This window comes from Gymnogyps californianus, chromosome Z, assembly GCF_018139145.2.
Source record: "Gymnogyps californianus isolate 813 chromosome Z, ASM1813914v2, whole genome shotgun sequence".
Classification (NCBI taxonomy): Eukaryota; Metazoa; Chordata; class Aves; order Accipitriformes; family Cathartidae; genus Gymnogyps; species Gymnogyps californianus.
In genome coordinates, this window is record NC_059500.1 from 58,394,156 (window position 1) to 58,538,334 (window position 144,179).

The 144,179-nt window shown below is 41.1% G+C and overlaps 2 protein-coding genes across 11 annotated transcripts; one reads left to right on the forward strand and one right to left on the reverse strand.

Moving 5' to 3' along the window:
- The first annotated feature begins 6,052 nt into the window (after positions 1 to 6,052).
- Positions 6,053 to 89,977, forward strand: PDE8B (phosphodiesterase 8B). Of its 10 annotated transcripts, XM_050912525.1 has the most exons (23): positions 6,053 to 6,380; positions 13,289 to 13,354; positions 43,721 to 43,764; positions 50,416 to 50,606; positions 51,875 to 51,934; positions 53,904 to 53,961; positions 59,992 to 60,080; positions 64,028 to 64,106; positions 64,529 to 64,669; positions 66,386 to 66,474; positions 67,070 to 67,130; positions 71,873 to 71,924; positions 74,870 to 74,947; positions 75,867 to 75,943; positions 77,196 to 77,360; positions 78,158 to 78,203; positions 78,646 to 78,781; positions 80,599 to 80,797; positions 81,757 to 81,974; positions 82,958 to 83,093; positions 86,140 to 86,307; positions 87,893 to 88,022; positions 88,546 to 89,977. In XM_050912525.1, exons 1-23 carry the CDS (start codon positions 6,053 to 6,055, stop codon positions 88,656 to 88,658), a joined length of 2,724 nt encoding a protein of 907 aa, XP_050768482.1. In that variant the 3' UTR covers positions 88,659 to 89,977. The 10 variants fall into 10 exon arrangements, with proteins under 10 accessions (XP_050768482.1, XP_050768483.1, XP_050768485.1 ...); XM_050912526.1 differs by lacking the exon at positions 13,289 to 13,354 and having other exon boundaries at positions 6,053 to 6,367; positions 43,705 to 43,764; XM_050912528.1 differs by lacking the exon at positions 13,289 to 13,354 and having other exon boundaries at positions 6,053 to 6,367; positions 43,705 to 43,764; positions 67,079 to 67,130.
- Positions 89,978 to 90,392: 415 nt separating this feature from the next.
- Positions 90,393 to 116,606, reverse strand: WDR41 (WD repeat domain 41). The gene is made up of 13 exons (XM_050913395.1): positions 116,547 to 116,606; positions 112,495 to 112,610; positions 108,271 to 108,319; positions 106,314 to 106,445; positions 105,902 to 105,964; positions 105,287 to 105,398; positions 103,832 to 103,894; positions 102,484 to 102,594; positions 100,977 to 101,161; positions 98,717 to 98,838; positions 97,631 to 97,719; positions 95,665 to 95,798; positions 90,393 to 93,795 (listed from the first exon to the last, which is right to left on the reverse strand). Exons 1-13 carry the CDS (start codon positions 116,595 to 116,597, stop codon positions 93,643 to 93,645), a joined length of 1,380 nt encoding a protein of 459 aa, XP_050769352.1. The 5' UTR covers positions 116,598 to 116,606; the 3' UTR covers positions 90,393 to 93,642.
- Positions 116,607 to 144,179: the final 27,573 nt, after the last annotated feature.

Below are 144,179 nucleotides of genomic sequence, written 5' to 3' on the forward strand. Positions count from 1 at the left end.
CTTAACTTTGAGTGCTGTGAAGTACTTGGTTCCATCCTACTCAAAGGCAAACCAAAGGGTTTGGTGGAGAGCAGAAGTCTGAGCCTTTTAAATGTGATGTGATCACTGTTGTCCTAGAAAATTTGCTGCTAACTGGAAGTATCTGGCCACTGTCCTGCCAAAAGTTGAGCTCCTCAAGGCGAATCATGCTAACACGTAACGCTACTGCTGGTGGCTGAAGCCTGTAGTTGCTATGTATTTCTTTACATTACTCTTCTGCTTCAAAGCAGTGTAGTAAAGGGTTGCTGAGTCTCTCAAGAATATGCTGATACAAAGGACAGTGCCAAGTTGGCCCATGCTAGGGAAGACGGCTGCAGGTGTCTGTCCTCAGGAGGAAATCTGCATCCCTGGGGCAGCTCATCACCTGTCAGCAGTGAGGAGCAAAAGCCCAGGACTGCATCTTCTCCTGCCCCTGGGGAGAGAGAAATAGCTGCAGACAGAGGAGGGCAGGAACCTCAGCTCTTCCTTGCTCGCATATAAATGGGTGGACAAGGTAGAGAGTGGAGGAAGGCACCTGCACCTCCATGCACTCTCAGCACAATTTGCGCCTCGTGGCATTTACAGCGGCACGGACTGCTAGCGGAAAGGGAAACAGACTGAGTTCTCTCTTCAGCTCTGCTCCCTTGAGTGAGCTTGGAAACAGGCTTCTTCATGACTCATTTTCCCCACTTGCAAAATATCCATAGTGCAAAGTATTTTTTGAACTTCAGGGCAAAACTGAGATAGCTGGCATTGTCCAACCAGTCAAAATCTGACTGTAAAAGAAGGCCAAAGTCAGGTTTTACGGAGTGATTAGCAAGCAATCCCAGCAAACCCATTCTGTCTGAGCAATACCTACCTGAGGGTATCTTATTGTAGGGTGTTGCTATTGGGAGATTGTTATTCACAGCACTCGCAGACTTTAGTATGCAAACACAGTGTAACAAACTCATGGTAAATTAAAACACAGTTTTGCTGCAACAAATGATTTTTCAAAGTTCTGAAATGAAAGGGGTTTGGGGCAGGGAGAAAAAATAGGACTTGATTTTGGTTTTTGGTTGAATTGGAGAAAGGTCATTGCTTTCAGTGCAGTTACTGTTGATTACATTGGTGAGAGAGTCATCAGATTTGTGGACTGAAAAATACATGCTGCTCTTCCTCAGGCAAAAGAAATAACCTTCACCTCTTGTATTTAATATCTTTCTGTTTTCCACGCCATCATTTCTTGTATTGTTGATGAGTAAAAGCACGAGGTTAGCATTTGATAATCTATTATAGATTATCAAATTACTATAGAAGTGGGGGGGGTTAACAAAATAGAAGTGTACAGAGAAAAGTTGTATTTTAGCTGCCATGATTATTATTTTCCTCGTATCTATTTTAAGTTAAAAACACAGCATGCAGTCTGGATAATTTAAATAATTTTTAGGTATTTACTTTGCTCTAATCTGGGTGTGCAGCATGTTAGTTTTTACTGTAGTTTAGAAATCTGTTGGACCAATATGAAAGGACTGAGAAACTGCAGAGCCTCCTAAGAGCCTAGTAAATTTTCTTTTTGTACAGGCTTATTTATACATTCTTAAACTGGTTTTACAGTAAATGAACCATGAATAGAGGTAGCTGTCTTCAGTAGCTGGTTGTCAAGTACCTGATTTTTACATCTCTGTAAAATGCGACCTCTGAAGTAGTATATTCTTACTGCAATGAACTGGGATTTACAGATGTTACTTCCAATAATGCCAACTTAAACTTACCAATCTACTCGTAGCATAGAGTCCTAGTATTGAGGTCAGAGTGAAGCCTATGCCTGGCTTTGGAAGGGATATAAAGTTTGGAGAAGTATATTTTCCCTCATTGTGGAGGGATTTGCAGGTGTAAACACCATAGAGAATGTATATCCACTGTTTTTTACTGGAAAAAAAGACAAGATGCTTCAGGGTCCCACTGACGGCTTCCAGAATCACTCATACGCTTAAATTCATCATGCTGAAATTAGTCATGTGTAAGAAATTGGTTTCCTGTGAGCATAAAATTTGTTAGGATTTATACAGTTGCAACTAAAGCCAGTGAAGGCTCTACAGTAGTGGAAAAACTGGTGCATGTAAATATCTTCCAGTGGTCAGATGCACTGGCTTAATTCTGGGGCCATACTAAATATGTGTTTCTGAGGGCAGAGTCTGCCTCAGTACATGAACTGTCCCTTCTGTAAGTCCCTGGTTGAATTAGTACATGCTGCTCACAGTAAAGCCTCCCACTTTAGTGGGCGTCAGTCAGGGCAGACTGCAGCAAGATGACGACAGGAGGATGACTTGACTGTGCCATAAGAGGTGGTGCAAGTGTGCATGCATGTGTTTTAAATATTCCCTCTTCCCCTCTGTCCAGTAAATCCATGGTTGTCTTCTCACAGGCAAGATGCAGGAAAAGTACTGATGTTAGGAAAAGGAATCTTTAACGTTGCATTTCTTCACTTCCTATTTCAGCTGCAGGCAGTCATCCTTCTCTTCTGCACCCACTCACTCTGCCCCACTCCAGCCTCTGCTCATGCTAATCCTCACTTGCTTGTTCCGTCTCTGCAAGTTCCTTCTGAGCATTGCACATATGAGGAGAGGCTGAGAGAGCTGGAACTGTTCAGCCTGGAGAAGGCTCAGGGGGGGATCTCATCAATGTATATAAATACCTAAAGAGAGAGTGCAAAGAGGACGGAGCCAGGCTCTTTTCAGGGGCCCCCAGTGACAGGTCCAGAGGCAATGGGCACGAACTGAAACATGGGAGGTTCCCTCTGAACATCAGGAGGGAACTGTGAGGGTTACTGAGCACTGGAATAGGTTGCCCGGAGGGGTGGTGGAGTCTCCATCCTTGGAGATATTCGAAAACCATCCAGACATGCCCATCCTGAGCAACCGGCTCTAGTTGGCCCTTCTTGAGCAGGGGGATTGGACCAGATGACCCTTCCAACCTCAACCATCCTATGATTCTGTGATTCTGCTGTCAGACAAAGCATTAAGTTATTCTCCCCACTTCTCTGTTGCTTTTCAGCAGTCCACGTAGTTCCTCATCCTGCAGCCTTCACTCCTCTCAAGTACTCTGGCACTTTGCACAGGCAGGCTCAGCCTCTTCAGTGGTGATCCTTCCCCGTGACCGCAAAACCCACAGCACAGGGAGAGCTACTTGAGAGCTGCATTTAGCAAAGGTTCTCCAGAGCTATGGCTTCTTATTACTACAACTTATTCTCTGACATCAACTCAAATGTTATACCTAAGCAAGGAAATTCTGTATGAGAACGGGCAGGTGCCTGCAATGCTGCCTGAAGTCAACAGCAAAGTTGTCACACAATTCAGTAGGAATAGGACAGAAACTTAACTGGGATGTTAAGGAAACCTAGGTATTGACTGACTGATGAAATAACTTATCACTGATAGCGATTCAGAAAAATGGACTGTGACTAGCTAGCAACACAGTTTTAGGGTGTGACATGACATTTTTGCCAATCTCAGTCTGCAAAGTCAAAATACGGTTTATGTTCACATCAGTTATTAAAATTCTAGATGCTGTTGATACCTGGGGTGGGTAAATTCTTATGAACAAAGTCTCAAACTAGATAGCCAACAACTCTTAGAGGGCTTTTGGGGCAATGTCATTTACACCAATGTATGGGTTCTGAGTGGCCTTCATGAACTCCTGGCTCTGCTGCAAATCTCAGGTGTGGTCTAGGGCAGGTAACTCAAATCTCCACCTTTAGTTTCCCAACTGTTAACAGAAATGAAGAGGGACTTGAAAATATTGCAAGGAATACATACAAATGGTTGCTTTTTTGTTATTAAATGTAGTTTTAGGACACGTTCATCTGCAACTAAGTGCAGTATGCTCTGGGAGACGGGAAGGTCTCATCCAGAACTGCAGCCTAAGCAGCAAGAAAGGCTGCATAGTTGGGTGATGACGTGTAGTCTGCTTCATTTCGCTCACACTGAGCCTGTCTTCATGGTGCTCCTCAAAGACAGCCACCAGCAGAGCAGTGTGGCAGCATGCGAACATGCAGCATATGCAGTATATGAGCCACAACTTAGTTTGTGAACATTAACAGCCAGTGGGGAAAAAAATTACCTACAGAAATTTGATTACTAGGGCCAACACTGGAAAACCATGGTTTGTCAAATAGGTTTGTGATCTCAGTCCAGTTCTTGATGGACAAGTGAATGTCCATATTGCCAGAATTACAATGACCCATGGACTGGATCAGCAGAGACAGAGGCTAAAGGCTCAAACAGTCTCTCTGAACTGAGACGTTTTAGCTGTGAAGCCATCACTTCTGAATAAACTGTGCCGTGGTTTAACTCCAGCCAGCAGCTAAGCACCACACAGCTGCTCCCTCACTCCCTCGCTGCTGCCAGTGGGATGGGGAGGAGAATCGGGAAAGAAAGTAAAACTCGTGGGTTGAGATAAGAACGGTTTAATAACTGAAGTAAAATATAATACTAACAATAATAATAATAGTAATGAAAAGGAATGGGGGGGGGAAACCCAGTGGTGCACAATGCAATTGCTCACCACCCGCTGACCGATGCCCGAGCAGCAACCCACCCCTCCCAGGCAACTTCCCCCTGTTTATATACTGAGGATGATGTTCTATGGTATGGAATACCCCTTTGGCTAGTTTGGGTCAGCTGCCCCAGCTATGCTCCCTCCCAGCTTCTTGCACACCTGCTTGCTGGCAGAGCATGGGAAACTGAAAAATCCTTAACTTAAGATAAGCGCCACTTAGCAACAACTAAAACATCAGTGTGTTATCAACATTATTCTCTCAACTAAATCCGAAACACAGCACTGTACCAGCTACTAAGAAGAAAAATAACTCTATCCCAGCCGAAACCAGGACAACTGGTCTCTGATCCATGACAGAGCTTCAGGGGTATTAGGAGCCAAAATAACATGTTCAGAGCACTTTGTCATTCAGCATCACAATCCTTGCACCAACTGCGCTTCACGTTTCTAGTATTTTTACATCACTCACTAAAAACTAGGTGGAGAAACAGTGATCAAACATCAGGTAACACTCCAAGGAGAAGAAAAGGTGTATACACAAGTGTTCATTGGTAACTGGGTGTCAGATAAATGCTTTATTAGGCAGGCAGTATACTGCTTGGATGACATTACCAATTCTTGAAGGATTTATAATGTGCCACTGAAAACAGAGAGATTTAAACTAAAATCTTGCAAAGACTTAAAAACCACATGTTTAGCTTCACACCTCGTAGGTAGTTTCACTGAAGTCAATGAAACTATTCACTGTGGAAAGCTAAGGTGAGTAAATCAAACATTTTGCTTGATTATCTCCCCAGGGACTGGAAACAGGGATTGGCAGCTATCAGACATGTAGGCTAAAATAGCAGTTTGTGTCTTTGAATATTGGCCTAATTGAAAAACAGCATTAAAAATTGTGGAACAATCCTGGCCTTTTTTCCTAACTTGCAGTGGAGCTGTGTGGCTCTGAACTCCTCCCTGAGGTCCCCCCAAACAATTGAGATTTGCTCACCCATGGCTAAGAAAAGTAGGCACGTTTTGACTGTCAAAATAAGTATTTTTAACTGCTTTGAAAAATTTTTAGAAAGTATTTGGCACGATTGGGGGGGGGGGGGGGGGGGGGGGGGAGGGGTGTCATGTTGTACGTACGGAAGGCTTGAAAGCAGACCCTCTGCCAGGGTCGGGAGGGGGCTGCACCACCCATGATGCTTCTCCTCCTCCTCCCCCCGGCTGAAGGACCCGGTGGCCGCAGGCGCTTCGTAAGACGCTGCCGAGGAGGGGAAGGGGCTTAACGGGTCTGGGGTCCCTGGAGGCGGCGCGGGAGGCGGGCGGGGGTGCCGGGGAGGCGCCGCATGGGCGGGAGCGGCCGGGGCAGCGCCACCGGCGGGGGGTGGTGCCGGTGCCGGTGCCGCCACGGGGTGCGCGGCGCAGGGGCGGCGGCCTCGCAGCCCGGGCGGGCGGCAGGTGGGAGCGGAGCCGGCCGGCCCGCCGGCGGTGCGGGGTGGGGAAGGGAGGGATGGGCTGCGCCCCCAGCATCCACGTCTCGCAGAGCGGCGTGATTTACTGCCGGGACTCGGACGAGTCCAATTCCCCCCACCAGACCACCACCATCTCGCAGGGCACCGCCACCCTGCACGGCCTCTTCATCAAGACAGACGCGGCCGACTCCATCCCCTCCGTCCTCGCCTACCAGAGCCGGCAGCCGCCGCCGCCGCCCTCCGCCGGCCCCCGCCGCAAGGAGCGCAGGGAGCCCGGCGCCTCCGCCCGGGCCAGGGCGCCCCGCTGCTGCGGCGTCGAGGCGGAGACCCAGACCAGCAACGCCAGCGTCAAGGTAAACCGCGGCCGCTCCGGAGCGGGTCCCCGGCGGGGCTGGTATGGGTCCCCGCCGGCCGCGGCAGAGGGAGGAGGGGGCCAGAGCGTCCCTCGCCTCCGCCGGGGAGGGAGATGATGCTCCGGCACGCGGGATGCAGCTGCGAGGAGCGGTTGCCCTGGTGCCCACTGACTCACCGCAGCTGCGGCGGCCGGGCCGGGCCGGGCTGGCACTGCTGCGGGGGGGGGCGCCTCGCCTGGAGCGCACACACACACACACACACACACACACACATACACCCCGCCCCGGGGCGAGCGCCGGCCGCCGGGCCCCTTGGGCTCCCTCCGTCCTGCGCCGCAGCCCTGGGGTGGCTCCGGGGTGCCCCTGGGCTGAGATCGCTCCTGGAGTTACAGCTAGCGGGGAAGGGGTTTGTTTCGGGCTTTGTGGCTGATGGCAGGGAGTGGGCGTCTGGGAGAGGTGTTAATATGCTGGGATAAAATCTCCCCCTGCTTAATTCTCAACAGCAAAAAGCCCGTACTTGCTGTTGGGTTTTCTTCATCCCTTTTTCTTGCCCCCGTATCTGGTTAAAATGAACTGTTGCTGCTAGGCGCGGATGTTCAGCTGGGAACCGAACCGCTATGATTTGCACACACGGGCAAATACACCTTGCCCTGGCGTAGGGCTAGGGGATACTCCCGGGAGGGGCGGACAGGGGCTGGGTCTGTAGGGTCATCTCACTCCAAATCTGGAAGGCTTGGGTCCCCCTCTCACTGGCTAAGACAGGCACCGCTGAAACCTGCTCGGCAACATCTGCACTTAAGTTTAGCAGTTAAAAGAGATGATTCATTTCCCTGAAAGTTTTCTAAGAATTACATTTTGCTTTGTTGCCCTATTCCAAAGCTTATTATCAAAACAAATGGTGTCATGAGCCCAGCTGCACCTTAGGTTACTTTTCTGTTGTACTAATAAAGCAGGATATCATGTCACAAGGTAATTCCATGGGCTTAAATAGATCCTGGTATTTTGTTAGAATATAGTTAAGAAATTAAAATATTATATAATCTTCTTCTATAATTTAAAAATTCCAGAAATCATCTAAGGAAAACATAAGTGAGAGAGATCACAGAGGGAAAAAAAACCCACCACCACAACCCATAGTCAGTTGTTTGTTCAAATGCTGAGAAACTTGCAGAATTGTCTGCAGTTACGTCGACTGTTTTACTCATTCGGAAGCAGAACCTGCATAATCAGTGATAGGGACAAAGTCTGAGCAGGACTGGAGTAAAAAAATTGTTATATTTCTTGGATTTGGGGATTTTTTTTTACATTTCAGAGTGGAATACTAAGGACAAAATACGATTTTTTTTTTTTTTTTAATGTAGAGGGGAGCAAAATAGAAATTCTTGCACAATTCTTTAAGTTGAGATTTGAAAAAAAGATTTTTTTTTTTAAGTGGTAATGCCCTTTTCTGTTCTTATGAATTGTTTATTATTTGTTATTTGTTTATAAGAGCACATAATGTAATATATTTGTTAACTTTCTGGTTATTAAAAGTGAACGTATTTCAGACATTTTTGAACTTCACAATTGGCACTGTAATATTATTTTGGATAGTTTCAGTTGTTTGTACAATTTGAGAGTCCCAAGCACCTAAGGGAAATGATGGGGGTTTTTTATTTAACAACTGCCTCAATGATATAGTAGAAATGTTTCCATTCTTGTAAGAATTAAGATCTGTAAAATATTTTATATCATTTTTAAACTGAGTAAGAGCCTCCATTCTTGCTGCTACTCCTGGCACGATTTCCTACAGGTTAATATCATACTTGAGTATTTGTCTGACCAAAGCAAGGTTGGAATATTACAGAACCATCACAAAGGCAAAATAGTACTTGATACCTGACAAGCTATAAGAAGTGGAAACATATGGAAATATGGTTCTCCAACAGTACATGATAACAATACTTATTTCCACAGAAGTTCAAAAATGAAGAAAAATATTAGTTATTTTGGTACAGAAAAAGTGTCCCATAATACCACATGGTTTTAACTGCTGTAGTGCTTGGTTGTGCATATTAGCTGTGTTGAAATCTCTCATCGGACTGTATTTAGGGGACAAAACAAATACACGGGTCAAATGGCTGTTAGCACTATTATATATCAATATAATATTCCAGTTGTGTAACTGTTCAACCCACTTAAACCATGCTGCTTCGTTTGTCTGCATTTTCTGTTCTAAACTGTTCTTTAATTGTTTATACAATGAAGTATTGCATTATTTACATTTGACCCTATCTTTATACAATGTTTTAAAACTCATCCATGCCATAATATTAAACTGGCATTAAAAGAAACCAGCCTGTAATGATTTCAACTGGGTGCAATTCAAACAAAAAACCAAAAACAGTCCCATGTCACTTAAAATACATGGCTTACCTAAACCTTACTTTTTAAGGCCATCTAATCTGTCTTCATTGGGGTAAGGTCAGCGTTACAAAGACAATTTTTTTGTTTTCTTTTCTTCTCCTTCCCTTAATAAAAAGTTCTGAATTGTTCAAAGCGTTCAGATATAGCATCCTGCTCACACTGGTTATGAGTAACCATTCAGCAGTTCTAGTGTGCGTGCGTTTCTTTGTGGGTCTCAAAACCTTGGTAACAAATATCTACAGGTTACCTGACAAAGACCTTAAGTGGACTTAAGTATTATAAGATGTGTCTGCGCCCTAATTTGGAATAAGACCTACAGTTTCTGGTGGCCAGCCATACGCTATGTTACTAAAATACATGGGGAGAAACACTCGAGTAAAAACCAGACATTCCTTGCCCACATTCCCTCCTTAATAAAACCAAACAGTATCACGACAGCAAGCAGTATTAATATCTCAAACCCTACATCAGCTTTATATGAAGATACAAGGCATTTAGCTTACAACACTGAAGCATAGCATTCAGCGTGAGATGATACTGAGTGTGTAACTGCTGCTTGACCCATTGCTCAACTGTTGCTGCTTCTGAAGTGCAACAGTACCAGCTGTTTAGCGAGAAGTAAACAGCTTCTTGAACACTTCCTTGGGGATTTGAAAAGATAATAGAAGTTTACCTTATCTATGTTTACAAATATATCTTTTAATTATGGCCAAATACAAATCTTAAGCAAAAGTGCGTGCATAGATGTGCTTTTCTTTAATATCTTGATACTTAAACATTAGCCAAACTTAAAGATTATGAGAACAAACAAGCTTTAAGGCTCTTGTTGCTAACTTATAGCCTAGTGGGAAAAAAAACCCAAACCTCTGCAGTCTTCTATTGATTACTTTATCTTATTTTTCTTCTTGAAATGACAAGAACACTGTAATGGTTTGGGTCTTCTTATGCTGTGTTCTTTGTGGAAGAGAAAAACCTGTTTATGAATGTCTCGACACTAGGAACAAGTTTTGACAGTTTTCAGGCTTTTCGATAGCAAAATAATATATAGAAGCAAAGCTTAGAAATAAGAAGAAATACACTATCTCTTACCAATGTTGGTCTGTGTTAAGTTCCAAGGTGGAAGCATTGAGGAGAAGGATGCACCCCAATATGTCAAGCACCTAGCTTTTACGATTTTTTTTTTAAATCTGAGGGAACAGGGAAAAGGATGCAGCTGCCAAATACAAATAGAGAGTCCTATGGAGAGCATTGGCAAATCCAGGTACAGAGAGAGTTGCATCAGGTCTGTGGGTCCTGGAGAAATGCAACCCTAAGCATTGCCTTCATTTCAAATGCAGTTCTTCTCTTTAAAGCAGTATCACACATAAGAAAAGTCACCGTACTTCTTGCACTTCTTCTTTTGTTTGAAGTGTACTACTGTTTAACTGGCTGCTAGTATGTTCTGTAGAACATGGAACATACCAAATGTAGGGTAAACTTGGAAAATAAACCTCCTAACTCTAACTTAGTGTGATGAAGGTCCATTTCACAACTCAATAGGACACCTAAGACATCAGAGTCCTCTTGAACATACTCTGGGGCTGCAAAGCTAGGAGAAAAAAAATGGGCAGGCCAAAAAGTGTTGAACTATGTTACAGTGCAGAGCCTTTTTAATTTAGGCTAGCTGTTCTCTGAGAGGTGCTAGCCTCAATAACTCTTACCACGAAGAAAACTGCTAGTAGAGAAGTGCTGTTCTTGGACTAAGCCCAGACTTCTTAAATGCATATCCTAAAAGGACTTTTGCAAAGATTTGCTGCTCTGTATCTGACCTTTCCATTCCTCCTTCAAATGGTGCAGGTAAACTTCAACAAGTACGGTAGTTATGCTCTTAAACAATGCTACAGAATTGAGAAAATCATTTCTTCAGAGAATAATAAACCACTGGGCAGAGGAAACAGAACAGCCTGGTAGATTAAACATACTTGGTATTGAGTCACACAACATTCTGGACTTCCAAAACTGTTCAGGGTGATAGGCATTTATAACATTAAATATAAAATGCATCTTCCCTTCCCTCCCCCCTTAGTTTGTATAGGAAAAGAGAAGCGTTGGAAGCTTGTAAGAGAACAATGGGCCTCAACTATTTAAGCATTGAGAGTCAACAGGTGTCTCAAGACCCCTGCACCCCTCTAAGTCCTCCAGCAAAAAGTTATTTGGGAACATTTGCTTTCAGTGCCCAAAATACCAAACAGTTTTAGGTAAACTGAGTGTTAGTAGCATCTGTTTTCTACTTTGTACCATTTGCTATGTGCAAAATGAGACTCTGAGGTTTTACTTTCTGAGGAGCTTGATGTGGATCTTTTGACAATTTCTAATACTCCATGATCGTGCTGAATGTGGAGCAGAGGGATTTCAAATAAAACTGACCACACGGCTGAAAGACATAATGCAAGCTGAGAAGTTGTGCCATATATCCTGGGGAATAGTGCATGCTCTTGGGGTGCAGGAGATAGGTTTGAATTCCTGCAGCTGAGAAAGCTTAATGATCACTAGGGTGTGATACAGAAAATGGGCACATAGTTTCCCATTCCTCTCCTTCAGATGAGGAATAATCTAGTCATCTATCATACTTTAAGTAGTGGTTTAGACAGCAGAGTAATTGAGCAGGTTTAGGTTGTGAAACTAAACATCACACCTGCTCTGCAGGTAGTCTAAGAGAGAGGCAAGCCTACCAAACATCTTTTGTAGACGTTTGCTTTCAGCTGGCTTGAGTGCCCCCTCTGTGCCTTGGACATCTATCACATTGAGATGATGAGCTTGCCCTATCTGCTGTAATGAGCATTTAAGCACCTGACTCACAAAAATGTTTCCTGTCCTGGTGGGAGTTCTTCAACTTCTCCAGGAGCTGGTTATTTCAGACAGGTTGCTGTACCTCTTCTACGTCCATGGGTTCCTAGATCGGGTAGTTGTACCAGGCTGGATCGTACAGCGTAGGCATTCCTGTAGTAAGGACTAATGCAAGTGCATATTTTCAGTAACTTGGTAATGGTCGGTGAAGTAGTCCTGAATTTTGTGTAATGATACCTAAAGCCTGTAGAAGTTAAAAGGAGTATTGTTTCTAGATCCTAGTGATTTCTGAAATGCTTTGTGCTTATGGGTAAGCTTGTCAGATTAATGCAACCAGAGCTGGGGACATTCATAAGCCTTAGTCCTATATGCAAAAAAAGAAGCAGAGTTGGGGGGGTTGTTTGGTTTTTTGGGTTTTTTTTAATTAAAATCTTCATAGTACAAGGCAGACATGCTATTTGCATGACTACTGTATTCTCATTTTAGATTATCTGTGTACTCCCTCAAAAGTGTTGTTGCTTCAAAATTCAAGTCCAGGAGAGTAAGATTTGGTGAAAGTGTAAGTAGTGGTGTGAAGGGGAACCAGAGATGGAAAAGAAACCATGCTTTGGGTTAAATTTTCCTCTTGCGCCACGTGCACTGCTGCCAGATCTCAGGGTACTTTACTTTCCATGTAGATCATTCTCTGCCTGTATTTTCTATCTGCCTGTTGGTCAATCCTCATGTTTTTTTGAAAGATTCAAGTCTGTCTCAGTTACAGGGTTTTTCAGTGTAGCCCAAAGTGAAAGATGCATGGTATATGTGAAATTTGTGGAATTATCTTTAATGTACATGTAACTTTTCTAAAATTGCCTTCAGCAAAGGCTGTATGTACCTGTATGGTTGCTAGGAAATAGCATGTGAAGTGTTTTATGGTGTAGCAGAGTTGAACTCTTTTTGGGGAGTGTTGTCATGGTAACCAAACCCAGTATTTTCTGGACTTCAAAATAAGTCAATAGTAGCAGGATTGTAGCTTCAGAAAGTCAACAGTCACCTTTACCAATGTAAAGATAAATGTATGGAGCATTGTGGAACACAGCATGTGTGTTTGAAGTGCATCATTTTGTGGCTGAGGGCATGAGCTTACAGTAACGACTGCCTCCTGATGATCTCTCATTGTAGTACTGTCTCCCTCTGGCCCAGTTTAGTAGGTGCATTTCTAGCCCAGTAAGTCACCAATCTTGCAGGGCAGCAACAGCTGATTGTCCCCTGGCTTCTCTGAGGGCATCTTCTTTGGGGCAATTCTCACAGGCCATAAAGTACGACGAGCTCATTCTATAGAGGCTCCCATGACTCCCCCAAAACACTGGTGCTTTTGGCTTGTGAAGCTTGAGTCACTTTTCCTTTTGTGTGAGGAAAAAGTGCTGTCCAGAGATACATTATTAATTCTGAGTAAGATGGAATGCTGCACAGCCTTCTGGAGGTACTGTCTAGTGCAGGTTACTTTCTTCACTTCTCTCGGACCATTAGTCCATTTGCTCATGAGCTTTATTTTTCCCTTGCAGGTCAACCATTTGTGTCAACCACTGCCCCAGCCTTCAGCATCCAATTATTTATAAATGTCTTTCTCACCTGTATTGTCAGCTATAAAAAACCAAAATGTATTAGAGACATCCTGTTCCTTTGGATTACCTCTGACTCTGTGAATAGAGAGTTACTCTGGAGAGTTGTTAAAAAAAATCCCTGTCTATCTCTATGCACTGATTTCGCCATCCAGTGCCAAATTTCATATCTTGAGTATAGAAAGGGTAGAGCTTAGATTTATGCTGAGAAGCCCCTCAGCTAAGTGGTGCTACTTTAGAATCAGTCTCAATGTTAAACTCTTAATAATGTGAGTTACTCACTTTGAAAATACAGAACTAATTTTGATGTAGATTCAGAATTCACTGATCTCTTGTCCTGGATTCATACTGCATCTGAAGAGGCAGCTTTCTTTCTAAAAGGACAGGAAAATTGGACAGATGTCAGTTGGTTTCATAGCATCGAAGAGTGGAGCAGGAATTGCAAAGATCTGGGCCGCCTGGACTCCAGCACACAGAATTCACAGAGAATGCAGTCAAGTGTGAGCACGCGTATAGATATTATGAAATTGTGGTTAAATAAGAAATCTAAATAAACAACAGTTAGCTGAGAGACTCTGCATTACTGGAGTCAGTAATGTCTACTGCGAGGTAAGGCAATGAGCTGAAATGGGCAGAATGGAGTTTTGAAGCAATGTAGCTATTGGAAAACAAGCTATTCAACAGCTATTTATAAGCCTAGGACAAACTGTGCTCACAGCCAGTTTGCATGTAGAGCTGTAACCTGTTAGATTTAATTACAATATATTTGTTTATATTTGGAGGGGCGGGGTCTGATTCCTTTCTCGGTTTATGCATGTTTTAATCAAAATAGTGATATACTTACCAGCAGCGTATGTTTTAGTGCTATAAAAAAATCAGCTTAATCAAATGTGGAATTGGGCATAAGGTCTCTGAAGTTAGCTTTGGAGCTGCTTCCAGCACTCCATTTTTCCTTTGGTCTTAGGTCAGCCATTTCACCACAGGGACAGCAAAAGAGGCTTTCTTCTTCCCCCGTCACAGATTTGGAAGGCTGTCTGACAACACTGTGAATTTGAATGTTGTCAATGATCATCGTTCTCCTGCTGTTATGTTTAATAATCATTGTGTCCATTTATGAAATGCAACTTATCAAGCCATTGTGCTAGCCAGAAAACCAAGAAATCTCTTTTAGAAAAGGAAGGCGAAAATGAGGCTTTAACTTTTGTGTGTGTTCATTTCCAAAGTGAATCAAATTTCTTTTGAAACTCAGAGAACCCAGGGTAGGTAGTAACGTTGGTGGCTAGGGTGTTTTCTGGAGATGAGACACCCAAGTTCAATTCCCCGTTTTGAAAGAGTCTGAAGAGGTTCTCCCGCATGAGTCCCCTGCCTCCTAGACTGTTGGCTATTGTGGGTTTCTCTTCCTCTTGGCTCCGAGACCGCTTCCCTGAAATCCATCCATTCCAATGAGTCCTGTCCTGATGAATCACTACCTCCTCCTGTCGCAAAGAAAGCCATTTCCTAAACCACTGTTTAATTATATTGGGAAATAACACAAGCTTTCTGGAAGAGGTGGTATGTTCCATTTCAGAATAAAACCGTTCACATACGTTAAATGGTTAGGGCTGTGTTTATGTGCCAGGAAGTGTTGTGAATCATGTGTCTTGGTTTTGGCTGGGATAGAGTTAATTTTCATCTTAGTAGCTGGTACAGTGCTGTGTTTTGGATGTAGTGTGAGAATAAAGTTGATAACACACTGATGTTTTAGTTGTTGCTAAGTAGCACTTATCTTAAGTTAAGGATTTTCAGTTTCCCATTCTCTGCCAGCAAGCAGGTGTGCAAGAAGCTGGGAGGGAGCATAGCCGGGGCAGCTGACCCGAACTAGTCAAAGGGGTATTCCATACCATAGAACATCATGCCCAGTATATAAAGAGGGGGAAGTTGGCTGGGAGGGATGGATTACTGCTCGGGCATTGGTCAACGGGTGGTGAGCAATTGCATTGTGCATCACTTGTCTTTTCTTGGGTTTTGTTTCTCTTTTTTTTGTTATATTCCTTTTCATTGCATTTTTTAAATTGTATTACTATTATTATTATTATTATTATTATTATTAGTTAGTGTTATATTTTTTTTTACTTTAGTTATTAAACTGTTCTGATCTTGACCCATGAGTTTTACCTTTTTTTTCCGATCCTCCTCCCCATCCCACTGGGATGGGAGAGGGGTGAGCGGCTGCGTGGTGCTTAGTTGCTGGCTGGGGTTAAACCATGACACTCGTGGAAGAGGTAACTGCCATGTCAAACACCTTGCCACGGCCTCATTTCAGACTGCTTCCCTTTGCCTCAGATTGCAGAGTGAGGGAGGCCAGGATAGCAAGACATCTTGAAAGTTTTGATTTCTTATGTTCTCGTGGACATGGTGCTGTGGACGTGGTGCAATGGGCTGCAGCTGCTGCACAGCGCTCTCGTCCCCACAGGGCTCTGGACGGTGGCCGCAATGCATTGGTGGAAACCTGGGAAATCTTTGGCTATCTTTGTTCTGGAGGGTTTTGCAGTCATAAAAAAGGTCAACTAGAGTACTATGAGGGTGCAGTGGATGGTTAGAGAAGAGATGGATGAAGTGAAGATCTGAGATGGGCTAAGCAGAGTGAGACATCATTGTTCAAGTGAAAAGAAAGTAATCGATCTAGCCCAAGTTGGGCTGGTTGTGGAAGGAGCATCTGTTATGGGCTGGAGGAGGCTGCAACAGAGACTTAAGCCAAAGGGAGTGGGGCTGAAGGGGCATGTGGGTAGAGAGGTGTTTTGGGGGAAAAAAAAAGGTTTGTCTTGGTGGCACAGGATGCTGATGACACTTGGAAGTCTTCAGATGTGGTGTCTGAATCTGGTGATTTCTGTCCAGATCCTATAGCTACACAACAAAAATGTAGTTTGCAACGCAGTGCTAAGAAATTTTGTGGATTGTAGCAATCATCTTGAACATGCTATTTCTGGAGTTTGTTTGTGGTAGTCTTAATGAGCTTCTAAAACAATTCAATCATACATCGGTTTCACTGCGACAGGAAATGCATAGGTGGTGTTCTGTGTTACAAAGTTGTATTAATGTATCCACTGCTGCCTAAAGTCACCAAATAGTCTGTGCTTTTCTGGGTTTATTTCCCACGCCATCACAATAGCGAAGGACTCCTTCAAAATCTATGTAATTTAATATTTGAGAGCCAACGAGAAGTATCTAATATTTGTCTAGACAAATTGAAGACTACTAACCAGTCTGTTTGCTAGTGCAAGCTCTATACTCTTGAAAGGAAAAAAATTCTTAGCTTCACATGGTTTTTCTCCTTGTCTGGAGTACTGCTCCAGACAGATCATGCTGGTTTGTTGTAGTGTCATGATAGCTGGGGGAAGAATGTTGGTAGCTAAATCAGTGCTTTTACTATAAGACAGGAAAGGGAGCTTGCTGGGAGGGTCTTGTTGTCCTGAAGGGAGCTTTGACAAAAGGAGGGAAAAGAGAACACCCAAAAAAAACCAAAACAAAAAAAATCCCCAAACCAAAAAAAACCCTCACCAAAACAAAACAACAAAAAAAACCCCAAAACCACCAAGCAGGGCATAACAATCAAAATTGTTGTAATATGGAGATACTTCTGGTACAACTTTGTGAAATGACAGCATGCACTCCTATATGCCAGGCCCAAACAGGATATTGCCAGGAGAGAACTCACGCAGTGTATTAGCTCTGTGGGTCTGGTGCATGGGCATGAATTTAATCTTAATGGCAGTTTTTTCTTTCAAAAGTGACTTTGTATAAAAGTTGTCACTTTATTTGGTGAAACAGTTTCTTTGGTGCATTCTGGCATTTTTGCTCATTTCAGCGTGACAGAGTTACCTTTTACTACTCTGGTCCTTCAGGTGGGCTTGGAGTGAGCAACAGAACTTGTTTGTTTCTCACACTATTAGTAGATTGAAAACTGTGTGTCTGATAGATACTACAAAAGACTCAAGCTCAAGCCAAGAGTAGTGCCAGTCTTAAATATAATATATTTAAAATGTCATCATTTTAGGTTAGATTCTGTGCATCCTGGTGTTAGAGATATCAGAGTTTTTCTTGCAGGTATGAAGCCAGATGTCTAAGAAAGTGAAATATCATAAAATTATCAATAACATAAAAGCTAATGGGACTGATCAGTGTTACACTCAACCAGAAAGGGTGAGGATATTGTATGACCTCTGGTAAGATCCTGTAGTGAATCAGATCTATATGCTGCTCTTGGGGGTTTGGCCCTCACGAATGTATGTGGAACAAAGTCTTGTATTTCAGTGTGTTCCTGGGTTTTGTCCTAATACCTACCGTTTTGTCCCAACACATGCTTATAGAGTTCAGGAAGAAAAACTAAAATGTGGTGAGAAACTCTCTTAAAAAATAGTTCAAACCAGCAGTTTTAGACTTTGGGTTTACATTTGTTTTTTTCTTTCCTACCCTATCAACTCAGAAGGTTCCTTTGTTGTCTGTTCGCAGATACGCATTGACTAGAACAGCCAACACACATACAGATCCTTTTTGGCCCTCTGGCATTTTAGTGGCTTAGGGACCATCCATACAGTTCAAAGAGTTCAGCAATGAATCATCTTCAAAGAGGGGAATCATTTTCATGGGTTCCACCAGATTTATACGAGAGGCTATTTTTAGATCAGGGATTTTTTTTCCCCTTAGAGCTATAAGACATCTGTGGCCTCGCCTTAGATTTGAAAAATCTGCTGTGCTGAAAGTAACTCCTTTAAGGCCATCCTTTCATGTTCATTTTATTGTTATTTTTGATTTGATTGCAAAATGTCTGCAGATAGCTTAAAATAGAAAAGTGCTCTGTACTTCTGTACCTCACATGTAAAGTCTTACGAGTGAACACTTCCTGCATGGTTAATGCAGATGGTTGCCTGTGAAAGGATGACCCTTAATTACCATGCCCACGCTTATTCTTTGATGTCAATACATAATGCAGTTTACCTATCCAAGTCTGAGATACAGGTACGTTTACAAATTGGTATTTTATGATAAACATACAATTTTTGGCATATAGCATATTAAACAGCAATTGAGTAAAGAATGTCTTCAACATACCCTTGTTTTATTCAGGAACTCAGGTAGTATAGCTGCACAGGATCCACTGGAATAAAATGAAGGAAAATGGAGGCAACTTGCTCACAGTTGCAAGGTGTTTCAGTTTGTATTACTGATGTTCTAAAATGGATACTAGACATATATGATCACCTTTGAGTTTGGGCTGGAGAGCTACTCCTACAAGATGCTGTCATCAGGCAGTTTTAGGAATATCTGAGTGGTAAAGAGCAGCAATAAACTTTTGTGCACTTCAGAAACTTTTAGGAGAGAGTTCAGGTTAACTCTGTGGACACACATTGTAAGAACATTTAACAGAGCTAGCTTTCTAACTGAACACCAGAACATGAAGAAGATAAACGTGATTATTTTTTAAGGTGCTTACCAAGAATTACTCTGGATTTTTTTGTGTATAGCTTCTTATCATTGAAGGAAGAACAGCATTTTACTTCAAAATCTAATGAAAGAGCTTAAAATACAAAACAGTGTTCAATGATACAACAGTAAAAACTTTGTACCTCTTTGTGCTTCCAGCCCCAGTGCAGAAATGTGCAATTCATACATGTAGTCTGGTAAAAATGGCCAAATTCAGAAGTCACCACTCCATATGTTAGGATGCAAATCTTGCTCCTGGAAAGACTCCACTGACATCAGTGAGACGAAGATTTGGCCTTTTTCAGATAGGAAGATAGCAATGGTCAAAAGGCTATTCAAATTTTCTGAAAATTTCCCCACTTTTTTTTAAATTCAATAGAAATAATTGATTGGGCCCTGATATCTCCTCTTCTGGTTAATGGGCTGTCAGGGACCAAAACAGATGGCAGCATATCTCCCACACAGCCCTTAGCTGGTTTAGGTGTAGCTAGTAGTTGGGCTGGACAGTGCTGCTTCTCCGAATGCCTTGTTCCTGACTCTCCCTGATAAGCGTTCAACATTTCTTCACGACTGAAGGAGGCAGTGGCATGGCATAGGTGCAACATGCCAGATTTGCATCACTTGGAGATGTTGGCAGTGCTTCTTGCCACCACTCCCTTTTGTTGATCTGCCACTCTCTCTCTTACAGCGTTATTATTTTTCACTCATTCTTTCAGCATAGGATCACTGAAGAGGATAGTTTGCCTTCTTTGGATGATGGGTGATTCTTTTGTATGTTTATATGCATACTTGGTATATGCTTGTCTGCAAGTTGGGTGAGCCATCTTCTGGTATCTCCCCTCCAGTTTTGGTTGGTTGTGGTTCCCCCCCTTCCCCCTCCCCCATTTGACCAGTTGCAGAGGTGTTGCCATTGCTGAGAATGGGATCAAAGCAGGATACATTTAAATATGTGGACTTCTTGGTTCTTTTTGGTCACAGGTCACATCCTGTGTCTACCAGCTGCCAAGTCTCTTCATTCATTCTTTGATCATCAGTTACGTTCTTTCTCTCTGGAGGAGAGCACTTCTATCTGTCTATTCCAAGTACTATCAACACTGATGAGTATCTGATAACAGTAGACATATCTTCTTTTCTGCTACCAGCATGTATGCCATGGACAGGAAAAAATCATGGCACAGATGTGTGACTTAAAACAGTACTTTCATTGCTGCCTATCACAGGATTAAGTGTAAAACAGGAAAGATAGATAGTCTTCTGTGCATCCTCTCTAAACTTCTTCCAAACTTTTACTGCTTGTCTGCTCAGAAGTTTGTTTGGCAACTGACTTGTATGCTGATGGGAAGTTAGTGGGAATTGGATTTCCTGCTTATTTGGAAATGTCACTTCAACAAGAGAAATATTTCAAAGATAAAATTCTGGAAAAAATGTTTCAAGTCGATCAGAACTTACTACAGTCAATCTCAGCTTCTGTTTATATTTTGATAAAAATGACCACCTGATTTACTGCTTCTTCAAAAGGCTTTACTTCTAATAAATGAAAATTTTCTGGTGGCTGGGAGGATCCAGCTGGAAATTTCTAACTGTCTGGCAATGCTAACTTCAATAACTTCACTTCATGCTGCAGTTGGGAGGTCCAAAGACACGTTATCATAGAGATACCCACAGTAGTTTTAAACCAACTTTAAATTAGTAAAGCTTGAGGGCTAATGATTACAGCAACATCAGCTGTGAAACACACATTGGGAGGCTGGATATATGGTTCAGCAGCTGGCTGCACTGACTACACCTAACTACAGCCCAACGATGTATGCTTTTGAGGTTGGACGCATAGGACTGAGATGTCATAGTTCTTGCTGAGACACAACCAGCCTTGTACTAAGGGGCCTGACCATGTGCCTAAACACCTCAGTTGTACCACTGTTGTAAAGGACAAGTAGGTGGCCTTGGACAACGGGATCAGCTCTACAAAGGCCCAGTGGCTCCACAAAAGGGATTGCACTCCTTGCTGCTGCTCTTCCTCCTCATTTGGTAACTGACTTGATTTTTTTTCTTTTTTGCAATGATGTATTTTGCATCTTTGGTAGAGGTTGCACTGTTAGATCAAAATTCAGGGTGAAAAATAAAAGGAGTAATTATTTACTCTTCTTACCATCAGCCATACCATCATTTGTGTTGTTACAGATTTGACTTCACTGTCCGTGTTTAACGTTTGCAGATGTGTTCAGTGGGCACTTACAGAAATGGAAAATTGTTCCCTTTGAAGGAAAAGATGAAGTGGAGCACTAAGGTGAAGAATTTAGCAAGCTATCTTTAAATAAATATGGTTTCTGACTTGGTTTGCATCTGAGTCCAAATCAGTCAAAAGGAGCCAAGCAAGGTTTTAAATTGGACTAGTAGGCTGTTACTTGATCTGTTGTTGTTACATTTCTTTTCATGGAGAACCTAGTCATATGAGGCAGCATATGAATGAAATGCTTACCTGATATTACTGTCAGCAACAGAAAGTTAAAGTGAATGACAGTCAATCGTGTGTGTTCTGCTGTACATAAAAATTCATGGAGACTTCTGTACTGCTTCATGCTGTACACATTTCAGTGATAAGTAATAATCTCAGACGGAAATGTCTGCAGTCTACCTTTCAACAGCAGCATAGACAATCCTTAAACCAAGCCATCTTAAATAAGGTAGATGCTCGTGCAGCTGTTTCAATTTCTCAGAATTAGTCTTTTCACTAGAGCTCACTTATAAATCCTTGCCAAGTAGAGTGTATTTATTCTATTTTTGTACACAGTCGCAGCATCTTCACTAGTCTTCCAAGGATAATAAAATAATTTGTGGTGGGTACCAGTGAAATTACTGGTTCATAGTATAATCTAGTTACTTGAACCCACGTAAAGTTTCATTGCAATTTATAGCAAGTGTATTATGCAACGAAGAAAAACTCAATTAAAGTAACTGGCATGCATGAGAAATGGAGGAATAGTCCTTATTTGCTGTGAACATAGGTAAGGTTTCTATTCTAACATCATATTTTCACTTTCTTAATCTGATAACATGATCAACAACTACAAAATCGTAAGTTTTATTACATGTAGAAATAGAGTAGACTTTTTTCTGATCTGATATAGGCAAAGTCAGTTTGAGACTTGTGTGTCCCAAGTTCTGAGATGGCCTGATGTCTTTAATGCTGTGGCTTTTGCCTCCCCCAAGATGGCTGGCTGCAGAGAGAGTTCCTGCTTTGCAATGAGGTTTCCTGCGCCACCACAGAGGTTGTCTCAGTGTTGCCAAGTGGGAGCAAGCTTCTAGCTGACTCCTCCTTGGCTGGAAGGATAGTTCCCAATCCAGAGAAGAAGATCCCACTCTGGAGAAAAAAGGGAACTGTGCATGGAATTGCTTTTAGTTATCCTCTGAAAACTTCCAAATGTATATTCCTTAGCTGGCTCATGTAAGTGGTTTGAGGCGATCATATTTTAAATGTGGTAAGAGTGACTGAATCATTTAAAAATATTTCTGCATACATCAGGATTGAAATTAAAATACCAGATTAGGGAATTACTTTTTTTAATTTTTATTTTTAATGGCAAAGGATATTTGTTTGGACTGTTTTCATAAAGTGAAATATAAAAATGCCAGTTAATGCAAATGTATTTTATTAGAACTTTTACAGGAAGAACTGTATCTGCAAATATATGTACCTCTCTGGAAGCTGTAAGAGGAATTAAAACACAAGAAACTTCTAAGACATGAAATATTAAGCATAACCCAGCATTCAGACTTTTATGGGGGAATGGCACTTTTTCAGCATTTTGTATGTATTCATTGCACATTTTTTGAAAAATTCATGCTGAAATGGGTCAACAATGCACACTTCTGTAAACTCCCTACAGTTCTCATCACTAGGAAAATGACTTCTCACCTTCTTTCTCATCTTACTGCTAACTTTTTGAGGGGCTCCTTTCCTCAGGTCTCCCTAAATTCAAATTATCCTAATTTGAATCTGAGAAGCAGCATTCTCAGTTTCTGTAGGGAAAAAAAAAATCATTGGACAAGATGCACGTAAGTGGTGTATCAAGGCCACTTTTCTTTTAGAGTACACGAGGCAAACTCCCATTTCAGAACAGATCTCTCTGCAAGATAAGTTCACCATGCTGACTGTTAAATTGCCGTAAAGGCTATATCAGAGCTGTTGCCTCAGACCTACTGTAGATTCAGGGATATGTTGATTCATACTAACTTTGAAAATACGACTGTATCTACCCTGAGGACTTAAAAATGGCTTTGCTTTATTTTTAATGAAAGTTTTCTGAGTAATCTATACCTGATATATGGCAGTTTCTGTGAAAAACGTAATGACTGCAAAGTACAGAATGTGTCAGACTGTGCCTCGCTTTACAGCTATATATATAAAAAGGAGCTAGTGTTCCATGGACCACATAACATGAGTTCACCGGGACACTGAAAAAATAAGTGCAAGAGAGATCTTCTAAGGATTAATAAGTCAACATTGACTTCTGTGTATTTCAGAAATCTCTAAGGCCTGCGGTGGGGAATGGATGCAGGAGGTATCGTATGTGCTTGCCCTGGTGTTGTACGTATTATCCAGTGTTGACCATTCTCAAGAGACATGATGTTAGTTTGGTGGCTTGATCTGACCCAGTGCACCTGTTGTTATGTGCTTGCAATCCTGGCCTCCATTGAAGCCTGACTTAGCAAAATATTTAAGCGCACGAGTAGAACCATCCAGCTTGACTGGAAAAAACAGAGCACCAGTTTGACTTTACATTTCTGTGAGGTCATTGCACTCAGAAGAAATCTAAAACAGCCTTGGGGTGGTTATAACCTGTGTCTGGCAGCTAAATATAGAACAGTTGGCTAGCTCCCTGTCACTACGAAGGTCTAGAAAGGAAAAGTGGTATTTCTCCAAGAAGAGCTGCATATTTGAAAACTTCTTGTTCCGATAATGTTATGTGGATCCGAAGACCTGGGGCCTAAATTCTGTAAGGAGGAGTACTAATATATTTGCAGTGCCAAAAATGAAATAATCAGTGATGCTCTTGTGTTACTCAGTGCGGAGGATCCATCTATCTGTACTGCATTATTACTTCATCATAAGGTTTCTGCAGATGGGACCAGTGAGCTAGTCAGACTGTTTTATGTGTGCCCAGAAATGGGCTTTTTATCTTCAATGACTGTAACAATTACAGACATTTCATTACAGACATATTTTGTTAGGACGCCTCCTAGCCCTATGTCTCTCATTTACTTTTGGGGAAGCATTTAAACTTTAATGGTAACTTGCAATGTGAAGTAAAGTGCAATTTCTGGAAAGGACTCTTGGGTCAGAGAGCTGGCCCCTGCAATTGTAGGAAGCCACCTTCTATGACCCCTTTAATTTCATCAAAGCCTTGAAAAAGTTTACTTCTGGTCCTCTGTCATGGTTTAACTTGAGCCAGCAACTAAGCACCATGCAGCTGCTTCGCCTTCCCCCCTCCCAGTGGGATGGGGAGGAGGAAAAAAAGGTAAAACTTGTGGGTTGAGATAAGAACAGTTTAATAACTAAAGTAAAATAAAATATATATATAATACTAACTAAGAATAATAATATAATAAAAAAATAATTGTAATGAAAAGGAATATAACAACAAAAAAAAGATAAATAAACCCCAAGAAAAGACAAGTGGTGCACAATGCAATTGCTCACCACCCACTGACCGATGCCCAAGCAGCGATCCACCCCTCCCGGCCAACTCCCCCCTGTTTATATAGTGGGCATGATGTTCTATGGTATGAAAGATCCTTTTGGGTAGTTCAGGTCGTCTGTCCCAGCTATGCTCCCTCCCAGCTTCTTGCACACCTGCTTGCTGGCAGAGCATGGGAAACTGAAAAGTCCTTGACTTAAGATAAGCGCTACTTAGCAACAACTAAAACATCAGCGTGTTATCAACATTATTCTCACACTAAATCCAAAACACAGTGCTGTACCAGCTGCTAAGAAGAAAAATAACTCTATCCCAGCTGAAACCAGGATATCCTCTCTGACTCTACTGACGGGAGTCCTAAGCAGTCATCTCTGCTTTTTCCGTTGTATTCAGCTAAGAAGCTTCTAACATATAGCAACATACATAAGTACCCAGTGTGGCACTTCATATTGTTTGAATTTCAGCCCATTTCTACGACTCCTGCCCTCAAGGTTCTCTGCTACCCTACCTACCTTGCAGTTCTTTTATTCACTCCATTTTCTGCACCTTTTTTAACAGCTTTGCCTGTGGCATCCCAACAAATGCCTTTCAGCAGTCTTGAACAGGACAGATTTATTAAGTTTCCTTTCTCTAGAAAATCACTTTTATTATTTCGTATGTTTTTATCAGTGCTCGTATTAGGGTGACCCAGTAAGTTTGGTAAAATCATATTGAATTGCATCTTCTGTTCAATATAACTCAGTGTCTTTATTCTTCCATACAACTCCGGCACAGATTTTTAGCATGAGTGCCAATATGATGGGCCTATGATTGCCCAGATCACTTTCCCTGCTCTCTTGGCAGCTCATTTCCCCCAGCTTATGTCGATCGAATATTCCTCAACTTCTTTGAAAACGGAATGTGACTCAGCAAAAAATTTATAGAAGTAACTGTTTTCTATATTGTGATACGCACTTTTGAATAAGTACAATATTAAGAGGAAATACAACATATTGCTCTGCAGAGCCCGTCCAAAGACAGTTGTAAAATAGAGAGATATGTAAGAGAGATATATAAGAGAGAACTCCAGCAATATATTTTTGTGTTGTAATCTCATGGACTGTCGTGTTAGATTGTGAATAATTTATGCGTAAGCAATTCTTCAGTGGAGCTGTATGTGATACTGAGTCTAATCCACTAAAATGAAGAGATCATGCCTTGTAAAAGCTTTGCTGGTAAAAATTTTGTCAGTGAATTGGAACTAAAATCTTTTATGACTTTCAGAGATCAGATTTCTAGATAAAGGTGGTTGGAAAGTGTCAGGCTTTGAACTGTCCATATGATCACTTGGAGAGGAGATTAATATTCTCCTACAGTTCATGATATGTATATAGTTCCTGTTGCTTAATTGTTGCTTAATTTTGCAAAATGCTGAGCATTTGGGCCATGCTACCTTTAACTGTACAAGACATCCTTTTTATCTCCAGTGATATTGCTCATAAAATAAGATTAAACAGATTGCTGGGCTGAGGCTGTGGTGCACAGAATTTAGCTTCTGCAATATAAGGTGCATTGAAAATAGGCAGCTGTCGTGGTTGAGGCCCAGCGGGCAACAAAGCACCAGGCAGCCGCTTGCTCACTCCTCCCCCTGGGCAGGATGGGGAGGAGAAAATACAACGGAAGGCCCGTGAGTCGAGACCAGGACAGGGAGGGATCACTCACCAGTTATGGTCACAGGCAAAACAGACTCGACTTGGGGGAAAAAAGGAAATCAATTTCATTTGTTACCAATCAAATCAGAGTAGGATGATGAGAAATAGAACCGTGTCTTAAAAACTCACCTTCTCCCCACCCCTCCTTTCTTCCCGGGCTCAGCTTTGCTCCCAATTCCTTTACCTCCTTTCCATCCAGCGGTGCAGGGGGACGGGGAATGGGGGTTGCAATCAGTTCATCACACATTGTTTCTGGTGCTCCTTCCTCGTCAGGGGGAGGACTCCTCACGCTCTTCTCCTGCTCCAGCGTGGGGTCCCTCCCACGGGGGTCAGCCCTCCATGAGCTTCTCCAACGCGAGTCCTTCCCATGGGCTGCAGTCCTCCACGAACTGCTCCAGCATGGGCTTTCCTACAGAGTGACGGCCTTCTCCAGGCCCAGTCACCGGCTTCGGCGTGGGGTCCTCCACGGGCTGCAGGGGAATCTCTGCTCCACCATTAACCTCCATGGGCTGCAGGGGGACAGCCTGCCGTCTCACCATGGGCTGCAGGGGAATCTCTGCTCCGGCGCACCTCCTCCCTCTCCTTCTTCACTGACCGCGGGGTCTGCACAGTTGTTTCTCTCACATCCCACATCCCACTCCTCTCTCTGCTGCAGCTCTTCCTTTTTTTCAGCAGTCTTTTTCCCCTTCTTAAACATGCTATCACAGAGGCGCTATCACAGAGGCGCTACCACCATCACTGACTGGCTCTGCCTTGGCCAGCGGTGGGTCCGACTTGGAGCCGGGGAAGCTTCCAGCAGCTTCTCACAGGAGCCACCCCTGTAGCCCCTCCCCAGCCACCAAAACCCTGCCACACAAACCCAACACAGCAGCTGTAACTGTTCTTTGGGAAGAGAAAGTGCGGCAGTTAACACTGCATTCAGAGGCCAGAACTTCCGCTTTTAACTCGAGTGTGGAAGTTGATACTGTGAGCGTGCAGAAGCCATGGGAGAAGATCGGGTGCTGAGACATTTGCGAGAGAGTTGTGTTGCACTACCTGTGGAGAATGTAACATTGTGATTTTTTTTTTTTTATCCTCTCAATATTGTGTTGGTAGCGAGTTGCATAATACATCCTAATGATGGACAATCCTAATGGTGCACTAAAATGACTATATTCTGTTCAAATAGATGTCAGTACATAAAAACTGGAATAGCAGTAAGAGTTCTCTAGAACATTGGCATGACTCTTGTAATGCTGGATCTGGAAAGCGGCACTTAAATTTGGTGGTGATTCTACTTGTTAAGACTGGAATAAAATGTCCAAAAAAAGTCTTTTTCCAGAAAGCTTCTAATTATTTCCCCCCACACGGTGGAAATAGTGATGAGTAATACCAAAATGATTATTGCTTATTGCATGAGTAATGGTTTGCTCTGGTGCAGCAGGCCAGCTGAAGGACTATGCAATGCCTTCTTTCCATACTTTTGCAGAGCTTATTTGGATTGCAGGTGTATGCAAAAGTTAAACCCTGACATAAGGTGCTGATCCTACCAGCATTTACATGAGTACAGTAAGGGCAGTGAAATTAACATGGCTGCATTCGAGTTTGTAAGACTGGTAATTAAGTTTCCAGGTTTATCAGGGCAATTCTTACTTTTGCAAGGTATGAATACTTCAGGTTCATCTAACACATGCTACTCTGTTCCTCTGGGTCAGAGCTTCCCCTTCCTCTGACCACTTCATGTGTGCAGCTATACCCACCTTGTATGGATATTCTTCTACTCTTCCTCACTCTTCATATGTATTTGGGTAGGGCTTATAGCATCAGTCAGCCCGTGTGCCCTGTTATGTGAGGTATTATAAAAGTGCGAGGTGATCTTTGCCTCTGAGATTTATAACCTAAATGGATGAGACAAGCTTCATAAACACTGTAGTCTTGAATGACAAAATACAGAGGGTGAAAATGCTGGGTTTGGGTAACATCCATGTGGCTCAGTTAGATGACTCACCAGTGGGCAAGACACTGTGCACGTCCCAGAAGGTGATATCTAGATGTCAGTATTGGAGTCTTAGATTCACACACTACTGCTGCTGTCTGGATTATCTGCAGTGGCTTTGTCAAAATTAAAATAGAAACTTAAACTGAATTAAATGTGATCAAGAATTATTCAGTCAGCATGAGAGCCTCAGAGTTGTTCATTTTGATGAGAATTTGGCTTTGATTTTTGTTGTCTGCACAATTTTTAGTGTCAGACATGGCATAGACTTTCATGTTGATAATTTTTAGCTGCACAATAACAGGTGGTGTTGAGCTGGAGGCTTTGTTACTGGAGACAGCATCGCTCTTGATACTTGAGATGGTAGGGCCTGCTCTGAGAATAATTCTTCTATCTGTGGGTTTCTGATGAAAGGATCAATGGCAAAATAGTTAATTTTTACATATATTTAAATGCTATTTTGGGGTTTTAGAGTCAATGTTAGATTGTAATGGAAAAAGTGCATATATGTATCTGTTATCCTGAAAACTTGGGAAGACTTAATTTTTGTTTTATTGGTGGTTGTACTGTGTATTTGCAATTTGGAGTTGCTGTTGGGTTTTGTTTGTTTCTTTTTAAATAGAGTTTCTAGGTATAATTCTAAGACATATCTTGTGGATGCTAAAATTTTAATTAAAAGGCCAAACTAGTTGGCTTCAGCTGCTTGTCCCCAGACTCAAACAATCAAGACAGAAGAACTGTGAAGAAAACACTGTCTGGCAGTGTGAAAGAGTGAAGGAGAGAGAACATTATGTCTTCGAAGAAAGTGAGGAATACCCTGTTCTTTACTAGATCTTATTTTGGTATTTTTGTAAAATGTAGATCAAAGTTCACAGTTGAGTTTTTTCTAAGTGAAAGACAATTCAGAAAACTTCAGTAAGTGACTAGCGCTCATCAGAACATCTTTGTTCTGGTGTTTTGGGGTTTTTTTCTGTGTTCCAGCAAGAGGAATTTAGTGTTGGTTTTAGGCTGAGATAATATGTAGGTGCCTTACAGTAGCTGGCAAAGGAAGATATAAACAGACCTTGTTGAACCAGGAAAAAATTCTTTCTAGCTATGCCCACCTGGGATAAGAAATCAGAGGAGATGATACGAAGCCAAAATGATGATGGTGGCATCCATCATGCCTCTCTGAAGAAGCACCCTGCTAACCGCTCCAGCTTAAGGTTGATATTGATAGCTAGTATTATCTGCATTGGATAGTGCTGGAGAAATGGTAGACTGAAAACATACTGCATACCTTGGGTCAAAAAGTTGTCTTTCTTTTAACCCTTGGAGTAGAGTTGATAATACCTATGTGTGCACTTGCAAACCGGTATTTGAGGTGCTGCTTCCGACTGCTCTCAGACTATTGTGGGGCATAATCTTAGCGGTTTTGAGGGCAAGAGAGAACGTGTGAATTCAGCTCAATCTTAATTTGTTCACTTTCAGTAAAACACTGTATAGTTTATGTTAGATTAACAGTGGAAGCCAAGACAACTAAAATTTTCTCCTTCAGTAAGAAACAAGGTAGGTTATCTACTACTGTAACAGCAGCGCTAAACTAATTGAGAACACACTGTTTCTTGTCAAAATATCTCTGAACTAAAATAGTCCTCCAACAAGCAGCAGCCAAAGGCAGCAATACATGGAATGCAGAGAAAGGAGACAGATTGCCCTTTTCTAGTAGTAGACTTGTGGAAAACTCCTGAATATTCACATATGAAAATATTTGACTTCTTCCTTTGCTAATTTCCAGGAGGAATTTCAAATATGATAACTGTCTTCCAGCAAACTCTTGCTGATGTCGCAGAGCCCTGGAGGTATGCACCCCACAACTCAGCACAGAAGTGGGACTTGAAATTTGTTTTGGCAGCACCTTCCATGTGAGGTGGAGGGAACTGAACAGTCTCTAGAGCAAATGCTGAGCTAGCAGCCTCTCCGGTGTATGCAGATAACCTCCAGATGTTTTTTCTTAGTCAGTCTTTGGAAGACAAAGTTAATTTTAAATTTTAAAATGATTGTTTGATTGCAGACTAATAGTATGCTTCATAAGTTATGAGTATTTACCTAGACCAAAAGCTGATGGAAGAAGATGAGGATTACATAGCTAGCAGCTTGCTGCAAATTAATGTTTTAGCTGTTTCCATTCATACTTATATGATCAGATTACCTGAATCTTCCAGTATTGAAACTCACTTTGTATCTTTTTGTATCAATTTTAATAGCCATGCCCAAGAATTGGTCTACTGTATTGAACCATAGGTCTGCCAGCCCATGATCTTGTCCTGGGCAAGAGCAAAGAGCCTTACGCAACAGACAGAAAAGAGGGCAGATGGAGAGGGATCTCCCCCTGGGCCTCTCTTAACCTATAACTAAGGGGCTTCTGAGTTGAGGTTATGTTCCTACGGACATGTTTCACAGCAACACAGGGGCCTACCTTTGGTAAATTTTGTTCAACTGCTTTTTAAACAACACCCCCTCCAGGGGCCTGCTAATTTAAGTGAAAGCATCATATTTCTTGTATTGTGAAGACTATTGATGAGTCATTCTTCCTTCAGCTCTGCACCATTCATGAATTCATAGATGCCTGTTCTGTTCCTTAGTTACCTCTCTTCCTGGCAGAAGCAGCCTAGTCTTTTTAGTTCTCTGAAGATGTCTTGGAATATCTATGGTTATTCTTGTTGCTTTCTCTTTAATTTTTCTAGTTTTGGTTAACTTATCTCAAGGAAAATGAAAGATGATGTACAGCATTTAAAGTGTGGGTTCATCATAAATTTACATGGCAGCATGAAGTTGTTTTGTTTGGCTCTTTGTTCCTATCCTCACATTGGTTGCTTTTTTGACTAGCTGAACATACAAAGATGAAAATAAGATTAATTTTTAAATCTTTCTGTGTCTATAGGTTTGGATTTTGCTATCTCCTAAACACCAGTGTGTGTATTTCTGAAACAGGTCAGGTTTAGTTGCTGTGTTTTTCCCTAAGATTGATGTAGGGAGATTTGACTGGATTCTCCAGTAATGTGTGTGACTTATGCTCTTACAAAGTTGAGAATGGACAGTAATGACAAATGGATTTACAGAAAGAGGTCTCACCATGCCGAGATCCACAAGTCTTGGGCAGATTCTGCTTATTTTGACAGATGTTTGGAGAAGCTTGTTTTCTCCATGCCTCTTCACACTGCAAGGACATTAACATAACTTACCTGCCATGCATATTTAGTGAAATGAAATGTGTGTGCTAACAAAATAAATACACTTTCAGAGAAATGTCTGTTGACAAAGTCAAAATTCAAAATAAACCCAATGTCATTGGGGACTGCATTCTGTAATTGGTTTTCTTTCCATAAGTCTAAAAACATTGCTGTTTGTGACACGAGTCTGTCTCTATTATCTGTGTGCTGCTGGACTAAAATGTGGAAGTGTATTTTTCTTAAAGAAGCCATCATTTTTGAACTTGCCACAATAGTTATACTGAGGGTTACTGAAGTTTCATATCTCTGAAGGAGTCCATAGGTCTGTTCAATGTTCACTTTTTAAAGTATTTCAAAGTGAAATTTGCTTGCACGTTTTCCAAAAAAAATGTGCCAATTTGGTCTGAATTTCCTCAATATTACAGGTAGGGGAAATGAGTGAAATAAAACAGGGCTACATTATGATAGCAGATATTTCTCTTACACAGTAGTTAAGAAGTTAAAGCACTTGGCCAGATTATGGATTTTAATTCCTTTCTTGTCAGTACAGGCTGTGAGGTGATTGCCTGAGCAGCAGCCATGCTGAAAAGGGATAGGCAAAGGCATGGTTGATCTGATCTATCATCGTGATAGCACAACTTAGAGGGACTAGATGACCTTCAGGGGTCCCTTCAAGCCAACAATTTTGTGATTCTTTACTCATTGGTGTTTCACTGAGCATCTCTAGACATTAGTTAGGCCCTTCTTCGTATTCAAGTTCTGAGTACCTGGGGGAAGGGGAGGAAGTTTCCTACAGTTGTAGACCTTGAGGCACTGTAGATAGTCAGTGGAGAAAGGTATGCTCTTAATTTATGTGTCCTGCTGCTTTGTGAGCAGGAATACCTAGTCAAAATACTACTGGACAGCAATGCATTAGATTTTTGCCATGACTTAACCCCCTAATTAGGAAAAAATGCTTCAGGGTGTTTTTTGCTTTTTGGATGTTTGGTGGATTTTTTTCCTTTTTGAACAAATTAACAGCGTCTGTGGACAAGAAGCTGTTATCTTGAAAAGATACCTTGTCACAGCCAATTTCCTTTCTCAAATTTTGTATTCCTATGGCACAGAAATCCAGCCAATTCTAAGCAAATGTACCTCTAAACTTCTACATAAACACAAGAATAAGGAACCTGCAATGCCTAAGAGTAGCTTAATGTAAAGGGGAATAAATGCTTAGCTTTCTCATCAAAAGGTAGGAAATAAGCCAACTGTATTTTTCTTGTTTCTGTAGACTTGCGTGTAAAACATTAACCCGAAAACCCATTAAGGAATATGATTTTTTTCCTTAAAATCAATACTGAATTTAGGATGAGAAAGAGAGGATGCATCAAAGATAGAATTTCTTGAAAGAAAAGTGTTTGGTATCAGACTGTTATGCAGCATTTTGTAATTTGATGTCTTCCTGGTGTATATTTTACCTATTAAAATTCATTTATAACATTTTTGTTATACTTTATTTTTTTTATGTCATTGGCATAAAAACTTCACTGACAGTGAGTACACTGATAATGATAACTGTATCTTTTGAGACCATGCCCTTCTCAAGCAATATGAATAGCTGACAAGTCATCTGAGCCGCCTTTCTGGGCACTCTGCTCTTGAACAAGAGACATGTGGGTAGTAGATCTGGGGATGTGGGCCATTTATTGCTCTGCGGTAGGGAGGAGGTGAAGGAGAAGGAAAGATTGCCAGGATCCCATTGGCATATTGACCGAGGAGTTCAAAAGGAACATAAATCTGAAATTGTTGAACTACTACCTATGGTGTGTAAACTGTTTTTTAAACTGATCTCAGTGCCAGAGGAGTGAAAATACGATAATGACACGTTAGTCTTCCTTAGAAGGTACCAAAGATCATCTAGGAACTACATTCTGTTTCCATACTGGGCAAGGCACTATGTCTAGAGATAAAATGTAGCACAAGTAGATGTGGTAGGTAATTGGATATTATGATGTGCTGGAGAAGAGTTAGCGTGGCTTTTTCTGTAAGCAAAGCATAAGCTGAGATGAGCTATCACTATCGAGCTTAGGTGGTATAAGGGACAGTGTCACTCTGTGCTTGTCCTGTTTTTGCATTTTTCAGTTTGTCTTCTGCTTTTGGTCACTTCTAGAGACAGGATGTTGGGCCAAGATTGGTTGATCTGACCAATTTTTGGTTGTTCCTCACAGAGCTTGGACGTGGGAATGTGTTTAGAAATCTCCCCAGAGATTTGTGGGGTTTTATTAAGGGGTGTCCTAATCAACTCTGTTCAAGCAACTGTAACTTGGACATCAAATCTATTTTGTGCTAACATCAAGAACCAGAATCTTGGTACTGGTCTTGGTAGGACCAATGTGCGGATCATGAGCCTTGAATCCATGTAAGAAAAATGTGTGTGTGGAGAAATTGTATGTACAAACCTGCAGGATTGCTTCCACATTGTTGGAAGCCTTAATCTGTGAATTATAGGAATAACAGGGACGTGGACTACTCTTTATGGATTGTGGGGTTTTTGTAGCCTACCTTCCCCTGACAGGTCTCAAAGCAGCTGCTGCTGTGAGCAGAATTGAGGACCGATCAACAATAGTAGTCTGTATGCCAAATTTAACAAAATAATGGCCAAACTAGTGTCTTTTCTACTTGATTGTTCTACTTCCTATTATGATAAAGTACTCATAAGGAAGCTGCTACCAAAATGTGAACAGAATGGAAAAAGTCCTAATATAATATTCTTTCTTCAGTTATCATTTTATATAAGACACACGTTTGTTATATTAGAGCTCACAGAATTATTTTACAAGTGTCAGCTTACTTGTTCAAGAGGTTGCCTAAAATTGCTAGCAACTTGACACTGGTACATTTTGTCTTTCTCAATTCTTTTTCTCTTAAGGAGGATCTGATTTTTGTGACCTGTTTGTGCTAGCTGCCCTTTGTTGCCCTCTCTGTTCCCCATGTCTTTCAGAGGTTTACCTGCATCCCATTGGTTTGCTTTTCTTCCCTTACCACTGATTTCGGGTTGAAACAGCAAGATTATACTATCACTGCTGCTTGTAATTGCTTAAAAATAGATGAATTATGTTGCAGGGGGAAAAATGAGTGAGAAATAGAGAGGAAATAAATATGTGTTTTCAAATACTTGCTTTTCTAATTTCTTATTTGAAACACAAGCCAGGAAACCATGTAGAGTGGAATGAGGATGAAGGAAGAAAGATAGAAATCTTAACATCTGTTCCTGACGCTGACTCTGATCAGACAGATTTTTGCAGCGTTGCGCAGAAGCAGTTCCAGGAGCAGACTCTGAGAACCAAACTCAAAAAACAACTTAAGTGTCTAATATGTTACCAACTGTGTAATTCACAGAAATTCAAGTTTAGCCATTTGATCCTTAGACTTTGAAGTTTTTATGAGGACTTCTGCTTATCTCCAGAACTGCTGACAATCTTAGCTCTACTAAGGTATGCAGTCTTGGCACATACCTCACACTGAAGAATATGTGGAGTTCACAGCCAGAGACATTTCTATGGCAGGTCCCCTGCAGGACCCAGTCAGGCGGGTATTCTCAGAGCACATGGAAAATGCAGGGACAACAGTGGGCTGGTGCATCTGGTATATGATAGCCTATGCCCAGCCAAGCTCGGTTTCAAATGCATCTCTCCCAGGTGAGTGCTCCCCTACCAGGTGAAGGCAAAGTTGATGGCGAAGAGGGAGGTGGGAAAGGAAGTTAGTGCTTAAGGCTCCTTTTCAGGCACAGGTCACTGCAAAAAGGAGTGCAAGGTGTTGTCCCAAAAATCAGGATTCTTTCACCCTGTGTGCAAAAAAAGCCGCTTAACACACAGAGTCGAGATATTTGTTGATTTCATGTCTGCGCAGAGATGGGTGCTAGGTGGTAACTCCACAAAGCTAGCACACCTGGTTAACACACGGTAAAGCATTTTATACCTTTCGAGCAACAGTTATCAGTATTTTTACAGTTTCGCTTAGTTACTCTCGTTCCTGTTGGTTCTCGCAAGTCTCATCTCCACTTAAAGTCACAGCATCCTCCTTTTTTGTTGCGCATGTTCTGTGAGGAAAGGGCTTCTGTTGGTAGGGAGATCTCCCTGCCTAAGGGTGGGTTTTCTAGTATGTTAATTAGGTTAGTTCACTCAAAGTTCAAGTAGCTCTTTGATTGCCCCTGAGCTTATCTTGGTATTTCTTTACCCGCTGACTTATGGTGTCATCATATTTCTCTTCTCAAGGTCACGCCTCATTAACCAAGTAGCATCCTTTGTTTTTATTTCTCGCCTATCTCCAACAAAGGGTCATGGGTGAGGGAAAGAGTATGCAACAGGAGCCTGACTTCATTGCCCAGAGGTGAGAGTGGTCATGGAAGGGAAGGCTCTTCTTCCCCTTGACCTTCTCCCTCTCCCTCACAAATTGTCTATTCCCTTTTGTGCAGTGACATAGCTTTAACTGGAGGCATTGAGAGGGCCTCATCCCAATTCTGCTTACTTTTGGGAAGCAGAAGAACCAGTTGCAGGTTTCTGAACTCTGCCCTTGAGGTAGGTGCATGAAAGTACAGCAGAGGCTGCCAAACCTATGTGTCTTTGCGGATTTGGGTCGAGTTTATTGCCTGTGTGTGTAGTGTTTTCATGCTACATGCCTCAGTGTGCGTTGTCCTGAGCTGAGGATTTGGCCCAGTTGAGTAGTTGTGTGTGTGATAGCTACATAAGTAAAAGACTTTTTTTTTTCCCTAAGCGAATTTTGAGGTTTGTTGCTTGTCAACAAAATCGCATATAGTATCTGGAAGAGGAGAATCCATTGCGGATCATGAATTTTGCTTATATATATGGGAAGAGTACACTCAAAACTACATAGCAAAATTTTCCTGACTTATAGATGAGCTTTAAGTGATTAAACCATTAGACTGGGGAAACGCTACACTGCCTGAGTTAAAACTAAGATGCAAATATATCGCAGACCTCCTAAATGAGTGCTAAATTAATATAATAAGGAAAAAACCTATGCTTATCTTAGAGTTTTGTAGTGAAACTGTTTAATACAGTTTAATACAGTTTAATACTTCATGGAGTATGCTGCAAAAATGGGTTTGATTTGGGGGTTTTATAGCATCAACTTATTCAAGGTGCCACATTTTAAATAATACTTTCTTAAAAACAGAAAGCATTCTGCAATTTAACTGAAAGTTTTGCAAAACAAAAAGACCTAAATTCCAAGCAGTCAGATCCCACTTGCCTCAGTCTGGAGTTGTATAATTATGGAAAAGAGAGGAGATTGTTTTCAAAACATTCAAATTTCCTTTAAGGAGAGCTTGGTTCTGATTGCATTTTCTGGAGTAGTAAGAGCTGGACTGATTCCTGAAAATGTGGGAAAATACCACTTTTTTGCGAGGTTTATAAAAATTCAGGGCTGTACTTTTAATATATCAATATTCTGAAAAAGTTTGGTTGCACTTCCCATCCTATCTTAAAAAAATTTTGTAATCTAATGATTTATGCAAAATATATGTGGATGTTGGTTTTGTCCTTTTTTTGCTTTTATTTAAGGTAGAAATTTCATTAACATTTCCTTGGCCAGAAAAAGCATAAAGTGAGATAATAAATTTTAGTCAAGAATCCAAATACGCAGATACTATTTGAAAGAATAAACCTACAAAATGATAAAAAAGTTGCAAGTAGTAGCTTTTTTTGCATATGCTGGCCCTGGGTGTGTTTGCTTTTCAACAAAGCAAAAAAACCACAGCCATGCGTATTGTTATAAAGACCAGGACACCACTGTGAAAGGGCTGTACAACGCAAACTGGAAATAGCATTGCTGCCTTCGATGGAGTAGCCTGTAAGTGTTGATGGAGTGTTAACAGGGGCACAGATGAGAAGAGTGAGACTGTTGTAAGAGTGATACCATCATATCTACAAACCATCTAAACACTTGGGGGCATGGCTTTTGGGGCTATTTGTTGTTGTTGTTGTCAGCATTGCAAAAATGCAGAGATCATGAAAACTTCTAAACTTGAAAACTCAACAGCCAGGCTACAGAGCCTGACATCCCAGACAAAGGGAGTGGAGATAATGCACATAGGGATAACAAATAGGCTGGGAAAGGTCTTCAGAGAGAAGACAGGTTTGTTTGCAGCCCTTTTATTTTGTTTTCTCTGTTGCTTTCATCTGCAGAGAAGATTTTGTCTGTGCCTTCTACATCCTTCTGCAAGTAAGCTTGGCAAGTTTTCCTGTGTCACAGCTAAAGAGAAGGATGCTGTAATAACCTGCAAGCAAAATAAGAGAGCTGGATGAAAAGACTGCAGGTGGTTAAGAAGGAAAGGCCACATTTTATAGATAACATAGAATGAGCAAGATTGAGAAAGAGCTGGGGTGGGAGGACTTAAGAGAAACTCAGGTGGATGATGACTTGCAGATTGTGGGTATGAGCAGAAGGTTGGTGGCAGTACTCACAGTGACTGAGAGAAGGTTGCAGATAGAGGTTGATGGGGGAGACACAGATTTGGAGGGGGGGTTACCTGAAATGACAGCTAGACACATGCACAGAGAAGAGCTGAGATTTCTGTTGCCAAAAATGGAAAGAGGTCTGGAGTAGAGGGGTATAGATGCAAGTCTTCAGTGGAGCTGTGTTTTTGGAGCAAATAATTTGTTTCTTGTGATCAAGAAAAAGAAGAAAAAAAAAGAAGAAAATCTAGGTTTCCTATTCCAGGTAAAGGTAAATGGGCCTTTAGGTCAGTATTTCTAAGGCACACTCCCTACAGTGGTATATGTGGAGGGAAAAACAACCCGAGATCTTTGTCAAAGTTAGAGGATATTCTACAGAGGACCTTCTGAAGGGGTGAAGAGAGAAGTAGAAAGGGTCTTAGGGTGGAAGAGATTTCTGAAAGCCAATGTCAGACTAGATTTCAAACAATAAAGTGTTAGTGATGTGAAAAGCAGCTGATGGGGGCATGGAAGAGGACTGTGGAGTACTCTTGAGCTTTGACTCTAAAGAGAGACACTTAGAGACTTCGCTCCGACTGGACTGCGAAGAGAACCTGAGTTCAAAATAGCTAAGGAAGGAAAGGCATGAGAGTCATCTTATGCTGAAACTGAAGCCTAGATAATTTTGTGGTCTTAGCAGTAGATGGCATACAGCTAGTTATTTCCATGGTGTTGCCACAAGTGGAAGCCTGTGTAAAGGTTATTGATGCATTCAGGGTCTGCAGTGGTCCTGGTTTCTTAGTTCCAAACACCCCACAGGAAGTTCATACTTGCTGTTTTTGAAAATATTTGTGACTTACACAAAGCTTATGTCACACATGTTGTGAATTGGCTAGCTCTTCAAAATGCATATGCGTATTTTTTTACCAGTTCCTACGTGTCTGATGGGTCAGGCTTCTGTTATGGATGTTTGCAGAGTTTGCAGTGGTTAAGTCAACAACGATGAAACCTTATTTCTTCTAAATGGTATGTGTCTTTGATCATTATTTTCAGTTAACAAAATAGCATGACTTTACGTTAACCTTAGAGTTGAGCTATCCAACTGTTTAATGCTCCTCCGGACTCCTTGGAAAGGTGGCAGCTGGCTGGCATGAGGGGAGCAGCTTGGGGAGCAGAGTGAGTTGGCAGCCCTCTAGTGGGAGCCAGGGAAATGCAGGGTATGAGCAGCTGGGAAAGCAGCAGCACAAGTCAACTGAAAGCCACAGCAAGGGGAGAGTAAAAAACCAGAACTTGACAACAGAGGTGGCAGAGAGCGGTGCTCCCTGAAAGAGAGCTGGGACAGTAGCTGTATTGGTGGGTGGAGAGGACGAACAGAGGCAGCTGGTCAAACGCATGAATCAGGGAAGGATGGTGTCTGGAAAAGCCAATGGAGCTCAGGCCAAAAGCCATCTAGCTCAGGACCAAGTCTCCAGCAGGAGGAACATGTAGTGATCTATCCCGTTTATTCCCCAGCCTTTGCCAGCTTATCATTTAAGGGCTTCTTGAGTCAGAGGTGGCATCTTTGTGAAAAGAGCTCTTCATTTTTCTCTTGTAAATTTGTCCCTTCTTTAATACACATGAATTGCTAGACAGGTCAAGTGATATTCCCTGTAACAGTTGAAGCTGGCAAAGAAGCATGGGGACACTCCAAACAGAGAAAGAGTGGCCAAGTGTTAAACTATAGAAAAATGCCAGGGATGGGAGTTGAATGGACCAGAAGAGATAAAAAAGTAAAAGAAGGGGAGAAAGATTGGGATAGAGCTCTGCTAAGAAAGACAAGATGGAGAAAAGAAGGGGATGAAGAGAGGGGCATAATGTTTCTGAACAGTGGAAGAGGAGCTGGACACCCTGGTCAGGTGTGTTGTAGCAGGAAGAGGAGCAGGACATCAGCTCCAGGCCAGGGATGTTGGAGAACAACTGCGGGCCCTGTGTCTCATAAGGGAATTCAAGCAAGGCTAAGACCAGTGTTGAGGTCACACATGGTTGTAATCCTTCTCAGGACTGCAGTTTGGCCAGGAAAAAAAGGGAAGGGATTTGAGGTTGAAAATAGTGGTTTAATCAAATATGGAAATGGTAATAGCCAAAGAATGGGCTGAGGTGTCAACCCTTACCAGTGGCGTAGATGGGGAAAGCTGAGCTGGAGAGAAATGTAAATGAGCCCTAGCAAAGATGGGGACCTGGAGCCAGGGGAACGCAGTGGTGCGGTGAGAGCTGGGTTGAAAAGAAGGTCCCGTTACCCGCTTACAAAACCAAAGGGACAGAGGTCTGAAAACATACTACAAAGGTGAGAGAAGGGATGCACCAGTGTGGGAGTGACTAAAGGGGAAAGAACATACAGCGGGTAGGGGAAAGGAGCCTTCAGGGCAAAAAGGTGTCCGAAGGGGCCTTGGCGTCTGTGCGATGCGTCTTAACTGGCACATCCATCCTGAGCCTTTCCAGGAGGCTGAACTCACCAACACCTTTGCTTCACTGGTTGGTTGGCTCTAGTTGCTGTTGTCGCTCTGGAGCAATGAAGAATTATTCAAGAAGATTTTGCTGTACTAATTAGTTATTATTTTTACAGTGGTTGTGTTACAAATTATTGATGATTCATAAACTGCAGGGGCTGTAAGTCTGCAGGCATATGTGGGGGTAAAGGTTTTTGTATTGGTGATTTAAAAGCGTGGAACTTTAATGAAGTGGTAAGTACATTTTGCTTAATGGTACTGCTATGATAGTAAGGCAATTGATGACGACTGATTTACATAAAAACATATGATTTAAGAAAATATCATTGCCCTTGTCTTTAATTCTTTAATTAATAGCTGATTCCTGTGGGGATTGCCTAGGAGGTTAGAATGATACTGGAAATAATATTGGACAGTTTGAAATGTTAAAACAAAAATTTCTTCACTGTTTTTAAGCTTTTGTTACTCCCAGATGGTTAGTTTATTTGTGATTTCTTTGCTTCCAACCCTGTGCCTGTTCCTCCGCTCACTGAAATCAGGGATTTTCTCACTGACCTCTTTGAAACCAGGCTTGTCTCCACATGTTTTACCAGAAAAGCTTGTCATGAGCTACTGAACTAATTGATTTAGGTTGCAGATCTATTAGCAGTCCTTCCTGACAGTCAATCAAATAATGAGAGATTTATTTAAATTGGAAATCATCACCAATGAGATATTCACTTAAGTCAGGAAATGAGCAGAGGTATGGTTGTGCTGTTGCTAATATGCAACGTCCACATGGTCAGATTCTTCTGGGAGTTAGTAAGATGTGGAATTAGTTCCTTCAGGCCAAGGAGAGATCCATAAGACATTTGTGAAGGCCAGGCGCTCATGTCATATTCTTGCTGCCTCCTCCAGCTGTGTTTTGAAAGAGAAAAGTGAGACAGTCACTTGTACCCAGAGCAATCTGGGCATATAAATCCAAGGGACTGATTCAGCTTGTAAAACAAAACTCAGAACTCCAAGTCCAGGAAGGAGGATTTCAGACATACTTTTTGCTGTATCTGAGGAGGTTTATTAATCCTTCCTATGCTTAGGTTCATTACCAGTCTTAATTTGAGGGTTCCATCTGTTTCCGTGCACTGTATAAGTAACGAAGTGGAACAGCTTAGGGACTTAAAGGTTACATATGGCAATCTTTCAGATATAGCAGAACCTTTTCTGCATCCCTGTGTGGTTCTGACCCTATCATGTCTGTGCAGAGCAGGACAGGGACAAGTTCACCTACGTTGGGGCTCTCAGATTTTCTAATCCTCATGAAGCTTTCCTACTGTTAGTAAAGGCAGGAACACCCTGAAACTGGGAGGGGGGAAGAGAGAGAGACCCTGATTTTTAGGTCCATCTATTGAGGTATTTTCTGTTCACGAGGCTGACACAAAAGCACGGGGAGAGAAACCCTGAGTCACAGTTGTGTGGATTTTCTGTTGTTGTTGTTTTAAAATACCCAGGCTAAGAGAAGTGGCTACCCTATAAAGGAATCTCTGTAAAGGGATTGATAGACTTGCCTGCATCCATCTGTGTCTTAGACACAGTTATTCCAGCTTGGACAAAACACACTAATTAAAGCTGGATGTCCTCTGAAGTGGCAGAAAAGTGGAAGGCATTCATTTACAATGTCAGTTCCCTAGTAGCATTAGTAAATGGATAATAAAATAAATATCTGTGTCCTAACTGTCTTTTGTGAAGGATCCCAGGCTCTAGATCAATACATTCTGGGACAGCCAGAGCTGTGCATTGTAAAAAAAGAAACTTTTGCACTGATACTGACTCAAGCCTATTGTGTATTCTTACAAATCCATCTAATGAGACTACTTTAAAACTTTTTTTTTTTTAAATCAAACTGAATCATGATAAAAAATGTATTTGTTTCCTATATAATACCAGTGGAGTATGAATGTGCTGGTTTTCTTTTTTGGTGGGGGAGAAGAGGGATTGGGAGCTTTCACAGAACTGTTTCTCTAACCTTACTCATTACTCACGGTTGATGATGGGTGCTAACTTTCATTTCTATTCTGATGCGCTTACTGGCACTACGTTACATTCTGCCATGGCAGGAGCTCAAGTGGGAAGTGAAGCTTTTGTGTGAGAAAAGGAGAGGTTAACTATACTTACATTGGGGGTAGTTTTTGCTTTGGAAAACAGTGGCAGGCTTTGTAGTTTAATCTTTTGGAGTACTGCCTGTTACCACCTTCTGACGTACGTTGTTGGGCTGAGAAGAATCAATGCTCAGTGGTGCATGGAAGTCCAACGTGTGAGTTGTAGCTATACATAACACCACTGTCTCACATGCAGGCAAGGCTGTTAATACTTAACACAGTATTGTATTCTCTAAGGAAAAAAGTGGAATACTGGTAACTTCATCCATTTTGAATGTTTATACACATTCCTTTGAAAAATACTAAATGTAAGAATAAGGTAATACCTGGACAAAAGGCTCAAACTAACGAGCACCGCAGAGCAAAATGCTGCAGAAATTAGGCTCCAGGATTCCTCTGTGTCAGGGAACGGTCCTGGGATTCTGCCTACAATTAGGATTTTTTTCAAATTACATGTCTTGCAGGGCGATTGCTTTAACTCACCTACACCAGGCACCTGGGGTAACTGGTACCAGGAAAACAGAGAATCTGTCCTTTTGGAGATTGCTGACTTGCAAATAATCCTCCATATGCATGAGGGGAACAATATTTTAAGGATTCGAAGACTCTTTTACTTAAGTACAGGCATCTGTGGGAGGACATAGGTATTGTTCAGTTGCTTAACCACCTTCTATAGCTAATGGTCTCAAGTGAAACAAATCAGTAGTGCACGGAAGTGTACTGAAATGTATCAAGACACAAAAAGTATTAAAGTAGTCCAACTCCTGGGAAATATAGCAACAAACCAGCCACAGCCAATGTCTGCAGGTTTTCTTGCAGTAGCTTTAAATTATGATGTGCTCTCATGTCTTCTGAAAATGTCGTGGCTCACATGGTAGCAATGTTTTTTCCTGAAAACTAGAGGTTATGGTTCTGGAAAACAATTCTAAATCTGCAATCCAAACAAGCTCTCTTGTCTGAAAAGTCACTTCTTTTCTAACCAAACCCATTAAAATATTATTATTAAATATATGTCACAAGAGTTTTAATACAAGTTCTGTATTACATTCAAATGAATAAGGCGATTTTTGGCCAGAAAAAATAGCTTTCTGTAGTCTTAAGCAAAATACAAGTCCTTCCATGTAACCAAGGTACTCTGTTGCAGATAGAAGGCAAAGGAAGTGGTGTTTCTTGTTTCCTTATTTAAAACCCTACAGTTTTTAACTTAGAGGCAAATAAAACAAAATTAAGAGTTTGGTAAAATATGTTCATAAAAGATACGATTGAAAGCAACTAAATTAGGGCTGCTAGTCATATGCCTGCCTGCCTTTGAGAGTCTTTCATGGTTCTGTTTGATCTTTCATTCTTGCATGTAAAATGCTATCTTGTTAAGAACCGGACTGGAAAAAAATATCTGTGTTATTCTTCTTCAGCAGGCTTCAACTACAGAAGTACAAATTGGGCCCATGAGACTTACACAAGATCCAATTCAGGTAAGACGCTCTTTCAGTTTCTTGATACAGTAAATTCAGTGTTAATGGGTGAAGAAATTGAGGTTCAACCCCTATGATTAAGTATCATGTTTTCATTTTACTTGTGCAAGGACTGTGAGATGGGTAATTGGTGTTTTGGTTTATCTGATTACCCGAGAAGAGATCTACAAGTAAATTAACTTGGTAAACAAGATGCTTAGATTTCCATTAACATCAAATCATTCCTTTTATGTGTCCTGTCAATAGGAGTGTGTGTGTATGTGCGTTAGCAGGGGAAAGAGCTGCCTCTCTGTTCTGTTCTGATACACCAAAGCAGAGAGCTGCATTAGAAAGTTTAGATACCAGTCGAGTTTTGCTGGGTTTTGCAAAACAGGACAGAGAACTGTGCTTTTACAGGTCACCAATCCAAGAAATCACACCACTTCCAACAAGACAGGTTGAACTTCAGCTTAAGGAGCAACAGCTCTCACACGTACTTGCTTCTGTTTCTGTACGTTTTGTTCCTGTGCCAGTAAACAGATGCCAAGCATTATTTTTTTAGCTTATAGTGGGTGTTAGAGCTCTCAGATGATAGAAAATTAAATAATCTTAGTCTTTAACATTGCTTTAGTGATACAGCGTTGATTTGAATTAATTTTTTGGGTCACTTAACTCTGTAAAATACAGAGACATTTAGTCACCAGTCACCTTTTCTGTTTTGGTTTGAAGGTTTTTTCCTCCATATCTGGTTATGAGAGGAAAAACCTACATGTGGAAGAAATGCTGTTATTGGGGAAAATAAATCATGTATATGCATCATAAAGCTTTACATATTTATTTCTGTATTAAGTATTCAGTCTGAATGATGAGTTGATCTGATGAAACTGTTTGTTTGTATTATAGTAAGACTGTGGAACAGTGGCTTCAGCAGTAGACCAGTCTTGGTTTTGCAAGAAATTTCAACGTAAAAGTGTGGAATTCTTCAGGGAAAAATGTTCTTTAGACTGTGATCATCTTCAGAAAGATAGTCAAGCAGATATTTAACAAATACAAATACTCTCAGTGCTTATGTCAGGATTTTACTTTGTAGAAATTGGATCTGCCACAATATCATAGTACCAGTGTTAGCTGTTACAAGCAAAGATTTCTCATATAAGAAGGGAAAGTGGTTTTTTAATTGTTTTTAAAAGTGTTTGACATTCTTCTTGGTATCTTGTTAGGTGTGGATGTTATTTTGTCCCTACATTACATAAGTGAGAATTTATGGTGCTACCACAGAAGACCTTAAGTAAAGCAGAAAGTGGACCTTAGGTAAAACCATTAACTGAAGAGTTTTCCGTAAAGACATTGCCATACGTTAACTTATTTACAGTAAAGGGAAAACACTTCATGTAAACCCACCTCCTTTGTTTGTGGAACAAGCCACATTACCTCAGCTAATTTGGCAAGTATTGCACACATCCACGCATTTAGAAAATGTATGTTAATCTTTTATTCCATCTTGACAATGGAGTTACATGTTTCTCTGTGCAGTGCAAACAGCTACTGAATATCACATTTTAAATGTCTATTTGTGGGTGCTTAATCATGTCCACAATTGTCTGGTAAGTCACCTTAGTTTGTTAAAACAATTGCCCCCGGGGCTTTTTGTAGTGATGCTCATTTTATGCTGGTGCGTGTTTTGTGCTGTTATGGGACACCTGTGCCAACCTCGAAATGGCCCATATTTTTTGTCTGAGAGGTGACCTTACTTGTGACTGACCTACCATAAACCATTTAATAGATTTCTCACTGGACTTTATGACCATCTGTGTTGGAGGACAAATCTGGTTTGATTTGTACTAGATCGTGACCCAGGTGCTGCTGGCATTAAGGGGCAAGGGGAAGAGTCGAAAGCAAACCTACCAGTTCCGACCCTCCAAATGGCCTCCCCACATGTAGCTTGCACGTCTGCCCTGATTTTGTACCAAAGCTTGCAAATAGGCATGGTTTGTTTCTGAGACCTTAGAAATGACCGTGATAAAAGTACATGTAAATGCACTTTCTCCAGAGGACACAGGAGAAAGGTGGTTTTTATAAACATTTAGGGCACATAAAAAGGCTGTCTTATCCTTTTGCAGAAGTGTTTACCAGGGCTGATAAAGGTTTAGATGTGTCCCCCATTCAAATACTGCATTTTCTCACCTCTTAGGACATTCATTGGCCATCACCTCTTTCACAGCATTGACATCAAACTCCATTTCTGTTCTGATGATGATCTTCCCTGTTGAGCTGGAAACGAAGCATGATGATGCACAGCATTTTACTGTTCCCCCATGCCAATTTTCAGTGTAACAAGAGCTCCTCCCTAACTTAATTCAGAGCCATTATGTGTTTTCCACCTTAAAACTCTCTTGCTGGGATACAACAACATTAAAATAATTAAGTAACCTTCTTTTTACTTCTTAAGGTGCTGTTTGTAATTTTCTCAGTTTCATTGTGGTACCCTATGTGTCTGTACTCAGCTGGTGTCTCTTGTTTTATTTTGAGGTCTTTAAAGCAAATCTCTGTCCATTTTCTGTATTTGTATGATAAACTGGGAACAAGGCATACAACAGTTGTGCAAAGCAAATACTTAGAAAGATGGTAAAAATTCCAATACATCACCAAAAAATATAAAGGTCTCCACAGGAGAAGTCCATGGTGCTCCTAAACCAGGGCAGCACTAAGTAAAATTATCTTTTTACAGTAACACTGACAAATTATACACCAAAAAATAGCTACATGGGGTTTTTTGCCAAGAAACACATATTGAATTCAAGCTTTTCCTTGACTGTGTTGTTTATGTGGATGGTTATATTTTTATCTTGACTTTGAGAGTGTATTTTTCAATGTACTTCTAGTTACATTATGTTTTGATGGTTTATAGTAAGCTTCATACAAATGTTAATGAGAAAGCATGGTAGTAATACTTTAAAAAACCTTTTAAATTTAATACTCTCAGAAGGATTCACACACTGATAATTAGCTACCAGTAGGAGACTGGGTGGTTTAATTAAGCTCCATTATTTTACAGCTGTTAAATGATTGCATTTTGCAATCCTTTATTTCCAAACTGGGAATGTTGAGAGAAGGAAGATACCAAAAATCTGCCTCAAACCCCACGTTTTCTGAACCATATTGTACTGATCAAACTAGGAATGAAATAAAACTTATAGTAGTTGGAACCAAACAGAAAATTGTATCAGAGTAGGGACTTTACCTGAGTATCCACAGACAAAGTCTGCAGCTCAACCATGTCACTGCTTTCCAACACTTCAATGGCTGGAAAAAAATCAGCGATTAGGGAGAGTGACAACAGTTATCTTGGCTGTTAAGTGTCAGTAACCCAAATCTGCTTATTGTTAACTGCAATTAAAAATACTCTTTCTAATAAATTGAAACTTCTTAAGTTATTTCATAGAATCATAGAACGGTTTGGGTTGGAAGGGACCTTAAAGATCATCTAGTTCCAACTGCCCTGCCATGGGCAGGGACACCTTCCACTAGACCAGGTTGCTCAAAGCCCCATCCAACCTGGCCTTCAACACTTCCAGGGAGGCAGCATGCACAACTACTCTGGGCAACCTGTTCCAGTGTCTCACCACCCTCACAGTAAAGAATTTCTTCCTTACGTCTAATCTAAATCTACCCTCTTTCAGTTTAAAACTGTTACCCCTCCTCCTATCACTACACTGCCTGATGAAGAGTCCCTCCCCATCTTTCCTGTAGGCCCCCTTTAGGTACTGGAAGGCCGCTATAAGGTCTCCCTGGAGCCTTCTCTTCTCCAGGCTAAACAACCCCAACTATCTCAGCCTCTCCTCATCGGGGAGGTGCTTCAGCCCCCTGATCATCTTCATGGCCCTCCTCTGGACCCACTTGAGCAGGTCCATGTCTTTCTCATGCTGGGGGCCCCCGAGCTGAACACAGTACTCCAGGTGGAGTCTCACAAGAGCAGACTAGAAGGGGAGAATCACCTCCCTTGACCTGCTGGCCAGACTTCTTCTGAAGCAGCCCAGGATACGGTTGGCTTTCTGGGCTGCAAGCGCACATTGCCGGCTCATATAGAGTTTTTCATCCACCAATAACCCCAAGTCCTTCTCCAGAGGACTGCTCTCAAGCCACTCATTGCCCAGCCTGTATCCATGTTTGGGATTGCCCCAATCCATGTGCAGGACCTTGCACTTGGCCTTGTTGAACTTCATGAGGTTCGCACGGGCCCACCTCTCAAGCCTGTGAAAGTCCCTCTGGATGGCATCCCTTCCCTCCAGCGTGTCAACCGCACCACACAGCTTGGTATTGTTGGCAAACTTGCTGAAGATGCACGCAATCCCATTGTCCATGTCACCGAGAAGGACGTTAAACGGCACTGGTCCCAATACTGACCCCTAAGAAACGCACTCATCACTGGTCTCCACTTGGACATTGAGCCATTGACCACAACTCTTTGAGTGCAACCATCCAGCCAATTCCTTATCCACCAAGTGGTGCATCCATCACTCCAATGTAGAGACAAGGATGTTGTGTGGGACAGTGTCAAATGCTTTGCACAAGTCCAGGTAGACGACGTCAGTTGCTCTTGCCTTGTCCACCAATGCTGTAACCCTGTCATAGAAGACCACCAAATTTGTCAGGCACAATTTGCCCTTAGTGAAACCATGTTGGCTGTCACCAATCACCTCCTTATTTTCCATGTGCCCTAGCATAGCTTCCAGGAGGATCCACTCCATGGTCTTGCCAGGCACAGAGGTGAGACTGACTGGCCTGTAGTTCCCCGGATCTTCCTCTTTTCCCTTTTCAACAATGGCGGTTATGTTTCCTCTTTTCCAGTCACTAAGAACTTCACCAGTCTGCCACGACTTCTCAAATATGATGGATAGTGGCTTAGCCACTTCATCCGCCAGTTCCCTCAGGACTTGTGGATGCATCTCATCAGGTCCCCTGGACTTGTGCACCTCCAGGCTCTTTAGATGGTCTCGAACCTGATCTTCTCGTACAGTGGGCAGTTCTTCATTCTTCCAGTCCCTGCCTTTGCTTTCTGTGACTTGGGCAGTGTGGCTGGAGCACTTGCCGGTGAAGACTGTGGCAAAAAAGTCGTTGAATACCTCATCCTTCTCCATATCCCGGGTAACTAGGTCTCCCATTTCCTTCCAGAGAAGGCCCATGCTTTCTTTAGTGTTCCTTTTATCACCGACATACCTACAAAAGCTTTTCTTGTTGCCCTTGACGTCCCTGGCCAGATTTAATTTCTTAGTATTTATGGAAATTCCGAGCATATAATTTTTTTCCACTGTTTAATGAAACCTTGACTGGTTGTCCTGCCACAGTAACATTAATTGATTTGTTTATTGTTTAGAATTCAACAGTTCAGACAGCTCAAGATAAGAGAAAAGTTATGGTCACCTTTTCTAGCTTCCAGACTGATGGTGTTGAATTTCACGTTGTGACACCACAGCTGCATAGAGCAGCACAGATGAAAGGTTATTGACCTTTTTTATGGGCATTTGGGGCAAAATTTTGCATATTTTGCTCAGACAGGTTGTTTCAGTGAAGTGAGAAGATGACTTTTGTTTGTGAAATGAGCATGATTTTGCTTTATACATGGATTATTCTCTGGCTGCTGCCCTTTTGTGCAATTTGAATAGCTGTGGAGAAACTTTTGCCTTTTTGAGGCCATTCTTTTCACCGCATATTTGCACTAAATTAACCTTTTTCTTCAGTTGTCCCACAGGGTGACATGGTTAGTGAGCAGTTGCTATGGTAAATACGTGCAAATTGTGAAAGGGATTGTCTACATGACTTGGGTTCCTAGCTGTGTAATTTGTACGCTGATAATGTATGTATTATAGGGCAAGGATGAAAAATTTGTTCTCTCCTAAAAACACTCTTTCACACAGGAAGCACAGAAATACAGCTATTTTCAGCCTGTATTCTGTGTGTCAGTTAGCAAACAGACTTCCTACAGCATCAATTTGATGATGCTGATGCAGCGCCTCAGCACGCATCCTATCTGATCTTATGTGGGCAGTTGAAGTTGTCAAAACTACCTCATATATTTACATAATTAGGGACAATTTATTGGGTAAAAATTGTGATGTTTGAATCAGGTTTTTTTCCCTACCCAGTCCTGTCCATACCTACTTGTCTGTTGTTCTTTTCAGTTTTGAAAGAATATGGGTTAACTCCATTTTGTTGTACATCAAAGGAGAAATAATGAATAAAACTGTGTTAATTGTTTGTCCCCAAAGAGCAATAATTAAGGCAGTTGCATTTCAGACAGTTCATTACTATTAAAAGTGTGTGTAGCTGGGATGGCCTGATGAGAGTGGCAATGATGTTTGAACACCTACCCACCTACTCTGGGTGGCTGCTGACTGAATTTGAACATGAGTTAGAAGAGACTCATCATCTGGCAGCTAGTTTTGTCCTAAATATCAGTCCTACGCAGTTAACTATCGATTATCTATTGATAATCACTGTGTCTATTAAGAAAGTTGTGCTACTGCATCAGCTATTTTACAGTCTGTAGTTCAATCTTCCCACTTTCAGAGCAGACTCAATCTTTTGTATAGCAGAAGTGTTTGTAAGATTTGCACCATGCAGAGCACTACTTTGTATATTTAATGTGGTGCCACTGTTTTGCATGCTTTGCAGGTTTTGCTGATCTTTGCAAAAGAAGACAACCAAAGTGATGGTTTCTGGTGGGCTTGTGACAGAGCTGGATACAGGTGCAATATTGCCCGGACTCCAGAGTCAGCGCTTGAATGTTTTCTTGATAAGCACCAGGAAATAATTGTTATAGATCACAGGAACTCCAGATATTTTGATGCAGAAGATATCTGCAGGTAACCTAAAGGACCTCATGCTTCTCTTGAACTTCAGAATACATTGTACAAGACCAAACCACCCAATTTTAAAAACAAAAAATAGGGAAAAAAAAAAGGAAAAAAAATGAACCCCCAAAACTGTAGTAAAATGGAAGTTTGGGGATTGAGGCCAGGAGGTTTGCATACATCTGTAAGAGGAGAACAATATGAAAAATACACTTTTGGCAAAGCTAGATTGTAGAATCGTATCTTTAGGTCATGGGCTTCTACCAGAGCATAAGCTAGAGCTGTTACGAAATTATTCCCTGCTGTCTGTGCCTGCTTCTTTCCTGGTTTACTGCTGCAACAAAGTCTGAAGCTGCAGAGCTTCAAAGGAATGTGTTTGTTTGTCCACTGGGTCAGTTCACATCACTCTTCTGGTTCTGTCTTAGCAGCTCTAAGATTGCAAGCTCTTAGTATTGGGACTCTTCGCTAAAATACAGTTTCAGCTGAAGCATACATTTTGTACCATACACCATACTGTCAGTCCATCATGAGCTGAAATTTGCCATGTTTATGACAAGGAGCATTTTAAAGCTCAAATACTTGTGCTGATAGAAGTTCTTCTAAAAGACCAACAAATAAAGACTGTTTATACAGGACAGTGTGACATGAATGAAAAAAGTTATCTTTAGCCAGTAAAAGGTGAATGGAGCGTTTTTCTGATAGCTGGTCATATTTTTTTCAGTTTCTCAATAATGTGTAAAGTGGTAAAATTTTGTTTATTCATCATTTCATAAATGATAGTCTATCATATACATTTGCTATACCCTCTTTTCTTACTTGCATGCCCCAAAAGCAGTTCACACCTTCTTAAGAAAATTTTACAATATCTAGAAGGACAACGGTAAATATAGGAGAAGGTGGTGGAGATTCTTGTTTAAATTAGCTAATGGGTATTGCAAATGCATTGTATAGACTGACCTTTCTCAACCCATGTGTTCAGGGCAGTCTGCCCCAAATAAGCTAAGTAAACAGGGCAAACCTTTGCTAGGTTATAAGAGTGGACTTGAAGAGCTGCTCTTCATGCCCTGTGTTTTGGAGTTCTTGCCTCTTCACTGTGTTGAGCAAAATCTGAGGAATCTGGTAGCAAAATGGAAATGGATTGTCTAAGTGGGGATAGGTAGGTTTTGGCAGTGTGATAACCTATTTTGTAGCTTCAATGGTGTCTTTCAGTCCTTGTTTTCATTTACATTTTCTGCGAAGATACTCAGAGTGGTGTAACTGAGAAACTTTTGTTTCCTCAGGTCTATTCGTGCCACAAAACCATCAGAGCACACTGTAATACTTGCTGTGGTTCCACGGACGTAAGTATTACTGGTTTGTGAAAGATTTTTATTTTACTTTATAAGAATGTTATGTATAATAGTTATCTACTAATAGAAAGTATCTTACTAGCAAGCCTTACAGAGTAAGTTTAATAATATTTTGCCTGAAATGTGTTAGTGATGTTTTATGTGGCCTATTTAAGTATTTGATAACTTTCCATTTATAAAGACTAGTACTATTCCTATCACCTTCAGAGGATCATAATGTAATGTCTTGTATACGGAGAAAAATTAGAAAGCCATGTGTTGGTTTCTAAAAGAAAAAAAATAGAAAGCTGTGTATTACTTTCTAAAGGAGATAACTAGGTGAAATAACACACTGTGGTTATTAGGGAACTAGGTAATGGAGTAAACTTCAGTCGTCTTGGTACTAAACTCACCAGAAAGTTGTCCTGAAATCCTTATTCAGTAATTCATATCCCATGTATTGTGGCAAAATTCTTACTGACTTAAATACCTTTTTATCAAATACCTTCAAAAAAGAGACTTTTCCTGTCTTTGTTAAAACTCCTGCACACTACTGAATCCATTCTAATTTTATTAATTTCCTAGCTGAATTAAAATATTAGGAAATAGAATGGCAGGAGAAAAACTATTCCTGCCAAGATTAGAAAATAGACTAAGCTTGCTGCTGAGCAAGACTTTACAACTTGCTTCACCTTTTACTTAATCGCACTTTTTTACCATAGGATACCACGGGATGTCTTTTGTCCTCTTCATGCTTTCTTTTTGTAATGCTCCTTGTGTGTCTGTGAAGAGACACAGGACTTCTGTAGAGCATCTGTCAGGTTTGCTGTAGGAATAATTATCAGGTTGTAGTACTAGCTGCAAATACTTATAAAAGACTATAGCATCAACTTCTGTAATAATATGGTTTTACATATGTATTTTATGCAAGAGTGTTCTCACTGCAATCATTCTGTTTAGGTGACTATGTCAAATTGGTACCATCTAATTCTTAAATGTTGTGTGACCATACAACATATCAGTTCTGTTTAATATCTTTATCAACGATCTGGGTGAGGGGATCGAGTGCACCCTCAGTAAGTTTGCAGACAACACCAAGTTGGGCCGGAGTGTTGATCTGCCTGAAGGTAGAAAGGCTCTACAGAGGGATCTGGACAGGCTGGATCGATGAGTTGAGGCCAGTTGTATGAGGTTCAACAAGGCTGAGTGCTGGGTCCTGCACTTGGATCACAACAACCCCGTGCAACACTACAGGCTTGCGGAAGAGTGGCTGGAAAGCTGCCCAGTGGAAAAGGACCTGGGGGTGTTGGTCGACAGCCAGCTGAATATGAGCCAGCAGTGTGCCTAGGTGGCCAAGAAGACAAATAGCATCCTGGCTTGTGTCAGAAATAGTGTGGCCAGCAGGACTAGGGAAGTGATTGTGCCCCTGTACTCAGCACAGGTGAGGCTGCACCTCAAATACTGTGTTCAGTTTTGAGCCCCTCACTACAAGAAAGACATTGAGGTGCTGGAGCGCATCCAAAGAAGGGCAAGGAAGCTGGTGAAGGGTCTAGAGAACAAGTCTTAGGAGGGGCAGCTGAGGGAGCTGGAGTTGTTTAGTCTGGAGAAAGGAAGGCTGAGGGGAGACCTTGTCACTCGCTACAACTACCTGAAAGGATGTTGTAGCAAGGCGGGTCTCAGTCTCTTTTCCCAAGTAACAAGTGATAGGACGAGAGGAAATGGCCTCAAGTTGCACTGTGGGAGATTTAGATTGGATATTAGGAAAAATTTCTTCACTGAAAGGGTTGTCAAGCATTGGAACATGCTGCTAAGGGAAGTGGTTGAGTCACCATCCCTGGAAGTATTTAAAAGAGGTGTAGATGTGGTGCGTAGGGACATGGTTTAGTGGTGGACTTGGCAGTATTAGGTTTACGGTTGGACTTGATCTTAAGGGTCTTTTCCAACCTAAACGATTCTATGATTCTATGATTTTGTTTTCCAGATCTGCTGACCAAGAAGAGACTTCTGTTCTTCCCCTTCTTAATGCAGGCTTTGATAGGGTATGTATAAATTACGTATTTAATATAGTAACTATGATTGCTTTGTGAATTACAGACACTTGTACTTCCTCAAATTGAAAGCTACACATTTGCTTCTGTCAAAAATGTATTGATGAGCAACCAGTGGCAGTTGATTGGGTATTCTTTTCTTTTCAACAGTGTATCCAAGAAGCGTATGAAATAAGAGAATCTGTGATCTAGCTAATCCTTCCAGAATAAGCAGGAATACTGAGATTAACTTCTTGTGGTCTGGGTGGGTGGTAGGTGGGTTTTGTTTATGACTGCATTAAAAAAACAATGATGGGGGACCCTGATTAATGTGTGCTACGTATCGCAGCAGGCTGACTAGTCATCCAGACATCTCTGTGTGCCTCAGACTGCTGGGATTCTTTTTCTAAAGGGACTACAAGCCTAGTCCAGCTGCTCCTGATGTGAAGAAGAATTTTTTTTTTTTTCCTATGAGGTCTGTTGTGTTGGCTTGCACCCATTCTTCTCAGGACAGCATTAGAGGCTCTCCTGTACAGGCAGCAGAAGGGAAGATAATTGTTGATACTGTCTCTCAAAAGAGCTTTGTAGGAGAGAGCAGAAAGGGAAGAGTTCTCAGCTCTGAAAATATAGGTTCAGTTTCTTACCCTCTTCCAGCCTTTGTGTGAGTGCCTTTGGATGGTGTCGTGGTTGAGGCCCAGCGGGCAACAAAGCACCAGGCAGCCGCTCGCTCACTCCTCCCCCTGGGCAGGATGGGGAGGAGAAAATACAACGGAAGGCCCGTGAGTCGAGACCAGGACAGGGAGGGATCACTCACCAGTTATGGTCACAGGCAAAACAGACTCGACTTGGGGGAAAAAAGGAAATCAATTTCATTTGTTACCAATCAAATCAGAGTAGGATGATGAGAAATAGAACCGTGTCTTAAAAACTCACCTTCTCCCCACCGCTCCCTTCTTCCCCGGCTCAGCTTTGCTCCCAAATCCTCTCTCTCCTCCCCACCCAGTGGCACAGGGGGATGGGAATGGGGGTTGCAATCAGTTCACCACACATTGTTTCTGGTGCTCCTTCCTCGTCAGGGGGAGGACTCCTCAGATTCTTCCCCTGCTCCAGCGTGGGGTCCCTCCCACGGGGGTCAGCCCTCCATGAGCCTCTCCGACGCGAGTCCTTTCCACGGCTGCAGTCCTCCACGAACTGCTCCAGCGTGGGCTTTCCTACGGAGTCACAGCCTTCTCCAGGCCCAGCCACCTGCTCCGGCATGGGGTCCTCCACGGGCTGCAGGGGAATCTCTGCTCCACCGTTAACCTCCATGGGCTGCAGGGGGACAGCCTGCCATCTCACCATGGGCTGCAGGGGAATCTCTGCTCCGGGGCACCTCCTCCCTCTCCTTCTTCACTGACCTCGGGGTCTGCACAGTTGTTTCTCTCACATCCCACTCCTCTCTCCGATGCAGCTCTTTTGTTTTTTTCTGGCAGTCTTTTTTCCCTTCTTAAATATGCTATCACAGAGGCATTACTGCCGTTGCTGCCTAGCTTGGACTTGGTCAGCAGCGGGTCTGACTTGGAGCCAGGGAAGCTTCCAGCAGCTTCTCACAGGAGCCACCCCTGTAGCCCCTCCCCCCCTACACAAACCCAACACAGATGGATATTAATGTTGTTAATGTAATATAAATCAACGGTAATGTTAAAGTTAGTTGCTCATAAGGAAGGTTATGTATTGAAACGAAAGAAGCACATCAGTGGACACTGTAGTTAGGGAGAATTAACTATATATAGTTAGGACAATTAACTGTAGTCAGGAAAATCAGAGAAGGAAGGGAATTAACCCAGGCAGAATCTCCTGCTAATATGCTCATACTGAATCCAGTATCTGAGCTAACTCATATTTAGCTTGAGTTTCTTTACAAAGCAGAACATGCACCAGAGTCACCATTTGCAGATCATCTCCGAAAAGAGGTAATAGATCTTGCCTCTCCTGCAAGGGTAATGTGGGGGCAAAAGCATTAAAGGCAAAAGCATTTCTGAAGCACCTAGATGCTCCAAAAATTTGAAAAGTTGAGGCTAAGAGAAAGGTCAGCCCAAGAATGCCAGTGCTTTCTTAGTGTAATTTTCTCCCTCTCTCCCTCTCTCTCTTTCTCTCTCTCTCTCAAAAAAGTTTAATATTTTTCGAAGAAATCTTTATTTTTTCTCAAGTTTGGTGTTTCATTTAAAAACAATGCAGGGCAATATGTCTTGTAGGCTAGATTATAACTGTAGGTGTAGTACTGAGTAGAGCCAGAGGAGACACTGTGCAGCTCTGAGACACATCTCAGTGGCACACTGTTTGCCTAGGAAAGTAAAATCTTTTTGCACCTGACAACTGCTCTAACCATTTCCTCTAGCTGTCCCAAATTTATCAGAGAGCTTGCATAACATAGTAATTCCCTATTGGAATTATTTTCAAGCCTTTAAAACCCATCTGATGTCAAAGATCCTATTTTCACAGTGAGGTGGATATAGGAATTGTTTCTGCTTGGATGGGGATCAGTAGGGACTAAATCCATTAACACAAAAAAAACTACACACACACACGCACAGAGATTTTAAAATACTCTTCTTCAAATAGAGAGACAATATTTGCAGGGAATCTCTTCCTCAGCAGCAGAATGAAATTTATTTTTGGAAAATCATATCTGTTCAAATTAAAAGTTTCTCTTCACTATTTTTATTTTTACAGCCCAACTTTTCTGGTAGCTTTATTTTGCATTATCACTATTCATTGTATCAGCATTTGTCCTATTTTTGCTCATTGTCTTCCTCCTCTTCCCTTGACAAAACACTGAATGCAATCACTCCGTCTGGTGGTGGCTGTCTTCTAAATGTATTTCCAACTCGAGTAGTAAAGAGTCTGAGCTTCTAGCCAGTTCATCTGACACCTTTTTGTGGAGTTTTGTATGCAAAACCAGACTTTTTACATCAGGTTTGGATCTAAAGATTCTGAACAACTCCTTTAATCTTTTGGGGGGGATACTCTTGCAAATAACCATAGATCTTTTTTATGCAGTGAATAGCTGGTTATTCTGCTTTAAAATGTTCTGTTGCCTTCATGTGTACTTCTGTTAGAGTAATGTCTTTCTACGTCTATGTGTACCTGTAATATATATGTAAATAGTCCTAAAGAAATCACTTTTCATTTCTTCTAATGAAATCAGTGATGACTGATCACTATCCAGATCTGGATCACTATGATCACTAACAGATCTCATGAACAGAGAGAGATTTTGGGAGTCTTTTCTGTTGATTTTATGCATTCCTTTGGCATTTTTCTTTATGCTGAGTTATTTCTGGTTTTTCTTTCTCCTTCTCAAGCAAGTCTATTTTATTACATATTCTGATTTTTTTCCCTATATCATTAACAGCTTTTGTGTTTGTGTATTAATGCTGTTGTTAATGCAGTACATTTATTATGATGATTTTTTTTTTCCTCTCAGCCTCATAAATCTAATAGTGATGGCCTACTTAGGATGGACTAATTTAAATAAGTTATTTGGCTTCCTGACTGATTTTTAACTATGATTTAAATTAGCAAACAGGGGACCTTAATTTTTGCAGTTACTCAGTTACAATCTCGTCTTGCATTTTGAACTTTACTTCTTTTCCTAAACAAATGTTGATTCTCATTGACCAGTTACTATCAAAACTTTCTGGTTTGCAACAAAACAAATCTTTAGTATTAAACCTAGTACTTCTTGCTAAGCAAGAAGAAAGATGCATTCCTACTAGCTGATGACTCTTGTGGCTTGTGTCAAGTTCTGTATAGGATGACAGTGTAATGCAATTATAATGAAGTAAAATGTAATTTAAGAGTATATGTTAGTTAAATCAAAATGTACTGTGTAAATACTAAACTTTTTAAAAAGAAAGTATTGTTGTCTGCTTTCTAATATTTGAGAGTTAATAGATCTTCATCTTCTTGTGCCTCATTTAGATGCACAGATTAGAAAAAGGAAATGTTTCCTGCTTTTTTCAGGTCCCAATTGATTTCTCAGCTTTGAGTGAGCCAGTGAATGTATAGCAGTAGTACTATAAACTTAAATAAAGGGATTCTGTGCACCTGCAGAAGACTATACAACAGTTAAGAGCAGGTTTAGCACTTCAACAAGCTGCAATTCTTGGTTCTTAGCCAAAGATTTGTGTTGACATTGTGGGTGATTTTTGTCAGTAAACAGCAGTCGTTAAAATTTGTCAGTAAACAGCACTACTTTAAAATTGAGTTTATAAAGAGCCTTAGTATATTCTAGTAAGTTTAGTTTGTAAAATAGGCTGCCATCATCGTTAAATTGTATATTGTTGATAGATTTGGTTTTATATTGTTTTAAATTTAGCACGAGCATATTTGAATATTTAAAAGAGCACCCTAAAACTGAAAATCTAAATCTACATTGCTGTAGAAGACAAGTTTGTTTGCAAGCAGTTTGTTATGCAAAAGCACAGCATCATTTGCACCTTTGCTTCTGCCAACTTGATATTGTGCCTTTTGGTTTCCCATGCACTCACTTAGTGTTTGAAGTGAGAGTTACAGAAATATTTTAAGATCTTAACATTAGGGAGTGAAGCAGACCCATGTCAACAGTTATTTTTAATTTTACTTTTTTACATTTTGCTGGCAACTTGGGATTAAGCCATTGGTCCCCAAAACACAATTTTTCATACAGGAGAGAAACATAGATTTCTTAAAAGCAGTTCTTTGTTCCTCGGAGGTTTGAGTGCTGCCTCTTGACTCTGCATGCAGGTGTGCTGTGAGAACTAGTGACAACATGGTATTTTCTGTGAAAACTAGAGTTGATGCATGTATTTCTAAAGGAGTGATTTAGCTCTTCATAGCAGAAGTTTACTAATGAGCAGTAAACTTTAACTGAAGTCAGAGAATCTACTTCTTTTGTATCAACATAAAGTTTCTGATTTCAGCAGGACCAAGCACAAGACCTTTCTGCCTTTGCCTAACCAAGAGAGGACATTCTCTCCCGTCTGGAGTATATAAAAGTTTGTTAACTGTTGTCAGCATGCTCCTTACTTTATATACTTCTCTGCACTTCTGAATTCACAGTGACAGCTCAGTGAGATTACTTGTGGAGAAAAGTTAATTCACCTTCTGAGCTTCAGCTGCAATATTTGCTTGAAAACAAATGAAATGCCAAATATCATTAATTTTTTTTCTTTTTTTAGTATGAACGTTTTATGTCTCTAAAGCATTCCATTTCCATTCTGAAATAAGTATAGATGTTCAGAATGAAACATCAAGGCAATACTGGTTTTGTGTGAGACTATGTTTGGGTTTTTTTAGATTATCTGTTTCTAACTGAGTTGCTAAAACCAAATGGGAAAATTCACAGTTGAGGTTTTAGCATATTTTTGTACTTGCTTTGTATTTAGATAGCCATGTTGTCTTAAGAACTAGAAAATCATTCCTGGGGAAAAGATGATTACTGAACACAAAAGGTACAACTAAAGCTTTTTATTTCTACAGAATCACAGGATGGTTGAGGTTGGAAGGGACCTCTGGAGGTCATCTTGCCCAACCTCCCTGCTCAAGCAGGGCCACCTAAAGCAGGTTGCCCAGGACCATGCCCACACAACTTATGAAGATCTCCAAGGATGGAGACTCAACCAGCTCTCTGGGCAACCTGTGCCACTGCTCGGTCACCCTCACAGTAAAAAATGTGTTTCCTGATGTTCAGAGGGAACCTCCTGTGTTTCCGTTTGTGCCCATTGCCTCTGGTCCTGTCCCTGGGCACCACTGGAAAGAGGCTGGCTCTGTCTTCTTACACTCTGTCTTCAGATATTTATATACCTTGAGGAGATCCCCCCTTGAGCCTTCTCTTCTCCAGGCTGAGCAGTCCCAGCTCTCTCAGCCTTTTCTCACAGGACAGATGCTTAATCACCTTCGTGGCCCTTTGCTGGACTCGTGCCAGCTCTCTTTATAAGGTTAGCATTTTAGATGCAGGAACAGAAATAACAGTTTAAAACCGTTCCTATCTATTTCATGCACTCTTGATTTGTCTTCCAGCAATTCATGGAGAATAGCAGCGTAACTGCTTGTTACAATGAACTGGTTCAAATAGAACATGGGGAAGTGCGATCTCAGTTCAAATTACGGTATGTAGAAGTGTAAGAAACTGCAAACATCAACTGCTTGGTCTACATAATTGTATCAGGTTACTTTCTGCTTCTTTCCAGCTACACATGTATGTGCTTTGCATCTGTGTGTTAACTAATATACTATACCCTCATTTCCTCCTTCTGTTATTTTGTAAAGGACAAATTTAAGTGCCTTAGTAACTGGTACCCCGAGAAAGCTTAGTCTGTGTATGTTTCATTCACTGGTGGTTTAAATGACAGCTTTCCTTAATGCACAGTGCAGAACATGTGCTTTATTCTGATGCTTCCTTGTGTCTCATATGTCTTGAGATGCCCGTATTTAATTTGGCAACGTGCTAGCAGCCATTACTACCAGCATTACAGTCAGGGCAAGATCCTGTAGCAGAAATACTGCAGAACAACAACTTCGGCTCATTTAATTGCAAGGGTAGCATTTTAAAAATGCTGCTTTGTGTGTAAGGTTTATGGGCTGCAAATTTACATGACAGTAAAACTTCACAAAGTCATTCTTGATCTTATGTGTGTGAGATTTCATATTTGATAGCTTGAGCTGAATGCAATCTTGATCCGGCTTTTAATACCCTGAGTTTTTATTTTTCTTGGTTGGGCAAGACTTGGCGGACCAGGGGCACAGTTTTTTATCTTAGTGAGGAATTAAATGACTTTCATTTCCTTATCACTTTTTCTTTAATGTGACTAATTTTATATTTAATACAGGTGCTTATACATGCATGTAAATATGTTTGCAATACCACTATATGAAAAAAAAGCCTTTGAAGTTGAGTGTCATGCAGAGAAGGTGTAGTTCTCTGAGTGTCATAAATTAATTCCAATTCCATCTACAGAAAATACTATCACTTCTTTACAGATTTCAGTGTCTCTGTTTAAGAAGTAGATTTTTCTAAGATTTTCCTTGCAAACCGATCCTAAAGTGACTTCAAGTGACTGCGTGTTCATGCATGCAGAATGCAATTACAGTAAAATTTTCAGGGGAGAAAATAGAATTTGGGCTCACATAATTTTTAATACGTGTTTTCCAAAACTTGGCAAGAAAACAAAGCAGCTGTGAAATTTTGGAAGTTAATTAGATACTATGGTAGTCCTGACTTGGTTTGTTGTTCAGTTGTAAATGCAACAGGAAACAAGTGACTTCTGAGTTAAGTCAACATAGAACAGAAACATTAGTTTTATATAGAAAGATTAAGCTGTCATTCATACGCACAGTGCTTGTAGTTTACGTTTCATATCAAGAACAAGATGGAAATACAGTTTGAGCATCTCTACATGAGTAGTATCAATTATGAATGCAGATAATGAAAACTCCAATACAGGAAGCATGATTCATATTGGCTACCATATTTTTCTGCTAGCATATTTATAGCCATCACCAAAAAAATCTTAAAATTAATTAAAATTCGAAGGAAACAATGTCAGTCCTCAGCAGCATTTCATCTACTGACAGTGCTTTCATCCCTAGTGTTTATGGAAAGAGCAGTATACTGCCGACTTGTAATTTTGCTTGCTTTTGCTCTCTTGAATGTAGTTACATAAACTGTGAGCCTACTTCCTTTTAATTTATGTAAATAATAACACTATATGAAATGTATTCTGTGTTATCATGTCTTTTGTATATCAATAATACACATTATTTATATTTATGTATGTGTATATATATTCACATCACCCCTGAACATGACTTTTTTGGGAACCTTTGGCAACATTGCAAAATACTATGAAAAAAAATGGTGGTATTTTTTATGTGTATATATATATTCATATGACCTCTGAACATGACTGTTTTGGGAACCTTTGGCAACATTGCAAAATACTATGAAAAAAAATGGTGGTATTTTGGGGTTTGCTACTGCCACTGCCAGATGCAGTCCCAGAACAGTTAAGTCATTTAAAGAGTTTAATAGATGCAGGCCCAGGATAGTTAAATAGTTAAATACTCCTTGTCATGTAACAAGCACAAGTAATGCTTGTAAGCAACATTTGTACTAACATCTGGGGACATGAAGTAGCCTTTTAAAAGATAAACTTTCTGAAAAGGCATGTTTGTAACTTGGAGAAGCAAGTCTGATGTCTTGCAACAGAGGATTTCCCCCTACCTCTGCCTGATTAGGCAGGTGCTCTAAATCAATTTGCCATTAAAAACTAAGCAGAACTAGTGTTTGGTAATGCTATTTGGTTATAATTTGTTTTCATCTATGTGGTTTAATTAAGTGGGGAAAAAAGTGTTGCACTGTGTGTCGATCTCACCGGGTCTCTGATCTGTTTGCTGTCTCAGTAGGTCTTCTATACAGCTTTGTAAAAGTGAAACGGAAGAGAGAATATTTTCAGAAAGTTAGTCGACGAAATTAAAACCAGGATATTTCAGGTGTTCAGATACAAGAGAAACGTGGTGAAAAAGTAGGACCAGCCCAAGAAAGAAGTATATAAGATCATGTCAGTGGTTAGAAGTGTCTTTCCATTCCAAGCAGGGACTCCGCTTCTCTGCGTAGCTGCTTCTGGTTTGAAGCTTGGTTGGACATCTGTGGGAGGTGTGTATTAATCAAAGAGGATATGGGCCATTTAAACTTGTAATTTTGCTGGCTTCGTTGCCAGATCAAATGAAACTACTAAGGTTTGAATAGTGCAAACATAGCTGTGTGTTTTCTTGCAGAAAGTTTACGTAATGACATTTGTTAGCAGCTGGTATACCAGACAGGCATCTATCACTGGGGTAAATTAGTTGTTTCACACAGCACAAAATCACACTTTGGAGCCAGCTTGGACTGCTAGAGAATCATTTCTAAAATTACATTGGAAGCTCCTTTTATTGTATGAGCTGAAATACTGCTGTCGTCTTCTGTATGCAACACTTTTTCCTACAAATCTTCATCCATGCGGCTGTGTGTCTGTGTCTCTGTGTATATCTCTCTGTGTATCCTGTTTGTTTTTGAGTTACTTCCATGATGAGTAGAACTAGCGATGTCCTGTATTTCTTAATTCTCTAGTCATCGGTATTAATTCAAACCCCACTATGCAGTCTAGGAGTAAGATGTTCCTTTTAGGTAATAACTATATACAAGACTGTTTAGGCATGGTGCATTTATGCTCCCTGCAATGAGACATAGATAGAAGATAATTAGTTTGTGTTTAGTCCAAATCAAGGATGAAGTACTGACATCTATCAAACCAAGTATGCCTGAGTTGTTTCTTTTAGTATGCACTCTCTCTCTATTTTTTTTTCTTTCTAGTATTAGGAGCCTATATCAATGTTAATCCCATCCTGTGTAAATCATAATTTAAGCAATTTAAATTTTGTAGCACGAAGGTAAGGTTTTAGTTTTCCTGCATTAGTTCGAGGATAGCCCTGAAAAAAATGGGAAACAAAGTTCATTTTGGCCCTTAATAAAGATCAGGATGTATGGAAATCAAGTCACTGAATTATTACTTGGAAGTAGGAAAATTGATATTTTTCTGACTAGAACTTTGAGATGGCTTAAATTGTTTCCTTTAATTATGTTGTATTACAACTTCTTTGATAGTGCCGATCTATTTGTATTGAAAACTTTGTATATATCTGCTGTGGTGATTTTCGTGTTCCCTACCTTTAATGATCACAAAACTTTCTATTCTGATGTAACAGCCATTTGTTATTTTTACTGCTAATTCTTAGTTCCTGCTGTCTAGAGCACGTTTGGAGAAAGAAGGATACTATTAAGATGCTGCAGTACCCATGAGGAATTTTACAATGTGATCTGCAGTAAAAACACATTAACAGGGATGTCTGAAGCTGAATTTCCTGAAAAAAATCATAATGGAGATAGTGACATGGTTTAGTCAAAACAACATGCTACTTTGTGATTCATCTACTGATAAGCACAATATAATAATGTATTTATAGTGAGCAAAATGTTCTGACAATAAAACTAATGTGAATCATTTGCTAATTTCAGGGCTTGTAATGCAGTGTTTACGGCATTAGACTATTGTCAGGAAGCTATAGAAATAACCAGTGAAGATCATGTCATTCAGGTATGGGGAAAAAAAAGTTAACTATTTTGTAGAACTTGGAGAGAGGAACACCAAAGAGATCTCTGCTCAGTAGTTTCTATTCTATTTCAGTATTTTAGATAATTTTCAGTAAAGTAATATTACTTATGGTAAAACCAGCATGAAAGCTGTAGCAGAACTAGATAACCTGTACAGTAAAGAGTTTTGTTCACTTTCTGTGCCTTTTGATAACAGTTTACATATCACCTTCTGTGTTCAGCTCCTTACATGAATAAAATGTTTCACCATTACATAGTATTTTTATATGAAAAACACTGAATTGTAGGAATGTGTGGCTATGGCTTCAGATGTATAACTTGTAACACTTTGATAGTTACATGTGAGTAATTATCCTCTAAGTATATTCTTTTTCATATTATCCTAAAGTACTTCTGTTTTGGCAGTATGTTAATCCAGCCTTTGAACAGATGATGGGGTATCACAAAGGAGAGCTTATTGGCAAGGAACTTACTGAACTACCAAAAAGCGATAAAAACTGTGTGGATCTTTTAGACACTATCAACACATTTATTAAAAAAGGGAAGGTAAGCAAATAAAATAAACTCATGCAAAATTGCTTTAGATTTCTATTCTGCTTTCTCTTTAATGCTCTACGTTTAAGAACACAAGATGTGGTTTTCATGAGTATACATAGAAGACCACAATTCTGCTCCCCAGATGCCTTAGGAGCATAATAGCCTATGCCTCAGACAAGTGACTACAGATTTCTTTAGCTTTGCTTTTAGGATCTGACTGAACTCCTCCACTGATCTGTTGGCTTAAGATCAATATAAGAATGTTTTCTGTATTTCTGTTTTGCTTAGAGCCCATGGAGCTTTTGTTAGTTGTAACATAACAATTTGTCCCTCAGCCAGTCTCTCATGTGGCTGCATCATCCAACTGAAAGGTTTAACTGTTCTGTCATAACTGCAGCACCTTTATTGACTGCACACTTGAAGCACCAAAATATATCATCACCGAGTGGGATTTGGTTTTCTGACTATAGGTAGAATATCTGCAGTGCACTGCGAACTCCTGTCGTGGTGGTGACAGGCCACAAAAGCGGTACATGTTGCTGGTGATATGTTCCCCTAATACATGCAACAGTCTCTTATTCCATCTGCCATGAGTTGCAGAAGTACTTCTCACCCTTCCTTGTCTCAACCTCTGCTTCACAAACTTTGGGGAGTTCTTGAACCTTTGAGTAACTTCCAGAAATGATCTGAGCTTTGGGGGTCACTGTCTGGAGTTGTTTGCAGGTTCACCATAGTTCATTATCAGTATCTGCAGGCCACTCTTGCTTTGCTCCTCCTCATTTACGTAGGCTGCCCAGCTGCTAGCACTGTCTGCTCAAAGGCCCTGTGTGTCTTCTGCATCTGTCCATCTTTGTCTGTGACGGAGAAGGTATCTTCCACCCATTTTCCAACTTCATCCTACTCTGCAGCCAAGTAGTTGTCTCCTTAAAATCTCTCTTCTTTGAGGTGGTAAGGAGAGAGAAGCCTTCTGTTTTATCTCCCTTTCTTCTCCAATCCATACTGGAGGATATCTTTTATCTCTGCACCAGTGAACTGCTTAAGGATGATGCATATATGGCTCTTGGTTAGGCTGCAGTCCTCTTGATGCTTTCCTGTAACAGTGGGGATGGAGGGAAAATTAGTGGCTGGTCAGAGAAATGGACATTTGCATGGGAGAACAGGATAAAAGATGCCATGAAGAAACTGTTTCTTCCTTTTGCTGATCTAGAGTGCCTCGGATATCCATGGTCATGGGAAAAGAGTCATGGAGTGAGAATAGGCTGTTGGTTACCTGAGGTTAGTTGAAGGACATCCTTAGGTCAAGGGCTTCTGAAATTTAGCATACGTATCACTTGACGACTGACAATTTCAAAGCTGAATGGTGCTCAGCGCAGAGTTTGGTTCTGCTGCTCCCAAGGGAGATATTCTCTGGATGTATTGCAGCCACCACTGCCTATGGTGGTGCATAGCAGCAATGCTTGTAACCCCTCGAAGTAGACCATTCCTAAAGTTTTTTGTAAAAATTGTATACTCTCTCACAAGAGAAACATATTTACACTGTCCTTAGTTAGCAAATGCCTGTTAAAGGTGCTACTCTGTGTTCATAAATTTTACACTATTTTAAAAAATGCAACCATGAAATAATATGTAATTATTTACTAAGTAAGGACTAGATAATAATAAATTAATATTTGGCTGCAAGCTATGTATTCTTAGATGCTGTGTCTGTTGTGTGTGTTCGCTTAGGAATGGCAAGGAGTTTACTATGCAAGAAGAAAATCAGGAGACAGTATCCAGCAACATGTGAAGATAACACCTGTGATCGGTCAAGGAGGGTAACTAACTTGTCCAGAACATAATTGCTTTCTGGTTTTTAGGGCCTTCTTTCTTCTTTCCCCATCTGTAAGTTTGACATGAACCTCCATGTATTTAGTAGCAGGGTGATGATATAACTGCTGACTTCAAGCAGTTATATGCTGGCTAAAATAACTGTAAAGTCTTAACAATTAATAGTGTTACTGTTGTAGCTAGCTGCATGTTGACGTTTAGGTTCATGCATTTCTTTATGAAGTTATTCTGCAGAATCCAAACTGTTACCAGGTCAGCTGGAAGGATCAGCAGCTGGGCAATCCCCTTGTTTGTGTGCGTGCTTGTATGTGCTCGCACCTTTGCAGCATAGTATGGGCACGTTGCCAAATTCTGCTCCCAGATGTGCAGGTGAATTACTGCAGGAGCAAAAGGATCAGGTGTCCCGGGACAAAACCAGCTGTAATGCCGAAGGACTGCTTGTCACCCAGTCGTATGTTTGGTGTTGGGTTTGGTATCTTGTTTCATGAGGGCGTGGAGACCTCTGCTTTAGAAAATAGCAGTGTATCATTTCACGTCTGTCTTTACCATTTGATATGGTAAAACGATTATTTCTGTTGCTAGGAAAATAAGACACTTTGTGTCCCTCAAGAGGCCGCATTGTACCAATGAAAACAACAAACAGGTATCGTATTTCTTTCATGCCATAATTTTCATAGCTTTTAGTAAACTGATATTTTTTGGTTTAGAAATGGATATTTTTCCAAGAGGATGTGATCTATGTTGTCAATGAGATTCTCACTGATTGTTGGAGCAAGCAAGAAAACTTCAGCATTTGCATGGGCTATTCTCCTTTTGTAGGACTGCTGAGTAGAGAAAGAAAGGCTTTAATTCTCTGGAGCATGGATGTGACAATTGAGTCTGTGATACTGTGGAGCAACATAGACCATAGTCCAAAGGGAGTTTAGGGGCTTTTTTCTAGAGCTGCTCTTGCCAGTCTGATCTAGTGTACTTACGTCTAATAATCACCTCTGCTCAGCTGTCACAGGGTTTGCCAATGTGTGGTTCTTGAATAAAGTGTAGCCTTCATGCAGGACCTGAGACATTGCATGCTCATCAGGACATGTGTTGTGGAGGGGTGTAATCCAAGCCATAACCCAAGTAAACCAGCAGTAGCAGTTGACCCCGGTCTCTGCAGTCCAGACACATATCCACCCGAGCAGGTCCTGCAACAAATCTGGTGGCACGCAGAGCTGTTTGCTGTCATCTGCTCCTGGTCCTCTCCCACTGAAAGTGTCTGAAGCAAATGATCGTATTGCATGCTTTGCCTCAAAAATGCTCTAGTACATGGCCTGTAGAGTAAAGAAGTTTGGACTTTCGTGAGCAAAGGAGTGAAATCTATCTTTAGCCTGTGGTCTGTAGGGGTGACTGAGGATGTGCTTGGGAAACATGGTATGTTTCCATGTTCTTTAGGGGAGGAGTTATGAATCTGGTTTTATTTAGAATTTTCATGTGTTTTTATCCATGATGTGGGTAAAGACACTTGTGTATAAAAGGTATTTAGGAAGTCACTACTATTTCTAGTTGCCCCTTCTTGAGTATAACAATACTGAATATTAACACATTATTGGAAAACCTGTACAATTGGAAGAAGTTCATAGGTGCTATTCTGTAAAATTTGACTGTTGAAACCATCCCCCTTGCACACGTTTTTGTGGGGGCAGGTAGTAACAAGGCAATGGAGAAATCTGCACGACCTTTGGAAGAATTTTGAAGGTTTATCACTGAAAAACAAGGCTCAAAATGTTTTAAACTGACCTCATCTTTGAACTAAACCATGGATTTTACTATTAGCAGCAAAGTATCATTTACAGTAGCAGGATGTTTTAAAGTGCTTAGGCTAGAGTGCAAGAGAGTTTTGTAGTAGAAGCAGTGCTAAATTTACTTGTATTTCTTTTTAATTCATTGTTTAAACCTTGTTGTTATTGTTTCATTTATAGCTGCTTTGATGTTGATTTGAAAGTGAGATACAACTGATGTTTTTTCTATAACATACACACAGCTGAAAGACTGGTACAGGGAAGTGTAGATATGATATTCTTAGTACAAGATAATGAGTACAAAACAATTACAAACTTGCAGCCACCTGCAAAAAGCAGCAGTAGGAATATAGATAAAAGTCCTTTTCTTTCTGTTTTTCTTTGACCTGTTCATTGGGCTGCCTAAGCCAGTAAGCTTAAGAAACGAATTTTAGTTAGGGGCTTGTGTCCAAGGCCACATTTGTATTCTCTGTACTACTGGCACTGTTGGAAAGCACCATCAATTCACATTTTTTAGTATTAATTTCTGAGCAGTTATTGGTAAATAAAGCACTAACACAATGATCTATAGATCTGGGGAGCTTTACACATTTGGTGAGCCCAGGGAATATGGCCTTTCAAGGGTTCTCCGCAGATGTAGAGATCTAGCACAAAGGTTGAAGACCACAGCCTAACAGGAAGCATGGTCTGTGGACATTTAAGGTCCATTGGGGAAAAAACAAGGTGCATCCAACAGAACTAGGTAATTCTTCTATTTCACTTTTGTGGTGGAAATATCTCCTGCCTGTAGTAGAGCACCAGATGCTCTTGCATTGCATGAAAAATGCTGTGTCTTGGAATTTGGGGGGTTGCGTGTGGTTTTGGGTTTGGGTTGGCTTTTGTTTGTTTGTTTGTTTGTTTGTTTGTTTGTTTGTTTGTTTTAGATGGGCAGTGATGGTGATGTATAGGAATATCTGTATTGTATTCATAAGACTTTTTAGAGTTATTTTTGTAGCAATACTAATGTGATGGTATCGGTCCTGATCAACATTTGGACACTGCAGTTTTCCTAAAATCCATGCCTGAATACTTGCAGCAGTAGAACTTTTCTCTGCCCTAAAAAAATATTAGATTTCCTTTCAAGCCACAAATAATTCTTTATGGAAGGATAAAAGGAAATTAAACAAACTATTTACTTAGTTACAGAGTAGTAAAAGCTGTCATGATTCAAATTTTGATGCAAATGTCTAATGTTTCACTGCATCAACATAATTATAAATGGCTTGATCTCAGCATTCAGACACTATATGCAGACTTAGAAACATCCTTACATTATTATGCATTGTTTCACCTTAAAAAATGTAGATGTGTTCTTTGTCATTACCGACAGCCTCCATAAGGGATAGCACAGTATGATTAGAGATCACTATGTAGGAACTTTCATGGATTTCTGTGCCAGATTTATCACGTACAAAAATTAAGCATGTTAGATTTATGCACGGAAAAAAAAAAACATCTGAGAGTGTATTAAGTGTTCTTACAGTGAAGATTTATGAATGGAGATTGACTTTCATGTGACTATTCCTGTGTGCTGAAGCATAGGTAATGATTAATGCTGCCTTTGTCAATTTGAGACCTGACAGGATAAAGTCCAGTGTTTGCACGTTCATAAATTTACAACAGAGGTGGTCTTTCTCCCCTTAAGAACATATCGGCCCAAAATTAACTGTGTAACTGCCCTCATAACTTACCTTACGTGGCTCTTTCAGGTCATGCCTGCAGAAGAGGTAAGAGAAGTATTCAGAACTGAAATGTGGTTTGTTTTATTTTTTTAGTAGAGCACTTGGAGGACTGTGCCAATGTTTTCTGCCAGTTGTGCAGTAGACAGAGATATATCCATGGGCTCTGAGAGAAGCTCCAGTTTGGGACGAGAACGAGCAGTTCAGATGCTTTGTGTCACTGCACCTTATCTGACGAGCTTCCTCGATCTTATTCTGTTTGGATGAGCTAATTTCTCTAAGAGTTACTGCATGATTACAAGAGAGGTGTTTAAGCTTTTAAAATCAGTTTTCTGGAGGAAGAGTCGTTCCTTACACTGTCTCAAACAAGATTTATACAGAGCATGAACACAGGAATTCCCCTTCCCTTTTTTTTTCCTTCTTGTTCATTACAGAAAGCCACTGCTGAATTTTGGGTTGTTTTTTTTTTCTTTCCATTCTCTTCTCTTTTCCTTTCACCCTCTTCCCCTCCTCCCCCCAACAGCAAAAAGGAAAAAAAGATGGAAGATGTGCAAGAATGATGGAAAAGAGAATTTGTATCATTCCTTTCCTTTCTTTCCTGAATAATCCCTGTGAGGACCCTGCAGCATGCACTGTCACAAACTGGTATAGATGCTAAGAGCACATAAATGCAGCCTTGCCATACTCTCCTTTTAACTCAGAGGTTGCAACCATGGATTTTATGCTTCCGTGCAATCTAGCGCTTTGCTATAGGCAGGTGATGGATTTGGTCAGAGAAACCAATCACCACAGATTAGATGACAGTACTGGACTCCTAAATGTGGTGTGTAATGAATAATGTGTAAGTGCAGCGTCAAGCACTGAAGTGCATTCATCTGAAGTAGAGGGTATGTGTATCTTCTCAAGCAACAACAGTAAAAAGGTAATGCATTATTTTTGGTCCTTTGCAATGTCTCTGTTAGCTATACCTAAATACATCATGTGCTGATTTTAGAGGGAAGACTTGAGGAACCAAAAGTTCTGCTCAGTTTTCCTATTAACAGCAAAATATTTTCTTGTAACCACATAACAAAGGAAAGGGGTGAAGCAATTAGCAGATATTAAACTGTCATGTATTGTACAGACTGTGCTTTTGTTTCTGAGCAGGATGGAAAAGCAGAGGAGCATTTAATCTGTGTTATGGTAGACAAAGCAATAGGTGTAAACTTCAAGGTGATGGAAATATCCTATTTAAATGCTATGAAAGTTTGAAATATCTATCGGTGGAGTGACCCAAGATGTTTCAGAAGCACAAAGAATTAAGATTCTGTGTTTAACTTTTTCATTCATGAAAATGATTAAAAATTACTTGGAAATAAAGAAAGTTCTGATGGATGACACCTACGTCTACCCTTCAGTTGCTGGAGAGTTGTTTTTGTAACTGAGTTTTCTGAAGTCCAGTTTATCAGTGACCCATGAAAGGATGCATGCAGAATTAGCTTAGATAGTACTAAGAAAATGGTTTTTAAATTACTGTACAGAGGGCAAAAATGAACATTTTAGGATTTGTGTGTGTGTGTTTTATTCCTGGAATCTTTCAGGTTCATATGCAATTTGCACTTAAAACACTCTCTAAAAATGAATGTCAGTTCTCTTGCAGACACAGGCATTAAACAGGAACTTAGTACATAAAAGCACTATTGTATATGTGATTTTCTGCATTGCATGTCTGTTTACTTTCTTATTATTTCTCTACATCTAATTACACCTAAAGAAGAGTCTTTGCCAAACACTTTTTTTTAAATAACTGAAAATGCTGGATAAGGACAGAGTTGAATGTAACCCTTTGTAAAATCTTTTTGTATTCTTTTTCCTTACATATATATATTTTACTCTTGGTGCATATTCAGCTCTACAAGAGTCACCGTGATGAGAAGTACACAGGAGACAATTCTCAGTCAGGTTAGAATACTGTCATTTACCTTTATATACTGCTGTGCTTGACGTCATGGCCGGGTTCTTTGCTGGTATGAAATGTTATCTCTTCCCTCTGTCAAGTCAGTGGTCAGAGCAGATGGCAACTGCTCTGATGTTGCACCATGAATTGAATTTGTAACCATCATTAATAACTCAATCTCCTGTGCAGAGCTCTTGCTGTGCGTTCAGAGTTAAGATGCATTGCTCTTCATTGTATTAAAACAGTGTCTAATCCTGAAGCTGGTATACCTTGGCACCATTTTGTGTTTGAAATTAATGTGGAACTCTGCTGACTTCTGCAGATCTGCCCTAGTGTTTCCAAGTTTAGGACCTGTCAGCAGGCCATTGGTTTGGTCCCAGCACAGGGCCAAGACACTTGTCTGTAGTGTCCAGGCTAGAGCTAGTCATGTCCAGTCAGCACTGAGTTGTTGCAGCATATCTGCACAACCCTTGCCCTGTGTCTCAGGCAGGTTTGAACTTGCAGACAGCGTGTTCAAGCTCTCAGTAACTTCTGCAGATATCTTTTGACTAAAGGTGTGGAGTATAAGGGGATAATCTCTTCTTCCAATGCTGTGTAATGTTTGGAATAATGCTTTTCCCTGAAGGAGGCACTAAAGGCCACTTTTAAGCTCGTGATTCTGGTGATCTGAGCCAGATGTAGCACTGCTGTCTTATTCTGAGAGAACAGGTTCTTGTGCCCTGTTACCTTCTGGCACCCAAGGCCCTTCCCACTGTGAAACACCGGGCAACGTTGGCATGCAATATCAGGCAGCTTCTGATTTTCACATGGGAGGAGGATATAACATACCAAGAGCATGGGAAGTAACTGCTTGACATCCCCTACTTTCTCAAGTGGCATAAGAATATGTACAAGCATTGGAGAGCTTTGTGGTGCCAAATAATAATGGGCAGGGGGGAGAAGAGACAATATATGCAATTTGCTGCTCTTATTAACATTGCTACCATCAGAACTGATCCACAGTGTGTTAAACTGCTTGCTCCTATGTCCCTGTAATAAATGCAGTTTTTCTTTCTCACTGTTTATTTCCTGCAAACAGGAAGGTGAGAACCCCATGAATTAAACTGAAGAACACTTGTTACTAGTTAACACATTGTTACTAGCTTACTAATGTGTTTTACTTACTATGTGGGGCATTTAGGTTTGCTTATTATTGTGACAGATTTCAGCAAGACTGAGAAGCCACATCCCATGAAGCCATGTTGATGACTACGGTGCAGTGAAAGCAGGCAACCTTAGAGTCATGTGTATGTGATGTAGGTTGTCCTTCCCTGTGGTCCATGGTTGTGCTCCAAGAATAAATCCCCAGAGCCATGGGCATATACCAGTATGTGATGAGTGTAGAAAAATAATCCATGTGTACCGTGCTGTTTGCGATGGTGTGATTTGTAACAAATCTGGATGGGGACACGTTCACACCAGGTGAAGGAAAATTTTTTGTTTAGGCATTTAAATATTTTCAGCTGAAATTGTAGTGTGGCACAGAGTAGCTTTTATGCACCTGTGACTCTCTAGGTGGCACTAGCAAAGTTTCCAACTTGCTAGTTGGTGTTTAACACAAGGAGAGTTGTCTTGTCAGCTACTGTCACTCGCAGCTATGTTTACGTGTAAATGTTTGCTCCCACTCAAGTGCCTTATGTTAAACTCCTCCAAATGCTAATGCAGGAAAGGGGTTTGAAAGAGGAGTCCTATCAAATAAATACATAAAACAATTTAACATGCATTAGTTATGCCCCACTCTTAGGTGTCGACAGCGGAAAATGCTTTCAGTTTTCCAGTCTGGACTACAACAAAATAAGAAGATCCAAGCTGTCTTGTAAATCTGTGATAAAAGAAAGAATTAAGGCAGAAACTGTATTTTAGTAATTTTTAAGACAAATACATTTTTAATTCTGGAGAATTGTATATTAACATTTTATTTTGCTAAAGACAGACTGCATATATCCTGTCTTGTAACACTGTTATGCAAATTAGTCCTTATGTTGAATATAATTTTTATGATATTTCTGATTGTTCACATGGTGGTTACCTCCTTTTCAAAGCTTGCTGGGGTCTCTGATCTTTGGGTGGCGTTTCAGATACTCTGGGAATAGGTACTATAGAGACTTCTGCAAAGAGGTGCATAGATGCATGTTTGCTGTTTTTAAACACAAAGGAGAGTGTAGACTGCAAAGTTTTGGAGGAAAATGAAATTTTACGAAATCTTTTTTTTTTTTTTTTTGAGGCTCTTTCCAGGCATTTCATCCAGCTTTTGCATTTGTCTGAATGTGATAATTTCTCTTGCTTTAGCAAATGACAGTTTCAAGAATGACAGCTGGGCGTGTGGTTAGTTTTCACAGCAACTGAATTGATTGTTTATAATCATTCTCAGTATGTCGGATTTTTCTTAAACACAGGGTACAAAAAATTATTGCAATTAAAAGCAAAAGCTGTCTGAGTCTGAATTGTGCTTGGGCTGGAAGACTGTAGACTGAAATGGGATTTTTCTCACTTGGCTAAATTTCTAGGCAGTTGAACTCAGGCTTGTTCAGTGTTCAGTGGAGAGCAAAAGGGACTTGCAGGAGGGGTTCAACCCGCCTGCCTGAGACGTCTCTCCTAAAGCAGGATCTTTGACAACTACCTTAGACAAAGACAGCCTGAAAGACTGCTGCTAAAGTTAGGTGAAGCGAGTCCCCTGTTACATAAGGCATCTTGACTTCCTTGCAGAACAGCTTTCCAGGTGACTTTAGACAAGTTGCTGTAAGTTGATAGACACTGAGTCTCTTGTTCTGATGTGCAGAGATTACAATATTTCCCCCACTTATGTGGTATCATTAAGATCATTTAATTAAATGTTCAGAATTTTAGATGGAGGAGACTCTGTAGAGGTCTTACTTGATGCATTTTTAAAGCTTTTGTTTTGTATTTACAGAATCCCATTCCTTCAAATGCAAGAACAGAAGGAAAGACTCGATTGATGTTAAGTCAATGACATCTCAAAGTAGTGATGGTAAGAAAGTAAACTGTCAAGAATGATGCTATAAATAAGGAACAAACTTGCCCTAGGCTATAAAAATGCAGAATGAAAGAGGAACCAGACAGATTCACAGCTGATTAAACAGACATTAGTCCAGTTTTTTATAACTGCTGTAAAATTTCTTTATTCTGATTTACAAAACAGTGCCCCAGCATGCGTACCAGCATCACCATACAATGCACAGCAGCGTACAGTGCCTTCACAGAGAGGAGGATTGGCTGTGCCACGGGATGGGGGCAGACTGCTAAAAGAGTTGTGTGGTGAAGTGTTAGTTCCACCTCTCTTAGAAAGCTGCAGCTTGTGCTCCTGAACCGGTATTTTCATTTCATTAGTGTGGGACATGAAGGGATCTATTGCTGCTGGTTACTTGAGAGCAGTACTTCTGCTCCTGATCCCATTTGTGACTGCTTGCTGGGGCTGGGACAGTGGTGGCAGAGATTTCTTTCTGCCCCAATATGTAGTGAGAGACACTCAGCTTATGGGGAGCAGAAAAGAGTTTCATTAGAGGAGCTGTATCACTGAGATGAGGGACATACACACATACTCTCACAGGAGGAGCCACGTCTGAGAGAGATCCATTGCAAACAAAGGGAGAGTGGCAGGTACTGGGCATGAAGTATAATATAGCTTAAGTATACCTTCATTTCCGTATAGCTGAAGGATGGACAGAAAAACTGACAGCAGAAATGAGAGGTGGATGCAAAGGAGGTAGACAACAGCGCAAGAAATTAAACAGTAAAGCAAGAACTTGCAGGAGGGGAGATACAGGAGAAATGAGAGATGAGGCTGAATACTGTCATGCTGTTTCCCAGTGACAGCCTTCTGCATTCTTTAAATGCTGTCATCTGATTTACACTCTGCGGCATGTAAATGGTGCTCTCTTTAACGGCAGCTCCAAGTTTACAGACCCAACGGTACTCTTCCATGGCAAGGATCCACTCAATGACAATAGAAGCTCCTATCACAAAGGTGAGTCCTGAGCACTGCCTTTTTCCACAAACTCAGAGTTTGGAGTGGCTTTCATAGGGAAGTATGTAGTTTGTGGCAGAACAGCCAGGCGTTTCCTGCACCTTGTATTTAACAGAATAATTTAAATCAATTTTTTTTTCTTACCACTTTCTGCATCTCATCATCTCACTCCAAGTTCTAGTCATAAGGAAGAATATTAAGAAGGGGAAAAGGGTGTCCTTGCTAGATGCACTGCTTGTGGCAGGAAGGGGACCCTGCTTTGTTGGGCCGTGCATGTGTAGGAGGACATGTGCTTCCAGTCTCACCTTTGCTTTTACCATTGATATTTATAAGATAGCATGCAGAGGAGGAAGCGCTTGCATCATATTCTGTCCCCCAACTTTCCTGCAGTCTTTTCTTCACTATCCGTGTTATACAAACTCTGCTGTCACAAACCAGCTGCACAATCACTTGTCCTGCAAACCAGGGTGCCTGCCATCTTCCACCCTCAAACCATGTGTTCCTCTCTCCCCATCTTCTCTTCCTATCACCAAGCTCTTTACTTCCCAGCACCACCGTGCCTGGTAGAGCAGCTGACTCCTTTCCTTTTCCTTCTCCCCACGTGTACCTGCAGGGAGGCCTGTAGTGCCTCTGCAGCAGCTTCTGGTTGCTGGAGAAGACGGCACTGGGGCTTTCTCCCTCTCAGTCCTGGCAGTGCCAGGAGCAGTCCTTGGTGCTGCTGTGTCATTGCTGTGTTCCCACATTGCAGCTGAGACACAAGGTGGGAGGCAAAGAAGAGCCGTCCTCTTCTCTCTCAACCACAGCCCAGCTGTTTCTGCTCTCTGCCCTTCATTTTCACATTGAGAAAACTAAGGCTTTACACCCAATATCAGGATATCTGAGTCACATCCAGGAGTTTGTTTGTTTGTTTGTTTCCTCTAGGGACCGAATGATTGCTTCTGAGCAGCCCTGGCTATGCTGAAGGATTGGGATATGTCTAGTTTTTTGTCTACCCACCTGCAACTATTTCAAATATTTCACACCCTTCTGCTTTCACTTCCCAGGAGTTTGCCAGTTATAAATAGCATGTGGATACCAGGGAATCTGAGCACAAGTTTACATTTTCAGATTTGTGCTTCAAGGGTTGAGGGGAATTACATAGCATTTGCTAAATGGAAAGTAGCATAATCAAGCCAAGAATAAAGATGTTGTAATAAGAAAAGACAAAAGTGCCATTCACTCTTCCTCGCCTGTCTCCTTAATCTGCTTTCAGGTTATTAACATAATTAATGCTGCCCAGGAAAACAGCCCCATCACAGTAGCAGAGGCCTTGGACAGAGTTCTGGAAATCCTGCGGACAACAGAACTTTACTCCCCTCAGCTAGCTACCAAAGATGAAGATCCTCACACAAGTGATCTTGTTGGAGGTCTGATGACGGTGAGTAAAATTAGTGAAGATGAAATTACTGCTACCAGTGTCCTACATAACAGCTCAGTGCTCTGCTGTGCTAAAATTTCACAAGCAATGGGAAGGGGACTCATAATTCATCACCATTTCACTTAAGTATTTTGGCGTCTCTACCAACAGTGGGCACCAAGATGTAGTAAGATATGTTCACATCTCAGTCCATTGGGTGCATTCATCCTCATATATAAGTGAACATGGTTGCCACTAGAAACTGTATCATCCAATCTGATTTGTCTCAAGGAGATACTTTTTAGAAACCCTAGAAGCTTAGATGAGATTAGAGGGATTGCTCTACAGCTGGTCCAGTGTAAGAGTGAGGTTACTTTAATCAGATTCTGACTGTGGTCCTGTAACAGCAGCAACACTGTTTGCCAGAGACAGACCGCCCAGATTTCATCACAGATTACCTCATTTTTTAACATATATTGAGCTAATCCTTGTCCAAATAATATAAAGAAAATGAAAAATAAATGGTAGTGGTTAATTTGAATGATGAAATCCTGCGGGTGCCAATGAAAGGGTCAAGGAGGGCAATACACTGTATAGTTAATAATATCCTTTCTGGAAATCTCATACTAGTGTTCCTTGGATCCTTTCATGTCTGTTTTGAAAGATCTTAAAACAAGGATAGTGCTTATAGTGCTACAATAGGAGCAGTGCTTTTAGTACCCAGGAATACTACCTAAAGAGATAGCGTATGTAGTGTTTTTGCAATTAATGATGCATGGTTACTCTGCCTAAAACTTACGATAAACTTGCTTTTTCAGGATGGCTTGAGAAGACTATCAGGCAACGAGTATGTGTTTTCTAAGAGTAAGCCACCATTTTAAACATCCCTTTGCATGTCATGACTTCTTTTGTAGATGCTAGTGACATAGAGCTCCAAGCCAATTTGCAGCGAGATGTATGTCTTTGGAAACAGTTGTCTAAGTGACTGCGGAACAAGTGCTAGAATGCCTCCATTTTGGAGTTGAAGCAGGTTCAAATACTTCAAATAATGCATTTCAAAATGTAGAAAATCAGACTAGGAAAAAAATAAATTGTCACTCAAAGAAATGTTCACTGGTCTTTTTGGTTTATGTCCAAATCACCTGTAATAATATAAACCATATATGTTATAGGCTTTTACAGACTTTTTCATGTAAGGAAAAGAGTTGTTTTTCTTGAAAAAGAGTTGTTTTCTAAATGGAATTCTGCATGTGCGGGGAAAAAAATAATCCAGAAATGTTGTAATTCCCAAATTCCATTTCAACAGATATGAACCTGAGCCATAGTTACCTTTCAGTGCCAAACACCATTAATGATGTTCCACCCTGTATTGCACAGCTCCTGGATAATGAGGAAAGCTGGGACTTCAATATTTTTGAGTTGGAGGCTGTTACAAATAAAAGGTACTGGACTCCTTTCCCTGGGTGCCCGCAAACAGGTTGTTGAGGAGCTGTAGCAGAAAGTGCTTTGCTCTGGAAAAACTGAAGCGAGACACAGCAAATCTGTGAGAGCTGACTTTCTTTTTGTGTGTGTTGATACCACTTGTCCATTTAACAAGCCAGGCACGCACCATGGTCAAGATGCATGCAGAGGCCCTGGAGAACCCTGTGCAGACTGTTGTCTTCCCTGACAGTGTCTGCAGCCCTCCAGGATTGTTTCCTATTCAACTTTTACCTTGCTTGACTCCCATCCACTCTGTCCAGGTGACACTGTTTGGCACAGTCTGGTGTTGTTACATGCTGGATGTCCCACAGATGCCCCTTTTTCCTGCTGATGTGCAAATGGTCATGCTGGAAAAAGCAAGCCTCTCCCTTCCCTCACCTAAATCACCCCATGACTTAGGCTCTGAGGCACCCCATGATTAGCTCTGAGGCAATTGTGTCTTTTGATTATAGGGGTAAAAAACTGGGATGGAGGATAAACCAGTGATAGGATTGAGAGCCTGAGATTTTGAAGCTGGTAATGAAAGAAGACGCCAGTAGTTTTGAGGTCATGCGGACCACAAAAATAAACGTGTCATCCACAGAGAAAAGTGATTTTCATTCCACGGTGCAAAGAATTGGAGAGACTACCAGGTGTCTTGTATTCTGAAGAAAATGGCCGTTTTCAGAATTTGCATTTGCCTGGTTTTAATTTGCAGATGTTGGCTTTTGGTTATGTGTTTCTCAGCTCAGGACCTCTGTAGATCATCTTGCAGGAGTGAAAAATGTGACAGATAGGACTCTGTCACAGGCAACACAGAGTAAATGACAACCCAGAGTGGATTTGGATTTAAGAACCAACAAGATTAGAGATTTTACTCTATTTACTGTTTCACACACAGGCTCATCGCTGTCCTCCCCAGCATTACATTCACCAGACCCCAAATTCCCTCTCCAGCCAGGAGATCACTGCTGGTAGGATTCAGCACATGCCACTTCTGTTTAGTCCAGCTCATACCACTTGAAGCAAGAAAGTAGCAGGCTTCTGCTTGAGGGTTCAGAAGTTCAATTTTAGACATTAACGCCCTCTACACACACAGACACACACACAGACACACACAGAGAGTTATCCGCTGCCTGTTAGCATTTGGAATTCGGGGGGGGGGGGGGGGGGGGGGGGGGGGGGGTGTTACCAATGGCAGACTCCTGCCTCAGCTTCAGTCCTCCTAAAGCTAGAAGAGTTCACATGAAATAACCTGACGCTAAGAGCTGCTCTGAGAAGTACCAACATACTTTGTATATCGCCAACTTCAAACGGTCAGGAAGTAGAAATCTGGACCCCCTGAAGCCACAGGATTATTTGAAACAGTAAACATTTCACCATTTTTGTCTGAGGGCTTTTTAGCCTTTGGGATGTGCCCATGTCATGTTCAAAGTCTGGTTTTTCTCCTCAGGGAAAAAAAATGTATTTTTGATTGATTGACAGATACTAAAAACACAAAAGACCTGAGCTTTTAAGAATTTTTTCTGAAGCCACAAGAATTGGTGAAACTCTAGTGGCACTGCACCATTTCTACAAAACACATTAAAATAATGTCTGAAAGGATGGTAGATGTAATAATTTGTAACCTTGGCCAGGCTTTTGAGAGGTTATAGATGTGCAATTTTAAAAACTTTAACATTTCCCCCCCACCTTTTATTTTTAAGGTCTTGTTGGTTTCTTTGTCAAAACTATCGCTCTTTAGAATGTCAGAAGTTCCCGTTTCACAGCGGTACTTTTTTCTTCTATTGTTTTTCAGGCCATTAGTGTATTTGGGCTTAAAAGTTTTTGCCCGGTTTGGGGTGTCTGAGTTTTTAAACTGTTCAGAAACAACGCTGCGAGCATGGCTGCAGGTGATTGAAGCCAACTACCATTCCTCCAACTCATACCACAACTCCACGCACGCGGCGGATGTCCTGCATGCTACTGCCTTCTTTCTCGGGAAGGAGAAAGTTAAGGTATAACCATCACCTATGAGTCCTTTGGGCTAGGATTTTGGTGCGTTTGCCATTTTATGTGTGTCATTCAAAAGTCAGATGTTTACTTAAGTAATGGTCCTGGCTTCATAAAGTCCCTCTGTACTTGAGGTCTTCCTGTGATGCCTGCAGGGCCACAGTTTCTCTAAAGCCTGTTTATATGAGTAAGGAATTTATATTTTTAAGTAGCAATAACAGGAGGGGAAAACCTTGCCCTTTTCTATCTGTTGGTAACTGGCTGTTAGTAACAGCTCTTAATAAAGCTTTGCAAAACTTTGGAGAGGGAGGTGCTGATCTCTTCTCCCTGGTATCCAGTGATAGGGCGCATGGGAATGGTTCAAAGCTGTGCCAGGGGATGTTCAGACTTGACATTAGGAAGCATTTCTTTACCAAGACAGCGGCTAAACACTGGAATGGGCTTCCTGGAGAGGTGGTTAATGCCCCAAGCTTGTCAGTGTTTAAGAAGCATTTGGACAATGCCCTTAATAACATGCTTTAACTTTTGGTCAGCCCTGAAATGGTCAGGCAGTAGGACTAGATGATTGTTGTAGGTCCCTTCCAACCGAAATACCCTATCCTGTTCTAAAACACACAAGCTGTGTAGGAGCAGAGTCAGTACAGGGTCATTCAGGCAAGCACACAAACTAGAAGGACACCACTAGAGGATCCATCCACCATTAGAGGATTTAATGCAAAGATATTGCTTAGGTGACAGCACCTAAGCACTGAAAAGCTTCATTAAGGAAAGAGGGTTTGGGTAAGGGTGGGAGGGGGAGTTTTGGAGTAGGTAACCTGTGGGCGCAGTGAGTGGAAAATAATTGCAAGGAGGTAGGATCCCTGCACTCAAGCTTACACTTGTGTATTTGTTGGTACCTGGAAATGATCAGAAATTATTTACTATAATTTTTGTGCCACATCATAATTTTCCTCTCTTCCTGTAGGGAAGTCTTGACCATTTAGATGAGGTGGCTGCGTTAATAGCTGCCACCATTCATGACGTAGACCACCCTGGACGGACCAACTCTTTCCTGTGCAATGCAGGCAGTGAATTAGCTGTCCTTTACAATGATACGGCTGTATTAGAGAGTCATCACACAGCACTGGCATTTCAGCTTACAACTAAAGACAGCAAATGCAACATTTTCAAGAATATTGATAGGTGGGTCTGCTGGAGAAGAGGAGTGTGCGTGTGTGGATTTCTTGTTTGGTGATTTTAGTTTGGGGCAGATTGAGAGCCTACCTTCTAGATCAGAAAATATAATTTAAATAGAGACATTAATATTTAACCTCTTCCAGAATCCTATGTAGGCATGATTTTTAAAAGGGCTTTCATTTCGCCCCCCGTCCTCCAATTTCTATTTTTTGGAAGCTTATAGAGATGTATGATAATCTTTTATGGATTACATTGGCATGGTCCAGTTGGCAGCCTCAAGGCTGCATCTTGACCTTTTCATTGCAGGAGCCTGGAAACAACTTTTTTGGTCCATGTGTTTCCACCCAAGCAGCCAGATGCTGCATGCTGTGTCTGCGTGTGGCCCCATGCTTGCTGGCACTGCTGCATTCACAGAAAGGGGTTGTGGCAGAGGCAGCTGAAGCTCTCGGAGAGTTGGAGGCACCCTGCTGCTGGGCGTGCACATAGCCTGGGAATTCCCATTGCATCAGCCTAGCTTTTGCAGGGACAGGGTAGGAGAGAAAGGGGTCTGAAAGGGAAAGGACCGGACTCCAAACAGGTAATGAATTTGTCTACCCCCCATAACACTGTTGGTTTTTGAAAAAACTGAGATTTGAGTTCCAAGCCAACACACAGTGAGACAGAAATGTGTTAGTGCCATTCCTGGAGAAGTTGGCTTAGTGTTACAGTATTATGAAACTGAATTGTAATTTTTTATTGACTTCAGGGGATTGGTTTTCATTAGGTAAAAACAACAGAAAAAAGGCAATACAGGAATTCAGAGCTGGAGGAACCTGGAGAGGCATGATCTAGTCCATTCCTCCAACCCTAGACCATTCATAACTCTGAAGGTGCCAGCTTATGTGGATGAGCCCCTGAGCCATGTTTTGCAGCGCTGCCTGGGGAGGGACAAGGAAAGGACGGAGCTCTGTCTGGCAGGCTTGTGAGCAGGAACTATTTTTCTTTCCTAGAAATCACTACCGGACATTGCGCCAGGCCATTATTGATATGGTTTTAGCAACGGAGATGACAAAGCACTTTGAGCACGTGAACAAATTTGTGAACAGCATCAACAAGCCAATGGCATCTGAGGAGACCAGCTCACACGTAAGTGCTTCAGGACTTTATGCCCTCAGACATTTCAGTGAAGTTCTTCTGAGACAACTTTAAGTATCATTTTCATTCACATTGTATTAATTTGCACTGTGGTAATGTCCAAAAGACACAACTGGATTTGTGACCTCACACCTCAAAGTGTGAAAAAATACTTTTATTTTCTTGTTTTCTATGTCTGGCTCTGCCCTTAGCTCATTTAAACGCTTCATTTTATAAGCTTTGCCTTCAAAGCCATCTTGTGTTCAGAAAACATGCGGGTGGGTGCTTTTGTATATGCAAAATTCTGTGCATGGAGCCAGGTCAGCACTTGTGCCTACAGTCCTGCCTCCGAACAGTGGGATTTGCCTAAACCTGGGGTTGTAACTGAGGAACCTGCCCTGACGGTTTTGTGTCTATGTAATCTGAAGCCCTCAAGCCACGAGGAATAACTCCATTGCTTTCTGAGACCTCTCCACCCCATCCCCGTTCCTGATTGTACCAAGAGATGTCCAGGCCTTTATTCCTATCAGGTATACACCCTAATGCTCCGTCACCAGCCAGGGTGTATTTCTTAAGATGCCTTCGAGTTTCCCAGCCCAGGCCCCTCTTTACCTTCTCTTGTTGCCTCTCGAGGTTGAGCGCTCAGTGCCTGACAGGGTTCTCCAGGGCAGTGTTACTCACCTAAGCAAAGACCGTCTTACCACAGCTTAGTGAAAAAAGTGCTTTGTTAGAAACATTGAAAACAAAATCAGACCAAGTTGAAGGTCAGTGATATTAAAAATAAATAAAAGTAGCTTCTGTCAGTTTTCCATAACTGGACTTTTTGCACTGTAGACTGTCACGGCTGCAGAAACCAGTCAGGACCGGTAGAGTTTATGACTTTAGGGACAGCATTATGTCAGTTGAACTGACCTGCTTCTAGGGACCGCTAAGTTCCGTTCTCCCAACAGTTTGAGCTGGAAATCACAAATGCTGCTGAAGTTCACTGGCTCTGTGGATGCTTTGCACTGTGCTCCCCAGCACTTCCAAGCTCTGGAGGGCTCACTGGATGTGGCACTGGGTCTGAATTAGCCTGATCACCTTCAGTGTCAGAAGTCCCACAGCACAGGGGGACATGGTTTGGGCACTGCTGGAGGCCCCTATCACTTTCTGCACTGCACTCCCAGCACATCGCCTGGCACCGTGTTTCATGGGTTTGCCCTCCTGGCACGGGCTAAGCCCGGACAGTGGGGATCCCACTTTAGATCAAAGCCCAGAGGAAAGGAAGATCCACTTCGGTGGGCAGCATGGAATTACCCACTCTTAGGTTTCTCTGTACTTACATGTGGACCAGATAGCAGCTTGCTCCACCAATTTCTAAAAAAGCCCTCTGAGGTGTCACTGGTAAATGTGGCTTCTCACAGTGCTTCATTTCTCCCTCTGACAGCTTAAGCATTTTTCTGAAATGTTTCCTCAATCTCCACCCTTTTAAAATCTCTTTAGTTTTCTGGCATCCCCACATTGGCCTGTAGAATTTAGATTCACAAGCCTCACTGAAACCACGGTGTTTCCAAGCTCTGAACACATTTCTGGGAATCTCCCTTTTATCCCATGAATGCATTTGTTCCAGCACTTCCTAAAGAGCTTTTAAACGCTCTCCATACTGCAATCAGCTTTTCTAACCTATAGAAAATATTTTCTTTGACTCACTCTCCTTTATCTTACTGGTGTATAGCAGAGGCTATTTTAAAATGTACAAGAGTTGGAGAGCAATAAAAGTGGAGCACAGAACCACTTGTATTACAGACTTGTTTTTTTCCCTAGTATTACGTTGTTCTGTTCCTTATTGTTAACAGTGGCTCTTCCTATTTTTGATCTTGAATAGCAGTTAAGGAGCAGGGTTAATTTGGCAGCTCTTTGCTGGGCTACCCATGCTGAAAAAAAATTAACTGCTAAACATAAAGTTAGAAGATTAATGCCTGAATTGGCAAGAGTCACTGCAAAATATCTCCCCATAAACCACAAAGACATTAATTTAGCCGTGGTGGTAAAAAGTATTTATGTTCAGTTTTTGACTCAAGAGTTGAATTTAGCAGTGAAGGGAGGCCATAATTACACAAATATATTATTTTGAGAATAGTGTTAATGCCATGGTGAGCTGAGGTGGAGACTTTTTATTACTCAATAAGGAATATAATATACCTGTGCCCTTCTAAACTGTTCAAGACGCAGAAGACAATGCCACAGCAGACTTGTAACAACTACTCTGTCCCCTCCACCCGCTCTCCAGAGCGGCCAATAAGCAACTGGGTATTTTACTGCCTAGCAAGCAGAGACTTTCTGCAGTCAGTCTGCCACTCCTGCATTTTCCTACTGTTAATCTCACAGATTACATGAGACTTCATCCTAGCTGGTAACTAAGACCAAAAAGTATTCCAGGCCGAGGGTTCAAAATCTGGCACAAAGAAGGCAGTTTTATTTGCAAACATACTGGAACTGAATTTGCAAACATACTGGAACTGAATGGCACAGACCTGCTTTTCTGCCTGTAAAAGAAACAGTCACTTGTGCAAGTTGGTTTACCCCCCTGTGCCTGCCTCAGTTTTCTCATCTAGGAATGAAAACAGAACTCTAGAAACTCCTCTAAATGAAGCAGCCCCCTACCATCACCACCCCCAAATTTAAACACTCAGCAGTGAGGATGGTTTATCAGCTTGCAGTTGGTGGATGCATCCCCTATCCTGGTCCTGTTCCAAGAGGGCAAGGCTGGGATGCAGAGAAGGGTAACTCACCTTACCTGATAAAGAGCCTGTGACTCCTTTATTTCACAAACTTTGCTATTAATTCTGAGAATCTCCACAACTGTCATAAGTAATGGGGCTATCATTAGTTACTTAGCAAGCCTGCAGTTCTGAGACATCACTTTCTCCTCCACATACCTGGTGCTGTGCATGAAATTAGAAGGCGTCAGGCTGGTTTTCCACTTACTGCCTGAGTGCAATAGAGCTGATAACAATGCCCTCACTCCTGCTAGCAGGGATGCTGGCCACTGGCCCCTGTAACCAACTCTTTTTTACAGAGTGAAGGCAGTGACTGTGAATGTACAGCCAATATAAAGAATTTTCCAGATAACCAGACACTGATCAAGCGCATGATGATTAAATGTGCAGATGTAGCAAATCCATGTCGCCCCCTAGAGCTATGTATCGAATGGGCAGGGAGGATTTCAGAGGAGTATTTTGCACAGGTACGTGTATTTTTATAATTTGGGTGTTATGTAAGAAAGTGCGCATGGGCTGGTCTGCTGTTCCACACGGGGTCTGCCTGGCATCACCACAGAGTCCAGATGTACGCTTTTTGTCCCCAGTCAGAAGCGGCCCCTCAATTTCATGCAGAAGAATTCACTCCAGTCAAAGTTAGCTAGTTTGCTTACCATGAAGCTTGCGGTACAGAATGGTGGAAAGGAGGTTTTACACTTGCAACCTCCTCCATCTGGCCAAAACAAAATTATCTGATTAGCCTTAGTCCATTTAATTGGCTGAAATTGAAGACTGTCACCATTCTAGCTTCTAGTCCCAATACCTTCCCTGAAGAGAGCATGAAGATCCATGCCTGATGAAGCCCTGAACTGAATCATCGGGCTGGCCCTTTCTCTTCTAAAAGACGGCACCTGACCTATTGTCATGGTAGGCAGACGATGTGGCAGGCCAGTACTGCAGGCATGTGGCCAGTGTAAATACTTACCACATGGGATCTCTCTGGACACAACTGGAAGCTCAATTCCTTTCTTAATACTCAGTTTTTCTAACACAAATGCACCAGCTTCCTGAAAGTGAAACACTCTTCTAGTCCTTTATTTGAACAACCGATAGATTCTTAGCTTTTATTTGCCACTAATGGTGCGGAATCAGCAGCTATGAAAGGAGAGACAGAAAAATGGGCATGCCTACCATCCAAACTCAGATCATACATGTCATAGTTATTACTGAAAGAAAATTGTAGTTAGCGCCTGGGACATGTCTGAATTTCATTTTAGTCATAGTGAATAAATTCCATCACTTCCTAGGTAAGATCAAGGATCACTTATGCTGTATCTCCCTAGCAGTCAAGGTATCATGAGCTAGCTTTAAATTGCCAGTCTAAGGCACTAGCCTACTTGCAGCAATGTGAGGTGCTGAGAACTGTTTTGCTCTTCATTCACCTCATCTGGTAATTTCGGGGGCTGCTCAGCTGCCAATTCCAGCATTAGGTGCTGCCTACACTACTTAAAATGGTTTTTTGTAATTAAATTCTAAGACTGTTGAGGTGATTGACTCCTCCATCATACTGAGTGCAATAAAACCAGCCCTCTTCCAGTTGTGGACACAGCATTAAAGGGCATACCCTTACTTCTACTCATGTTGCAACCCGATACAAGCAGAGAAAGTAGCGACAGCAACATCCCGCTTACTTGAAAGACAAATGGTTTGAAACAGCCACTAGAAATGTGGAAAAAAGGAGAGATCAAACCCGTCCTCTGCTAAAGGACTCTGCAACCCCATTTTCCATTTTTAGCTGGTGTTCCCTAATCACCAGGTTAGAGCGTTCTCTCTCGCCGGAGCTAAGAGCTATCACAGCACTACAGTCATAGAGTACTTGTGAACGGGAAGAGATGTTGATTTCAGTCCCTGTTCCAGACGAAACAAAGGACATGAAACTAAGGCAGTTCCCCTCAGGGGTTCTAAGGTTTGTCTCAAATCTCCTACTGCAATTCATCTAATCCCCTGGCCTTTGCTACTCCAGCATGAAAGCCAGCAAAGCTCTAGGGGCTAACTGGAGTTCTGTTTTCTTAGACTGATGAAGAGAAGAGACAGGGTCTGCCTGTTGTAATGCCGGTATTTGACAGAAACACCTGCAGCATCCCCAAGTCTCAAATTTCCTTCATTGATTATTTTATAACAGACATGTTCGATGCGTGGGATGGTAAGTACTTCTGCTTTTTTCTTCCTTGCTCTGAGGCAGAGATTTCTACAGGCTCAAATGAATAATCTCAAGCTGGCCATGAGTCCATTTTTTTCAGGGGCAGTACCCATATATAAGCAGTACAGCATGGGATCTAAGCAATGCTGAAGCGCGTTTCACTGCACACAAGACCAGCTTTATGAAAGCTGAGCACTTACCAGACAATCTATGTAAAGAAGGAAGGAGTAACGGCTTAAAACTAAGCTTTTCTTCATCTAGGTCTTTTTTTTCCTTCAGCAATGTATTTCTTCTGAGCAGCAGAAACAGATCACAGTGGTTGCGTGCTAGTAGAATTTAATAGTTATCATACTTTAAGACAGGGATTTGCTTCAAAAAGAAACAGACTGAAAAATCTTTCCCCTTTTAGCATTAGCTTACAGCTGAAGGAACAAGAGAGTAGGAAAATGCCAATTTCAGACAAGGTGGGGCTGTTCTTCTGCATATTCTGTATACATAGCACAACAGTTCCTCCTGTTCATTTCAGCATTCGCACATCTGCCTGTTTTGATGCAACACTTGGCTAATAACTACAAACACTGGAAAACACTGGATGAGTTGAAGTGCAAGAGTCTCAGGCTCCCATCAGAAAACAACTGACAGTAAGGCCAGAAAAACAGACCTCTTGATCTACCAGTTTCACTGTGAATCACTGACTGACTTGGCTACAAGAGGGATGGTGTTTCCTTTCCAGTGAAATTAAGACTGCGTGGCAAGAAGGAAATCTTTTATTCATCACTTTCAAGCTTCTCTGAATCCTACAGAAAAATGTTTTCAAAACGGCTACATAATCCACAGATGAGTAAGTGCTCTTTGGAAATAACATTTTGTGGCAGAAAATGTACTTCTGAAACTAATTTCTAACACTGAACATGCATTTGTCAAATCTTGTAATTGATACAACTGTATTCACTAACACTTCTCACAACTGTTTCTCAGACAGAGGGGTAATCTAGTCACCAGTAGAGTAAGAATAGGTTGACAAATAAGCATAAAACCTTCCCACTTATCTAGCATAAATTTGCTCCAATTCTGCTGATGTCCTTCAGCTCTCTGAACCATAGTTCTAAAGAGAACACGCACCATAGAACAAGTAAGCCTCAATAAATTGGATACAGTAAAAAACAAACCCTGCACCATTTAAAACAGCCTTCTTATTAGAGAGTCTCTCTCAGCAGCACCTGTTCTCTCTTCTTTCTTTTCCATATAAAAATCGTGGTAGGAGTCAAATTCCCTTAAAATTGGTCATATAATGGAGGAAAGTAAGCACATCCTGTATAATTGGTGCCATTCACAGGTTTCTCTGCCATCTTAGAGATGTCACCATGCAACGTTTAATCAAATTTTACACAAAAACCGTTGTGGTACTTGATCGACATCCCTTTTTATAAAGTGGTGTTTGTACACATGGTCGTCAATTTTATTAAGCTGATCTAAATTTTATGATATGTCCATATAATGTGCTACTTACTTACTTCTGGGATGAACCTGTCACTTTTTTAAAAGTTTCCAGGTTATAATTTGTAACAGCATTATAATTTGTACTGCTTTTTCCCTCCTAATAAAATGCTGGTTTGTTTTGTGATGTAAAAAGTATTTCAAAAGATGTAAATAAGTCAGAAATCAAACATAATTTTTCATTAGTTCTAAGATATGAAATTTATGCTAAAGCTTCCAAAGCACAAATGTGTATTTTTGTACACCTCATTTTAATCACATGCAGAACATGAACATGAGTTCAAATTTTAGACTATTCTGTTAATAAATACTAGCAGAACTGCTGATTTTTAACACTGTGCACTCCAGGCTGCAGGCAAGAGTGTCAAAGCTGTGGCTGCAGTTGAAGAAGCAGTCCACTACTCATTAAAAGGAAAGGTCTTGAGACATACTCTTTACCTCCCCGATACTGTAATCGAGAATTGAACCCAGTAAAGGAAAAAAAAAAAAAAAAAAAAAAACAACAAACAGTTTAGATTGCTGTGGAAGAAAAGTGACAATGATTGTTGTTTACTGCAGGTAGCTTACATAATGTGCCAACCTTTTTTGTATGTTTTGTACCAAGTTCTGAAACAAAAAGAAACATTGATAAAAATGTATGTGCAGAGAAATGTATATAAGCTATATTTTTGTTAGAATTGTAATAGAACCTTACTTTTGTCATAGCTAAGGCAGGTTGCTGTGTATTAAAATGCTGCATTGTGTATATTTGAAGAATGGTGTTTTTGGTGAAGTATGTTTATTAATTCTTTCTTATTATCATCTCTTGCAACATTCTTCAATAGATTTTTATTCAGATAAGTTGAACCTCTGGTTTTTATACTGTAAACTGTTTGCTTTTACCATTCCTTTATTTAGAACTAGTGCTCCTGGTGGTTGTACCTTAACTATTCTGATGACTAAACGCTCACTGCAGCTTGCATTAGAGAAAGTAATTTCACAAGATTCAAAGCTTTGTCATCTTAATTTAATTTGTTAAATACAGCAACACTGTAAGATCGCATCTATGTAAAACATTTCAATTCATTATTTTTGTCACACTTCTGTCACAAGGAAGAAAATGTGAACAGTGGAAGGAACCTAAGAAATAAAGTTCAGCCTCAGTTCTGGTTCACAAGTTAAGGCGTTAATGTGGAATCAGTATATTGGTTGCAAGATCCTGTGTTTCTTCCCACAGTCAGAGACTAAGCAAAAAAGTAATTTGTGTGGAGATATGTCCTCTTTAACAGCAAAAGAAATCAGCATAGATTAATCATCATCTGCCAGTTGTGTCAGGTCTCCTAGACTCCAACCTGAGCTGACTAACAGCTCCTTGTTTCATCCCATTGTCAGTGCACAGATACATAAAACAGCCACTTCAGTTGTACAAGTATTAAGGGTAGGTCTGATATAGAGATATTTGCTTTCATGATGTGAACATATGGAATTCTGCATTACTGCCAGGTGGACAAAAATTTAAAAGGACACAAGGTGGAAGTAAAAGTTCTAATCTGGTCACCCTAATTCTGCTCACTGCACTTCCCAACAGCAAGTGACAAACTCTTATTTAACAGAAGCAGGCTAGTATAGCCTTACTGTGTTCACTGTTATGCTCAAAGTTCATTTGTAAAACAAAGAACTCAATTTAATACTTTCAACTTAACCATCTTTAAAGGAAGAGACCCTTGGGAGAGCTATTACCAATGGAGTGTATCTATCTGAGAACCACGGCACTTTTAATAGATATAAATATTTATACATGCATGTAGGACTACTTAAGGCTGAATTACATCCCTGTAAAATGCACAGTGAGTTTTGTGACTAGAACTGTTCAGTTAAATAGGTCTGTTTCTCTACCAGGTATTCACTGAAAAGCAGTCACATAAAAATGAAATAGTTGTTCTCATGGTATAGGACAAAGAGATAATAAAAAGATGATGTTCCTTCTCTCCGGTTATAACTGATGATAGCAGTAGCCTCTCCAAAAAAAACCTCAGTTTTATAAGCTTTTGCTGTAAAGTTTTAGTAACAATGTGTAAACACACACTTTACATACATACAACTAAACAGTTATTTCTCAATTGAAACAAGGAAAAAAGAGCCAAAAGAGAAACTGATCTCCCCAGCTTGTACTTGGGCAGCCAAAAACGCAACACTTGCTGATGAAGGCAAGCTGAAACAATGCAGACTGACAGGCAGAAAGGCTTAACATGCCTTCCTCCCCCAAGTTTAACACCATATACCCAAAGGCATGTTATCATCAGCTGTAATCCAACCACCTTTCCTTTGCTGGTCTATAGAACAGCCACCCTGAGGAAAGAACAAGCAGCTCAAGATTTAATGCTGACTTAACCTTCCTGAATTTAAAGGAGAGGGTAATTTAACAATTTCTCCATCTGTTTTGTGTTTTTGAAATACGTGACTTTGAGCTCAGATAAGATTAGCTCAGACTACACTCAGATAAGATTAGCCGTACAAGTTGACTGAAGTGGGGGAAAAAGCTCAAAATTTTACTGTCCCTCTGCCCTGCCTTCCAGGGAAGATTATGGTCAGACTCAAGAGGCAAAGCCTGGCTTCTGGGTGGTAGGGGGAAGGCAAGTGTGCACTTGCAAAGCAAGTCTAAAAGGCTCCTTGGTTTCCTCTGGGAAGCTGGATCTTCCTCCTTTTGCTTCTGCTCTTGTCAGGATCTGCTTAGCCCTTTGTCTTAATTGCACTTACTGCATCTGCTGGATCATAAGTCTGGAATTACAGCCCTGTAGTCTCTCCTGTACTGAAAACAGTCTTCATTGATTCAAAGGGAAGAGATGGCACTGAAAAGTTGCATAAGACTTACTCCTAAACTAAGTGCTGCATCTTCTGAGTAGACCTGAGGACAGTGGCACCCTCTTCTACATGGTTTTACAACCACTGAGTTCCCAAACTGCTCCCTTCCCTAGCTCTTCTCTGTTCAAATGGTACCATCATCTCATCCTGCCTCCCACTTTCTTTGTATCAGTTCTGGGTTTAACTTTGCACTTTTTTTTTTTCCTTTTGGGTTTTTGTTGCTTTGGTTTGGGGTTTTTGTTTTAGTATGGGGTTTTTTTCCTACTCCTGTTTAGGTTGCAGATTACTGCTGCTATTTCAGACTTGAAAAAGGTATTGTATACTTAGAGGCTCTTTATTTTTAAACTCTAAAATACTATTTATTCGTACAAACTTGGTGCAGATTTCTCCTCAGTCAAAATTCAGCTGAGAATTTAGTATTCATCTGACAGAAGTGTTTTGATAGTATTGAACACATCAACTGCTACTGCTTAAGAAAGTATTTTACATCCTGAAAATCCATGGTAAGGCCAGTGTTTTTTATTAGATACAAATTAATTTGATGAATGCACTATGGAAAGACTAAGCTTAACCAATCACACTTCATGCTAGACATGGTAATGGCGCTGTATAAACTCCAGTAGTGTAGGTTAACCCACACTGAAACTGCAGCTACTGCAAGCGAGGAGTATCTATATACCTTGCTTTGCCAAAAATTAAAACCCAACAAACTGCTATTGCCTACTTTTCTTTCTTGCTCTTACCCTTGGTGCAGGATAGTAACTTCAAATGCAAAAATTCTATCTGAGAACTGTTTCTTTTGGGTTTTTTTGTAGATACCTAAATCTAAGTCATCAGTGAAGTTTAGCTTCAGGAAATAAGTTACATAAAGCAGGAAGCCTCAGGTTTTTTTCTGTGCCTCCTTTCTGCACATAACACTGTGGAATGCCCCCAACTGCTTCAGTTATGATCCACCTAACGATGTTCAGAAATCTTAACTTTGACATCCACCCATGATATTTTTAAACATTAGGAATAATATTAGAAACTATTTAATGAGTCATCATTATCCTCAGTCTTTCACGGGAACACCACTTCTGCTGACAGAGTAAGCCAAGTAAGTTTCAACATGCAAAATTCCCCTTTGAGAAGAGTAGTAGCAACTACAAAAAATTCCAATATAATACATCACATTAAATGTAAACCTTACTGGTAGGCACATTCCCAGTAGCTCAGACTTCCTTTACACTCACATTTAACACATATCCAGTTTATACATATGTAACCTGTATTCGAGCAACTTAACTTAAAGTTTGAGCTGCAAATCACCCTTTTGCGCCAATTTTTGAAATAGTGTTAAACTGCGGAGTCTAGATTCTCGTTCACCATCCTTCCACAAAATAATGAGGTGGTCAGCAGAGCACGTAGCCAGTCCCAGTTCACCAAAGTACAGGAACATCTGCAATGAAACAACTACTATTACCATGATGCTCACATGAGATTGTCAGCTTGCTTAAATGTTCAGTGTACAGCTGGACTAAACAAATACACGTGTCTGAAATGGTTCTGCTTGAACATAGGTATGCAAAATTACAATGTATACTTTCTGTATGTTTGAGATGTCATAAAATCCCTACATGAAAACAACTCTTAAACATCACTTCACATTGAAAGATCTCAGTTTAGGAAAAGCAGTAAAGCCTTACAGATAGGGAAGCTAAGGTACAGAATATTGAAGAAACTTGTTCCAAGTCAGCAGTAGAAGAGTGAGTGACTTGCATGAACTCTGATCTCCTGGTTTCTTAGGAACAGATGCCACTGTTCTGTTCACTTGGGTACACTGTCCCATTCCCACACACCACCACAGGCTACCATCACCAAGCCTGGAAGGGTCAAAGAGTAAACAACTGTGACAGACATCAGCATGGTCACACAGAGGAAGCCAAACTAGCAAGAACTGTGACACAGGAGAAAAGTACAGCAGCAGTGGAGGGATTTTGCAAGAGCAATGGAGCTGGCAAGTCATGTAGTCATCCCTGACTTCAGTGACCTCCACAAGGCTGCCTAAAATTAGCCACTAATTGCAGCTCAACACAACAGCCAATGGAACCAGGTCATGTGATGCCACTATGGCATGCTTGCAGTGTCCTGACTCTTCAGCTTGTTGAAGGGTTCTACCCAGGAGAAGCATGCAGGCCAAAGACTGTGCTACAGCCTACCTGCTCTGGGAACCGCCACTTACTAGCTATGCGGTTCCAGTAGAAATACTCTGGCCAAGCCCACATCTTCAACCATCACAGTTCATCACGACTCAATATTTCCAGCCTCAACTGCTCCAGTCTGCTCAGACTTTAAAAATGGAAATTCCTCATATGTAGAATGTTGCAGAAAATCACATCCACCATCATCTCAGTCACTCCCCGGCTCTGCAGCATCCCAGCAAAGACCCAACATGTGCCTCTGACCTTCTTGGCTGTGCCTCTTGCTGAATTACACACTATGTCCTCTTTCTTAGCTAGCAACTTTCCATACTGATAATAGGGCCTCTTTCAACAGTTTCTCAGAAAGAAAGATGGTAGAGAGGGGCAGAAAGCCTTGCAGAAATCCCTGCAGCAGAAAGGTGCACCTTAGCTATTAGTGAAAAGCTTTCAGCTTTTGGCAGTAGCAGCTCTGAAATCCAGTCAGTCTCACAAATACCCGTGAGCAAAACTACTCCAGAACCACAACGCTCCACTCTACCTGCCCTTCCCCCTGCTTCTGCCAAGAATGTGTATAAAAGTCCACTGTAAGAAAGCCCACTGTTACTCCAATAGGTTTGTCAAACATGAATGTGGAGGGAAAATGCCATTTAAAACAAAAACATACTCTATTAGGCAGACAGAAGCACGGAATGGTACCTCATCTAAAATTAAAAGACCTCCTTAAGGCTCACAGCACAGAGGGCTAAAAAATTCCTGAATGGGTTTTGTTTTATATGAGCCCTTGTTTAGATTGCAAACTTAAGATGAAATCTGGAACAAACACGCAGTTCCCAGTGGTATTGCTTGCAGTCTATAAAGAAACCAAACACCCCACCAGATTATCTGTAGCATGTATGTATATATCTGCATACACAATCCTCAGGCACCAGTGAGTGTCTGAGTTCTCATTAGAACTTTAAGTCAGCATGTATTATTGTTTTCACACTGCACTAAATATACCACACAATCAATCTGTTCCCAGCCTCCAGAGCCAGACAGTCGAAAGTTACAGCTGTTGAAGAAACACTGCCAAAATTGCATTAGTAAGTGAAACTCACTTTTTCTTGTTCTTACCAAAGCTGACCTACCTGCACAGCTGATGAATGACCAATCAAATCACCAACCAGCTCCAAGAAATACATCGGTGTATTCTCCTGCATCTTCTTAGCAGCTTGGTTTGCTTGCTTGTTTGCCCTTCCAAATCCCCACATGTTGAAAAACCCTGGGGAAAAAAAAAAATCTTTTATTTTGGCAAAAATCACAAATACAATTCATTTCCTCTAGCTAAAGAGAGAACGACAGGAGTCACTTAAAATCTAAAAGCAGAACAGTCTGCACGGCAAAATGACAGAAACATTGTACTGCGCAGCACTTCTATGTCTGGATTATTCATCTTGAAGGGGGAAGGAAACAGAGCTACTTTTGTCTTTTGTCCTTACTAGACATTAATTTAGCAAACATGTTGAATTACTCACCTGGATGAGACAATATATGCATTTAGCAAGAAATCCAAGGACTGCCTAAATGAACTAACTGAACAGCAAGGGTAGATGCAGGACAGCGATGTTTACCTTTGCTCTGTCCTCCGGAACTGTTACTTGTGCAAAGAGGAGAGAAATGAGGTGCCAGTCTCTCCCCTGTGTGTCCTGCACTAAGGCATTAGAGTGCTGGCATACAGGTAACGCAAGTTTCTGATGCTGAATTGCCTGTTTTTATACTGCCCACTGGCTTTCTCCTTCAGATTTAAAACTATCAGCCAAACTGGAGTATAAAGCTAGCACTCCACGTTTCATTTAGACAGCAAGAAAATACACATCTGTGCCACAGCCTCCAGAAGAACTGTGTAATAATACTGACAGAAGTAAGAAAGTTGGGTTCTGTCTACAATGCAGTTCAGGCTTTCTTCTTGACCCTTCCCTCAGCCCCATCAGCACACAAAACAAAAAGTGTGCTACACCATGGCCCTGGTGCAAGGGAGATAACCGGAGAGACGGTTATAAGGGGATAACCATAACAACTACTTGGGGGATTCCTTAGAATAAAAATACAGCAAATCAACAGCAGTCCACCTATCTCACTATTGCATACGGTTTCTTTCAAATGTCTCCAATCATAGAAGTTAGAAATTTCCAATGTGAAACCAAATACCATTTGTCACAATAAGCAGCACAACTGTGTAGATCAGCTGTCACCAGCAATACCGAAGACAGAACATTCCTGAAAAAGTGTTTCTAAATCAACCCAGGCAGCAAAAAGATATTTGCAAAAATTAGCATCAACAGGTGAACAGCCAGGTAGTCAAGATACATCAAGAAAATTATTCACAGCTCAAATTAAAAAATTCCTACAAGAGAGAGTAACAGCTCATTACTGTTCCCAGTTGATAATACTAATTATATTCTCCAGAGCACCTGTCCAAGACCTTAACTACCAGTGCCCAGGGAAGCTGCTGGCCTGGTCAAAGAGCAGCAAGCCCTACACAGGCAATGTCTGTACTTGGGGAAAATGCTTCCTAAACACTAGCAACTAGCCCTGAGGACTGCGATACCCAGAGGTAGTATGTAAGCAAGGTTGGATACAGCCTCAAAGTGAGTCCCAATGTCATTCCAAGTTCAAGGAGACGTAGAAAACACATTTTTTTGTGCCAGCTGCTCATCTGCAAGCTTCTCTTTAGCTTTCTTCACAAGGTCCTGCAACTATTTATTCTTGCATGGTAGAGGATCCAGCACTATTCAGTACCAGCAGAAGTGGATCAAGGTTTGTCAGGAGGGGTCACAATTTTTGTTAAACCAGCTGATAGAACTGTAAACTCTAAATAAGTTTCATGGCACAGAATGGCTTCAGCTGGACCTTCTAACTTCCCATATCAGATCTTGGAGGGCTTGTACACCTATGTCTTCTTCAGTTTCCCTCCCACATCTGTTATCAGTTGGTTAAACACAAGACATTATCTCTCCTTATAAAGCCTGTAAGCCTCTCTGTTCCTATATGGTGAATATTGGGTTTTCCATTATCCTTTTTAAATGTTCTTTTCACCCCCCACTACTAGCAAACCTGTTGGAACCGGTTCAGCCGGCAGCTGCTGCTTTTCTCGGAGCTCCCAAATGCGCACACTGCCATCTTCTGAACAGGAGATCAGCTGCCTGTAAAAACAGTTGATAAGCAACACTAGCATGGATACTCATCTGCGCAAGTCACCTTGTGATGTTTCTATAAAAGTGACAGCAAGTGCCTCAGGTTTTACACAAGTTGCTAGAACTCTGAAATGTAGCAGAACATCCAGATGTTCCATACAAAACAAGGTGCATTTGTAGCAGGACAAACTAGAATGGACTTGCAAAACAGCTGGAAAAAAATACATATTTTCAATCCCATTTTAAAAGCATACCACTCTGTAAAACAAAAAGTAACAAGTCTAGACTCTACAAACACAGTTCCACTAACTGGCCTCTGGAAGCTTACTTTCATTAAGCAAAAACATATTTTTTCTTATGGAAAAATAAGAAAAGGAAAGATACCCCTTTTAGTTACATGTTTAGAACAGTTTAGAACAGCACATGCATTTACAAGATCAAGGCCCTGATTTTTATCTTCTGACAGACTTTTGCTCCATTGAACAAGAGTATAGAGGGATCTAACAACACAACTATCAGATTACATACACATAGCAAATTGTCCAACTTGGCTGTCAAAATAAGTTCCAGCTAGAAATTCAGCACTAATGAACAAAGGCCAGAAGTAATTATTTTTTGTTAAAACATTTCAATTGTTAGAATATATTTAGTGAAAAATATTTACTGAATATGCCATAGGCCTTTGCTTTATAAAAGTAAAATGCCATTAAGCTATACTTTCACAATGTAGACAAAAGTGCTTTATCAAGTCTGATTTTGAAAATAAGCCAAGATATTTTACTCTGAGCCTGTGCATGAAGCATACTGGATTATAGTTTTTTCACACTGAATTACAATGATACATTTTCAAAAATCAGATCAACAAGCTCTATCTAATAAAAGCAGATCAAACTAAAGATCAAATCCCTGCCCTAGAAATTAGATGTAGCTTTGCAGACGGTCTGTAGCCACCCTTCCAAGTTCTGCATTTCTTTACTGCATTAACAAGATGTACCATGACTTGTACCTGTTTGGAAGCTTCTCGATGTGCAGCACAGAGGAGTCGTGAGCAGTTCTCTGGCAGGCAATCACACGCTTCATTTGAAGATTATATACGTATATGCCTTTCCCAACAGCAGCAAACACACACTGGAAAGAAAATTCAATGGAACAACTTACAGAAACAGATACTGAAAGATCACCCTACGTGTAATGGATTTCCAGCAGTACTATGATGTCATCTAGCCTGCATTATTTAGCTTATTTCCGTCCTCATGTTACTGCTTTATCCCAAACATACGGCATCAGCAAGTTATAGAAAAAATATGGATTTTTTGGATGGAATGAGAGATATCCTCCTATACTCTAAGCAGTTGTTTCATTTCTGTATTTTCATCCTGCACCTTACAGTCTAAGCGGAAACCAAGGATACCAACAGATCAACACATTTCTGCAATTAAACATTTATGTTCTTACACTAAAATAATGCTCAGTGTTTTGACAAACTCTTGTTTTATCAAGGAAGCTGTTCTGCATTTTTGCCCCTTTTTTTTTTTTTAATTTAACTGAAGCTGCGCAAAGAGGTCTTGCTCAAGCATTTGGGCTCTACTGAGTGTAGAAAAGGAACTCTCTCACAGAAAGGTATTACACAATACTGCAAAGAGGTAGAACCATTTTGCATGCAATGTTCTTCTTCAGAAAAGTGCAGGGATTCCATCTCATAACCATCACGGCCCTAAGAAGCCACAAACAGTTTACAGCTCATTGGACCTGGACCCTCTCATGACTTGTAATGATTTTAGAGAGGACAAATGTACAATCATGTGTACATACACATGATAAATATTTGGTACTAGAGGAGTGCAAAATGCTTCCATTCAGTACATATTTGGGTTTTTGAACATACCTTGTCTAGGTGATGGTATACTGGATCTTTTCCCTGAATGGCCTGCTTCCATCTACACAGCCCAAACATTAATGTCTCATAAGCAGTTCACACTACACACTTGTCAACATTTTGTAAAACCGGTAACCCAGTGTCTTTGACTAAGATTTCCTATATATATTCAACAGTGTTTTGACACTGTTCAAAACTCAGGTTTTTGGTGGGTTTGGGGTTTTTTTCTTCTTATGCACATCTGTGGTGGGAGCTCCAATAGCGCTGAAACTAAGCTCAGACTTCTGACAGCACTCTACCAAATCAAGGTAAAAACACTAAGCCCATTTTTATTATTTTCCTAGTTTTGTGTGAGGCTTAATTCAATGGCCTTCCACATCACTCTTCCACTCCTTTATCTCAGCCTTTTCTCCCTTACAGTCTTCCACCTTGAGACAGGCTCTTGAGTTTCACATTGTTTTATAGCTTTGCAACAGATGCTCTTCACAGATCACTTTTTTTTTTTTTTTTTTTTTTTTTTTTACACACACAAGCCCCGGCAAAACCCTGGTCATCTCAAATCCCAAGAAAATAACAGATGATGAAGCATAAATTGTACATGTATCTTAAGAGGCAGTTTAAAAAACACACACACACATATCAGGACAACAGATACACTCCTTAGCACTGTTTCCTTGTATTGCCAAACATTTACCATCCCATAGTACCCCAACTATGAAACAACTTTTCTTTTGCCAATAACAGTTGGTAACATTTCACAAAAGTAAGTAACAACCTGAGGATTTTTAGCGTTTCCTGAACAATAACTGGATTCTGCCTAAGTATTCTGACCAAGAACTCTTGGATTATCTCCAAAGCATGATTACAGTAGACTGGATTTTAGACCCATATTTGTGCTCTTTACAGTTAAGTACAGCCCATCTGAACAGAAGCAGCAATATTTATCTACTACTAAGCATAAACATATGCCTATTCTTTAATTCACTTCATAGAACCCTCAGCTATAAATGTTCAAGAGGCACATTATTGTGGAAACTGCATTTCCAGAACCATGGAATATGAAAGATTTATGCCATCAAAATATGCACTTCCTGTTTATTTTTCTCTAGTGGTACTGTAAACAACTAATAAATCTTTGTCAGTCAAAAAGAAATGCTGTTGTGACAGTCCATTATGTTAGTTCCCATACAATCAACATAATATAACCTTCAGTTAGCTCAATGACCAAGATTTCATATAAAAACTGTTGACTGTATAAAAATAGCTGTGCACATTTTAAAGAAGCCTCTCATAATAAAACAAGCAAACTGAAAACACAAAACACTTGGCCTTCTGTGGTAAGGTCATGCTAGCTCACTTGAAGTAGTTTACTCTGTTTAAAGCTTTTTACCTCCTCATCAGATGTTAAGTGTTGAACTGAAGTTTCATTTGGGCTTTGAGATAACTTTATTTCTGGCTGTACATCTGGATGGACAGAGGAGTCCCAAAAATTGCACTCAGATGCCTGCTTTGTCCAGTCAAGTGCATCCCAAACTATTAACTCACCCACATGAGAACCTGTCACAAAAGTCAAGTCTAGAGGGGGAAAAAAAACACACATAGAAATCATGTGATATTAAAAAAATCCATTTCACACAACATTACAACTCTAGAAAGTTAAGAGAGCCCATTTTCGAGTGAAGCTATGTAGAATGTGCAGTATGTAACTGACTGGACAAAAACCTCTCCCTTTGAGTAAATCCTCATTTGATTACCTAGCATAGCTCAGATAAGCAAAAGGAGATGAGCTCTCTTTTGTAAAATTAAAACTAGGAAGGAGAACATTCACCAGCCACAGTGCACAGTACAGTATAGCAAAGGCAAGGAACACCACCAGAAGTATGTACAAGTATTTCAAGTTCATTTGTTGCCTACCTACAAAGCCCTTCTATTCCTTGGACAAGTAGGTGTATCAGTACCCCTCAGACACAGCAAGGTATGTCTTTGCCATAAACAGAAATACTGATCACAAATTAAATGGATGAGTTAATGGCAAGACTGAAGTAGCTGCTCATGAATTTGTTAATCGCACATGGAAAGCAACTGCTTCAACAATACTTAACGCAGGTAGCGTATTGTCTTTTAAGCCCAATATTTCTTCCCCTTCATAATCAAAAAGGAGAAAATAATGGCAACAGAAAACCCCAGAAACAACTACCATAGAATCCAAGTTTTCTTCTTTCCAGCTTCTTGTTACCTCTGTACCACAGCGCCCTTTGCGCCAACCAGGCTGACACAAGTAAGCCCAAGGACAAATACACACTCTCTATCACACCAGGAATAACTTGTCCTGGGCTTTGGGGGTGCTCCATAAAAAAAAAGACAGGGAAGAACAAAGTAGAAGGGGTTGATACCTGTAGTAGAGTAGACAGAATTTCAGGTAATAGCTCAGTATTGCCCCAATGAGCAGCAGAGATTGCATCACCTTCCAGAGCCTCTAAATAATGGATCTATATGCAGGCCCACATCCGCACACCCAGAACTTTCAGTTACCTTGGGACTACAACTGCAAAGCACGTGGCATTGTATATTCCATTTTAAGAATCAGAAGGAACAAGAAAAAATAGCTTTTTAAACTTTCCCAACAGGAAGAAGACCCAGAGTTCCATTCCCATCAATGACATTGCCTCTTTTGTGCCTTTTCTACATCGTAACCTGCCTGGTTTCATTTCACTGTTAATCCATAAATAAAGCCATTATATTTTCACATTTCACTACCTTTGCAGCTACACAGGAAAGTTCATCTATTAGTCATGAAGTTTCATTCCAGTTAAAAGTTTGGTCCCAATAAAAACTCTATAGTTGAAATATCCCACTGGTAACTAACAAAACTAGTAACATTATAAAATGACTCTTACCATTGACACTGACTAATGACAAAATGTTATCCTGATGGTCAACAAGGTGTTTTACTTCAATGATGTTCCAACCTTCAGACCCATCACTAGAAGCAATCAACCTAAAAATGACTGCAAAGATAAGAGAAATTGTCTAAATAAGCTTTATCATTCAGAATAAAGTGTAGCTATGCTTAAATAAAACACATCATTTTCAGAAAGACACAAACTAAAACATATTACAAATGAGACAGTACAAGATGTGCAAAGCCACTTATGACCACTCATAACACCAAAAAAATGGGAATAAATTATTTCAGTGTTATTATTAAGGCCTCTTACTACAGCAACTATAGGATAAAACATTTCAGCCTAGTAACTCTGAAATTCAGAGAACTGGTCAACATCAGAAGTTGCAGAAAGCAGAAGTGAAAAGCATTAGACATCTTTATGGATACGTAAACTAAAAGTGAAACATCTTTCTTGAGGGCTCATCTGACTGAAAACTATTATTCAAAAGGATGCAATATTCTCTAGTAACGCCATCAAGATTGCCAGGAATGAAGACTTTATTTTAATCAGTCTTGGAATTTCTTTTATGGTATCTCAAGGGCACTACAAAAGAACTGTGGGAAGTTCAGATGGAAGTTTACATTGTATACCAATGTCTAAACACAAGAAGACTATTTTTAATTTGCTCCTGATTCTTTGATCAGAATATCAGATCGCTATTTTTCAGCGAAGTGTTTAATCATATTGAGCCAAGTTTGTTGTTTTGCTGATTCAGTGCTCTACTTTTTCTTCTGGATTTTTTTTCCCCATATTTTGAAATTTCAGTAATTTTATAAAACACTCTTATTTAAAAGACTCTCCACAAACAGCTAGCTGACGATTTACAGTTTGCATACATAGAAAACCCTGTGTCCAAGCGAGCAACAGAAACCATCACATTGTCTCATTATAGCTTTGGACAATATAACAAGATCAGCAATATCTCATACTCCTGATCTTGGGATAAGGAGGCTCTACAGAAGCCTAGTATCTGACAGCTCAGATAATGAGTTCCAGACCTTCTCCAGAAGGACAAATGTAGAGCACCACAATCAGATCTGGACAGGTGGCAGTAACAGTAATAACAATAACAAAGATTATAGAAAAGTTTTGTCATGCAGATCTCAACAGAATTCCTGAATGAGATTAGTATTGTCTGCCTCTGTCAAATAAGGGAAAAAGGAAGAATGTTGCTAATCACACCCTAATACCATTTACTTTTCTTATACAATTCCAGCAGCATGCTCTTTACACGTATCTCTGATAAGCAGCTGTTATAGAGGAACATGAACATTTAACAGAAATGCAACATACTCACTTAGCTCTTTGCCAACAGCTGCCGCAACACAATTTTTAGGCAATTCAACCAAAGCACTGATATCTTTAAAAAAAATACAGGAGGTAAGAGAGAAAAGGATATTCATTGGCCACATGAAAACACAGCAAACTGTTAATTCCTTATTAATAAAGTTCTTCATAATCTTCCTTCCACTTACAAATTATTCTCAAAATAAAAGCATATTGCCCAAAGTGAAAGTTGAACAGCGGTGGAAGTGAACAGATTACCTCAGATGGAGGTAGAGTCAGGAGTTTTGGTCCTGAATCCAGCAGAATTCTGAGCGTCAAACTTGAGGTGAAGCTGAGAATCAATGATCTTTTTACTTTAAATACCATTAGGATGTTTATGTCCTAATGCTGGACAATAGTAAGGACACTGTGGTAATTATTCAGACTCTAAACATGCGCAGTACCAAAGCTATTAGATACTCATGCTACAATAGTATGCATGATATCAAAATATTGTGCAGAGCCAGCTGAAGAAGAATAGGGCACAAGATAAAATGTCCAGCTTGCTGTTACTCTGCCTTCATCCTGCACAGAATTCCCCCAGTCAGTGCTGCGACACCATTAAAGGAAAATTTCCCAAGGAATAAGCAATCTGTCTCTTTCCCCACAAAGGAAGCGAGAGATTAGGAGGGAAGAGAGGGCCCAGGCTGCACATCCCGTTGACCCCTTGTACAAAAGTTTCAATAGCACCTCACACTAAGCACTACAGCACCACTTCCAACTGGTATTTGGCATGGTATTTCGTATTGAACCAAAAGAAGTATTAATATCCTCAAAGATTCAGAAGGTTTTGCCTACCACTACTCCATTCTATGACAAAAATAAGGAAAATATTGGTTACAACCTTGAATTTGATTCACAGCTTCGTAGGTATCTTTGTAAAGTATTGGCAATTATACGCAAAAATTTAGTTGCGTGGACGGATTATATGTAAGTTTATTAATAGAAAAGTATGATAGACATTGAGATCTGATTACATTTACCGCATTTCTATCAAAACCTGCATTTTCTACATCAAAAGTACTAATTCGTAATAATAAAAAGAAATCCTTTACTGCTCTATTACTACAAAGCTTTACTTAGGAATAATAAAACTCCCACTCCTTCACACAGAAAGCCAGCCAAAGGATCTGGTCCACATTACAGCAAACATGTATAAATCAGCATCTGAGATCTAGCCCTCTAAGTCCAAGCTAATGTACAGTTACTGAGATTTGACATATTCTAAAATTCACACAGCACAGGAGACTAAAAGCAGTCTTAATTCTGAAACGATTAAGTCTGACATTTAAAAAAATAGAGAGTGGCTCTAATACATAATGTTATCATTAGAATTAAAGAGAATTTGCCAAGTTGGTTTTGCATCATTATACAGATCCATTTTACTTGCACTTTAACAGCTATAATGAGTCATTTACATTTTTACCTGCATCAGTAAGATGACTGGTCTTACACAAGAGATCTAATTTTCGGTTCCAAACACATAGATCACTCCCTCCAGACAACCATACATCCAGTCTTTGAAGAACTGTCAAACACTGCAGAACAAAAATCAGATATATGTCCCCTGCAAAAGTTCTACAGGGAATTTCTCAGTGAAATGATCACGAGCTTTAGCTAGATAAAGCTGTAAGTACTATGAAACACAGTATTAAGGCATCACTTTCCTGAGAAATACAGACTTAATTACATACCATACATTACATTTTTCCATCAACAATGCAAAACCTCATTTTTCAGTGATTTTTTTCTACTATTAACATTCAAGAACTAGTTTGACTGTAGGTTGCCTTTTCCAACACAGTAACAAAACCAAGCCATAAAATGACCTTTGTTCTACATCCTTTCAAAAAGAAAATTGAGGTATTAAGAGTTCCAAAAACAAATTAAGAATTGTGCCCACTTCTCAGCCACTCATTATGTACCTGTTCTTAAACCAAACACTGCTGTTCATTTTAACACACCTGCCCATATGGCCCATGAGCAATAGATTCTTGCAAACAACAAAACAACAGGCATACCTAGGGTTTCCTCAGCTTACCTTTACAGTAGAATGGAAACATGACACTTTTTGAACCTGTTTGCCACTAGTGCAGTCCCAAACCTGACTTTATTCATTAAGGAAACTGACAGGTTTTTATATATTATAAATATAACTGCTGTGTTTGTAAGTAAATGACAGACTGGGAAATAGGTATGCAGAGGCTCAGGCTTCTAATATTTGGCCAAAATGACATATTAATAAAGGTCTGTTATACATTTATTTTTGTAGGAAGGATTGCATCTACTTGTGAGCAATAACCAGTAAAATCCTAGTATAATCCAGTTATACCTACTGGATATTATCAGCCAATAAATTTAAACAACCTGCAGCCTGTTTCAATGCTACCTTTAAAAGTAAAAACCAACAAAAAGCCCACAGAAATTTGAATCCTCTCCAGATCTAAGGATACAATAACTGTTCTATCAGCTGATGCTGTTAAAATCAAATGTTTTCTTTCTTCAGAAGCATCTGACGAAGAAAATGGTGCTATAACTGTAATTTTCTGTGTGTGTCCATGAAGTTCAAAAAGTTTTTCTCCGGTCTGAAAAACAAAACCATGGAAAACTAAGGGTAAAATTTGGAAAATACCCACTGTAGCATATAACATAAGTACCAAATTACTTTTGAAAGCAAGAATTTCTAAAAGTCTAAAATCGCCCTTTCTAAAGTAATTTATGGATTTACTTCTTAGTACCTTCAATACTGTTCAAGATCTTAGCTAGAATTAAATAACATACTAAGTGTAAAGAAGTAGTACATAATAACCTCAAAAAGCCCTTTAGAACTAAATTCTGTATTAAACTCATTTCATTTTAATGCAAACATTGGCCATTCACCCTTTTTAATGATATTACAATAATTCAGATTTGTTGACAGATCCTCTCTTGAAAAAGTAATTTTTTTTTATTTTAGTGACTAGAAAAACTTGACCTCTATTTATAGCAAACACAGTACTGCCAATTTCCTGGCAGCTTTATTTACTATGTATATTATATATAGCTTCAAGCTGGTGGTTTAGGTAACTGCAGCTACTTCTGCTCTGTTTAGTTAGATGGCAAAACTCTACAAACATGCAGAAGCATACTGGCATTTTAAACATTCAATTAAAATAGAGGGTAGTTATAACTGTAAACTTCTTTACACTTGTGGGTTAAGTTTTTAAATTAAAACTACTAAAGAATTGCTTTAACAAAAACATAATAAAAATCCTACAGAAGCAGAAAATGGAACTTAGTTCCTAAGCTGGATATCTAAACGAGTTTTACATTCACAAACTGCTCAGAACACTGAGTATATATACTCACGTACATGGTTCTGAATATTCAAAACCAATTTCTTTTTCCAAATTATAGAATTATAAAAGGTCTTCAACAACAGCAAAGCACTAACTGAAACCGCTCAAAAGAGAAGAAAAGTTTCAAGTTCCCCCTTCTGTATTTTAAAATTACACCATCTTAAAGGTCACATAAATTTTTCAGAAGGTTTCTAAAAAAGTTTACAGTATGAGATTTCTTTCTTCCTTAATTTGAATGTTTGATATTCACAGTTTAGACAGCACAGTATGTCTCCCTTTTAGACTTCCTATTGAACAATCTAACTTGTATACTAGCCCTCCTCAACACAGGTCTAATGCTCATCCCTTCTCTATAATTTTGTCAATGGTACATAGACACAGAGCAGAAGCATGGAACAGTGGGTATCACGCTTACAGAGCACTATTTCCATGATAAAGCTAATGTCTTAGTAAGCTTTTCAAAAGTTGTAAGATTTTTATCACAGCAGTAATTAAGACCCTGTTTCTGCACTGCATGAAATGTTTAACTTCCACTGACTTTGGTGTCTTTCCAATACAGTTTTGTGTTAGCTCTCCATTTACTCTAATCAGTTATACTACAAATAGATATTGCTAATAGAGCCACTGAAATGTACTTAAAACTTAAGTATATATATAAATCTTGGCAGGATTGGGACTTTGCTACGTATTTGTTGAGTTACTAGTCAACATTGCAGTGTTTACAGCAAACACTTAACAGATTTTAAAAGAAGAATTAAAGCCACAAGTTCATACACGCTTCTGCTTTTCACATCATCACTTCATCTCAAATCTCTCTAAAATCACTGTGTCTTCCTACAACATTCTAAGTTTTAGAACTTACTGTTCTCTTGGGTTCACACAACTTTTACTTTCCTAGCTCTCCTTTCTAAACTAAGGTTTGACAGATTCCCTCCACTTCTACATTTTCAAACAGTACCTCTGCAGCAAATCTTATTTATTCTGCTTTTTCGCTGCTAGACATTTCTAACTCTTCTCTCCAACTTCTACCCTCTCCAGAGCATATAAGCTACCCCCAAAAAAAAGAGCTAACCTGCGCATTCCACAGAAATATGATTCCGTCATCTCCTGCAGATGCAAACCTGAAAAAAAAAAAAAAACAGCACTGAAAACTTCAATATAGCATAATGTAATGGAAAAGCAGTAAACAGTTATGTAAGAAAAATATTTACAAGATATATCAGACTCTGGCTTTAAAGAATAAACACGTATTTGTAAATCCCAATTACAGTTTATAAACCAAAGTCAGTACATTTAAATAGGTGCTTATCAAAATACACTTAATGTAAGAACAAGGGTTAAGAATTCCAATACATACTATTATAAATAGAATTGCACATTACAGAACCAATTCCCTTGTTTAAAAATATGAGATCTTACACACCAAATAACAGCAAACTCTAAAACCAAATACTACAGTCAGAGCCAACTGAGTGCAAGACATCTAACACATTACAAACCACTCATCTAAGTTCAGCCCAGGAGTAGAGGAGCCCAGTATTTATCATGACACTTTAAACTGTTGCTTAAAAGACCTCCCAATGGGAGTGCATTTAAGGTGCTAAATTTGACTTCTGCTAAAAACCCAGCTGGAAGGCATACCATATGAGGAAAAAATAGGTTCATACTAGCATGTTAATCTCACATTAACAAAGTCTGACCTAAATGCAATATTTTTCCCTAGGCTAGAGTGAATATCTAACCATCTGCCTACATTCACACCTTACACCTATACATCACCACCACAGCCACACTGTAGCTGGAGCACACATCCCAGCTATCCCAGTAAAGGCATACTATGAGCTGAGAAAGCCTAGAACTGAAACAAGACCTTCCATAGAAAATTGAATTCAGTTGTTACTTGCAAATATACCTACCTTCTCATTTTTTCCTTTTGTTTTAAGCTTTCACCAAGGGTTAAACAGTTAATATTTAGAGAACTAATTAAGATTTGTACTATGTGCAAGAAAGTCATGAAGAGAGGTTATATCACTTGCGGATTTTTTTCTGTTACCAGCTGTGAATAGGTTCATTAACTATATACATGTCCTTTCTTTTAAACTCTTTGCAATTACAATGTTTGTGAAACTTGCTAACAGAATAAGTTTTCAGGCATAAAGCCATAGGGGTTTTTTCCCCCTCTTTCTTCCACATATCCTCCTGTTTTATTCTACTATAGTAAAAAAAAGAAGTGTAAGCTCTACTTTCTTCATATCTTTCATTATTTTATATCCAATCAAGCCCCTTCTTTAAAAAGATTAGAGAAAAAAAACAATCTTCCATGCACACCTCTGATAACATTAATTTCTAATCTTTAGTTGCCTTTTAGCTCTATTATACCTTGCTTTGTCACAACATCAATAACTTAAAATACTAAGACTCTCAGCAGCAACATTCAGCAACAACCCTTTAAATTCCAATTCCCTTCTTGAGTAATATTGCAGCTGTGTGCCATTTGAACAAAATTCTGGGAAGAAAACTGATGTTTGAAAGAAGGCACGAGTGTAATTCATCAACACAGAAGTTCAATGGAGTGCTGTTTTGTATATTTTCCTCCTCATCTTCTAACCAGGATTTCTGTTTAAATATAAAGGTATATTGTAGAGTCAGTCATCCTACAGTTACATTCTGTTCACCAAGGTGGAGATTCATGGGTCACCCGATTCTTTTCCAGTCATGATCATCATCATCTATAACCTTGTCTGTTTCCTGAAGGAGCAAGGAATGGTCAAATGAGCAACAAAAAAGCTATCCTTAAAATGTGTTATGAACTCTGTTTAGTTTAATGTGTCAAATGCTAGAGTATTACATGCAATTTTATCTCAGTCCATTTTTTGGAAGACTCTTGCTGAGGCTTAGCCTTCTTTAGTGATCTTCCAATCAATATGACCCTTACTTCATGTTCAAAAAGTACAAGAGAAAAGAAGAAAAAAACACCAGCTTTCTGTTACATTTATACAGGATTTATTTAGTAACTTCAAAAACCAATCTAAGAAAATTTTCCACTCACTGGTTTTAGCTGAGCCACTGAGAAAACAAGAAAATCCTTCTGCAAAATTCTCAATAAGATGATATTATCTGAAGACCTGAAGCGTGAAACTTGGCTTACGATAGTTGACAAAAAGCACACAATGGAATAGCTGCAGAAACTAAATAAAAACATTTCAGAAGCTGAGTAACAATACTAATTTTACTGAAAAGAATCAAGTGAAAAATAGTATCAGCTGTTTAACAATCCAGAAACTACCACATTAATGATAAATAAAACCTTAGAATTACCGTCCAGTGAAGCACCTCTATTAAACTCCTCAAATTCTCAGAATATTAACCAGCTGTATAACTTACTGCTTATCCATATGCTATTTTATAACCTATCTTCAACGCGGCCATCCAGGCTTTAGTCTTACACTGATTATCATTAGTTTAGCTCCAATAATTTACCTGTTACCATACAGTGAAGCCCAAAATGGTAAAAGATTTCTTCGCATCAGACAGTGTATGCAATCTAAGAACACTCTGGTATTTCTATAAAGACCAATTACATTTATTCAGTATGTGTTCTGGGAAAAATGTACTTTGAGGAAAGGTTATTTTAATAACTTGTCTGGGAAAAAAAAGGACTGAAAAAACCCCACAAGATTGTTCTATTTTTATATGAATCTTCTGGTGGATTACTATAATGTAGAAAAATAAATTTTATGGTAACACATATGTAACTTTTCTGATATATATATTTATGACATTAAGAATGAAAACTGAAAAGCTAAAAATTCTCCATGGAGTCTTCTGTGAATTTTTTATAGATGTTTACAAAATTATTAGAAAATAAGATTCTGCGGGCATTCCAAATTTGGAAGAGACCACCTGACCGATCAATGTGCGTGGCAAAGGAGAGAATCTTTCTTCACAAAACACCTGCTGTACACTGCAAGGATATAAACGAAACTCTTACCCATGTTAACTTTGTGTAGTGTATTGACAAATATATTAGAAATCCCCCTCTGTGCCTAATCCATAAAAGATATAAATTACTACAGCTCCTTAACAGAGGGACTCTAGCCTGCTACTTACGTTCTTAGTTCTAAAGGTTTTCTATTTAATTCTCCACATCAGCCAAGAGTCACTACACTTATTATTGACTAAAGGCTTCACAACCTTACTTTTAAGGCAGAGAAATATTTCCTCTCTTGCAGGATTAAGTTAAATTAGAGAACATGCAAGGCTAATTTAGACAAAACTAGGATAGAAGCCAGGTCATAATGTAAACCTATCATAATTCATTCTCTTGGTCACACTTCTAAAGTGACAACGGTAAATGTAGTGACTTCATCTCTGCTTCATAACCAGTTTTCCAGTTTTTAGATAACTCCCATCCTCAGAGTTCACAATAAAGTTGGACCTAGCTACAAGGAACCAAGAACAGAACAGGTAAAGATTGTCAGGGAATATACAAAAAAAGTGCACAAAGCTAAAAATTGGAAGAGAGAAACAAAGCAACTGTCAGGTTTCAAAGAAGCAGTACAGCAAGTTGAACAAGATCAAATTGGAGGAGATATATAATGCAGACATTAGGCATATGTTGAATTTTACTATGTAGTGATTCTGAATAAAGTGGTGAAAATTTCAAAATTTGAGAAGTTCAGAAAAAAGTTGCATTAACCGAAGCTCAAGTGAATTAAGCACTAGAGTTTCAGAAGAAAGTGTAACAAAAGATTAGAAAGAAAGGAACAGCAACATTCAATATTGTTAGGAGTGTCATGTTCAGTTGCTACAGTGTATCTGTAGCAGTCTATTACATTCTTTTGTAGAACCAAAAGGTGAAATAACAGCTGTCCTCAATTCAAAAACATAAAACACGTGCATCCACTCAGAACAGAAGCAAACACTACTGCATATTGTCCTGGGAGAAAGTGTGTGTATGCATGTACAGAAGGGAACGTTCAACCCAGGAACAGCCTGAAAAAGAAGGGCTGAATTAGCTAAAGGCATTTCTTTCAAACAAATGAATTTGTACCAAGAAACATAACTCCATCACCATTATTTTCTTATGAAAGTATAACTTACAAGAGAAGCCAAAAGATGTAGTAACATACCAAGAAAGGGGAGTGTTCATCCCTTGCCTTTTTTAACTCCAGGCTTTTCCTGCCCTCCCACCAAAAATAAAAAGAGAGGATTAAAAATATTACTACATTTCCATAAATATTCTCTGATGTATTGACAAGGATGCTGTGAAACAATTTGAAATACAATTTCATACCTGCATTCGTCTATTTGCACTAGAAATCGTACTATATCTTGATGACCTTTCAACACAAGGAGCTCCGTGTAAGGATTCTGTATTTGTTCTTCACCAATCGTCTGTACAGATGATTTCTAAAATTCATAAAAGAGGAAATAAATTTATTTTGTACTGACATAATTATTTTCATTGGGTCTTTGTAATGTCTAACAATCTACATACAGACTCATGTGTGAATGTAGTTATATTTGAAGTTAAATTAAGGTTCTGAAATATCATTTTGCCTTAATGCAAATCATTATAAAAAGATCATTTCTTATTATTTCAAGTAAATAATACCCTTCTATAGCATGTATTTTATATTGTAATATAGCATTTTCTGTTTAGCAAAAACATTTTGTACTGCTTTAATCACTGATACACCAAGATGAAAACCCAGTTTAGTCATGAGCTGTCATGTGGAGCCAGCTTCATGACTCAATTCACCATACATTCAGTTTTTCATTAAATTACACCTCTTCCAAGAGGTCTGTGAACCTCTCATAACTTTCATCTACCATTCGATTTTAAAATCCTATATAAAGATGACATATTTAAAATAAATAAGAATAAATGCTGTTCTGTTACATAACATATAAATCATCCATTGGGACTTTAGTCACAAAATACCAAAGCAAACTGCTTAAAAAAGGTAGAGAATGATTAATCATTTTATAGAACAGCATCTGCAATTACCCTCAACTAGACTATTAATTAAAAGAACAATCAATCACTCAGAGCAAGCTGATCACCAGGCAGGGTCAATAAAATATTGCATATGAAAACTGCAGTTTCAAGGCACGGTAGTTCTGCTAATCTCAATCATCAGTTTGTTTCAACAGAAGACAACTTTTTTGTATTTAAGGTCTTCCACATTCTGGAACAACTTGCTACTAGACCTTATTAAAAAAAAATAAAAATAGCTCAGTAGTAACTCAGTGACAGAACTCTCCTCCTTCTAGATTTATTTTACATGATAGTCAACATCATCTTACTTCCAGGACTGTCTCTTCTTTGAGGACTTCAACAGAATCTACACTGTAAAACAGTAATTACTGAACACTGTACAACATGCAGCATACCTGCCAGGTAATCCTACGTGAAAGACAAACATATTATCCCCAGAAACGTCAACATTTTCTTGCAGGAATAATAAATTATTTTCTACGGCTTCCATATTGGTACTATGATACTATTCTTTAGAAGTTAAGAATGACAAAGTTAATAAATAGGGAAAGAAATCTGTGTTTATTTTTAAAATGAAGAGGTTGTCAAAATGCTGGTTCTTGTGATTTTATCTTGGTTTTGTGCTAACTGATGCATTTCATGAAGCAACTGTTCCTCATTTTATGCAATTACATGAGAATAGCAGTTCCCATTTAAAATAATGCAAGTAGAGTCTGCATGTTACAAAGAAAAGTTGGACAAATATGGAAACTTGGACTTCAGCTGTCAAAAGCTAATCAAAACATTCCTCAAAAAAAATTGAGAGTTGTAAAAATCCTAAGCAAATCTCAGCATCACTGGATGACATTAGCAATACTGTAGTGAGACAACTTCCATTTTTATTTACTAATAGAAACATACATTCACAAAATAATTGTAACATTGCTTTGAAAAAGTCAGAATTTGTAACATTAACATCCCAATTCTATATTCTGTAGTTGCTTCCTATTCAGTACAAGACAGTGCTACTTCTTTTGAACAATGTGTCTAATCTTATTTTTTCTTAATTCTAAGAATGCCTGTGAATATTGAAAGGTACAGTGCTGATGAAGTACTATAGATAACAACAAAATAACAGTTTTTCCCCTAGTACTGTCATACAACAAGCTATACTCTCTTCAGATCTTCATTAATATTTACTGAAGTCTTGGGTTACATGTGCATTCTTTCTCTGAATAAATCTATTTTTGATATAAACTAGTAATTGAACTCTCTTGTAGCAACACCAAGTTTTTAGTTGAGAAAGCTAGATGCTGATGCTAATGGAATCCATTCCCAACTTGCATGTTTTTATGGAGGACCTGTAAGCATCACTACAATAATCAGGAAAAAAACCACAACATTCATCTCAGCTTCAGAACTTCCTATAACTCCCATGATCTGAAGCATTTAAGAGTGGGATTTTCAAAAGCAATTCACTAAAAATATGGACACAAGAGTACACAGACATACTTATGTGTGTACCATGGAGCATGATAAATTAGCTTATATGGACCACGATGCTACTGCAGTTAGACTGCCCCCATTACCAGAGCTACCCTACTTAAGACGTACACCACGGCTATCAACTGAAGAGATTCAGGAGCTTAAATCTAAATGATTTTCAATTCCTTGGTAAAAAAAGAAACAGGTAAGGAGAAATTTACATTTCATGAATTTAGGACAGCTTTGCCAGAGGCTTTCTCTATTCACCCAGTGCAACATCACTCTAATACATCTGACCTTTTCATGACTGGCTGAAGCCATAGCACATGAAACAAACACCGTAAGTCCATAGTCCACACATTGCTATGGGCTTCCTTATCTATTTAAGAAGAGTACAGACAGAATTAATGGTTATGAAGATGAACTTTAGATGAAACAATATTACATAATGCAGGAAAAAAGAACAAAAAGAGTTTGGGGACTAACCCTTATCAATAAGTGTTATTCAGTTTTTCCACAGAGAAGCAAAATGATCACCATCATTCAGCAAACCAGTGGTAGCAATGGGAACAGAAGTCGTGTGGATCAGGTTTAACCAAGCTACGAACGGCAGAATGGAAGAAATGGACCACACCTTGACCCATGCTCATGCTTTATTAAATCACAGTATAACTAAAACATAGCCAGAGTTTAAACTTTGGTGAAGGACACACACCAACGTAGTTTTCTAGCACATCTTAGAAAGCTGTTGCATATTTCCCATCTTCCTTTTAAAAACAACTGCACACAAACCTGTTAAATATGACTGCGATACAACCAACATTTTGACTGATGACAAAGGTCAGAGGCATTCCCAGACATCGTCATTCCAAATTGGTACAGACTCAAATTTCCACCAAAGTAACTACTGGCATTTGAAATTGACCATGATATTGTCATGACTTGCTCATATACAGCAGCTGAAAAATCATTACTTCCTCATATTTGTCTAGACTACAAAAGCACTAAGTGTAAGGAGCCCAGCAACAGTATTAATTAACTCTTGTTAAGTCCAAGCTGAGAACTTCAGCAGAGTTGTAGGGACAAGAAAATCCCAATAATCTCTCCCTCAAATCCCTCGACTCTTTTTCAGAGTAAGGCAACAGGAAGGATGTCAGTGTTCGGTGCACTACATAGGCCCAGTTTATTTTATGGATGAGAAACCAAGAAGAAATGGTAGAAGACTACCACAAACTAAAACTAGGCCATGTAAATAAGTTACTGCCTATAATTTACATTATTGACCGGTGAGTCCCGAGGGCAGGACTCCATATGCTTGCAAGCTACACAACACAACCCCCACTTGCCTAGGACGCGCTGAGCAGGAGGGAGAAAGCCGAGACGCTCCTGACACGGACGGCTCCCAAGCCCTTCAGGTCCTGGGCAAGCTCAGCTTGGGGGTTTCGCTGTTTGCTTTTCTGTTTTTTGCCCTCCCCTCTTTCTCCTAAATGAAGCTTGTAACCCCTTCTAACAGCCAGAAAGTCCCACAGCCTCCGACCTAGCCCTGAAGGCCCCTTGCTCCGGAGAGCCCAGCGCAGTGCCCAGTCGGGCTACCACGGGACACCAGACCCGCCCCGACGGAAAGGCCACCGCCCAGCGCCCCCCTTCCTCACAGCACTCTCCCCCCAAGACCTAAAGCTCCCCAGGGCCCTCCACCGGCACCGTGCTGCGTGAGGGCGGCTGCCCCCACGGGCAGGCCCCCCCGACCCGGCCAGCGGCTCCTGACTGAGGGGACAACGCCCCCCTCCCCTCCCCCGCCAACGGCCCTAACGCTCCTCCTGGCCCCGCCTCCCGCCGCGAGCTGCTCTACCCCCTTCCGCCACGCCCGCCCGCCGCCTTACCTCCGCCAGGCCCTGCGGCTCCCGGCCGCCGCCGATCAGCCACCGTAGCATCGGGAGCGGCACCTGCGTCCCCCTCCGCCACGGGCGGCTCGCTACGGCAGCGGAACTGTCCCTCGCCGCCTGCTGCACCGGCGGCTCGGCGGGATGGCCAGGAGCTGAGGCTCCAGCTGAGGGAAAGGCCTTCTTAATCGAGCTCCGCGCGGAGACCAGCCCTCCAGCGGGCAGGGCCGAGAGGGGCCTGAGCAATCGATCGCCGAGTGGGTGCCGTGCCGCCGCCGGGAGCGCGCTGTGAGGGGGCGGAAGTGTGGCGGGAAGCGTGAGGCGGCGGCGGCAGCAGCCTGAGAGTGATTCAGCTTAGCCTGTGGGCGAAGTTTAACTGCCAAGCGTCTAAATTCCGTATAATGGATAAATAAAATACTTAGTAGCTTTTTACTTGCTGTCTTCCGATTTCAGAGGAAATTTATGCTACAACGAAAGAATAATTATTACCATTTTATTGTGACCGTCTTACCTGTTTCCTGAACAACCACCAAAATTTTCTATATATAACGGATTTCCCTTGGCTGTGACTGTTTTCATTCTCCTTCGCTGAACCTCCTTTAGGTCTGCGATGTCCTTGTCAGGATGGAGTAACAAATACTGTACAAATACACTGCCTTCAAAATGTGGCTGCACCATGGGGCTAAACAACAGACTCATGTAATTCACAGTCCTGCTCCTCCTCTGTCCTTAACGCAATGATCTTCGCAGCCTTTTTGAATTTTAGGTGCACATGGAGCAAGATCACAAAACACAACCCAAAAGGCCACACAAACCCCATTCTTGAGCCGACACAGGTAACAAACTCCTAACGTGTATAAGCGTGTCCAACGGGCACTGCTCTGTACATCTGAATCTACACATTTCACTTGTCCTGTTGCCTTTTTGCCCAGGTTGTTTCAGGTAATCATCACCACACGGTATCATGAGACATACCTGAGATTTGCTAAATACCTGGGGCAGGAGATAATGGTGGTTTGCTAAAACCTGAACTTCTAGCAGTGACCAGCCTCTGTGTGGAAAGCAAGGGATGCATCCTCGGTCTAGGATGAAGTGCTGCTGTAGTGACCTAAGTTTGATAAGTATTGGTGGCGTGCAACCTGAGTATTGCTATTTGTTAACTGCTAGGAATTCTTTGCAGCTTCTCAGCAAACTAAAGTTGATGACAGCCATAAACCAGTTTTAAAGCAGGAGATGTTTACTCCAACTTTAGCATACTCCTGCTTTTCCATTCCAGTTCAATTGTGCTAGATTCCTAGCTCAGAGGTGCTGTTCCTGCAGCCTAAGGGCACAGCCAGTGGGATTGCTTTGTGCATGCACCCACATCTGCCAGGGTTTCCACAGTAATATTTTGTCATCACCAATCTGCTCTTTGGCAGTCTCCCTAAATAATTTGATATCTTCTCCAAACTGGCAAGTGTTGACTCATCTTGTTGCATTTCATTTATTGGAAGAAAGGACTGCACAGCATAACGCTACTTACAGTTGTATGACCTGTAATCCTCAAATACAGTATCCATAGTGATACCTCCAAAAACGAAAAAGAGAGGGAAGAGCACTTACTACACCAGATGTGGGGACAGGGAATGCTGCTTACTCAGGTTAGCAACATGAGTAAGGATCTTACTTCTTTAATGCAGTGAGGAAAATACACTGCTTGACTTTACCTCTCCTTTCCTGCCATACCTCCTTATTTTAACCTCTTTTGCTGTATCACAATTCACACAGCTGGAAGAGACAGGATAGAAAATATACAGTACGGTACTACGCTGAACAGCATCTTTGTAGATGAATACAGAGCTTTGACCTTCATGGCAGCATCTGGAGGCTCTAGGTGCTGTACTGTCTTTGTAAAGACCACGCTGGAATGTGTTCTTCAAAACAGGAGCTGGAAATGCACAAGGTTCCTGCATGGTGAACATGGAGCCCTGCATGGCTTTGATGGTGTATTGGGTTTGTGTGGCAAGGTTTTGGTAGTGGAGAGGCTACAGTGGTAGCTTCTGTAAGAAGCTGCTAGAAGCTTCCCCTGTGTCTGATAAAGCCAATGCCAGCCGGCTCCAAGATGGACCCGCTGCTGGCCAAGGCCAAGCCCTTCAGCGATGGTGGTAGCACCTCTGTGATAACGTATTTAAGAAGGGGGAAAAAAACCTGCTGTGGAACAGCAGCCAGAAGAGAGGAGTGAGAATATGTGAGAGGAACAACTCTGCAGACACCAAGGTCAGTGAAGAAGGAGGGGGAGGAGGTGCTCCAGGCACAGGAGCAGAGATTTCCCTGCAGCGTGGTGAAGATCTTGGTGAGGCAGGCTGTCCCCCTGCAGCCCATGGAGGGTTGATGATGGAGCAGGTATCCACCTGCAGCCTGTGGAGGACCCCACGCCGGAGCAGGTGGATGCCCGAAGGAGGCTGTGACCCCATGGGAAGCCCGCGCTGGAGCAGGCTCCTGGCAGGACCTGTGGCCCCATGGAGAGAGGAGCCCACACTGGAGCAGGTTTGCTGGCAGGGCTTGTGACCCCACGGGGGACCCACACTGGAGCAGTCTGTTCCTGAAGGACTGCACCCCGTGGAAGGGACCTGGAGCAGTTTGTGAAGAACTGCAGCCCATGGGAAGGACTCAGGTTGGAGAAGTTTGTGGAGGACTGTCTCCCGTGGGAGGGACCCCACGCTGAAGCAGCAGCAGAGTGTGAGGAGGAAGGAGTGGCAGAGACAATGTGTGATGAATCGATCACAACCCCCATTCCCTGTCCCCCTGCGCTGCTCGGGGGGAGGAGGTAGAGAAATCATGAGTGAAGTCAAGCCCGGGAAGAGAGGTGGGAGGAAGGTGTTTTAAGATTTGATTGTTATTTTTTCTCATCATCCTACTCTGATTTGATTGGTAATAAATTAAATTAATTTCCCCAAGTCGAGTCTGTTTTGCCTGTGACAGTAATTGGTGAATGATCTCCCTGTCCTTATCTCAACCCATGAGCCTTTCGTCATATTTTCTCTCCCCTGTCCAGCTGAGGAGGGGGAGTGATAGAGCGGCTTGGTGGACACGTGGTGTCTAGCCAGGGTCAACCCACCACGGATGGACTTCAGGAGAGTGCCTTTTGTCTCGTTAATTAGACCTGACTTCAGAACTCTGCTTCTGAGCATCTTTGAATTCCTTCTTTAAACTAACAACACAGTCTGCTTCCAGCTTCTTTACTCCATTTTCCATTTCTTTGCCTTGGTATGTTGTATGAATTCCTATATACGTCTTTTTTAAATCCTTCTTGTAATCTTAAAAAAACTGTTGTTGCTGTTGTTGTTATTCCAAACATCTAATGTGTTTTACACTTCCTGGAAACAGAAACAACTTCTCTAATTCCCAGGCTTGTTGCTGTCAACCATTGGCCATTGGCAAAGGATTGTGTTACATTGGACATGTACAGTTGAGGATAACTGTCGCTGCAGGAAATTTGCAGCACATATTATGATTACACTTGCAAAAGGAGACTCTCTTCCACAAACATGGCATTTCTTGTCCCCAGGCCTTTGTAGCTGAACGGAGGAATACTTTTTCTTTCTAGCTTCTAGCATGACAGCTTACCATTTAACTCGCCCCAATAAGATCCTGGCCTCTGCTGTAGTGATCAGGCATAGAAACTGTCACTGGGTTGTCTCTTCCTCTCTTAACTAACATTTCTAGTATGTCACATTAATTGTATACCTCTTGCCTGGCTTCTCTTGTTACATCAACCAAATACATTAACGTAAACCTCTAAAAATCCTGAGTCTTCAGAAACAGCGATTTTACAGTCACCTCGTTAGACTGATAACATTAATGTTCCTGTGAGCTTTGCACAGTGAAAGTACTGTCCAGCAGTACCATGGGGTTTGGATACTTAGCATTTGTAGCTCTTCTCCAAATGCTGTCACTTTTGTGTCACAGTCATATATGGCATTTTCATTTTCCCGTCATGTTATCCCTGAAATAATGATTAACAATAAGAAGCTTTTTGCACAGTCATCTGCAGTCCTATTACTAAACTGCATAATGCCTTAGTTTACTGTAGGCATCAAGACACTTAAACAAATGGACTAATTTGTTTGCTGCATGAACTTGCATATAGGTATACATAGGTATCTGTATGTATACACACACACAAAACACATAGGTATAGATCTGTGTAGCTAACATACATGTACATCGGAATTAAATTTTATATAGGAGAAAGAAAAGCTGATTAATGCACTGATGTTGCTTCTCTATTTACAAATTGCTGAAGCCTATTACAGTTTCCTCAACTTACACCATTCATATTTTCCTATAGATTGTATTCATTGAATAGAGTAGCTAGGAACAAGTAAACAGTTTACAATCAGTCTTATTTTAAGAATTACTTGGAGAGATTTTTACAAAGTAGGTACTAGAAAATGTGATTTTAAAGGTGACTTCTCTAAATCAGGCTATATACCTTTGACATATAGTTAGTTGTGATTCAGTTTCAAAATCCATGCCTAATCCAGACAGTATTTTCCCTTATGTCTAATAAATATATCAGTTGAAATGTGCCTGCAAGGATTTCACACTCTGCCAGGATCAAATACAGTCCAAAACACTTTACATATTAAAGAAACAGAGTTAGAAGCAGAGTAGTCCAGCCAACAGATGGTAGTTCAATAGACAACATACGTTATACTCCTCCACGACCAGCATATGTGCCTTAAAAATCCATTCTGCTGTTCCTTATACTCAATGGCGGTTAAATCCACCCCCTTGGGAAACAGCTAACCTTGCATTCCCCAGGTCAGGTGAGTGGTACAAATGCTCAGACATCCATTATTCCTGCAGAGGAGTTATCCCTTTCAATCCATAGGCCCTCTTAGAGGTACGATGTGGCCCTGGGTGATGGGCGATAACACAGCTAAGTGTCACTTGCATTGTTCTGGTGCCTGAGGCCACGCTGTCTAACCAGCTCACTTAGTGACTGAAGGTAATTAAAAGCGCTGAGAAAAAAATGGTCTCGCCCGCTCAAGGTCACAGTGGTAGACCTGCAACGTGCCACCAGGGAACCTGGAGGCATTCCTTCAAGGACTCGGTGCATTTTGTCACATCACCACCTATCTCACATCTAACCATCAGCATAGAGAGTTTTAGGAGGAGGGCAGGAGATTATCCAGCAATACCAACGTGAGTACATCGAGTTCCCCCTCCTGGCCTCAGTCCACATTGCGCTAGACCTGGGATATTAGCTTGATTTAGGTAAGCCTGGATGTAAACCCCTCTAGGAACGTGCGAGGGAATGGAAGTTCAACCACAGGTGGTAATTAACTTGACTCTGTGTATCCTGAGAGGGTCTCTGCAGTGCTGGTCACAGTGTTGTCTCTGAGAGTGGAAATGTTTCCCCCCTGAAGAAGGGATTGGCTGTTTCCATCAAGAGTTGCTGGAGTTGCCCATGGGCCAAAGAAGTACATGGATTCAGATTCATAAATGCAAATAAATGATTTTGCATCTTACCAGATTTTTGGTGTTACAAGAAAAGGCTTTGTCACCCGTACCAGTCAACAGCTTCAGCTACCTTTGAAGCCACATTAGAAACTCATGTGTTGCCCAATTATATGGGATCACCTTTGCATGGTGTCTTCTTTCTTTGTTGATCAAGTGATCCATGATGTGGGCAAATAGACAATAACCCTGCCCCTAGAGATAGACCTCCTTCATGGTCCACCTTGTCACAAGAACAGCCAAGTTCCCAGGTCTTTGGTCCTGGAGCAGCTCACTCAATGGAAGGATGCAACAGTAGGTACCTGAGTGCTTTAGGGTCTTAGGACTGTGATGCAGCTCATCATATAAGCTGAGATGGAGTCAGGTAGTGCAGTGCTCCCGTCTGCCCCCGAGAATTGCAAGAGACTGGGGCGAAGTGGAGAAGGGTATCGTATTGCTCCTGACTGAGGGAAAACTAGATAGTGACTTGGTAAAATTCTCAAGGAAATGGGATCACCTCTCTCCCCTTGGCTTTAGGTTTAATATCTAAGTGTGCAAAATGTGTATTAAGTTCTCCTGTCCGGTCTGAATCATAAAAGTTCACCAAAAGTGTGGATGAATACTAATAGTGGAGAGAGGTTACCCACATATTTCTAACAGGAAGAATTTGTATTTAGTTGTAATTTCTGGCAAAGATTTGGGTCAGTTCTCACTTTTGTCACACTGGGTTCATAATCCCCTAATTTAAAGTCAAGGAAAGACTTACGTTTAATAGTAGTTTAATGGATTAGAAATATGGTCTGTATATTTCAATTTTTAATGCTTTGATTTGCTGCATTACACAGTTTATTTGTGCTTGAATGATCACTTTTCTGCCTTCATGAACTCTGTGGCCTTCTCTGTCATATGGCTGATGTAATCTAGTGTTTTGTACTGTATGTTGTGAATAAATATGCTTATTTTTGTGCATTTTGTGTTTGGTTTACATTTATTTGTGAAAAGAAGCAGAGTATCCTACATAGAGCCATAATGCTGTGTCTCCCTTTGCAAAACAAATTGGTTTGCTTCTTCAGTGCCCATTTCTTGTATCATATTCTTGCTGAAGGACTAAGGAAGCAGGTGCCATAAAATCGAATAACACCTTCATGAGTTCCTAAAAGTCTGACTGTACTTTGTGAAGAAAATGGAGTGAACGATTTTTTTTTATCTGACAGTACAAATCGCAAGCTACTCTGATCTTAAGTGAAGTGTGATGGCAATATAAGCCCCCAGGTGGCATTCTAACCTTGTTTTTCTAAATCATTTGTTTTCATAAGGAATGGATCTGATTCTTTTGTTTAAAAAGAAATTTTCTTCACTCTCATGGTAGATTTGAACAAAGAAATTAAAGCCGTACTCTGATCCTTTTTTTTTTTTAGTTTCCAATTTGTATACGTTTTGGTAATTCAAATGCAGTAGCCTCAAACCCAGCTTGCAGTCTGATAGATGTTTAATGAAATCATGTAAATTATACTATATTCCAGATATTAAAGTCCATAAGCTGATGATGTCCTGCAACAGCTATTCAATAAAAGATACCATTCAAATTTTAAAGATCACAATTACAGTAAAATTAGTTACATTTCAACAACTTTATGAGAAAGGTATAAATCCAATTATGACTAATACTTTACAACACATGGGTATTAACTGATGCTGGGTCACAATGAAATCCAGGCAGAATTCAATATTATGGCTACATGAAATCAAAGTGATTCTGGTGGGATTTCTATTCCCTTCCATGAGTAACAGGTAGACCTTTGCAAAGAGCACGACTTGCACCTCCTGACTTAGGCACCCAGTTTAGCTGCTGAGGGTGCTGATGGTTCGTCTTCAGCTCCCTCATTCACCAGAGGAGGGATGGCTTCCACAGAGATTGGCTCAGACTACCCCAGGTAGCTCCTCATCTGAGTTGCTCCCTGCTGAAGCATTTCTTTCCCCATCAGCTTCACGGTTCAAAGGCTGGGGTCTAGTGTTGCTCTTGTAGTGTTTTTTCCCTTTCAGCCATCTCATGCCCAGCCATTACTTTGCTGGTGAACGCCTATGTGCTTTCTCCCACACTGTCTTGAACGTGTGGGACAAAGTGCCCACAAAAAAACCTCACTGCCCCCCCTCAAATCCCTTCTTCCAACTCTCCTTTGCAACAAAACCCACAACTTCCTTAGAAACCACTGGGGTGATGTGCTGCAGGTTGTCCTTACAGCACTGATCAAAACTGTCACCTAATCACATGCACCAGGTACTGCCCCATCTGCATCTCCGTGCAGTCTCTTTGCTTGTATTTGGATTATAACATCTTTGAAAGGTGGACCATTTTAGTTTGTATTTGTGCAGCACTCAGACAAATTGCATCTTTGTCCCTCTTTAGAATTCCAGTGGGATACAGCAGCACAAATACACAGTAATCATATTTAATAAAGCAAACAGAGCTAATTTAAATTACAGCTTAAAATACATCGGTATGCAATAGGTCATAAATGAAAACCGACCTACACGCTGCCCTGGATATCTTTCAGGGTGTACTTTAGGAGGAGTCACTAAGTCAGAGTATCATCAACCACACTTCCTAAAGCAACAAAACCCAAATTGCTGCAGCAGTGTAAGACTGTGAGTAGCCCAGAGACACAAAAGGAAAGTTTAAAGTTCAAACTTTCATCTGTCTTGTTGTGTTTCATCCCTAAAATTCTCAACAGTACATCTGAAAAGTCATTTCACTGTATTTTTAGGGACTAAGCTGTAGTTCACGCTAGTCACTTACAGGTGGTATCACTGGGCTTTGGACTGGACAAATGAAAAACTTCTCTGAATTTAAACGGATTTTGAAACAAAGCCATGTATGTTTGTGCACAAAGACTTATGAATAACCCTTTTTAGACTGTTTTGTACTGTGCATGGCACATATTTCTGTTTAGTTGTCTTCCTATTTGTCGATCACATTTTTCGTCCTGTGTTTTCTAGTGGCATTTATGTATGGTCATAGTTAAGTGTAAAGCATAGACTTACAATTTTAATAGCCTGTCCCCTTCACACCAAGTGCAAAAATGGTCACAGGGTATTCTCTTCTTCCCTAATTCAGAAATGGTTGAGAGATTCCTTTGCCCTTACAAAAAATTCCTCTTGAGAGGTAAAATATAGCCTGACAGCTGATCATAGTGAAGTTTCACGCATGTAGCAAAGAGGTCCAAAATGGAAAAAGCCTCACTGCCTTAGCTGTAGTGAATACTCTGGTGGCTACAGCAAAAGCCTTCAATACCTACAGCACATTAAGCCACCACAACAAGAGGACGGGTCACCTTTTGGTGTCCTCTGGGGCCTTGCCAAAGAAGAAGTTGTTGAATGTCCTCTACTTTTAATTGTTTAATTCCCTTGGGGTGACACTCAGTTCCTGGCCACGTGAATACACTGGCAGTGTGATGCAACTGTGCAACTAATCTGTGCAACTGCAATGGGAGATACTTCTAGTACAGATATGGGTTTATAAAGACCAACATACAGGATGCTAGCAAGACCTGACTCACTGTGTTGTGTGCAAGTCTGGTCCTACAGTCAGAAAACATTAATTCACACCCGTATGTGAGCAGGGAGCAGTCACCATAACCCCAAGGCTGATCACATCAGATGACACCAGAAATTCAGCTCAACCAAACACAAGTGGAAAGGGGAGAACAGCTCTCCCTAGTGTATCATGCAGACGCTGGAAGAAGGCTGGGAATTGGGAAGGGGTTTTAATCAAAAGCAAAGTTTTGGTGGGAAAAGCCCCTAAGTGGCTGTGCAATGGCACATGGGCAGCCTCGGAAAGGACCTGTTGGGACGGAGGTGGTGGTTGCCCTCGGAAATCCCTTCCTATGCTCCAGTCCTGGTCCACTGGGCTGGCACAAGGCCACTAGGTACCCACTTTAGCCATACAATTAGATGGGAATAAAAGATGCATAAACCTTGCTTTGACCTCTGAACTGAGGGTGGGGGTGATGGGGAAATTTCATTGTTTATTTGCCAAGGTCCAATCTAGCAAAATATTTCCATCACATTTCCAATGTGGACTGTCTGAATTGGGTCACCAAAACATTAAAAGGCAAGTCTGTGTTTAAGCATGTTGCCCAAACGCTATGTGGGCCACATGCTGATAACTGGATTTCAGGTGGCATGCCCTTTCCGTTGTTCAAGAGAAATCTTCCCACTCAGAACAACAGAATAAAGCCAAAGCCTTGAAAATATTTCATTATTTCATTCATTTATTCCAATCAAGTTACTGGGAAGCAGGCAACTAAATATCTGAAGGAGTAGAGGCTCAGCCATAAGGTGATATCCAGTCTGACTGTGAAGTTCAGCACTCCAGTTAAGAAATACACTGAAGTGTAGGTGACGTGGGCACCATATACTGAGTTTTTTTCTTTCGCATTTCAGTCTGCAGTTTGAAATAAAATGTCATTCAACTTTACATAATAAGTTCAAACAAAAATTATAATTGATGAGCCATCATGATTTAGAAGATTAGCTAGGGAACAGTTCTTTTCTACATGTACCATGGTTAGAAAATATTACTATGTTAATTCATACTATGTCATTAAATAAAATGGTTTTCTAATTCTGACTCCCTTCTCTGTATGAAACTACTGAAATGCCACAAAAAGACAGCAGTATTAGGCCATATCCTTTGCCCCCTTTTCATACAAATTCCCCCTTGAAGTAATGAGTAAGGTTAAGTCAGGAGAGGGCCCCATTTTCTTTGGCCTTGATCTCATAAATCCTTGCACGATGTACAGCTGGAAGCTTGAAAGTGTTGCTCTCAAGGCTAATTTTGTGGCAGAAGAGTCTGGATGGTGTAGCATAGTGTGTTTGAGTGCCAGCTAACCAGCTGTGTCATTTGTCCTGTTGCTGTGCTGGCTTTCCTCGCCTCCTCCCATATGAAACTTGCCTTGGTTGTTTTCCAGAGCAAGTACAGGCAGATGCGGCATCTGGGCTGCAAGGGAAGTTAGGTGAGAGCTGCAATCTTCCACTTAGTGTGTGAATGATTCCCAAGAGCCTGTTCTTTTACACTCTTCTCTTCATGACAAGAAGGGCAAAAAAAGGGCACAAAAACAGTTAAGATGGGTGACTGATGAGACTGGGAGCCTTGGTCAAAAGAACAAAGCTGGTGTAAAAGCAACATGAATTTCAGGAGAATTCGTTCCCCTGATTGAACAGGGATCCTCATCCTCAGAATCATACTGCTCCTCCTCTCTCACTTTCCTCTTAGAACAGGACAGGCTGTGTTGATACCAACATCAGGCCAGGTTATCTCTTCTTTCAATACTGCTTTCTTGAGTAGTGCGCTGGTCTCCATGGTGTCCTGGCTTGAAGGACATTTTAATAGGTTTTCAGTCCTTTCTAAATGTTTCCTCTTCTTTCCTCCCAGGCATTCTTCCTACAAAAGTGTATCTCTTCAGAAATAAACTTTAAGCCAGAAGGAGCTACTATGTTCGGTAATTCTCATCTTCCACGTAACACAGATCAGAAAACTTCACCCAACCATTTCCATAGCAAGCTTCCACACGAGCTGCAGCAAGTCCTCATGAAGGCAGTCGCTCTCCATGTAGGGATCTCGCATGTCAGAATCTGGTATGCATGTGGTCAAGCTACTCTAGGGCTTGATTCACGTCACTGTTTAAAAATGTTTTAGAAAGTCTTGAAATTTGTCTGGCTATAACATCCAACCACAAGGATCATGGTGTGTCTTTTTCTGCCAGATTTCAATAGCTAATCTGTTCATTCCCAGTCAAGTCAGCAAAGTGAGCAACTAAATACTTTCCTGTACTTCCAAATATTTTTTTGTTCTTTCCCAGATATATTCTTGCTCTCCACCTCAGCAGCTGGGCACTCCTTCCTCACCCTTTACTATACTAAGGCTGTGAGCTTGCACACCTGTTTATACCTCCTCTTTTATCCACAGACTTGTGAGAACACAAGCCCTGTGGCATAGTCTCGCCTCATCTTACTACTCACCTTCAATTACATAAGGAATCAGAGGATGGTGTCTACCAGATATATGTGAAATTTTGTGAGAGGATTATACTTGAGGGAATCCACATAAGTAAGACTTTAACTTCTGAGATGACCAAAATGTAGGCTCTGAGGACTGCTGAGCCCAGTTGACAAAGATTAAAGCTCATATCTCAGCTGAACACGAGTTTCTAAAAACCAGTGGTCAGCTGCTTCAATAAAGTCTTACCTATCCTGAATTCACCAGAAGATAATGTGTCTTCTGTTTCAGCTGTGGGAACTCAGCCATGGTAGAGCATAACCCAGTTCAGATGATGATACTTGCATCAGACCATCAAGAAACACGTGTGGATGCTTCTGTTCCAAGTCAGATGGTTTTAGCATTTTGTTGTGCAGCCAAAGAGACAAAAAGCCCAGTTATGGCTGTTCACAGACATGAGCTGCTTCTTTACAAAGAGCTGCCAGATAGGCAGCCTCAGCCTGAATGAAAGAATTAAGGGACAAAAAAGACATGTTCCTGCCCTGGGGCTAGCCGCAGCTCCGGTCACTTGTGTGAGGGAATGGGGAAATATCAGGCCCTTAGCACCTCTCCCGCCTCTGAGGGCCTTCAAAACTGATGGAGAAGGAGTGGTGCTCTTGGGCAGATCCAAATGAGGTGGTACTGTGGCTCAGCAGCTTTGACCATGTTCAGCACCCTGGCAGGCTCAAGGAGAACCTCCTGGGCATGAGCTAGGGAAAGAGTGGAGGTGAGAGAGAATTGGCAAGGGATCGCTCAGTTAAGAGCTTAAAAAGGGAAATCTTTGGTCAATCTCTTGTTCTCTGCTAGAGACACGTTCAGCAGTTAGACATGTTTCCCATCAAGAACTACCAAGGCTCTAAATACCAGTGGACCTTTCCAGAACAAAGCTCAGTAGCTTCCATCTTAAATGAACCACATTTTGGGGTGTTTTGGTTTGGGGTGCCAGGCTTTAGGTCCACTTTCAGAAGTGCTGAGCAGTGCCCACCAAAGGAGGGTTGCCCACAGCTGTCAGTGCTCAGTGCCTCTGGAAAACATATCTCAAGGGGGTTCTAAAGAGCCAAAAATCAGGAACAGCTTTTGAAATGTGCAGGCTTCCAAAGCAGCTGAAGTATCTCTGCCACTGAGCAGCCAACTTGCTACACTGCCAGTCAGGCCTTCTCCAGCAGCAGCTTTTAAAATCAGAGTTGATTGTTGAACAATTCTATTCATTGCCATTTCTGCAAGTGCTAGTTTGTGAATATGGGCTTGCAACCACCATCTCTTTTTTTGTTGTAGCAGTAGTTACGCCCACACAGTATCTTAGCTGGATTAATTCTGGATCCAAGTGAGAATTCAAGAGAAGCAAAGGAAAAGGATGAGGGAAATACTTCTTTTTCCTTCATACACCAGCCAAAGAACAGCCAAGCTCTCTTGTCTGCACTTCCTAGATATCCATCTGGATTTCCATGGATATCCACCTGGATATGCATCTGGATATCCATCTTAGCATTAACTGCAGTTGATGGTGCAGATTTTTTTTATTTCAGTGGGGCTAGATCGTCACTCAAATTCTTGATAGAGTCAAGGAAAATTGTGCATGCATCCTTGGGAACAGAGCTTTGCCTTCTTGTGCAAGGTATAAGAATCCCCAAAACAGCCCAGCTGGGCAAAAAAAAAGGACAGGATAGCCTTTCCTGAGCAGCAGTGTAGTTAGGAGGCCAAGGGTCAGTGTGTGTTGGAGAGAAGACTGGCTCCTACACATGGTTCTTGGCAGCACCAAGACACCCAGCTCAGCCTTCAGACCGCACGGATGTGTTGCTGCAGTGGATACCAACGCTGCCACCACTTGCACTCCACTCTCAATGACAGCCTTTGAGTGAGATGTGGACGCACAGTTTACTGGATGACCTTTTTCCTTTCTCAGCTCTGGGTTAGAGAAAACCTTTGTGATTAAAACAGCTGTGAAGCAGAACAGAGTTACTGGATTTGTGATTTAAGCCCCCTCTTGTGTCGCACTTCTTGATACTGACTCAGGCTGCTGCTTCTCTCTCTCTGTAGCTGCAGGCAATGGGGAGTGTTTTCCCTGGTCTCAGGCAGCCAAGAGGTACCACCAGTTAAGCGAATACAAAATGATGAATACATAAAGCTTGCAGCTCTGTGTAGACAGACATCCCCAGCTTTGCCAGACGGCTCAGCTCCTCTTGTCATCTCCCAAGTTAGACAAAGAGCCTGTCAAAGCCAAACAGATTGGTACATTCAACAAAAGCCCCTCTGATTCACTCTCTTCTCCCAAGAGGCTTCAGCTCCTCTCAGCTTTTACATCATTAGCACTCTCAGGGCAGACGGGGGGTCATTTCTAATTTGTGAATGCCCTTGGACCACAAGCTGGGATTTTTAATTTGTTTACCTTGCATATTAAACAGTACTTTCAAAGGTACTGTCAATAAATCCTCTATGAATAGGGAACTTCATTCCAGACCTAGTTGTTACTTTAACTTTTTCAATTTGATTAGATGAGATTAAAAATAAATTCCATGAGGGCAATCTCAGTCATCAAACACACTGCCATCACCGAAATCCCCAGAGGGCTGAGGGCAAACCTCAGGCATCGTGACATGAGGGAAGAGCACTGCTTTGTGAAGGAGAAGTCAAACCAAGCTGCTACTTCGGATCCAGAAGTGGGCACTCAACTTACAGGGTTGTGGCAGTGAAAAGTGCCTCCTGGGAGAAGTTCACGCATGGCTACTGCCCACCAAGAGGGGTGGAGGGGGCTGTGTCACCCTGCCCAGGGTACCCTCTGGAGTGCCTAGACCTGTGCTATCAATCTCCCAAGTGCCACACACAAGGAACCAACAGGGAAATCACAACTACTTCATCAGTTTAACCTTCCCTCAGATCTCCATGCCATGTGGGCAAGTATAGCCCTCAACCCAGCTGTTTCTCCAACAGGTTTGCATCCTCATGAAATCTTGTTTGTATGCTTGTCCCTCTTGTTTCTTCTCCAGGAGAAAGAAGGAGGTTTTATTTACTTCTCAGCTTTTCATTTCCCAAAATACTTTTATTAAGCTTATAGGGCAAAAAGGGGAACGGTTCCATATGCTTGAACATAAATGCATGACAATAGATCAGTAGCGCTCACACTCTCTCCCCCTCTCTGCCTGATACGTGCTGTTGCAGGGCTATTGAGCTGTAGCACTAGTGTCACACATAGAGCCACGTGGAACTCAGGAGATTGGGTTCACAGGGTTTGTGCTAACCTTGCTCCCACTTTTAGCTCCTGGCAGGTTTGCTCACATGCATAGACAAGACCAGGTCTGAGTTTCAGGATGTCTAAAAAGTTGGAGCAAAACTTAGCTACTGAGTCATCTGTGCTCAATTTCTCATGGAAACTGTGGCAAAGCCATCGAACATTTAGTATGTCATCAAATGGTCATTTGAAAGAGGTGCAGTCAAAACTGGCCCAGGTTTGCTCCTTTTCAGTCTCAAATTCATTCAAAATGGTGCCCCATTTCTCAAGGGTGTGAAAACTAGAGCAAATATGTAAGGACCCAAGAGAGCCCCATCGAGTGAGTTTATGATAAACTGGCTTCCTGGTCCTTCTACTCTGACACATCTCAGTAAATGTCACTGACTGCTTCATAGGAAGCTGCGGGGGGGGGGGGGGGGAGGAGGCAGGGAGGAAGAAAAACCAGAAACTTGCATGCAGTTATGACTGGACCTTCTCCAGGGTAAGGGGTAAGCTGCCTTTCAAATAACTATGTTTAGAGGTTAACTTACATCCTGAAACATTAAGGATTTTCTGTAACAGAGCATGGGGAAGGAAAAGTGTGTCATCAAACTAAACACAAACTGAGCAAACACCGTCAGCTGAGGGACAACTACAAGCCCAAAAGATAGTTTTCATTTTCAAGGAAGGATGAGACTTGCGGTGGCTGCTCTCGCACAGGCAGCCCTAGCCATGGAGATAAACATCTGTTGGGCTTCCCCTCTGCCTTATCGTGAGCAACTGCTGCAGTGGTCACAGCTCCCTCTCCTACTTGCCCTTGCCTGTGGTACCCGGGTCTTCCAGGTAGGGCTGCTCCACCACAGAAAAGAGGTGGTTTCATCAAGCAGTCTGTCCAATGAGGCTAGCAGGAGTGTGAACAGAAAAAACAAAGCAAGAAAGAGAGGCAGTGGCTAACCTTGGCCTGAGACCACAAAGGGCCACCTCTATTTGCAGAATGTCTCAGCATTTATCTGCCCAGCTGGATCCTCTCTCCAAAGCTCCTCACCAGTGTTTCCTTTCCTGTGTTCAGGGCCATGAGGCTGGGCGCAGGTGTCATGTCCTGCCTGTAGACTTTGTACACATGCACTTCCATGACATGCAACGCCACTGCCCCATGGAAAGTCAATGAGTGCAAACGACCCTCTACTGTATGTCTAGCACAGCGGCACAAGCAACTCCACCGGGCCTCTGTGAACCGGGGTGCGGAGCCACAGTGGTGATGGGAGCAGCATCGCAAAGGGCCTGCACAGGACCCTCCTGTGAAGCGGTGCACTGGAGTGGAGAGACTGTGGCCGCACCATCAGGGTCAGCCAGCTTGATAGACCAGGCCTCCTGAAAAGGAGAGGGAGAGGCCAGAAGAGCCCCTTAGACAATGAATTATCTAAATCAGGCACTAAGATGTAGCACTGATTGAAAAGCTTGTTCAAATTGCTTTCACTGTGATTCATAAACTCTTCATGTAAATTCATATGTTAGGATAAGCACAAAAATTAGAAAGCTGGAATAAGATTGCTTTAATTTAAATAAGAGACATGGTTGTGAATATTAGGTTTTTACACTGTTAGCAGTAGCCCATCAGATGTTAACAAAATCTGATATGCAACAGTTTTACATATCCCCTTGTGGGAGAAAGATCAACTTGCAAACCGCTTTATAAATCAGCCACACTGTTAGAGTTAGGCTACTGTATCTAAATGGCTTTTAGATATGCTTCCTGTTTTAAGCTACCATATTTACAAATGAAAGCTTTTTCAAACCACGTCTTTTAATATAATTTGCATATTTAGTAATACATTGATTAACATTAAACACGGATTATTGCAATTTATTTCAGAAACAGATGGGATGCATTAAGTGAAAAGCCAGAGCGTTTAAACAGAGCACACTCCCAGGCTGACTCCCGATGAATGATGAATACAAAAACTTTATTAACTGATAAGAAAAAGAAAAAGGAAAGAGGAAAGGACACTTCATGCTGGCTCCTTTTCAAGCGCCTCCTTCGCTTGAGAGTCTACGAAACTCCCGTTAAGGAGAATTTATATCAAATAATGCCATTCAGAGGTGCGCGTGGTTTTATGGAAAACTCTGGTACAGCGAAGACAAAATCCTGACCCTGGGTCTCAGCCGAAAGGAGGAAAAACCTGCCCCAGGAGCCGGCATCTCGCCCCCCGCTTCGGGCTCCTCCGCCGGTGCCACCAGGTGGCAGCCGCCCACAACGCACGTTTTCCCGGCACTTTGGGGGGTTTTTCCGCGATCCCGGGAAACTTCTCGGGCTGGGGGCAAACTCCGTCGGGTTTCCCTCTATTCGCCATGGCCTCACGGCACCTGGTTTTCAAACACGCTGCCTTTAGTTGGCACCTGATAGCAGGAACACCCTACGACAGGTTGTGGAGCTCTTCTGTGTGTGTGTGTGTGCAAGTATATAGATGATACATACATAATTTTGACACAAAAATAAGATGTACATAACCTGTATAAAATGATCTATGAATCAGCCACATGTACGTGGATGTGCATGGTTTTTTAACAGCAAAATGAGCATTTAGAGCAGCAATGTAATGTAAACATGCTATTCATGTTTACAAATACTCTCTTCTAAGAGAAACGTTTATTTCCCAAAAACATGTTGGCAAGTCTTTCGTCTTTATTTAGGAAAGTAGATTGAAATAGTTTCAGGAAAGGAATAGGCAGTTTCATGAAAGGTAGGTCCATTGATGGTTTTTAAACATGACAGTTCAACATCTGGCTAAGCCATGGAAGTACAGTACAGGGGGCATTACTTCTGTATGTGCCCTACTTCTTACACTCTTTTCTTAAGAAAATGTTTCCACTGCTGGGCACTGATTAACCTGTAGCCTGACCCAGTGCATTGGTTTGTATCTTATTTAAATTAGCTTTCTGTATAATTAATGATGCAGCCAATTAGTCTGACAAAGGCTGAAATACCATAGCTAAAATAAGCTTTGACACTTCAACAGATCTGTTCAAGTAGATTACATAAATGTTATTTCTATACTACCCATTCAGAGCCTTTCCTTTTGTTTTACACATTTTACATTTCTAACGGGAATGGTCCTTCCCAAAGCAGGAGGTGGAGATGTCCAAGGGGAAGCAGTTCTACCTTCCCTCTTCTGGTCATTTTATTTCCAAGGGGGCCTCATTCTCCTCTCACACACTTGCACATGAGCTTTGCAGTTTAGGATCGCAAAGGAAGGAGAACCATCCTGCCCTCCCACACACCCTGTGTGCCACACACACAGACACACAGGCAGCATATTTGTATTTTTTTCTATTTAGCTGCAGAACGTAAGTTACTGTAGAGCTGAGGAAATAAAGACCCTGTCCATCAGAGTACATAGTTCATCCTGAGGGAATGGGAAGGGCTCCCCCTGAGCAAAGCCGGAGGGAAGAGACCTGGGAAAGGCAAGGCATTTTTCTCTGGAGTTCACTTAGGGAGTCTACTCCAAAATTTGTCCAAAGTGAAGGGGCAAAATCAGTGTAATGATGCTGGGTTTAGCTCCCAAATCCCCAGATTTCCCCAAGCTCTCTGTGAAACCAGGGGGAACTTGCAGAAGGCCAGGGCACCCCAAACAGAAACCTGTGTGCTCAGGTCCACCGTGGGTCAACCCACCACCCCTGCAGTCACGTGTCCGTGGGACAAGAGGAGACCCAAAGCTCCAGCCCCCAGGGCTGATCAGGGAGATCAGCCACTGGTGGCCACGGGGGAAGGAAGTATTTCTTTTTTCTCCTCCATCACTGTTCTTCCTTCTCTGTCCTCTTGACCCTGAGGACTCCTGTAGTTTTTGACACCACTTTCTGTGGAGGAAAGATGGAGAGCTATGTATGACACAGTCACCTCCTGCGCCGACCCCAGTGAGAAGATCAGCCCGTACATGTCCGTACCAGTGTGAGAGTTCGTATGCAGCACTGCCGGACGCTTAGTTCCCCTCCTGCAGCCTGGCTGAGAGAAGACATACGGCTTGGTCAGATCATATCCTGCCATTCGATCTCTCTTCATCTCCTTTCAACTCAGGCAGTAGACTACCTTGACTGTCTTACTTAAACCTCTTAACCTCCCATCCCTCTATTTTCCCCTCATTTAGCTTTGTGCTGCTATTATAGTACGCAACTCTGAACATTGCTTTGGGTTACAATTTTAGGAAAGATGCTGTGCACAACTGTATCTTCACTTAAATCACTTTCAGATTAATCAACCACTTAAGGATACTTGGGTAAGTTTCTCAGCGTTCAATAGAGAAAATTATTCTGAATAGAGAGCATTTATTTAGGGAAAAAACTGAATACAGAGAATTAATTCATGAGCTTTTTAAAACATATGAGCTCTCCCAGCACTGTGAGAGAAATTCTTTGTTAGCATTTTGGGTTGCTGTGGCACAGAGTCAACGTTTCAGTTACACTGTAAAAAGCACCCAAAAATTACCAACACCTCTTTTCCCCATCTTCAAAGTTTTGTTAAATACTCAAAAGTATTTAAAAGGTCAGTTACCCATTTCACTGCTATCAGGGGATTACTCTAACATGATGTGTTTGTCTCTTATTGTGAGTAGTGAAAATCCCCCTGTATCCAGCGTGTTTTGTTTGGATTGAGATGGCATGCAGCTGATGGCTGTGACCTTCATGGTGGCTTAGATCCCTGGCTGGCACTGATTTTTGATTTAGTGCCGATCTGCTGCGCTTGTCACAGGCTGCAAGGTGCTTTCCATGCACTAATGGAACAGCTCAAGGGCAGAGGGGCCCTGTAAATGTCTATCTTTCACCAACACTGTGCTAAATAGAGAGCTGAGTTTTCTACATGTGAATGACAGACCCTGAGATTATATACAGGAGTGAACTGGGAGTTCTTTCGCCTGGGCTGATGCTCAGCAGTAAATAAATGTCACCATAAAATGGGAAGTTTTTATTATTCTGAGTGGTAATGAATATAAGTGTACAGTGTTAAACCGAATACTTAATATTGCCTATATATCCACATCTGATGGCAGGAACTAGCCATATACAGACCACGTGCCCCATAAGCAGTTGTGTATTTCCTTCGAATCCTAGAGGATTTGCACCAGAGTTCAGTTTGACTCCATCTGCATTAATAAGTCATTAATAAATCCTGTTCCTTAATGACATATTCAGCTGAATGAATTCACCCCGAGCTCTCCCTAGCAGGAAACCAGCACACTGGATTGCAAATGGCAAAGGATTCCAGGTTAACTCTTTGCTTATTCACCAATGTTAGGAATGGATGAAGGGCCAAGCCAATGGTCTCTACATAGGGAAAATCTCCTGATAGGCTCAATGGAAGTTTCTTCCACCTACGAGTGCAGGGAGAGGCCATTAGGTTTGCCTCAACAGTATAGGGAGTAACACAATGCAGTTTAGTGCCATATGAACCTTATCACTCATTTTTAACAAAACAGGTCTTTACAGGATAAATGTATTCCTTGCACTCAGAACATCATATCAAGCTGATTTGTAATTTCAATTAGACGCAAGCTGGAATATTCAGATAACATAAACAAATGGGATAATAAATACATGCTCTCTTAAGTATAATGGACCAGATCATATCATCAGCTTCTGCACAGAACTCCTGAGTGAAATCAAAGCGAAGAAGACCTCTGCATTGGCTTGGAGAGGAATGAGGAATTCTGCTTACAAGCCAGAACCGTCTCTCTCTCAGCTGATCGGCTCTCCCCTTATTATTGGAAAATGATCTGTTTATTAACTACTTAACTGCTTTTTTAAGATGTTGGTTTAATGATTAAGGTTGCCATTACTAATCTCTAAGGAGGAAAGGGAAAGGGAAAGGGAAAGGGAAAGGGAAAGGGAAAGGGAAAGGGAAAGGGAAAGGGAAAGGGAAAGGGAAAGGGAAAGGGAAAGGGAAGGGACTGCTGCCTCCTCGTTCTGCCTCTTGACAGCTAAGTGTGTTCTCAAGGCGACTCGAAACTGCATTTTGCTGCCTGTTGCCCCACAGAGAAGCAAGAGGTAACTGAAACCCAGGAGCACTCTGGCCATGGAGCGATGTTCAGGACCAGCTTTACTGACTTCAGTCCACATACTGGACGAAGCTACATTAAGCCAGTTTTCCAACCAAAGGGACACAAACAAGCCATGGTAAAAGGAAATTATTCAAGCCCTTTTTCAACCCAGTTTTCCTGCTTAGGAGGGGAAAAAAACCCCAAACCTTATGAAATTAAAGTAACATATTCTGAGAACATGAATTATGAAATCAACCAAGGAATTTTTATGGGGAAGGTAGAAGGAGTAACATCCACTATGGAATTTTGTAATACAGGAGTTTAGAGTAATTTTCCCAAGCTCTTCTTTTTTCCAGCAATAATGAGTACTCTATGATTTTTGTCTATAGGAAAAGACATATAGGAGAGGACCTGTAGTCCTCTCATTTGGCCCATGAAAGTATTTTCACTGATTTTGACAGACATATGCCAAGCAGGATCGAGCTATAGGCTACGGAGCCTCAGTTTCCTCATCTGTGACAGAGAAGTGCTTTTCCTAAGGGTGTTGTTGGGCTAATTAACTACCATTACCAGACTACAACAAGAGTCTTACATGGACGAGGGAGTGAGAGAAAGATCAGTCCCACCTGGGGCTGAGCTCTCTGCTCAGCTTCAGCCTGAGCCTTGGCTCACAGGAAGATGATTTGGAGGGATGAGGGTGGCACAGTATGGCTTCGGGCTGTGGAGGACCGGGGTTTCCCTCCAGCAACTGCTGCTGCCTGGGGTTCGTTTGAGCGTTGTGGTGGTTTGGAAGACCTTGAAGAGGGACACCTGGAGCTGTCAAATCATACACCACCCAGAGCTGCCAGGCTGGCACCCTGCCTACATCCAGATTGTGGCTGGGCACTCAGCTCCCTCCACCATCCGTAAGGGAGCCAGCGTCTGGCAGCCCCATACCATAGAAAGTCTGAATTCCTCCTCTCCGCTTGAACTCAGACACCACAAGAAGTTCAACACCTCACAGTCTTGGCTGCCATGATGAGAAGGCTTAGTGGTTTTAGGATGCAATTCAAGTACAGCGAAGGGTACTGTGCTGCGCCAAAGCCTCAACCCCCTTCCAGCATGCTTCAGGCTGAAGATGTGAGGGCCACCTCCCCTGCCCTTGCACCTTGTCCTGGAGCTGTCCTCATGGTCCCGGGACCCTCAGATATCCAAACTTCTGGCCATGCCTGTTTGAAAGGTGCTGGGAGAAGGCTGGTCCTGGTGGTGAAATTGGGATCCTCGAAATAACTGCTGTGAGAAAGGCTTGGACATCAGTAGTCAAGACTTGATGTGGAATATCATAGCAGCTGATGGGCTGCTGGGACACTGCAGGCAGGCATGCTTATTGATGGTCGTACTTAAAAGACAATATACCCTTTTCTCTGGTGGGAACATGATGCTTTTACATAAATTAGCATCCCTGGATACTCATATATATTCCATAGCATGGGACTAAGTTAGGGGGGAACCATAAAATGACCCAGTTCACCTTTTAATTTCTTCTTATGATATAAGAAGAAATCATACCTAGAGAGTAAATTTATTTGCCCCAGCCACAATAAAACTATCATTGGAAATTCAAGACATATATGGACAGCACGTGAGAGCATGGATTTACCTAACACATAGATGAAATTATTTGAGAACGCTTCATCTTTACATTAACTTTTCCCCTGTAAAGCTGCCAAGGTCAGTGAGACCTTGGTTCATCTGCTGCATAACTGCCGGTTGCTTAAGCCAGAGTTGCTGTGGGACAAGTCTCTTGAAACATTCCCACCCCCCAAATTTGTGAATCAGTGGAGAACCTCACAGGTGTGTGTCAGATCCTTTCCCAGCCCTCCTTATCTCCTACGGCCATTTAGGTTTTCTAATGCAGCATATTTCCATGTGTTCCTCTGAACATACCTGCCTTCTGGGGTGAGAAGACAGAGCACTAGCTAAAAACCTGCTTTGCAAAACTTACTGGAAGTGTTCATCACGCTCTTTCTTGTTCAACTGAAGAGCGATACGTATAGTACTTACTGCAAGTGAACCACAAATCCCTACAGCTGATCCACTCTGCAGAGGTGTTCATAGATGGATAACACAGTCGTCGCGTCCTAGGAAAGATCTTTCTTTTTTTAATCTTTTTGCAGTTGGCTTTTTTAAGTTTTTAACTGAGGCTCACATACGTAAGACCAAATTCTGTGGTAGTCTCTGGGACCGTGGTCTGAGCTGGCTTTTTGCGTGCGTGAGGCCGAACACTCAGTTGCTGAAATGGCTGGAGAGTCCCAAAGTGAAGGATATTAAAACCTAATTTTCAGTCTTAATTTTAGAAAAAGCTGCTTCAGTGTTATGTGGTACAGAGATATCTCATTAGCTCTTACCAGATCCCTGCCTTTGGAGGGCTCTTTCACTGTGCTAATGGCACTTTGACATTTTGTGGATTACTCTTTCAGGTTCCATAATCAATTTAACATTAACATTCATGTAAACTATTAATGAAATAATATTAAAAAAGAAAAATGTTCCTACAATACTGCAACATTTTAATGCCTCATTAAAATCATTAGTAATGCTAATATTAAAGAACTTACTTCATCTTTCAGAGAACCCCAAAATAAATCATAATCAAATGTTTGCTAACGTACAGCCAGAGAAATAATTTACACATTGCTGGCATATAGGCATCACGTACGCTAAAGATGACACCGTAAGGTCATATTATTAAGCGCTCACAACTAGTTCTGGCTTTGGAAACTCATTGTACACAGTATTATTTTATAATTATCATTAAACATACTGAATATTGTTTGTGTTTTTTATTTATGAGAAAAATATATAGTGTGCCTCTCAACCAGTCAGTGCTTTCATGGAATTCAAGTTGCAAACAATGACATGCTTCACTGACCTCAATGACTTACAAAAGCCATTTATATTCAGTACTCTCATTTACGCTATCTTTAAAAATGAGTAAGAGACATATATTAATAGCAAGAAACTGGGAGAATGATTGCATCACTACCCATCTCCAGACTTACTGCAACACTTCATTCTCCATCAGTTGAACTGGCATGGGAATGTAAATGTCGTATACAATAGTTATATAAAATTTTACTACACGTGTAAGGGGAGGTTTGTGGTCCCCCCTTTGTTGGCCAACTTTTGCACCCCATCCTGAAGAGCTGTAGCCACAGGAGTAGCCTTTACTCAGTGACTTGTAAGGGTGAATCCCAGAGCAGAGCCCCGATTTGGGGCACGCCAGGGCTTTAGCCGTGTAACAGGGACTTCCTTAGCAGTGGGCTGGGAGGAAAGCTGGTGCCAGCTGGGTTCAGCACCATTTCACACCAGCACCCTCTGGGCACATGGTCTAGAGAAGTGACAAGGCAGGTGCTAAAGCTGAGCTGGAAAGCTTTCCCAAATGGGTGTATCGTTTGGTTGAAACCAGTGCGGACACCCACTTACACCGACATGCCACCACTCCCAGACTAGCAGTCCTGCGATATGAAGTGGCAAACAGGCGGATAACTGCCCATCCAAATCTGCAGCAAGGAACCAGAGAGAGAAACCCTGCGGCCCTTCCCCAAGAGCCTCACCCTGCCAACCAGTTCAGTAGCCCAGATGCCAGGGTCCGGCCTTCTGACCTTTCTCAGGGTGAGCCCCATGGGCACGAGCTGCCTCTCGCCCCGGGGGTGATCCCTCCAGCACAGGCTGGGCTGGGCAGGGCTGCTCCAGGGGCAGCTGCAGCTTTCCCTGCTGTGAGCTCAGCATAGCCAAGGTCACCGCATTAGGCTGGGGACAACCTGAGTCCTGCCGCACTCCAACAAGCAGTGAGCTTGGCTGGGATGCTCCCTCCATTAAGCCACAGCGTTCAGTGCATCCCTCAATCTGGAGCAACACACACCAGATTTTAAAAATCACCTCCTCACCGTTGGGGTTTGCTGGTCACTGTGCTAGACATTTGGGACTGGATCCACTGGATTAAAGAGGAGCTTTGGTCTTAACTTCCAAAAATGAGATATCTGATCTTTCCTGGACAGTCCCCCAACCCACTCACTGAACACCACCCTCCTTTATAGCAGGGGCAGCTTGCACGTCCTCCCATTATTTTGAGCGTTGCCTGACCCAAGCCCTCCTCGAGGAAGCTCAGCAAATAAATCCAGCAGCATAGCCTTGTGAATTCAAAATCAGAGGGCTGATTCTGGCACGGTTTGCGTTTTCTGTTTTAATTTGTCATTTGGTTTAGATGAAAGGTTAATTGCGTTTTCTCTTAATATATTTAATACATTGTGGTAACAAGCAAGCTCTAGAAATGATAAAGTCATTTGTTAAAAAACTCAGCTACATCATCTTTAGCCATTCATGTTCCCTTCAGAGAGAAAATTAATTGTTCCAATCTAGTAAGCTACGAAAGAAATACAGCCGACAAAGGGTGAAATATGAACATCAATGGTAAGTTTCGAATTTACCCTATTTATTTTGAATGTAAGATCTCATGACCCACTAAAATTCAGTTCACAGTGTTTTATGAAAAATAATGGCTGAAATTGAATGTCTTAATTTACATTTAATGCAATTAAGAATGGTTTAAATTATGACTGATGAACAGCACACACAGATGTCAGTCAGTTTCATCAGAATAAATTGAAGTCAGTGTCAATGAATGCTCCACTGATAAATCCCACTTTACATGAAATTAATAAAAATAAGGAAATATAATCCTTAGCTAATTGCAAAATGTTCTGGAATTCCCCTGAATTTTGGAAGGGGGGGGGGGGGGGGAGAAGTGTAACTAGAGAAAGCCACAAAGTAGCATATGAAGAGTGATTTATTTTCAAAGGTGCCCTGTGTGAAATTGTGAAATGGTCCGAAAGTTTACTACAAAGGCCATTTCTGTGCAGAAATACCTTGCTTTACTGAAATGAGTTATGGCAGGGCGAGGAAGACGCCTGTAACATGCAGCTGTGCGTGATCAAAGAGTGCTGTGCTCCTTGCAGCTTCCTGGGAAGGGAGATGTGCTGTGCCTCTGTGCAGGGTGCAGCATCTGAATTGCCATTTTCCCTGCTTTTGCAGCTTAATGGGGATCTGACTTACTGTTGCCGAATCTGGTGCCAGGAAGAATTAGCCCAGAGTTTTCAACCTGTGCAGTAAACACAATGCAAGTATCATTTAGTGCTCTCACATGTAAACAGTGTCAACTCCTCTACATAGGCATCATCTTTTGGTTCTCTCTTTGCACAGGGCCTGGCACAGCAGGATCATGGCTCATTACTGGTCCGTCTAAGCACTTCCACAGTATGGAGGATAATTTTTTAAAAAGTAATTCAAACACAGGCTGATTTACAGAATGGTTTTGAGGTAAAGCAAGTGTGCACAGGAATTTCACCAAACTTTTGATAAATGTTTTTCATGCTAACACACGAGGGCAGCTTTCATTCTGCATAGAGGAGATGTTGTTGCTTTCTAAATGAATATGAAACATATGAACCTTTTTTCGGTCTGTCTTCCAGGAGCAAACATCAAACATAGGGAGCGCTGACAGCTCAATACTCGGCTCACTAGGTAATTATGGTGTGGTCTTGCAGCTCTAGTGCAGGAGAAAAAGAGAAATCCAACAAACATTGAAGTCAGTAGGCTTTTGAGCATTTCTTCTGTCTCTGTAAGGACTGCAGAGGCTGATTTTAATAAATGTAAATTCTCAGGGTAAACAAAAATTCTTTCTGTGGAAGACCAGGGAAATGCAGGAAAACATCGAGCTTCCTCATCACAAAAGCCTACACGTGCTCATGACAATCACAATCACCAGGAAAGCTCTGGAGGACAGGCTTATCTGAAACACATGAGCTGTTCCCTGCAATTTGAAAGTTATGCATACACACTTTCCTGGGTAGAGGTCGTGGGTTACTGACCATTTGTTTGTGTGTACATAAATACAAATGCCTCTGAGACACTCCCATCTTCATGTCAAACTATTTTTAGCCAAGATGCAGTTGTTCTTTAGTGTGAGGGAAACCATAATCTTCTAAGACCAAGACACCACATCTTATAAAATGTATGCAAAGGCAATTTATGATGCTAGTACAACTAAACCTCCCAATAAGACTTTGCAGTTAGAAGCTTTTTTTTTCACGGGGCGATTTTAGAAGAGGTGGCAACAGCCCAAGTTTAAATTGGCACTTAAATGCACATGGTATATATTTTGCGTAGGCAGAAAATTACTCTTTACATCTTTCAAGGTATGCTTATTCCCCCTTGTATGTCTGGTCTGTGATACTAGATTAATCAGGATGCCTTAATTGTGTATTCTCTCTGGGTGCGGGTGTTCATTGTCTGTATGTTAAAGAGTTGAGTGTCCTACCTGTCCTTATACAATATGGCCACTGGGCCAATCTGTGCCCTAGTTAGGTCACTTGAAAAACATATTATCCCAGGGGAACTGGAATGATTTATGCAGCCCCCTTCTGGTGCCCAAAAGCAAAGGGATACAAGTTTAGGCCACCGCAGGGTCATGCAGTCCTGCTTGCACTTTCTACCCCTGTGAAATGTTTGCCTGCCATGCCGAGCTCAAACTGTTGGGCTTGCATTTCCACAGCCCTGTGCAAAACAAGCCGCTGACCCGAGAGCCGTAGGAAGGACCTGCCACCAACAGATGCTGAGCACCGCCGCTCCCCCTTCAAGCCAGTGGGAGCTGTGGGGGCTCCACATCTGGTTTCAGCAGTGTCTCTCACTCCACACGTGGAGCGTACAGTGTGAAACGCAGCTCATTTAATTCTTGCCAGAGATTGCAAAGGTACCAGACTAAGCACTTACCTAGGGCCAAATTCTCAAAATGGCGATGCCCAAGACCACAAATCAAAAAATGAGGTATGTTCAAAAGC

What these genes read in the sequence shown, in the direction of transcription:
- PDE8B (XM_050912525.1), top strand. Translation starts at nt 6,053, where the DNA reads ATGGGCTGCGCCCCCAGCATCCACGTCTCGCAGAGCGGCGTGATTTAC. An exon ending in GATGCAGAAGATATCTGCAG is followed by an intron (nt 50,607 to 51,874) that starts GTAACCTAAAGG and finishes TTGTTTCCTCAG; the next exon opens with GTCTATTCGTGCCACAAAAC. An exon ending in CGAGTATGTGTTTTCTAAGA is followed by an intron (nt 78,204 to 78,645) that starts GTAAGCCACCAT and finishes CCATTTCAACAG; the next exon opens with ATATGAACCTGAGCCATAGT.
- WDR41 (XM_050913395.1), bottom strand. Translation starts at nt 116,597, where the DNA reads ATGCTACGGTGGCTGATCGGCGGCGGCCGGGAGCCGCAGGGCCTGGCG. An exon ending in AGCCGCAGGGCCTGGCGGAG is followed by an intron (nt 112,611 to 116,546) that starts GTAAGGCGGCGG and finishes TATGAATTTTAG; the next exon opens with AAATCATCTGTACAGACGAT. An exon ending in GTGCAAATAGACGAATGCAG is followed by an intron (nt 108,320 to 112,494) that starts GTATGAAATTGT and finishes TTTTTTTTTCAG; the next exon opens with GTTTGCATCTGCAGGAGATG.